The following is a 144179-nucleotide window of genomic DNA, read 5'->3' on the forward strand; positions in this document are numbered from 1 at the left end:
TACAAAGTCAACAGGTGATCTATATCATTAATGTGGCTGAGAGAGAGCTTATCCAATTATTGCTCTCAATTGGCTGTGGCTCACTTTGTCAGTCAAGGTTTTATAGAACTGTCCCCTCTATAATTCAATGTGTCTCACTCCTAAATGTGCTATCATGGCTATTGGCTTGAGACTAATGTATTAGGTAATTAACTAAAGCATCAATTTGTCAATGAAATGACAAGATTGAAAATGAACAGTCAGTCAGTTTAAAGCATGCATTATTTTTTGTGTGAAGCTATCAAATGATACTGTGTTATGCAAGTGGTAATTTTAAAGCAGACCCAAACCCAAAGTTTCTTTCTTTTTTGCAAGAATATGTTGTATGTGCCAGCACTAGTCAAAACATGGTTGCCTACTCTGGTTAATATTGCATTTGTGGAATAAGCATGACAGTTTTTCTCCATAGGTTTGGCACATTTCTTGAAACTGAGATGACATTTTCAAAACTGCAAGCTCATTTGGCCAAACAGACTTACATTTGTGCATAACCTTTCAGTTCATTAGCAAAAGCACATATCTAGCCCAAAACTGCTCACACATGCTTCACTCCAAGTTCCTTTTCCAAACAAAGAGTCGGTACTGTCACAACTGCAAAGATCCTTCTCAATTGCTTTGGCTCATCTGCATTCACTTAATTATTTTGCCAAAAGTAACTTGGATGATTTTGCACAACACCATGGATCATCTGCAAAAGCTCACATTTCTCCCAAAACAGCTAACCTACAGTATGTGTCAAAATCAAATTTCTATGTCATACAAGTAGTCAGTGCCCCAAAATGCATCGTCCCTTTGGTATTCTGTGAGCACCACAAGTCAAAATTATTAGATGTTTTGTCACTACAGCAGAGGTACCGCTAACAAAATACACTTATATATAAAACTGAGGGGAAAAAAGGATTTTACAAGAGCAGTTTTCAAAGTTTGCGATTTGACATACTCCACTCACATTCAAGGGAATTGCAACACTTTTTTATTGGCACAAAGTAACTTACACATTAGAGTGCAACAAAAGAAAGTGTAAGCCGAAATCTGTATATTCATGAAAAACTAATAACTAAAATTATACCTGGCGCACAGAACCAACTACTGTAACACTTTCACTACACAGTAAATTCTGTCGAGTAAATTTGACTCTATTTAGAGTGGGACCAAATAGACTCAGTTTTAGAGTAATATTTACACTTGGAAGAGTGTAAAATAAAGAAGTGAAAAATAAAGAAGTAAAAGTCACTCAAGGGTTGAGGAACAAACTCACGACCTTCAGCTTGGGAGACAGACAATCGACGCCCTATGCAACAGAGCTCCCGCTGTGTGTTACTGTAGTAAGTATATCGCTCGTGTCAGCTGGAATCTTCATAACTCCGAGACCAAAAACATCTTGGAGCTAAGCAAACAGTAGAAGTGGCGTAGCTCTGGCGGTACTGCGGCCGTCCACCAACCTGAAAGTTCCTCAACCCTTCAGTGCCTTTTATTTTTTTGGTCAAGTCGTTATTTTTCTCTCTTCCAAGTGTACATATTACTCTAACCTGAGTCTATTTGGTCCCATTCAAAAGAGAGTCAAATTTACTCTAAATAGAGTCAAATTACTTAATAAATTAAGGGCCACTAGAAAATGGACAGTGGGCCACAAATGGCTCCCAGGTCATAGATTGGACACCACCAACCTGGAGAATATTTTTGCAGTAATAAAATGGGCATACCCATTTTTTCAAGCTAGATAAGAACCCTTTGCAAAATGAAGTCTCGAGTCTATCATGATGTCATGATGTGATGAAGTCCAGTCATCAAATCAAATCAAGTCCTCAGTTAACTAAAATTGATGGAAGAAAACTTCAAAATGAATGACAATCTCCTTCCCCTTAATACGACAATGAATTAATTCTATTTCAATGTAGTGTACAGTAAGGAGTTAAATAACCTCGCCTCACCTCACTGGGGAGGAAAGGGTTACGACTAAATAAGACCAAATATATTAGCCCGCATTGTATAGGGGTGTCGAGTTTCAATAAGAAAATTACTCATGATCTCGATAGCCACTAAATGTTTTTTTTTTACTGGTCAGGTTGAATAATGTATGTCCATAACGCTTTCTATATTGAATTGGTGTGCTGAAAATAAAACAAAAAAGACATTTAGATTTCATTCCTCTGTTTTAAACACCCCCTTCATTTGAGAATGATGTAGTCCATGGCGCGCTCAGCGATTTGGCGCTAGAGTAGCTCGGGTCTACTGCTCTACAGCAGCCGCAGTAACGTATAGTTTTTATCAGTATCGCCTTGGGGGGGTGTAAATGTTTTATCACATGACCTTAATGGACAGTCATGTCTGAGGAGGAAAGTAAGGTTGTTGACGAACTTTTTAAAGATGTCAAATTCTACGTGGTTGGGGACATTGACCCAAAGGTGAGGCTGTCTGAGGTTAGCTTCTCTTAGCTAGCCTTATAGCATGCTAACTCATTAGCACCATTGATTCTCAATGGGTTTTGTTGCACAAGCTAACTAGCTGGCTAACAGGCTGTCAAGCTACGCTTGAAATTGCGCGCTTGCTCGAGCGAACATTTGATTCAGTGGCGACACTGCGACTCTTTCTATCACCGCATATCGGTAAAGTTATGTGCTCGCTAATATCGGATCACGTTAAGACCTTTGCTGTTAGCAACGTTTTATCTACTCAGATCTCAAGTGTACTGTACTGACTTGAGTTTTCTAGTTGCTTATTAGGTTAGCTACTAGGTAATCGCGCCGGTTTATAAATCTATTGTGTCGCGGTGTAACATTATTGTTAGGTGGCTTTCCTGTACATATCGAATCACTAATAGCGACTGTATTGTGTTGAGCCACGTTTAACTACCAAATAACTTTGACATGTTGAACTGTGTTCATTTGCATCAACCTGTGACTCTCAACATTTTACTCAATCGAGCGTCCACCGTATTGTACTTCCTGTCAAATACTGAGCCGTTGTCTCGCTATCTGAAATACACTAATTGTTTTATAAATCTGAAGTCAGTTGTCAAAATGTAAATATGCACGAATTATGTTTTGGTGGGAATTATGATGACATAAGGACGTCATGTGGGCGTGACCTAATGCCATACTTGTGAATGGAGTATTTTATACGCAAATCATCATGGACTGACTGGTGCGTTGTTGTTTTTGGACGTTTGCACGCCCGATATTTTAGGTGGTGCAGCTGTTGAAAGACGGCAAAGGCAAAGAGGTCTCCTACAATGCTCTGGCTACGCATATTATTGCAGAGGACGGGGACAACCCAGAGGTGGGGGAATCTCGTGAGGTTTTTGATCTGCCTGTGGTCAAGGTAAGAACTCATTTAGTATAGCAGTCAGAGTAAGTGTAGAAGTGTAAATGTGGCTATCCAAAGTATCTTCTTCTAAAAAAAAAATAATCTTCAGCCTGCTCTGCAAAGAAAGTCTTGTTATAGACGCTGTGATTATTTTAATGGCATGATTGAATCATTTGTATTTTCCAGCCATCCTGGGTGATCCTCTCGGTTCGATGCGGAGACCTTTTACCGTATCCTTCCAAGATGTATTTATGTAGATTATCTATTTTTTGATGTGGTTGAAGAAAATGTTTCTAGCGATTTTACAAGAAAGTTGAGTATTTATGTTTTCGTAACCAATAACGCAGAGTCACAGGGTTCTCACCAGAATCAGGCCAGATATTCTTTGGAGTGACAGCCTGTCTTCCTCGTGTGAGTGAATGCATATAATACTCATTTCTGAATTTTGGCAAAACCTTGTCGATAACTTTGGACTAAATATAGCATAGATGGTTACATGATTGGTTACAATTTCATGTATGAATACTTGTATATTTTTTACATTAAAAGACGCAACTTTGTTTAGAATTAGTCTTCATCTATTTTGTACGACTGCTTGTTTCTCCACAGCTTCCAGATGACCTCAACGCATTGTGGGCATATATAACCTTTTATGGGGGAGAATGTCAGCTTAACCTAAACAAAAAAGTTACTCATTTGGTGGTGAATGAACCAAAAGGGGTAAGTGAAACCTCTGTGTCTGATCTACACATTCTCTGCATTTTTTCCCTTCATTGTATCTCACTGAGGGAGTCCAGAGTATACATTGGTTGTCCATTGGCTGCTTCTGCTGCATAGATATTTTGCGCACAGAACTGTTTTAATTGGAAAAATTAAGCTTCTAGATGGTGCTGTTGGTTTAAAGCTAAAGGCTAGTGCGTATGAAATTTATTTATTTAATTTTCACTGTATCTTTAAACCAAGATGACCATCTAGAGGATTAAAAATATACCACAAGTGGCTCATGAAGCTTCATTTTACCATCACTAGTGAGTTTAATCTTTTCAAACTTGCTTAAATAATTTTTATCCTCTAAAACAATCAATGCAGTTTAAAATGTAAAATTTTCATTTGAATTATGTTTGTGTATGTGTGTAGCACATCTGCCTCACAGTCAAAGATTCTGGTTTTAAATCTCGGCTTGGACCTTTCTGTGCGGAGTTTACTTGCTGTCTTTGTTTGATTTATTTATTTATTTTTGCCTATTGAAAATCTGGCTAAAAAAGTACCTTGAAATTAGAGTCGAACAGTATAACTTCATTTTTTTTCAAGATATCTCTACAAAACTTAAAATATAATTGTACTTGGCCATGCTTGATTTGATTTAGAAATTTTTTCTCATAAAAATGCTAATTTAAAGGCCCTAACTAGCATACATTGACAAAGTTGTATTTTTTTAGGGGCTGGACTGTATTTATTTATTTATTTTTGCCAGAAGGTAAATAATAAAGCTAAGCTATATTGTTTTGAAATAATATATTAAACCATAATGTAATTTGAATGGTATATAAAGCCTTGGTTGCCATGGTAACGCTATTTCTAGGGAATTGTTTGATGAATTTGGCTAAAATTTGTTATGCCCCCATCTATAAAGCTATTGAGTGCAACTATGAAGTTTGGTGCTCCACACAGTTAATTCTACTTGATGTTACTGTATATTTGCCTTAAATTGGAAGACATCCCCACAAAGCTCATCCTTTGTAATCTTGGAAACCTTGGAAGTATTCATTGTAAATAGTTAAAACACATTTGTATTAATGAAGGTGTCCTGCAAAAACTGAAAATATTTATAGCTGTTATTTTCAGTATATACGGTAATTTCTGGACTTTAAGGCGCACCTGATTAAAAGCCGCCCTAGCTAAATTTGGGAAATACTTCAGTATGTTACTCATATAAGCCGCACCCGACTGTAAGCCGCTGGTGTTTTAATGTTACCGCACCCGGTTCCCGCTACTTTCTTTTCCATAATGAGGACGCAAATTGTGTTGCTCTCGTTCCGTCTCTCCTACTGTATTTGGGTTCACTTGGTTTGTTTTGCTCTGCTTGACGCTCTTGCGTTTCCTTTATAGTGCGCCCCCTTGTGATCTGATGGATAAGCCGCACCTTTTGTATTAGCCGCAGGGTCGAATGCAAGTGAGAAAAGTAACGGCTTGTAGTTCAGAATTTACTCTACTAAAACTACAAAATATAAATTATAGAAAAAAATACTTGCCACTGGTTTTCTGTTTTATGGATTAAGCTCGGTTTCATCGGATGTGTCCTCCATCTCCATGCGAAATGATAACATTCTTCAAAACATTCCTCAAGACATGGTTTATATTTCGCTGTACGACATGAGTAGCTAATGGTTCAACAACCCCAAGTTGAAAACTCAGTGATACATGACATTTCAGATATTAACAGTTGCTATAGGTTTCAAGGAATATATGAAACCTGACGACAATGTCACTATCCACCCATAAAAGATCAATTTTCCATCAACTTTGACGTTGTTGTATGGTTGCCCACAGCTACAATCGATCCTTTAATTTTGTCTGATACTCACCGAACCCGTTCTTTGATTAGCTGACAAGTTTCAGCCAAAAATATCCAGAAATAAACTCAAATCCGTGCTTAAAATTACCGTGATGTTACAAACTGTGTCACTTGATCTAATAAACTTGACTTAAATAGCGCAAACCGCAAATTAAACATTATTCATGACCAGAGCAGTGTAGGCAGTAGAATAGGTCATGTCCTTTAGTCAGCAATTGTTTTCTATCAAGCTCAAGAAGTGCATCACTGATTAGGTGCCCTTTTCACTGTGGCATCTCTCCTTGCATGCCTGCATGTGTGTGATATTGTTCTATTTGTTGTGTGCAACACAAAATGTGTCTACAGCAGTGTGTAAATAGAATTTTTGCTTGATGAGTAACAGTATTATCAGTATTAAAGGTAGGGCTGGGCGATATGGCCCAAAAAATTAAATCTAGATTTTTACAGACATTCAGGGCGATTACAATTTTAATCTAATAAACCCAACAAAAATTTATTTAAAGGTTTCATTTATTAAAAAATAAATCCTGTGCAAAATGTTCATACAACAATAATGTATACTGATTCTAAATTAGTTTTGACATAAACTTAACATTCATAGTTTTTTCTTAAATGCCACAATTTGGAAAATTGTCAACGATTCGATTTTTAAAATGACGATGTATCAAATTAATTTGATTTATTGCCCAGCCCTAATTTAACTCTTTGACTGCCAGACGTTTTCAGAAAATGGATGCCGTCAGTGCCAGCCGATTTAAGCATTTTGACTGATCTTTCAAGGTCCACAGAAAATGTTGTGTTTGGACTATGGAAACACACATACTACCAAATGAAAGATTGGACTCTCATCTTTCATCAGAAAAAAGTTTGTTTCTACCTTATTCCGTTCTTCAGTAATCAACAATAGAAAATGGTTACTTTCACCGAAATTCTCTCTTTTGAAACAAAAAACGGAGAAAAAGAGCTTTTTGTGAAACGATGTTATTTCATGCACTCTAGTGAATTGTACACTTCTTTTTGTCCATGAATGATGCCACAAACACCTAAATAGTGCTTTACTTCTGTAAAACGCTTTCACCAACAATGAAAAAGTGTTTTTTGATTCCAAAATACGTTTATTTCCATTCAACAGTGTAACAATTTGACAAAACAATTTCGCAAACTATTTACAAATGTGTGCAACTGTGGTACTACTTACAATTATGTGGATGTTTCAAATACAGTTTTTCCTTTTGTAACGCTCTCCTGCGTGCAAGGAGACGCCAGGACTCGCACAACAGTTTACTTTCACTTTCGCATTGGTCCGTTTTGCGTGCAAACGTTACACTTTCTTGACGGCCTTTTTTTCCGGGGAATAAAAAGCAAGTAGCAGACTGTACACACTTCCTCCGATGAATATGCATTGGACTCGGGGCACTCTCCGTCGTCCGATTGAACGTCCGCCTGTGCGTGCTCGATTGCGCTCCGCGTTTATGACGCCGTCATAGCTGCCGCATCAGCGGTTCCAATTTCGCCGTCAAGCTCGGATTCACCTTCATCATCATCGATGATGTTCATCGTCGTCATCAATGTGCACTTTTAGCGTTGGTCGATGCCTTAAGTCTTGTAAGTGTTGAGCTGCTTGCAAACGGGGCGCCATTCTCCGTGCGCTCCTCCTCAGCCACCTAGCTCTCCCCCCCACGTCTCCTACTGCCGCGTCAATGCTTTCCAACCACGGAGTCATCATCATCATCGATGATGATCATCGTCGTCATCAATGTGCTCTTTATCGTTGGTCGATGCTTTTCGAATTTGAAAAAAAAAAACGGCTCGGGCGTGAGCTGCCGCAGCCGGTCGCCATTTTTCCTTTGTCTAACGTTCTCGTCTCCTGCTCGACGCTCTAGCTCCGCCTCTACTGACGCCCACCCGATCTTGTCAAAAGAGAGTCAGCGCTGCCCTCTAGGGACCAAAAATAGTCATTAGGCTCACGAGACCTGCTTGAAACTTTCAGGACAGCTCCGCAAGCCTTGCCAGCACCCGTTTCAAAAAAAAAAAATAAATAAATGGGAGGACGTCTTTTAACGTCTTTGGCGCTCCTCCGTAGGTTTTTGCAGAACGTCATTTAACGTCTTTGGCAGTAAAAGAGTTAAGGTAAAAATATATATAATATATTTTGTTCTTAGTTTATCGTTTTACTAGACTCCTGTTCAGCTATTATAATAAGCTACAACAGTGAACTGGTTTTATTATTGCAAATGCAGGTATATATTGCTGTACAATGCAGTTGTGTGTTTTTATTTTCTCTTCAGGCCAAGTTTGAGTGTGCCCTTAAACACCCTGGTATTAAGATTGTCACACAAGACTGGATAACTGACTCCGTAAAAGGTAAAGTTCAAAGTTCTGTTTTGGGGGAGTTTTCTGTTAATAATTTAATTGTTCAAATTTAGAATTGTAATTCACAACTTTCAAAAGAATAACAGTCTCACTCCAATCATTTTTCCTTGTCAGCAACAATCCAGTGTATGATGTAACAATTAAACAATCAAAATACTGAAAAAGGTTATCATGCAACCAGTAGTGTGTTTACAAACAAGTCAACTGAGATAGGCTCCTGCTCACTCACAACTGTAAGGACAAACGTCTCGTACAAGGATGAATGGATTGCACATAAATTTGGGTAAATCAATTCGCATATCATCAGCATGATTGAAGTTACTCATTGAAGCAAAGGTAAAGATTTGATAACTGGCAAAGAAGATGCACAACTTGGGACAGAAAGTGTGTATTTGCTGTTCTTAGGAAGGGAAGGAAACCAAACTATGATCAGATTTTTGGTAATTAAATGTTAATGTGATAAGTAGTCACTGGTTGCAATCGTGTTTTAAAACGTGATGAACTTTTGACTGGCAGACTATACTTGCAGACCTTTTTTTTTTTTATGTAAATACAGGAACTGCGCACCTTTACACTGAATGACAATAGGCTCAGTGGGCCTCGTACACTATATTCAATAAACACCACTGGAATAAATAGAAAAAAAAGATACATTTTGATTAAAAAACATTCTTTAAAAAAATACACAAGGAATGAGGTAAAGGACGCCTCGTTTTACAGATACAGTATGTGCTTGTACAGTATGTGTTACTTTGTTGTAGTGCTTTTTTTTTCTTTTTTTTTACAGAGCCTTAGTCATTTTTATTTACACGTTTTATCTTAAGATATTTTATTGTTTACATTTCAATGCAAATGTTCAATATTCTTCGTACAGTAATTGCTCTTTGAAAATTATGTACTTGAATTATTTTTGCTCTGGCATCATTACAGGCATAAAGAAAATAATTTATAGTTAATGATATTTTCTAGGAAAATATATCATCTTAAATTGTTATCTTAACAACTCAGTCTAATTTACATTCACTTTATTGTGCATTTTTGATTGATATGAAAACTTTGAAGCATTGAATTAACAAGGAAGCGGGAGTGCTTGGATTGGTTTTTTGGGTGCACGATCAAAGCACTTATGAAATCTATGCATTGAGTGACATCTGTGGGGACACAAGACAGTTGTAGATACGCACACACACGCACGCACATAAACATGCACGCACACACATGCTGCGCACGCTATCTATGTAGAACGGTGCAAGGGTAAAAGTGAATAAGTGTTCACTATGGTTATTTAGGACATTGGTCAACTATAATAAATTCCCAATTTAAGTTTTCATTGAAATATGTATAATTATTGATTTATATGGCTAGTTTCAATACATTGTGTATCTTGGGTTTGAAGTTTTATTGGTACGCATGGTTTGAGGAGGTTCTAAATTTATTTTGCAGAATATGCAGAAATTCAAGTACAAAGATATTGCTGAATCACAGATGTGTGCGTATGCATGGTTAGTGAATGAGGCCCAGTGTTACCAATGATGACTGTAATACTTATTAGGCCTGCTGCAAAAAAGATTTGTACAGTATGCCTTCAGAAAGAGAATAGATCTGCTTATGTTTCAGTTAGTTTGCAAGAAGTACCATCATCAATGCTAAAATTTCCAAAATTTTCAATACAGCTAAGAGCCGGACTGATGAAGCACTCTATCACCCTCGACTTACTTATGTGGAGCCAGACGAAGTGGATGAGAGTGAGCCAGAGTCATATGACCAACGTTCCCATTCAGATGGAAGCTACAGCCCGCGGCGCTACCAGATGTCCAGTGGCGACTCGTCTGAAGAGTCCAGTCCCCGCAGACGTCCTGGTCCCAAAAAATTGAACTCCATCTCCCCGTCGTCCCCACGGAAAACAGAACGTCGCAGCGAGCGCATGTTTGACGACTCCGATGATGACTCGTCCACAGAGAAAGAGGGTACCAACCTCAACTGGACTCCAGCAGAAGTCGTGACCCCAACCCCTCCATTTGCATCAGGCACTGCCAGGCGGCGAAGCGGGCCACCTGGCAACAAGGAACCTGTATCCTCAACAGGAGGTGGACTGATCAACCTCTGTGCCACGGTTCCTCCGGTTCCTGGCACTGGACCCATCTCAGCAGAGGTCCGCACTGCTGCTGCCATCAGTCAAAATGCACAACAAGGTCAGTAGGTACAAAGGATCTGGTGACATCCTTAGTATATGCAGAGTACAGTGATACAGTAAAAGCTTATTTTGTTTTAGACTGTGAAAGTGTTTTGTATGAAAAACACAATGTCATTCAATTTTTATTGTACGACTTAAGGTTGAACGATTTACAAAAAATACTCTAAATGCGGTATCTTTTTTCTCAATTATTGTCATTGTACGACGGTGTATTAGGGCCGTCCATGTATAAATATTTTTTAGGGGGTGGCGCCCTATTAAAAAAAAAAAAAAAAAAATCACACAATTGTATGAATGAGAGAAAAAAAAGGAAATTTACCAGAAGTTGCGAGGAATACAGGTAGTGTTGCTATAGTCTGGACGAGGTGATGTTTTTTGTCCACCAGGAGCTAACGGGAGGATTCGTTGGTTAATGGAACACTTTTTATAAAATGAAAAGGCAGGATGGAGATGGATTTCTTAAACTTTACTCGTCATACACGGCAGCGAGAGCGAAAACACTTCTTGACCCACTATCAGCTGACTAACACTAACCAATCAGAAATTGGCATACTTAAGTTAAAGTGAATGACTGAGACAGCAGATACGACAAATCAACTTCGCGACTTGTACAAAAAAATACCAAAGTGTATGAATGTGTCGATAATAATTCTGGTAAATATATATTTTAATAAATTACCTTAAATGTTTGATCCTCAGGATGTGGACCTTTGCAAAGCGAGGAGTCTTTGTCGCTGGCAGTACACAACGCTTCAAAGTGCGAATGCTTAACTAATTTGCTTCCAAAAACGTATAAACATGTTCTATTTTAAAAGATGGATTTATACGTTTTTTATGGGGTTTTTTTTATACTAGAGCATACAGAAGCCTCTCAACTGCAAAGAACGGTTGAAGAATTGGCAGTTATCACACAAACAGCCAACAGGTGGCAGCAGAGCAAAGGAGATGAACCAGGGCCATGTTGAAAAAAACCTAAATTACTCACAATTTTAAATAGATTTGTGAATAATGATGAAACTTAGCTATATTCTAATGCTAATTGCTGCAAAACGGAAACAGATAGAAACATGCTTTTTTTTCCTGATGAAAGAAGAGACTCTAATCTTTCTTTTCGTATGTTCCATGTTTTTATAGCAATAGAACACAATATTCTGTGGGCCTTGCAAAATCAATCAAAATCCGGTAAAACAGCCGCGAGTGAAGGGGATTGCGTCTGTGAAAATGGCTGGGAGTGAATTACTTAATATGATATGGTTAATGTCTGCTAAAGCAATTAGTACTATCTCCTTATTAGAAAACCCAACCTAAAAGTAATGGCCCAAACACCTAGTTCCGAGTTCCCTACGTGTATTTCTTGCAAGTTTCTAAGGTGTTTTTTTTTTTTACTTCTTCCATTTCTTCTACTGGTTCATTACCACTAGTGGATAGAAGGTGGCAGTAATGCAAACAATGTCATCATAATAAAGGAGCGGGGATTTATTTAGTCTGAGCTCTAATTTTAATATATACAAGTTGCACGTATAAGTCACAGGACCAACAAAACATTTGGGAAAAAGTGTGACTTACGGCAATTGTTTCAACTGAAGAGCTGTAACCCTCTTCTTTGCAGTACTGTACAGCAGTACCGAGTTTAATTACTACTACTACTACTACACAGTAAATTTTGTAGAGTAAATTTTACTCTGAAAAAGACTATATTATACTATGCATACGAAATTTACTGTGCACTATTACTACATTACTACAATCATGGAAATGCAGCACACCCTTTAGTCACTGTTGGTTCACAATCTTCACATAACAGAGTTGCAGTACTGTGAAATGGGAATGTACGTTAACCCCTGTGAAAGATGACCTTCCCCATTTGAGCTACAGTACATGTTTGGCAGCGAGTGGGGAGACCCCAACTCTGCATGCTCACCCATCATCGGCACGTTCCCCTGCCTTTTACTCCTCGTTGGTCGTTTTTATCTTGTTTCTCGGGCAAGAGTGGATACATTTCCACAAAAATGTCTTCATCTTGCGAGCATTTTGGTTTACAAGTAGTTTTGAAACGAATTAAGTTCATAAACAGAAGTTCCACTCTATTGCTATTTTCAATCTTTAAAAAAAAGCATTTGCGGTATGGGACACTGACAAGGTCGCTTTAGAGCCAATTAAAAACACAAAGTTGCAGTTTATATACTTTAGTATGCATTCTGTGTTGTTATTTTGAGTCATTGGATTACTTAACCTGTGAATTATTTGTCGTTTTGTAGGAGGTGCATCACTTCCAGATAGCATCCCTGGTTGGAGCCCAGCAGCTAGAACACTTCGCAACATTACCAACAATTCTGACATGCAGCCAACCATTCGACCCACCAATGTAGCACATGTAAGACATTCTAAAAGTGGACCTTTTTTCATGTGTACAATCTTTTTAACATTGTTGTTGTGGGACGCACTCTATACATTTAATATGGTTTACTTTGTTCTTTTGTCACAGATTATCCAGAATCTGACAGCCAATCAAGGAAAGCCAGTAGAGCAACAAACCAATCAGAGTCACGCTCAGACTCCAAACAATACCAATCCCCTTCTGTACAATCAGTCCAAAATGGCCGGGCAACAACTCACAGCCCAGCAACAACAGCAACAACAGCAGCAGCAGCAGCAGCAGCAGCAGCAGCAGCAGCAGTTAATGCAGCAGCCACACCAGACAGTCCAACAACACCACCAACAGTTACCACAGCAAGCGCAACACCCCATAATGCAGCTCCAACAGCAACAGCAGCAACAGCAGCAGCAGCAGCAGCAGATGATGCAGCTACATCACCAACATCAACAGCAACAGTCACAAGCAGTGCAACAACAACAAGGCTTCCCCCAGTTGTCCCAACAGCATCAGTTCCTCCAGCAACAGCAGCAAATGCACCAACAGCAGATGTTTTCACAGCAACACAACTTCTCTCAGCAGCAACTTCGCCCTCAGCAGCTCTTACGTCCCGGTTTACAGCAACTGCAACAGCAGCAAGCTCTGCAACAACAGCTCCAGCAATTTCAGCAGCAGCAACGCATGCAGATATTACAACAGCAGCAGCAGCAGCAGCAGCAGCAACAACAACAAAGTCAGCAGCAATTACACCAACAGCATCTACAGCAGCAGCAGCAGCAACAACACTTCCTGCAACAGCAGCAACAAATGCAGCAGATGCAGCAGCAGCAGCTTCAGAATCATCAGCAGCAGTCTATACAGCATCAGAATCAACAGGCCATGCAGCAGCAGCTTCAGCAGCAGCAACAGACACTTCAGCCGCAGCCACAGCAGCCTGCTCATATCTCCCTGTTTGGACATGAGCCAGGACAAGAAAGTGAGTAGGAGTTGGGGTATTCATACATACGTTGACCTCTGACCCTCTTTAACTTAACCATTGACCCATTTATTGGAGTTCACGTCAAAACAACATCAAAATACATGAATCCTACTATATTGTGGGGGGAGAAAATGGTACCTGTAAGAGAAATTTACTCATTTCTAGTGGACAGCAACACACACACACACACACACACACACACACACACAATTTAGGAGGCGTAGATGTGCTGGTGAACTGTTTTTGTTTTTGTCATGTCACAGTTCCACAGGACGGCTTTTTGCTGGGATGCGTGTTTGCCATTGCTGACTACCCAGAACAGATAGCAGACAAGCAACTGCTGGCCACATGGAAACGGGTAAGATAGTAAGGTAACATCAAAAGAGTTACACTGCCGTTATTAAAGATGTGCTTCCGGGGTCATTTTTAGTAATTAGTCTTAAAAGGAACCCCGACTGTAATGACAAGTTTGCTCTATATTATTTATTTAGTTGTTACTGAAATAACTATGAGATTTGTTTTTCAAAAATCATTTCCAGTTTTTTGTGGAAATTTTAATTATACGTACGCCGCCATTGTTGTTTGTGTCGCAACACATTCAATGCGTAGCGACATAGAATGGCGGCTGGCTTTCTGCCGAGCAATGCGAAACAGCTATAAAGAAGCAAGGTAAGTCTCGTAGCGTTCCTATAGGAACGCCATGCGATCGGGAGAGTTTGGCAGAGAGCCAGCCGCTATTCTACGCCACTACACACAGAATGCTTTGCGATGTAAACAACACTGGCGGTGTACCGGTACATACACATAGTTTCTACAAAATGTATTAACCTGGAAATGATTTTTGAAAAATGAATCTCATAAATATGTTAGTAACAAGTTACAACCAATTAAATCATATAGAGCAATCTTGTCATTACAGTCGAAGTTCCTTTTAACATGTTTGTCATGTTAACACACAGTGTCATGTTTTGCCTGAAACAAGCTTAGCCTCATTTGGTATCTGATGGTAAATCAGAATACATCAGGAGCGAAATGGGACCTTGAGTTGATCCAAGGAGTTCTTTTTATGTCGGGTGTCTTGACCTGACAAAAGCCTTGACACTACCTGCGATTGGGAGTTAAGAAATCAGGATTTGATTTGACTTGAGACTTGATGACTTATGACTTATAGTAGGCCTATATCGGATAAAGTGCTTTGATCAGTGAGTATCGTAGCCTGGCATGGTCCAATATTAGATTCCGTCTGTATGATAACCGTGAGCAAAAAATTGTGAACCATTTCTTTGGAAAAGGATCAATTTTGTGTATCTCTTTTATATCTATAAATTTTATTAATGGACAAATGAAGCTTCATGAAGCACTTGATATTTTTGACTCCTCTAGATGGCATTCTTGGTTTGAAGATGTAGTTGAAATTTAATCAATTTTCATTAAACCAAGAGCACCATCTAGAGGATTAAAAATATCACAAGTGCTTCATGAAGCTTCATTTTCTAATCACTAATAAAGTCGTAATATTAGACATTACAAATCATTGGAATTACGAATGTGACAAAAAAATACATAAATAAATGAATGAATATCTCTATCTATGTACTCTGCATTGATTTTTAAGGTCATTTTCAGATGAAGAATTAGTATGATATTACGGTATACACCAAGTTTCAACTATGAGCTGTTTCTGCATTTTAGAGATGGCCTTGTACAAACTACATAACCCACCGCCCCCTTCCACTTGCAGGTCATCCAGGCCTATGGTGGTGCCGTTGACCCCTCCCTGACCAGTCGCTGTACTCACCTGCTCTGTGAGAGTCAGGTCAGCAACATGTATGTCCAGGTAAGGATTTATCTTACTGCGTCCGGTTTGTGTGTAGAGTACAGAAGCATCAAATGCTGCCTTTTCAAAGCGTCCAGTGCCTGTCAGCACATTTTTTATTTTTTTTTGCTAACGCATACAAACAAGATGTGATATGTTAAAGATAAAACGTGCTTACTAAGCAGCATGTCAAGCTCTTCATATTTTTTGACACCCTTGTCATTGTGTTGATTGTGTCTCTTCTATCAGGCCCTCCGAGAGGGAAAACGCTGTGTGACAGCCCACTGGCTCAACACAGTGCTGAAACGGAAGAGGATGGTGCCTCCTCATCGGACACTTCATGTGCCATTTGCCTTCCCACCTGGAGCCAAGCCTTGCTCTCAGCATGTATGTCCTACTATTATACGTTTTATTCTGTCTGGTGATCCATTGCACTGTTTACATTTATCCACAATCATAATGGATGTCACTACCCAATGAAAGTGAGATTTGTTTGGGCACGCGCACACTCTATTACTTATTATGCTTGGGTGCTCCTCGTCCGGTTCATTTGACAAATTTAAGTGGTCAAGCTCGGTGCACTTCCCTGGCCACTGCATGATTGGATGAGATGGTTTTATGAATTGAGATTGCTAGTGCAACTTTAAACTCACAGACATTCAACGCCAGCGTTGCTCTTGAAAGTTATTAATCATAACTGCCCCGAGAGCTGGGCGATATGGAAACGATCTTTCACTATTCATTTCAATTCATCTCACTAAGTATTGATCACTTGGTGCAATGGATAACAAAAAAAAAAAAGCTTCACGGTTCGGTCAGATCACGGATTTGAATCACGGATCAGATCATTTATGGGATCAGAAGAAAAAAAATGTAAATAGAATTTTGTCCTTTTATTTTATAAAACACTTGTTCCCATTAAATAACAAGATTCAACTCAAATTGTAGGAACACAAGCCATATTTGACATTTTAAGATGAATGTTATTTAAAGGAAAAAATGTTTTGTGAAGAAAATGAGGATGAAAATGATTCTAATTATCTTTTCTCTCTTTCTTTCCTTTTTTTTTTAAGAAAGAAAAATACCTTAAACTGCAATTTAAGGCACATACCCCTTCTACATGGACAGTGAATGACAAACTAGCCTATGTTCACATCATTGAAAAAGAGGCAAAGAAAGATAACAAAGGCACAGTTGTCTGACTACCGGTACTTTAAAAGCAGACAGCTGTGCACTCACTGCTAGCAGCTAGCGACTAGCCGCTAAGACCGGAGACCAATCACACAATGACGGCGTAATAAACTAGATCTTTCTTAGCGCCCTAAATTATCAATTGATATGATTCCGGGATGGCGCCGTGTTGATGCTGGCATGTAATGGCAATGAAAAACAACGATAAGGCAAGTCGAAATGTGTCGAAGGCAATTCAAGCCGGTCATGCCACCATGCAGGCCAACTTCAAAATAATAGCGTGCTAAGGCTATATAAGGCTAATATTGCATGGCATCAACATATTCTTTCTTGAGCTTTATTTTGAACTTCGCCTTTGTTCAGGCGGCAGGCTACTTTATTGAATGTTTGTAGCAACTAGTCACAAGTCACACAAAATGCTCCCATACATACATATCATGATCGACAAGGTTTTTTCTCTGCCATCACTGTGAATGTGGACGGATCTTGTTGCCGTCACGTGAACGTGCTTTTAAAATAAAAGCAGCTTTTTGGATCTCACGGCGAGGTTGGCATCATCCATGTTTGTTTTCGTCTGCGCTACGTGTGACGTGTGTGCTTCCCAAAATGTACAGTGGTACAGCGCTTGGAGTTCCGCTATATTTTGAACCTTCTGTATACTTTTATTAACATTAATAATCTAAATGTGGGCGTTTGTGGCTCGATTCAGACTCGTCCATGGCTGAATCGCGATGCATCAGAATCGGAAATTTCCCCGACCCCTAATGGTTATGATATACCACAATATAGATATTTCTCTTAATTTTGAAGTGACATTCAAGTCCGACTGATTTGTTTTGGCCTGTCCGGGACGTTTCTGGGTGGAGACTCAACGTTTTCCTTCTAGCCAAGCTGTGGAGGCAAGCTACTATTAGTGGCATATGCGAATTACGCTTTGCAACCCCCCCCCCCCCCCCCCCCCCCCCCGCTGCTAAATGGTGGAATGTTTCTGCTGACGTTTTTGGAGTTTCATTCCTGTGTCTTGTCTGCATATGCAAATTTGGCTGTGCAACACCCCACTCCTGATTGGTGGATTGGTTTCACACTCGTTCCTGGTTGGCTGCTGTCCTCGGCTTCCTTGAACGCCAGTTTTGAATGTTGTGTTTACAAATAGCTAGGGCTGGGAGATATGGCCAAAAATGAAATTGCAATTTTTGCAGTCATTCAGGACTATTACAATTTTAATCTAATAAACCCAATACACATTTATTTAAAGGTTATATTTATTCAAAAATCATTCCTTTGAAAAATGTTCAGACAATAATTTAGTATACTGATTCTTAATCAGTTTTAACTTAATATTCTTAGTTTGTGCTTAAATGCCACAATTAACTCATTCACTCCCAGCCATTTTCACTGAAGCAACCCCCTTCGCTCCAAGTTGTTTTTTTAACAGGATTTTTGACTGATTTTGCAAGGTCCACAAAATATTGGGTTCTATTGCTATAAAAACACTAAACCTACCAAAAGAAAGTATTTTCTTTCTTCATGAAAAAAAAAAGCGTGTTTCTATCTGTTCCCGTTTTGCAGCAATTAGCATTAGAATATGGCTAAGTTTCATCATTATTCACAAATCTATTTAGAATTCTGAGTAATGGAGGGTTTTTTCAACATGGTCCTGGTTCATTTCCTATGCTCTGCTGCCACCTGCTGGCCGTTTGTGTAACAAATACCATTTCTTCAACCGTTCTTTGCAGTTGAGAGGCTGCATCAAAGCTTTCTGTATGCTCTAGCATAAAAAACAAACAAAGGTATAAATACGTCTTTGGGACAATTAAAACATAAGTTAAGTAGTTGGTAGCTATTGTAAACATGTCTTGTAAACCACGCATCCAGCATTCTGACACTTGTGCAAAATTACAACTCACAAAAACATTTAATAATAATGCATCTGGTTTTTATAGCGCTTTTCTAGACACTCAAAAATGCTTTACAATGGAATGGATACGTTATTCATGCACTCACACATTCACACTGTGGTGGCGGTAAGCTTCTTAAGTAGCCACAGATGCCCTGGGGCAGGCTGACGGAAGGCGTGGCTGCCAGTGTGCGCCTACGGCCCCTCTGACCACCACCAAACATTTGCACCTTCCATACACCAGTGTGAGTAGCACTGGAGACAATGTGTGAAATGCCTTGCCCAAGGACACAGCGACACATGACTTGGGGAGAGCGGGGATCGAACAGCCAACCTTCTGGTTACTGAACGACCGTCTCTACACCCTGAGCCACGGCCGGATATAACAGAACACAAAAACAACTTTAAATAAGCCAGAAGATAAAACTCGATTTCACGATTTAGCAGATTTCAACGATTCGATTTTTAAAATGACGATGTATCGAATTAATTTGATTTATTGCTCAGCCCTGCAACAGAAAAACGTCGGACATTAACTTTAAATAAACAGACCTGTTTGAAATAAGAAATCACATCTTTTTGCGAGGGCTGCGAGAAAAGAGGCACACTCAACTATCTATTTTTCCACAAATGTCAATCTCAGTCTACATAACCATCATACTTATTCATGTGGGAATAGCTGTAAATCTTTTTGGAGATGGATGGATTGCTTGTATTGGCGTTACATTTCAAATGTCTTCATGATGTTGCCTGCTTTTTTTCTTCTAATCAACGTTTTCTGCTCTTAGATTATATCTGTGACGGGTTTTGTGGACGCAGACAGAGATGACTTAAAGGTGATGGCTTACTTGGCTGGTGCCAGATACACCGGGTACCTTTGCCGGAGCAACACTGTCCTTGTCTGCAAAGAGTAAGGAGGGACACAACATGTGGTGACTGGGGAGACAATGTGAATGTGTGTTCAATTATTATCACAGGAATTGATTTGGACGCTGTAGAAAATGCATATTTTATTTTATTTTATTTTTTAAAGTCAATTCTAGATAGCATTACTTTTTGTCTGTGTGGGGAGTAGTTGTTGGTTGTAAACGTTTAAATATATACAAATACGGAATGTTTAGAAGTAGCAGTGGTCAAGAAAGCAAAATGGTATGATAAAGAATTAGGTGTGAGAACTATTGCCAATTTTCTGCAGAGATGTTCTGTACTGCCTAGGTTATGACAGATTTTTGATGATGCAGTGCACTGATATTGTTAGATAGCATTATTTGGTTTTCCATGAGACGTGATCTATCCCACTCTGCTGAATACGTGTGCCACGACATTAATCAGAACAGCTGTTTTAATTCGTATCACGATTCATAGGTCACGATTCGATTCAATACCGATTAATCACGATACAAATCTATAAATTGATTATTGTGATTTAAAAAAAAAACAACCTCAAATTTAGAGTAAACTTGTACATGTAATGAATTAGAATATTAAGGCTTAATGTTCCATTAATATAACATTCTTCCATGCTTAATGTGTGAATCCTAAACCTAAGTAAGACGTTTGGTTTAATATTCCCATAAAAAAATTGATGTTTCACACATTTGCGTCCGGACTATTCCGATTGAACCACATATTTGACATCTGATTGGATTGACAAAAATAATATATCACACATCTTTTTTTATCACAATGACACTGTTTTATATGGAGCATTTTCATTCCATTTGCTCATTCGGTTTCGTTCTAATTGGAATGCAAGCATAACACCCAGTAATCCCGGGTATTGTTACTGCTTTCATCATCATTTTTAAAATGTGCCTGGCAGAGGTGGGACTAAGGCTACGTTCACACTGCAGGGCATGATGCACAATTCGGATTTTTTGTTAAATCCGACTGTTCACATTACATAAACAAATGCGACTTCAATGTGAACGCAACGCGCCCGTGATGTGACTCGCATGCGCAAAGAGCACACATCAAATGATGTGCACCCAAAACGACGACGTCACGCTGCAGAGTTTACGGAAATAAATATGGCCCCGACTCAACGCAATGTTTTCCCTCCAGCCAAGCCGCCGAGGCAAGCGACCTTTATCAGTGCCAAATGCAAATTTAACTGTGCCAATGCGCGCTACTGATTTGTGAGCTGGTGGACTCCTTTCACGGACGTGTTAGGAGTTGGATTCACGTGTCTTAAAATTTATTTTGCATACATTATGCAAATAAGCTGTGAGAACGCCTGCTCCCGACTGTTGGACTGTTTTCAGGCTCGCTCATTTTTGGCTGCTGTCCCCGACTTCCTCAAGCGTCAGAGCAGAAACCCGTCAAACTCTTTTTTTTCTTCTTCATTTTTTTTCATTTCATAACGCCAGAGTCTCGAGGTTGGAAGAGGTAGAAATATTTTGGGGAAATGAGTGGAGGCTCCTTGATATCTTCATTTTCATTGAAGATGACGTTGCGCCATCGCCGTTCGTGATGAACCGTTTGCAAGGCTGAATTTCTACTGTCGCCACAAATGTCAACTTTATGCTTCATGTTTCAAGTGTGATTAAATTAAAGACAAATAAAAAGTTAACAGTTATTCAAAACCGCTTTGTATATTCACAGACGTGTCTCCCTTCCAAGCACTCTCTCCCGCCCGCGCAGAGCACATATCAGGCTTTTAATGACGTATGAATCGGATGCGTGCGGATGAGCGTTTACAGCACAGACGCATCTCATACATATTGCGATTTACATCCACATACGAAAGAGGCCCAGGTCGGGTGTGAAAAAAATCTGAATTGTACCGTTCACTTTGCATGAAAAAATCTGAATTGAGCTGCAGTGTAAACGCAGCCTAAGTCATATACTGTATAAGTCGCAAGTCATAAGCTTCAAGTCTCAAGCAAGTTTAAAAAAAGGCATGTCACAGTCAGGGCTTTTCCTATGAAGGAAATGTGGAGGCGGCCGCCACACCTAATTTTCTCGCTGCCTCCAGCCTGAGCGGCTCATAACTCAACACAGCCGCAGCGCTCCAGCTTGGCAGCAACGTATTTTAACTGCAATTGTAGCGTTGCGCCATTATCGAGGCGCTATATCAACAGCAGCGCACCGGAAAGGCAACGAAAATTCATATTTTCAATCCTGGAAAAAACACTGGCCGATGCTTCCCACTTGTGAAATGTTGCGGTAGAACCGTTTTAATAAATGAATGCTTTAACTTGATAATAGTCATATTCTTATTGGAACTATTATTATTATTGGAACATGGGAGTATTATATGTTGGCTGCAAAAAATGAAAGCGAGTCAGTCCGTTCATTTACAGAATACATGGAGGTAATGACGCACAGTCAGAATTAAGGATGTTCAATACTGTACCAATACTCAACTCTTGAGTAGTCACCAATACTGATACCAAATACCGATACAACTAGTAAATAAAATTCCACACCCATAAATGACATGATTTTAAAGCAAGACCTTTATAGCCCAATATATATTTTTTCCTTAACATTGCATGAAAAATGGCAATTCATATAATTTCAAATTTCTATTTCCTGATTGTAAAACCACTGCAGGAGGGCAGCCGATAATGGTATCGGTCATCGCCGTGAGTACCAATACCTTCAAATAAGATACCTGGTATCTGTAGTCGGCCATTATGTCAGGATGGTGCCACCTCTGCCTCAATTTGAGCCAGGAAAAACCCTGACAATGTATTTTATCCTGATTTCAACACAGAGGTAATTCTTGGATCCAAATGTATTCGTCTTTGGAGCTTGTCTGTTACACTTGCTCAACAAGGCAGCCTCAACTTGTCTCATAGCGTAGCCTACTGGCGGATGTGATGCAAGACAAAAAAAATAAAAAAATTTAAGACCATAAAGTCGAAGTCAAAATCAGTGACTCAACTCATTTGACTCAAATGCTCCGTTTCTGGTGTCTGGACTGTATTTTTTTGTTTTTGTGTGTAACAGCACCAATTGTTATTTTGTCTGTTGTGTTTTTCTTTCTAGACCCACTGGGCTCAAGTATGAGAAGGCCAAAGAGTGGAAGATTCCATGTGTAAACGCGCAGTGGATGTGTGATATTCTGCTGGGAAACTTTGAAGCGTTAAGACAAATTCAGCACAGCAGATACTCGATTTTTACGCATCCTGAGCCTCTAGTGCCAAACCTACAGCTGGTCCAGAACCTGCTTGGTATGTAGCGTTTTGAGTCATTTGTTTAATGTAATGTGCACATCATTGAAACGGTTTTCATTTCTAATTTTGTATAGCTCCTTGGAGAACACCAATCAAAGTATCTCAAGAAGCTTTAGCGGTGAGTTTTATCGTAGCCCCTTAATTACTACTTTTCTACCTTGACTTGAATAGTGTGTTTCTTAGAATTGTTGACATTCCAGTTAGATTAGAGACTCATGAGGTACAGTTTTGCTACTTTATCTTGATTTCCTTCTGCTCTTTCTCGTTTAGAACCTGCAGCTCATCCAGAAACAGAAGCTGGCTGACTCCAATAACCAGCCATCCAGCAAAAAGGCCAGGTCGGTCCTGCGGACCTCACGACGGCCTTTTCGCACCGTCCGTCTACCTCCTTTTATCCAATGATGATCTTGTGTGTTGTTTACACAGACTTGAGGAGATCCAGTCCCCCAGTAAGAAGCTTCCACCGGAGTCCACTCCAAGAGTTGTTTTCACAGGGTTCGAGCCCACACAAGTTCAGCAATACACAAAGGTAAATTCAGCACAAGACTCCAGTACTACTTTCTTTCTCTAGCAATAATTAAGAAAAAGTTTTCCATCCGCATGTAAACATATGCTCCTTCCCTTAGAGACTGCATGCTTTAGGTGGAGAAGTAGCGGACGGCAGTCTGAAGGTGACTCACCTGGTGGCAAGTAAAGTGAAGCGCACGGTCAAATTTCTCGCCGCAATGTCTGTGGTGAAACACATCGTCACCCCAGAGTGGCTTGAAGAGAGCTGGAGGAGCCAGAAGTTTGTGGGTACGTTTGTGTGGACACGAGCAATGTCATCTCGGTGCCACCAGTTCAAACTTCCACTTAGCGGAGAGCTAATATTAGCTTTTTTGAAATTCTTCTCTGTGTTTGTGTGTGTGTGTGTTCTAGATGAGCAGAGCTACATTCTGAAGGATGCCGAAGCTGAGGTCTTGTTTGGTTTCAGTCTGGAAGAGTCACTCAAGAAAGCCCACAATGCACCACTCTTTAAGGTTATTTGGACAAAAGTCTTGGGACTGTCACAATACAGTGGGGTATTCAGCTTGTGGAGGTTCCGGCATATGACAGTTTGAGGTTACAAATGGTTTGCGCCCTGCAAATATGTCATCACTTGGCACAAGAAGGAACACTCAGTTATTGCTGTACTTAATGTTGTTCATTTATTTGTTTTATATACAGTATGTAGCATAGAAGAGTTTTCCTTACAACTATTTACTATACCAGGGGTGGCCAAGTTCGGTCCTCGAGAGCCACTATCCAGCCGGTTTTCCATGTTTCGCTACACTAACACACCTGATTCATGATCAGGATCGTTGTCAGGCTTCTGCAAAGCTTGCTGATGAGCTGATCATTAGAATCAGCTGCGATGAAGGAGGAAGACATGGAAAACAGGCTGGATAGTGGCTCTCGAGGACCGAACTTGGCCACCCCTGTACTATACTCATGACTTGACTACTGTATTAATGTAGTTAAAATAGACTAAAGTGACAAGTTGATGACATTACAGTTGTATGAATACAAACACGGTTGTAATTCAGAGAGCCTCGATGTTGACAGTTTTCAGACTGGATTTTCTGTTGTCTCACGAAAGAGTTTGAGTGGCTCTGTTTACACACTAACGTGCATTTTTTCGTGTTAGTTTTCATGGAAGACATCTTAAGCAATGTGAGAAAAATATTATTGAACCAAAACTGTAATTAACATTTTCATACAAAAAATACAAATCGTGAAATTTTAGATTTAGAACATGTATTTATTATTATTATTATATATATATTTTTTAAACGATAAATGATCCTTTGATGACAACTGTGAAGAACTCAAATAGTCATATCAGTAGAATAAGAAAAGGACCCATTCATCTCCTCACATCTCCTTTACGGTGTGCTTTTCTGTCTTTGTACCTCCTCTTTCCGGGATGTAGGGAAAGTATTTTTATCTAACCCCTGGAATGTGCCCCAGCCTCAGCACCATGAAGTCGATTGTGGAAAGTGCTGGGGGGAAGCTGCTGGCGAAACAGCCCTCATACAGGAAGATCATGGAGCATCAACAGAACAAGGTGAATGTGGCGCTTCTTTCCTCAACCTGTTCTAATGTTGGCATAAAACAGTGAAGACACTTAATAAGGCTCATCAACCAGAAGATATGATGAACAGAATGTTTAGGTGGCGGTTGAGCTAGTGTTGCATTCACAAGACACAACATTAGGTACCCCTGGCTAAGCATTACCCATTGACAAAGATTATTAGTGCTTTGTTTTTATTAACTTACTTGTAGCTACATGAGGGGATACATTTTTATCCGTCTCAGTATGATGCAATATCCGGTAGTACCCTATCTTACAAAAGCCACATTTGTACTGTTTGAAAGTTTGTTTTCTTCCTTTTATTCTTCCATGCCTCGTAACATTTTACAAATGTTCTCATTTTGCTTTTATGTGTTTAACTGTTTGTCCAGTTCAATTAGTTGCTGAACATATGCTGGTCCACATGCTAGAGATTAATAATAGCCGAGTTGCTCCATTTGTTTGGTTTTTTTCCCACTTAAGTCGAGTGCTAGCATAAATGATTTTGTTGCAGCACAAAGCAAAAAAATCAAGCAACCACTATTGGGCAGATTGTTTGACACAACTCTTGTATCAGATCCAATTAGATTGTGCTGATCCGACCTAATGCGGTGACCGGTTTATTTAGACAATTGAAGGTTCATAAAGGTTAAGCTTCGGTTTAGAAAATTAATTTTGGCTATTTGTATGAATAATGAAGTGGCTCATACACTGTCTAGTCAGGCATTTGGTATTTTATAGACTTGTGAGAATTACCTAGAGTGTTTCTTTTTGTGTGTGTGTTGCCGCAGAATCTCCCAGAGATCGTCTTGATTTCCTGCGACAATGATCTCCACCTGTGTAGAGAGTACTTCCTTAAAAATATTGGTAAGGTCTACACACACACACGATTTTATATGCTGTGTCGCTATACAAAAATGTGGATGTTAAAGCACGAGCATGCAATGATCTGTTAGGCGCGTGTTGATTCTGTGACGTGTCTCTGTTGTCCAGATGTCCACAACGCTGAGTTCATTCTCACCGGAGTTCTCACCCAGAAACTTAACTATGATTCATATCCTTTTTCATCCAACTCGCTTCTCATTCTCAAAAGAGCCTCACAAAATAATTTGGGCAATTGGATTCAAGTTTCAGTATTGCTAGTTCCTTGTAAAACAAAAAACAACAACAGCCTTAATATAAATTACTGTTATAAAACATTTCTACACCACACACTCCTAGACACATAAATATATATTAGTAAATTATTTGAAATTGAAAAAGGGGAATTCATCTAAAAGTTTCGCAAAGAAATATGAATGTTTTAATTATTATTATGTTTTTAGAGGATTGGACAGCTAAATAAATTTTACTTTCAACAGATTACCCAATAGATTACAGTTAAAGAAAGACTCTTTTACTATTCTACCAGATTTTAAACTCTTATTTTTAAAATAAAATGTGATGTACCGGTATATCGGCTGCTAATTGAAAGTAATTAGCTATATTACGATCTCTAAAATGTGATGTTACACTGCTTGCTTAGCTTTTACAAAAATAACCGATTTAAGCACTTCAGTGAATAATCTTAAATTATTTTATTCACTGGTGGCTATTAAAGTAATTACATAACTTGTCAAAAGTTTGTCTAAAATATTTCTGTCAAGCAGGTAGCTTTTCACAAAAAGTCACTTCTTCAGGAGTTTGTTTTTCTGGCTCAATTCATTCTTGAATGTCCCAACTAAATTTTCGAATTGCTTGTTATAATAATAATCTATAATTATTATTAGTGTTGTTCCGATACCGATACTGGCAGAGGCCCCGATACTGCATTAAAACAGTGGTATCGGTGAGTACTAACAAGTAACATGCCGATACCATTAATTCTGACGCTAATATAGGATTTTGGATGCAGCATCTTGTGTCTTGCTCATGCACGACATTCACTGATGTGTGACATGTTCACTGCATGCCGAGCTAACATATCCACAGCTTTTTCATGTTGAGAAAAAAAAAAAAACTTCGGTATGGTATCGGTCGGTACTGCAAAGGTATCGGAGGCCAAAAAACAGTATCGGAACAACACTAATAATTATATGCCAATAGGATCTTGCCTTCTACAAATAAATGCAAAGAATTATGGGGCATTGTGATCATGTTTACTTTCAGGTGTTCCAGTATGTCTCAGATAGAGTTCAGGAAGTAAAAATGAGAATGCTTTTCCTCAACTTTTAGCTCTTTTTTAAAACTCAGTTCAGTACATGACTGGCCTAAACTGTGATGTTCATAATGAATGATTACAAAATTGGATTCCTTGACATTCACACATATAAGTTCACTTGATGAAATGATGAAGACCTAAAGAAGAGGAGCAATTTGTGTCTAACCACACTGACTTTTCTAAGTTTTTACTTTTGTGCATAGATATCCAGTCTTTTTGTAGTTTTTGTTTCGTAATAAATATATGGATGTTATTTTTGTCGAATTAATGTTCAAATGATGAACTATTTTAAATCTTGTTTTCACTGTTCATTGTGTACAGGCTTTATCGTAAATATGATGCATTTTTTGGAATAAAGTTGATAATTATTTGTAAAACTGTTTCTTTTTCCACATGGGTCATTTCTAGTTGTCTATTCATGAGCACAATGATCTTATCCAAGAAAGATTTGTGTGTCACATATACTGATATATATTTCAGGACATGAAAGGCAGACTTTTCTGAACAAAAGCTTGCTCTCCTTGTTCTCATTTAAATTGGTCCTGGGAGCTTTCTTGAAGGTATCCCTTCAAGGTTCGAGCCCATAATTCCTGATAGATTTGATTTAATTAACTGTTAATGATGGTCTGGGGTAGTTAATGGTGAAATTCTAATTGCAGGCTGACAAGCAGATAGCCTGAGGTCATGTGTAGGCGGGGCTGCTGGGTAAGAGCGAGGCACTTAACGTCGCTTGCCCTCAAAACTGCGGAAGACTGAATTAGACAACCTGAGCCAAGGTCATGTGCTACATATTCTATTACTTAAATTTTATGCTACCAGGTCTTCCTTGTGTAGTTATACAAATCCTTCAATCCCTTTTCTATACTGTTTATATTGGGGTCATAGGTGAGCTGCAACCTGTCCCAGCAGACCGTGAGTGAGAGGTGGGGTACACCACGGATTGGGCAGCAGCCCTTTGCAGGGCATATGAACAAACAACCATTCACACCTATGGGCAATTAATTTAGCCTTCAGTGAACCAAATGTAGAGTATCACAAAAGTGAGTACACCACTCACATTTCTGCAGATTTATCTTTTCATGAGGCAACACAATAAATATCATACTCGGTGTACATCTGATGTGAAATGCCCAAAGCGTCAATATTTTGTGTGGTCGTTATTTTCCAGCAACGCTTTAACGCTTTGGCATGGATTTCACCAGAGCTTCACAGGTTGACACCGGAATCCTCTTCCACTCCCTCATGATGGCACATCTGGCAGATATTCAAACCTTACACTCCTCCACCTTCCGTTCGAGGATATCCCAGAGATGTTTAATGGCTTTTAGATCTGGATACATGCTTGGCCAGTCCAGTGGTGAGATACTGTAATGTACATGTTTTTGGAAGGTGGGACAGAGCTGGGACATCAGCTACCACCCCTCAAAATAAATAAATAAGCAAACACGGGGAGAACATGCAAACTCCACACAGGAAGCTGTTCTGTGATTCGAACTCCAAACCTCAAAATGATGATGATGAGGCAGGCATGCAAACCAACAATCCAATGTATTTCAACAAATGCTAAAATAAACTAGTCAAGACATGAAATGGGCTGTCAATGCTGCTTACTCGCCTTTGGGAGTAGTAAAGCCACCGGTGACCATCTTGCCGCTCACCAAAGCCGCCTAACTTAATACAGTAGCCTTCATTGATTTCTGTGCTGTTTTTTTCCACAATATTTTCTGTCTCTACGGTGTAAATGCCACCATATAATACATGCAGTAATACCAATAAGTCTGGGGGATGCGCCACATGTACATTTAATTTCCATGAAAGACTAAATTTTGTCTCATACACAATTTTGTTTCTCTTTTTAAATTGCTTTATGAATATAAGCTCTCAACGAACAGTAGGATACTGTAACAAAGTACAGTATATAATGTAAACTTTGCGAGGTTCTTACTGTACTCAATACAGGGTTCCTAAACGTGTTGTTGTAAGTGTTAAAATTGATCAATAACATGGGTTGTCACTGTCAAGTGTTAGTAAAAATGGCAACGTAAGATGGCTGCCCACTGGCTTCAGCCAGTCATATTTAAAGCTTTACGTGAGGGAGACGAGACGCAACGAAAATGCTGAGCACGTGACGTGTTGCCGAATAAAAACGAGATTTACAAAATAAAGACTACTAAAATATATTTTCATTTTCGTTGACCATCGAGCCGTGACAAAATGTTAACGTTGTTGCATCTCGTTCAGTGGTTTAATTTACCAAATATTTCCGTTTCCGGTGTCTCGTCTGGGACTTGGCCACGTGGGCTGGGCGAGTGTTCGATGGCCAGCCAGACAATGAATCTCTTTGGAAGAAAAAGAAGAAATGAGGTTTGGAAACACTTTATCTATATAGACTTGGAAAATAAAATGCAATGTGTTGTGGAAAAAGATGAGGAGAAATGCGGCCATAAAATCGCCGGGAAAACACCACCAATCTTAAGAGACATCTCAAGTTATACCATCATGAAATTGAGGCAATTCAAGACTCAAGACATTAATGTAGAAATACTTTCTATTTTATAAAGCCTATGCCAACTCAGTCATGAGGCTGATCATGGTTCACATTTTAACGCTAGTACACTGATTCAAATATTTAGGCTGCTAGCTAGCTTTGTTATTCACAACATAACACTTTGAATAACATTACTTTTTTTTTCTTTTTTTTTTTTTACTGACAGTCAAATCACTCATTCTTCAATAGGTAAAAAACACAGCTATAATTTATTATTCACACCGTAACACCAGTTACATTTTGCAGAAGCTGCTTCTGACATTGTGTCTGTTCATGTGTTAGTTTCCAGAAAGAGCACCAGCAAAAGCAATTCCCCCCCAAGCCGATGGGCAAGCCAACTCTTGTGCATTTCTCTGCCACAAATATTTTTAACAGCTCCCCAGAGCAACAAAGCAAAGAGGAGGGGGTATCACAGTGGATAGGCCGCACAGGACTCCCAACACAACTTGTCGGTCAAAGATGATCTGCATCTCAAAAACCACCTGTCAGAGTTCTGGCTTGCACATGAGAGAACCTACAAGGAAGCGACCATTCTGGCTCAGAAGTTGCTGTTGAGCATGGATCGGCACTTTCTTGACATAACGGCGGACTTAACTTCTCACCACTTCCTGCAGCAGCATGCTTTGTGGATCCTTGTGTTGCTGCAACCCTTTGAGAAAAGGATGACAAGGACTTACAGAATCTGTCCGGAAAGGCAGATGACGACTACATTGCATGGACGAAAAAAGATTTCAGTTCTTCAGGCCAAATGGCGCCGTCTCAGTCTACTGCGGCTGAGATTGAGGAATCCGGCATTGACTATTAGTTAACTCAGTGTTGTTCCGCTGCTTTTCCCACACTGAAACCTCTGGCCTTGGACCTACTGGCAATGCCAGCATCTAACGCATTCACACAGAGGATCTTCAGGGACTTCCCTTTTGGCCACAGGGACAGCGCTAGCATCGTTATGGAAAGAAGTGCTTTCCTCAAAGTCAACAAGGCTAAGTAGTGCATGCACACAACACTCCTTTTTAGATATATTTTTTAATGCTGTCATTTGTGACATCTAGTTTTAAAATAACACCTCCAGGAGGTAACATTTCATGTAACTGCTGGTTATTTGGTTCAGTAGTTGACGTCATTCAGTACAGTTTCTGGTATGAAAATATCCCCTTCTGTACAGATATCACTTTGCAGTATGCACACACACACACGCACACCAATGTAAAAGCCTAATTAATCGCAATTATGAATGCAAATGAGGAAGATCTTTGATTAAGAAGTCGCCAAGTTCCTTGTTGGTTTGTGATGTCCTCCTCTGTCGCAGCCCAGTTGTGAAAGAGGGAATGCAAGGAGGAAAAAAAAAAAGTACCGGGATACAAAAAAAAAAAATGTTGTAATTAATATACAAGTGCTTCATGTGAGATATTTCTAATTACTCCCCTGCCCCTCCCTCTGTTGCATCAGACACACTTTTGGCCCACCAACTCGCTCCCTGTTCTACAGGATGCAGTGGAATTACAGGCTAATTACACAGAGGCGGGCACTGGGATTCATCTGGCAACGCAATTTACATATCAGCTCATTACGCTGTGATGGAACTAATTATTCATAATTTGGCCAATTATTGCTGCTTTCTCATTACATTTTTAAAGGGCGAGTAAGAGGAAAATGTATTGTAAGAGATTGAGACAAAGGAAAGACGGCAGAACTTATTTAATGTGGACCATAATTGTCACATGTGATTTTTATTCTCCACACTTTTTTTGCCGTGAAACAACTCCCACATAATATTTCCGATTTACACTGTTCAAATTTCAACTTGCATCAAAAAATTTACGCCTCCGGGGTATACATATATATATATATACTGTATATAGTCTGATTCCACATTGCTTACAGTATTCGCACAATTTAACATTAAATATAAACTTTTCCACATTCATTTTCAATGGGACAGACATTGACGTCCCACTTTCCACGCCCACTTCTATACATACAACTTATCATCTTTACCACCTGTCTCAGACTGCTCAGTGGGGCAGTTGGTTCAGTGCATTGTCCAGTTACCTGGAGGTCGCGGGTTCGCATCCCACATCCGACACTACATTGCAGATATATCCTTCGCCATAATGCTAAGGGATATACAAGTATACCAGATGACTACCATATCACTGAAATGATTAAATGCATGCTGACTGTCAGCATTAGATGACACTTTTCAAAACAAATACGCCATTAACCATGATTTTTAAACAAGTCACGTTATCTCAGGGGTTTCCACCACGGAGTACCTGGGTTCAAACCTCGCTTGGACCACATTTTAGTACTTTAGTAATCCAAATCTTAGCATTTAGCTTTTCAGCATTCCCATGCAATTTCTGCAGAAATTGCACTTTGTCTAGTATTATTTGATGCTGGATAACGTTGCAAAAAAAGAAGAAAAAAATGCATCTCTAACACCGCTGGTTCAAATAAACTGCACATCGTGCACCAAGGTGTCCCCCAACAGTTATTTCTTGGGCCAAATGAATCAAAACAGATTTAAAGAAACAGACAACTTTGATGTATGTACATGAAGAAGTGGCTACTGACAAACTACAACAGACACAAAAGCAAAATGAGCCGGCAAAGACTGATCGGAGGCGGGAACTAAATACAAACTAACGAGGAACGTCAGGACGGGACGTGGCTGAGGGAGCTGATGGAAAGACACAAGTGACCGGTTAGACAGGCACAGGTGGACACAAAACACTAACGAACATATCATGAAACAAACCATAAGAAACAAAACTAAAACACAAATCATAAGAGATATATATATATATTTTTTTGTAATTTCATTTCTGGGTCGACGTCATAGCGAACGCAGGCACCAGGCAGCCCCCGACGACCAAATGAGCAGCCCACTCAACTTAACTTTATTTATATAGCACTGTCACTACAGCTGCAACTGTAAAAGAACTTTGCAGAGCACAACATAAAACATTACCGATAACACAACCGTAACAAACCAATCTTTGCCTGTTGCTAAAAATGGCCCGCGAGTGATGGGGCATTACTTTATATGAATGTTGTGGAAGTGGTCTTAAGTGTCTCATATAATAATTGTTTTTCTAACAGTGGGAAATCATTAGCATGATCAGTATATTCACGTGATTATGATTAATTTGAGAAAATGTGTTATTTTAGAAGAAAAAGCTGTTGCTAGATTTCATTGAAATTGCGGTTTTGGCTTCTCACAATCATCATACATGTAAAAACAAAACTGAAGAAAAATGATTGACCGTGCAGCGTGTTTGCAAATTCCCATGACGAGAAAACACCCTTGAATGCACAGTGCTGCTTGCATAATGCATTCATAAATGCTCCTAATTACCCCGTAAACAGTTAGGTATTAATTCTAATAAACAAAACAGCCTGTAAACACCTGGTTCACTTGCATGTGTGTCGAGATGGATATATAAATCATAATCATTCATTAGGATACAATACATACACATTTGTTGGGTCACATCCTTACAGAAACACACAAACGACACACAGGCATATTTACAGTTCATCTGACTTTATTCAGATTTAAAACAGTTTGTATCTTTACAATGTACACGATTCCCTTTAATTCTGACTGAGTGCATAACAAACAATAGTTTCCTGAATCACAAACGAATCATGATCTGCATAGATACAGCGGAGGGTTTGGCTTTGTGTGTCTACAGCGCCCCCTCCTGAACAGCCATGAACGAAGCAGCTAATGTTCCAGTGTTCTGGAAGACCTTTTTTTTTCTTTGAAACCTTATGTTTGAAGTCTAACTATTTACACTTGTTTATGGTTGTATGCTTTAAAATTTCAGTGACAAAATGAAACACTCAACAGGCATGCAGAGGTTCAGTTATTACCAACAATCCAACCGGAAACTTAAAGATACTGTAATGTATATATAAAAAAAGTACATTTCACATTAAACACAGTAAAACTTCCATGCAGTGTTATACAAAGATGTATCAGTCCGGCTCTTCTGTGTTTCATTGTATTTGTATATTATTTATAGAAAGACAATTGGAAGCAATTCTAATAAAGGCTGGGCACAACATTGAAGTAAATCACCTTCCAACACTCAAACATGATTGTGATGTCTTACGTGTCCATAGCATACAATGTGATACAAAACCATCTGAAAACAAGCATAGGTCCCCTTGCATAGGTTTTGTATTTTTTTTTATTTTTTTTTTTAAATATATCATAGTTGCATATTGATGTTGTATACAATATACAAATGACTGAAATTTTACATTATGTATAACTGTGACACAAATATCTTTATATTTTTTGGCCAGTTTGGGTTCTCCAATCTACTTTTAAAGTGCTATACAAAATAAATGACACTGTCACACTGTCTTTACGACAAACCAGTGCAACATCAAAAACATTTTAAGCATCCTACGTATTGCACATTTCTATTCATCATGTTCGTCACGACTCATAAACCGAGTTGGGTTTCAAAATATGTGGAATTTAAAAACTAGAAATGAATAAGAAATATGGGGGACTGTATTGGACTTAAACTGAAAATTGTTTAAGTTGGAAATGGTTGCATTGTAGTTCACAAGCAAAAAACTAAATAATCAAAAATAACACCAAAGACATTAACTTTATTCAACTAAAAGGTTTGTAGTTCAATTAAAAAAATATATCAAATAAATCTTAAGTACAAAATATGTTTGTTAAATTGCAACTAGATATGTACTAACTAGTATCATTTTACATGCATGGCTTTATATAAATATTTATAAAGACCATTTACCATACATTTGACATCTTATTTAGAGCTTTTGATTCGCCATCAATTTCCTCCCATTTTCTTAAGATAATCGGCAAATCTCTAGTTTTTTTCCTCTTTAAGCTTTCACATGATCATAAGAAATTAAAGTTACATCAACTAGATACTATACAAGCAAACAATGGAGTGAACACAATAGCTAATATATACCGTATTTTATATACACAGTCAGTTACGAAAAAACAAACAAACCCTGCATTTCACATATTTTTCAAAAGGACCCTTTATGATTGTCATTGGACCTAATCTGTTTACTCTTCATCCCAATCAGAACTTGTCAATTCTATGGTTATAGAAATACAGTACAACTTCACACACTGGATGTCACACATGTAAAAGTAGTCTGAAGAAAACACACTGCTCACATAATACTTTATCATACAATAATTTGCATCGTAAAAAGTACAAATGAAAAAGGCAATTTCATTCCTGTTCCATTCTAAAGCTTCAATTCCACTCTGAAGTATGTGATGGACGTTGGAAAGAAAATGAGAAAAATAAAGGGATGTTTGGAAAGTGGGGAGGGGGAAGGGGGGCTCTTAAATGTTTGTTATGGTTGCTTGTTACTGTAATACAGAGTGGGCCAATCTACCTGAGACAAATTCCTTGTATGTTTTTTATTTTATTTAATAAACTTCGCCAATAAAGTTTCTGATTTCTGAATAAGGGACACTAGCTACGTGATACTGGCTAATAATATCACCTCCTGAAAACATACTAAAGAGGAGTTTTACTTTCCACACATGAATACAACCAAACGGGGAAAGAGTGTTCATCCTACAGCCTTAATTTTATCCTTCATCTCAAATTGCCAAACATACAAAACTTGGAATTATCTATACTTGCAAAAAAAAAAAAAAAAAAGAATGCAAAAGAAAGAACTTTATCTCTAACATTTATTAAGATAGCGATTACAATAGTGTCATCATGTGACAAATAAACCATGCATGCGACTCCCTGTGGCGACCCCTGATGGAAGGAGCCACAAGTTATGACGACAATAACAAATGAATATAAAATGAGTTCTGGATTCTAAATCTAAAGTCATATCAGTGCTATTGATATTTTTTGGTGCAATACTGTGTTAGTATTGCGATGGATACGTTGTGTGTTTCATCAAAAGTAAACCGTCACACTGTCTCTTTTGTGGGCAGCGCCACCGCACCGCTTTGGGTTCCTCGGAATTTCTTGGGAGACGTGGGGTTGGACACTGACGTTTGGCCACTCCTCCCTCCGTGACTTCCAACTGGCTGGAGGAAGGAGGACGATGGAGAGAGCGGAGAGGACGAAGAGGAGGTGGGCGAAAGGGAGGAGGAGGTGGAGGAGGAGGACGGTGACGACGACGAGTACGACGATGAAGAGTAAGAGGTGAGCTGAGACATGGCGGCGGCGGCGGTGGCCAGCGTGAGGCGGCGATGCTGACGTTTGCTGCTGCCGCCAGACCCCCTATGGGCGAGGCTCGGGGTCGCCGGGTCGCCACTAGCGAGGGATGCTGACGAGACTTTGCTAGATGAGGGGAGCAGACGACTCAAATTCAGAGAAGGGATCAAAGACTTGTGAGGAGGCGGGGAGGTGGAAGGAGGAGAGGACAGAGACGAGCAACATTGTGGGGAGTTGATTGAGTTTTTAAGCCCTGAGGAGCAGGAGGGTGGGCAGACGTGCGCCTGTTTGGAGCGTTGACAAGGAGAAGACAAACAACGGGAGGCGCACATGGAGGCTTTGGAAGGAGAAGACGAAAGCAATTGTTTCCCAAAAGAGGAAGCGGAAGAAGCTGTGGGTGATGAAGCAGAAGAAAAGGAGGAGGAAGAGGAGAAGGTCTGGAGGCTATCGGTGGCATCTGAGCAGTGAGGAGTGGACAAAGAGGTGGAAGGCGAAGGGTGTTTCCCAGAATTATGGCACAAGGCTGGGATCTTAGAGGCACGTAAAGCAACGACTGAATGGTTACTATCCCCAGCTGCTTTTGTGCCTCTGCTGTCAGCCTGCAAACAGGAATACTGCATGTCAACACCAGCCCGCAAAGCCCACACCAGCGGGGAACAACACTTAAAAAAAAAAATGAACTCATTCACTGCCCAAAATTATTTTGAACTATTTCTATTAGTTTAACCTTTTTTCTACTTTTGTTAACAAGAGTAAGAAAACCTAGAATTTTTTTATTGTACATTTAGAACAGATATAAAATTAGTGATTAATCGTGAGTAAACTAGTGAAGTCATGTGATTAATTACAATTAAAACATTTGAATCACCTGACGCCCCTAATTTTTAATAATCTTTTATTCTTTTTTTTTTTTTAATAAAAAGATTTAAAAAAAGAAAAAAATATTAAAAATTAAGGGCGTCAGGCAATTAATATTAGTATAATATTAATTGCATGATTTCACTAGTTAACTCACGATTGATCACAAATTTTATATCTGTTCGAAATGTACAATATTTTTTCCCCTAGGTTTTCATACTCTTGTTAACAAAAGTAAAAAAAAAACGTTAAACTAATAGAAATAGTTAAAACGTTTTTTTTTTATGTCTATAGCCGTCAATGGCAGTGAATGAGTTAAAATCACACCATTTTTCTGTAAATAATTTGCGATTAATTGTGATTGATCTCGATTAATCACATTTTTCTGCTTCTACTTGTTTCTGCAAAGCTCGTAACAGATATTCACTTGAGTAAAATCCTGTAATTAATGTAAAACCATCAAATACAAAGTATATTTACAGTAGATTCCAATCATACCCTTTTAATTTTATTGCTCGGATCCTTAGACCCCATTATTAGATTTGGCAGAGGTATCTTTTGGTGAATTACATTTAAAATTATTTTATCTAAAAAAAAAATTCCTCCTGTAAACAAGCATATAATTTATACATGTATTTAGGCAAGTTGTAAAATGTCTGAAGTCCTCTTGTTTATATTTAACAAATTTAAAACATCTTAAATCATGCTGTTTCTACTGAGTACTGTCTCAAATGTTCTCCAATTTCAATACTGTAAATGTATAGGATCGTATGCCGAGAAACGTTTCTTGGGAGGAGCGGCTTCAAAAATCTTGCCCTATCGCCTACCCAGTCATATATTTAGATCAGTGAGTACAACACAACGGGGATTAATTTAAAATGGGACCAAAGAGAAAACAACATCCTCGGTTCTGCCGTTGGCCAGGGTATGTGCGGGAACCTAGGAGTTGAAATAAATTATTTTAATCTGAAAAGGAAAACCTTTTACCCGGCTGTTTCAACGGCCAATGTAGGCTATATATAGATATGTTTGAATGACAGAAGTGAATATGGCTTTGTTTAATGTATGATGAAGATAAAGCGCTATAAAAGTCCGTTAAACTCAATTGTATGTTTCATTCATTGAACTATAGCGCACTTTTCAGGAAAAGTGCAATAAGTAAATGATTTAAGTTGATTTGGGACTCGCTTGTTAATATCAACAATAAGTGCAGAATGATTCAAATGTACTTTTTTTTTTTTAAATTAGAATTTTAAACAAATGCAATTAAAATTATACTGAAATGACTAAACAGCAAGGCCACAAGCTAGAATATGCATGCAGTACTGACCAACAATTAAACTATAAGGGCCCATATTAGTGATACATTCGGATTGTGTTGGTCAATCCACAGCTCACTAGATGGTGCGAGACAGAGGAAGAATTGCTCTTGCCAAAGAACATGCAGGATTGCAAAGATACAGTAGATCTTGGGAAAGGAATGCCAGAATGACAGGAGAAAAAAAATGGGGAATCATGCAACATATATAACATTAAATAGCATACTAAAAGAAATCTCGGCAAACATATCTTCAAGTATTTCAGGCATGAGACAAGCTCCACTGTTAATGGGTTAGCATCAGTTATTTTTGTTGTTTGGTGTACTTATTAATTTAGGGATGTAACGATAACGTGATATGGAGATAATAAAACTGCCACAATATTTCGTCATCGTGTCACGATATTAAAAGCAGCACATCTGTTATAAAGACATCGTTAATTTACATTTGTGCAGTTTCATCTGGTGGTTAGTTTATGACTGCAGTTTAATTTTAATTAGGCATGTTTTGGCCATCAACGTTTAAGACCTATGCTAATCGGGGGACGAGCATTAGAAAAAGAAAAAGTGTTATTTTGATTGTAGATCTTTTATTTGCATTGAGGTTAATGTTACCTTTACTAGTACAAATAAATGTATACAGTAATTTTGACCTCATTTAAAATAAAATGACTGTCCAAGCCTATTTCTTTGTCACTGCTGTGATGTACAAAAACACAATATTGTGCTTTTTTTTTTAAATGAGCTTTTTTTCACCAATATTTTTATACAGTATCATTAGCTTTTTTTTTTTTTTGTATCGCCAATCTCCCAACAATATTGTGATAATTATCGCAAAACAAGATTCATATCGTGATAATATCATATATATGATATATACCAATATTGTGACATTTGGATATTGTTACATCCCTATTCATTATACCTGGTACAATTCTTGGAAAACAGCTTCAATTTCTCTGCTTATTCCGAGTTAATAATGTTTGGTGTGGTTAAATCTGTACCTGGCTGGGTTGCTTTGAAGAAGCCTGTTGCTGGACTTTGGTTGTGTTGTCAGGTGAGCCAGATGAAGGAGAAGAGTGGCGTAACCTGGAGTGAGTTCGCTGACTACAAGAGCTGGAAGTCTGGAGAGATGATTTATAAAAACAGAAGTAGACCGTTTAAGGAGGATCCAAATGACATAATGAAAGATGCATTGTAAATAGAAGGGAAGTAGCCTAATGATGTGCAATATGACACGAAGTAGAGCAAAGACAAAAAAATGTGGCTTGTCTAAACCCCAAAACAACATGACGGAACAGTCAGAGAAAGGAGCCCATCACCACTGAAGCAAAGCAGTTATGTAGCTATAGTAGATGTCAGACCTGTTTCTTGGTGGAGGGTTTCACACAGTCAGGTGGAGGCTGCGCTTTGACTCTTTTGCTCTGGGGTGAATTTGAGTTCTTGAGGATGTGAGAGGCTGGCCTCTTTGACGGGCTTCCCTCTCTCTGTTGCTTGACCTTGTCTGGAAGATCATCTCCATCAGTGGACTCGGGAGGAGGTGAAGGTTCAATGGAAGATAACGGGGGAGGAGTTTTTAGACTGTCCGTGCTGATTTCCAACAGTTTGATTGGCTCATCTAAACTGCCAATTGAATATGTTTTCTTGCATAGGTCTTTTACTGGGCTGTTTGACTCGGCGTTGGATATTTGTTTCACGCCAACGGGAGACGCGTGACGTATCTCAATGAGATTGCCTTTGTTGGCCTTACTGAGGTCTTGTTTGGTCATTTGGCTCTTAAACCTGCTTGAGTCCTTATTCTGCTTCTTGGGCGCTTTTACTGGCTCTTGGTCCAATGTCACCATTTCCTCTTTAACAACTTCCACTTCAAGAGTCGTTTTTCCTGTTTTGGTCGTCCCTGATCGTATAGCCTGGCTAATTGCTGACAATGTCTTTTTGGGGAACTTGAATTTGAATTTGCGGTTAGTCTCTGTATTTTTGATTAATTCCGGTTTCGTCCTGTCTTGGTTTTCATCAAGCGGGCCATCTGTATGAGAATGAGAATGTTGACCGTTGTCTGAAATGTTGTTGAGGTCTAAGCCTTTATTTTCTTCACACATGTTTTTAAGATCTTCATCTATTTCTTTCTGTGTTGTCTCCTCCTCTTCTTTAATACCCTCTGGAGAAACAAACCGATCAAGATCCTCCTCATACTCAAAGATAGTTGACAGACGCTTAAAGTCCGACTCTAAATCCACATACTCATTAAAGACAATGATGGGCTCCCTGTCGCAGGAATCATTGTCCTCAAAACCATGGTTCTCAAAACCCTGACAAACTGTTTGCTCTGTTGCCTCCCCAGCTGCCATTTTTATGTCAGAGCCCTTCATTTTTTCCAGATCTGGATTTTTAGACTGAGTTTTGACTCTCATCTTTGAGATTTGCTGGGCAATTTTAGCAGATGGGGGTGGTGGAGGGGGAGGTCCCCCATCATCGAAAATATCTGGACTCAAACTACCTTCTTCTTCCGGGCATTGGTCTTTGTCCCCAGATAGCTGCAATTTGACTTCTTGGTTTTCACACAAATCTGAATTTGTCCTTGTGTCCTGATTGCTATTTAGTAATTCTTGTTTTGAATACTCTGAAATGTTTTCTTTTTGTAATGTTTTCGTAAAATGTGCGTCTTCAGTTTGTACCTGTTTGGCATCATTTTTGTCCATCTGACCAGGGATTGCAGTGCCATTTGATTGGGGTTTGTCTTGTTGCAGAGAGGCTATGGTTGTTAACATCGTGTTTTCTTTTGTCGGTGAATATAGAAATTCCTGATTACACCTTAGAACAAAGCTTGAAGTATTATCTTTATCTGGGCTTTTAATATCCTCCATTTTCACTTTCTGTAAGTGCACACTGCCACAGATATGAATATGTTGTGGGGCTACATTTGGAGATTTCTCTGGACTTAGGCGTGTTATTGATCCTTGTTGAACCATCTTCTGGTCTTCTTTCCGGTCAGGAGATACGGGACCTTGCCTACATTCACTGACTTCTTCTGGTACAACAACCGTTGAATGGTAAACAAGACGACCATTAGTAGATCCTAAATGAGGCGCTGACTTGTTGCTAAGTGGAAGGATGTGTTTCTGGCCAGCCGCCTCACATTTTGGGGGTGTTTTTTCTTGTCCTTCTAATAGACTTTTTTCAACATGCAATTGATCATTGCCTGATGTCTCTAGAGTCACCTAAAAAAGGAAATGGAGATGGAATAATTCATCACTTTTGCACTTATTATGTTGAACTCTGAAAATAGGTTCGATTTTTCTGTTGCCTGGTTGAATGGATGGGTGACTGAAATTAACATTTATTACTGATTTATGTTTTAAACATCTCCTGTCTAGGGTAATCAATCACCTATAAGGATTTTATGTTGAGTTGATGTCATAAAACAAGCTGTGACGACTGAATCTTACTGCAGATCTAGGGATGATTGGATTTCCAAATCTGGATTTGAATTTTCAAGATTAAATGTGGTTTGAAATACCCAATTTTGCATTAGATCTGGATTTAATCTAATACACCAGTTTTCATCCTGGTGGATTGTGTTTGAAATACTGAGCCCGGGTGTACAGGTTTGCTGTGCAGGCATACCCAGGAAGGTTGGTCTCAGCCTTCCCACCTGTAAAACGAACCGGACCAGAGCTTACCCCATGTGGGATTCAGTTAAGACCCACGCCCAGGGAACCTGGGCAGGCACCAGTCCCCATCAACTGCAACAAGGCACCCCCACAAGCCCTGAAGAGATGCGAAAAGGGGGCAGAACCACCGCACCCACAGCTCACCCACACACCACGCCCCACTCGGAGATCAAGGTAGCCCAAAAACGCTAACAAGGCCTGCCAACACCTGGGAGGGAGACAGCCCACAACCTGCAAGCCTGTGCCGTGTGCCACCAGCTGTAATTGAGAACGGGCGGGGGTTCCAGAAAAGAAGAGACAAAGTTGGGAACCAAAAGAGGCAAAGCCAGTCAACCAGGACTGTGGGAGGGTTGGTGGGGGTGGGGGGGATGCATCGGTCAGGCCCCAGGAGTGAATGAGCCATGTGGATATCCACCTCTCACGCTACTCCTATTATGCTGATTTTGAGAATCTAAACATTGATATAAACTCATGAAATTTTGCACACACATACGTGCTGGCAAATGTCTTTTAAAAGGCTCATTAGCATTCCCTACAAACTTTTAACGAAGCACCCCCGGTTGCATATTCAACCAATACCTCCAAAAAGTTGTATGTATATGTAGTGGCCCAAAATCTAAAAAAAAATAAAATAAAAACATTTGGGGAGCCATGTACAAAACCTGATAGGATGTCTGCTGTTTTTCAAACTTGGCATCACAGTAACAACAAAACCCGGGTTGAAAAAAAATGGCTCAGTAGCGAACCCACCCCAAAAAATGTAATGAAGCAGCCCCGGCCGGTTGTACATTTCACCAAGATCTAAGAAAAGTTGAAGGCATATGTAACAGCCCAAAAAAGTGCCACTTCTCCAACGTGCCAGTCGCCCACATTGGCCAGGCTGCGAAGGCCCTTAATAGCTGCTAGCAGCTATTTTTTTTATTCATTTATTTTTACCTTTGACTCAATCTCTTGGCTATCATGCTTAGAGACTGAGAGTTCCTTCTTAGTGCATTTCTGAAATACCTGTGTGAAAGGGGAAGATGTTACACTGCAAGGATGCTGACAGTTCTTGTATGATGATGTAGTCACACTTTTAAACTGTTTTAATCAATTCAAGATAACAAAACGAACTTGTGAGGTTGAGTTGGCAACCCCAGTGAAACGGACATACCTGCAGTTCTTTCAGGAATCGATTACCGTCATCTTCCTCATCATCAATGTTTTCGGAAGCAATAACTGGAGCGGTGCCGGAAGATTTGGGTTTGGGTTTGACCTCCGGTGGTTGTCTCAGGGGTTTGGGTTGAGGATTAATAGATGGCTCTTTCTCACTAACACCCTTACAAAAGGTTAAACAGACAGAGCTGAATCAATTATTTGTGTGTGTGTAATATGTTACTTGATTTACCCATCACATCCACAGTGAGGTTTAAAGACCTTTTAAAAAACACACACAATAAGTTGTGTTATGTGCCGGGTGGCACGCAAGTGATGTTAGGGAGTGGGTAGCACACATGGAGGAGGGAAGTGATGGAAAAGGGGGGACACTGAACAAAACGGGTGGACATGAGCTGGGACAACGCACGAATGGGAACATAATACCTCAAAAAACACAGAAACTAAACAAAATGGAGCCAATGCTCCCAAAGTCCCCACTGTCAAAGTAACACCCAAGGACTGACTGCAGAATATAACCGATAGTTGTTATTAGGGGTGTGAATTGCTTAGTACCTGGCGATTCGATTCATATCACGATTCATAGGTAACGATTCGATTTGATACTGATTAATCCCGATACGAAGCTAAAGATTGATTATTGCGATTTTTTTAAAACTCAAATTTAAAAAATACTAATCAGTAAATTTGTACATGTACGCTGTAAGATTTGTATGAGAATGTATTTATTTATCTGAAAATTCAGGCTTATAACTGAGCCACTGCGTTTAACAAACAGGTTGCAGTCTGTTTCATGTTTGAACAGCACTGAAATAAAATATTAAGGCTTAATTTTCCATTAATATAACATTCTTCCATGCTTAATGTGTGAATCCTAACCCTAAGTAAGACGTTTTGTTGAATATTCCCATAAAAAATGTATTTTTAAAAATTGATTCTGCTGCATATCGAATCGATTCGAGAATTGCGCGCTGTAATATCGCGATATATTGCCGAATCGATTTTTTCTAACACCCCTAGTTATGGCGAACACTCTAATGAATCGTGGATAATGAAACAAATAGGAAACGAACTATGGTGAACGGTGTACTTTACGAAAGACAGTCGGACGAAACAAAAACATACAAAAGAGGGATAGGCGGGCGAACGAGCGAACGAGCGAACGAGCGAACGAGCGAACGAGCGAACGAGCGAACGAGCGAACGAGCGAACGAGCGAACGAGCGAACGAGCGGGAGGCAAACACCCAAAGCCGCTCCCAATCTGACCACCAGCCTTTTAAACTGTGGCCACTAATGACCACAGCTGGTCCCGCACCTGAACCCAATGAGGCAATCAGTGCTCCTGCCCTGATTGGTGAAACGAGTCAGGGAAATGGTCCACCAATCAGAGAGGAGCGCTCACACCATCCACACCCAAAACATACACAAACAATAACAAAAAAAACGGCCACAAACTCCATGGGCCGTAACAGTTGGGAAAATATATAAAAGATTAAACTGTATTGTATTGGACAATTCCATTCAAAATAAATTAACAACCACAGATACAACTATTGTGTCCACACACCTGTTCTTCGCCTGATTCTTTCCTGCTAGTATAGATCACATCTCCAGTCCTTCCAGTGGTTAGGCCGACAGTGGCTGCATGCAACCTGAGAATATTTTCACAATTTCACAACGGAGGGGATAGTTGAGAGCTTGTAAACATGTCATTCACAAACACCTTCTTGGGAGAGCTGGAGAAGACTGGCCACTCCTATCAGGACTCTGTTTTTTTTCCACACTGGAGCGTCTCGGTTTTTCCATCTGTGGACGTATGCTCCGTTTGGCACCCGGAGAGGCTGAGGGAGAAGCTGATGGCGGCGGTTCCACTGTTGCTAGTGAAGCTAAACGCAATCAAGAACATAGGCTGAGATATTAGATACAGTATTATAAAAGAGTGGGCTTTTACATTGCTTTAGAGACGAACACTGCTGTAACCGTGAGATTAAATTTGCGTTTGAAGTCTTGGACTTCAAAATTAAATAATGTAGATAAAAAAAACTAGAGAGAGAGAGAGAATAGGTAAGCCCAAAAGAAGTGTGGGTACACAAATTCTTAGAACTATTGCACTTTTTTTTTTTTTAGACAATACCTAAACTGCATCAGAGAGCCAAGATATTGTTGATCCAAAGATAAAAAACAAAATAAAAATACTAACAGCAGATTTCTTACCTATGGGCTTCAGCTGGGAGGAATCCACTTCATCATTTTGCCGCGCATTTTTTTTATCCTGAGTTCCAGACACCAGAGCTGCAATAAAGAAACACACGATGTTATTCTGTAGCTGCTGTGCAGTGTAACATACAAAGAGAATTGTTGAACCAATTTAAGATTACAAATTTAATTGCTGACAAACTTTAAAAAAAATCATATCAATTGGTAACACACGATTGAATTAAGTTAGTCCAAAGCGAATATATTAAGTTTAATCAATTAGGAGTTCATTAAACTTAATATATTCACCTGAATTAAATTAATCCAAAGTGGCTCCAATCCAGTATTACACTAGATTAAAACAATGGTCATCTGGAATCTGCAAAAAGGCATCATCCCTTTCATATGTTACGTTAACCAATGTGTTTATCTTTGCATGTGTGCACACTTACATAGTATATTGCACAAACAGTGGCTATAAAAAGTCTGCACACCCCAGGTTTTGTATATAGAAAATAAGAGCAAGATAAAAGTAAAAAAAAAAAACAAGAATAATCACCTGAGATAATGTGGTGTGCACACCGTGCTATAACAGGATGAGGCCGTGTTCGGAATTAACCAATCACATTTAAACTTATTATGAATCAATTATTATTATTATTATTAATTTTATTAGTTAGTATTAATAAAACTAAAATAAAAACTATAGAGAAGTTGCTGTACTGTAACATTTGTCAAGCTAATTAATGCCAAATTCATACATATACACACACAAAATTCCCTATTAATTAGTGCAAGTATTTGTGCTACTTCAGGTTGCGTTATAGACTTTCACATAAAATCAAAGTCAACCTTGCAGTGTGTCCAGAGGCTTTTCCATCTCTGTCTTGGAAGTGCAGGATTTTCTCTCTTCACAAGCCAAATCTGAGTGAGCCACTTTAGTATCTGACAGATCCAGATCAGGAATGGAATTCATCAGACTTGCCTGGGCTTCCTGCAGGACCTGGTCTAAATTTGGGGTGACAATTGAGGCCTGGTTTGTTTGATGAACGCTGGGTTGGCTCACACTGCTCGTTTCTTGACTCAAACTTCCTTCCGGAGATTCCCGTTCAGTCTTCTGTCAAACAGTCACATTAAGTTAATAGTCGTCATGGGTTATTATTTTATAATGCAGATTATTAAGACATTAAGAATAATAGCAGTTGATTAAGAGTGTTTTAATTACATAATTGACTTAGAAGAATATGACATTTTTAAAGAAAAATATTTTGCTTGGCCAGTATGTTGGTACATTTTATTTTGAAATATGTAATAACAGACCGATGTAAACAACAAAACGTTAGTGCTGAAATTCAGTGTTCAATTGCATAATGTACAAATCAAAATTACAGATGACAACACAATAAACACAATTTGCCCAAAAAACGCTAATTAAAAAAATCTTAACTTTTGTGAACACCATGCGCTTCTTGAAATGCAAATAAAGAGCGTTATTGCTTATGAAAAAGAATGGAAAACGGTCCAGTAATAATTAAATCCAATTAAATGAACAAACAAACAAATGTACCAAAATGTCAAACATCCTGTGGTCTTTTTCAGGAGGTGTAATACTCACCTCAACAGGTCTGGCGGTGGTTTTCAAAGCGCTTTTCACTTGGTCTGTTGTGTGACTCTCTTGTGTTGTTTCCGACACGCTTGATCTGTGAAGTTCATTGGACTGGAGAGGAGCGGCTCGCTTCTGCAGGGCAGGGCTGCCCTCTCTGCTACGAGGACTCACCTTCGCGGCACATGATGACATTTGTAAGAGTGTTTTCGACCCCAATTTCTTAATACAGTAGAACCTGGGTTCACAAATGCCTCAGTTCACGAACAAATACAGTTTTGAACAACGTTGTCAGACAAATGTTGCTTGAAAAGCTCTGAAAAGTGTCAATTTGAATACATTTCCACTGCATTTTTAAACCAAGGGCACCATCTAGAGGAGTAAAAGAATATCACAAGTGGTTCAGGAAGTTTCATTTTCCCATGGCTACCTACCAGGTTTTTGCGGTGATTATGAGACATGCCAATACTGTGCTCCTGTGTGTGTGACCAAAAGTCTTCAATTTTCTCAAAAATCAACGGCACGCCTTATAATGAGGTGCGCCTTTTGAGTGCACCGAGTTCCAAAATCTGTAAATGTTGACGTGCGACTTCGGTAAGCGATCCGCTCGGCTGACTGTGTGGGAGCATGTCCCGTCAGCACATTGCTTATATGCAGCAAAGGTGGACCTGGGTGAGGACAGGTAGGAATTATGAGGACGCGAAAGACTCGACTGAAAGAAGACGGCATGCGGACGCTCAAGATGTGTTGTGCCAAAACGTACCGCCGTAAAAAATGGTAATCTTATCTTTTACCACAGAAAAGTGGATATTCTTTGAAAAGATTCCTTGTAAACAGGTATTTAAATTTCAAACATCTGGAACAAAACCGAAAAACAATAATATTCATTTTTCTATACATATCTGAGATTTCCTACTGCGTCACTGTGCGGTCATTCAACGCAACTAGAATCCACTGTAGAATGCGAGTGAGTGCTTGCTATTCTTTTGTTTCTACACGATAAATATTTTTTTCTTGTTACAAAACCTTGTTTCTAAAACTGGCGTGTGTCGTACCCGCAGATAAATTTTTTTTTTACGGGGGTAAGTATACTTTGACACAAGGCAACATGGCATGTTTGATGAACTTGCCCAACTGTTCATTTCGGATACAGAAGATATTTGCGGATGAGGATGGATCAAAAGTAACGTGAGTGCATTGTTAAAAACTTCAATAAAGTACAACCAAAGTCAGTTTAGCTCCCGCTGCCTTTTTAAAACCATATGCATGCTAGCGTATGTGTTCGCGTGAACGCATCCTACCATACGTTTTAAGCTAGCCAATATTTTACCATGCCTGCGCCCAATAATACCTTATGCGTGTGTTAAATACAGAAATAGCACACGTAACCGAGACTGCGTCTTTTAATACGGTGCGCCTCATGGTTATGAAAATACGGTAGTCATCAATAATAACTAGCAGGAGGTATGATCACATTGAGTCATAATGAAGTTTTGATTCATTCAGTGTTCACACCTCCAATCTGGACTTTGAGTTATTTTGTCATTTGAGAGACACTTCCAGTTTCTCGACGATACTACCTTGGCCACAGTTGGTAGGTCTCGTCCATGGGTGGGGTTCAGTGGTGGGCTGTGCTGGTGGGCCTGGATCACAGTGGCTGGAGTGGTCTTAACTCTGCGTGGCGTAACCGGGGACGCTGCGGCAGCATAGTTGGGCTCAGGCTGAGTTAAAGAGGATGATGCAATGGCTTGAGGGCCTCTGACTGAGGCTCGAGGCTGTGGTTGTGGTGAGGACTGGGGACTATTGGTCAACGGGGGCTCTTGGTCTGCTTCAGAGACTTTTAGAGATTCCACTTGGGTGCCTTTGGATGGGGAAGTTGATTCTGATACACATCTGTTAACCAAAGTTGTATAACAGCTGTATTTTGCAGCTTACGCTAGCATTTAACGTTGAATGAGTGGAAATGAATGTGATATTGTACCTGCGGAGAGAGCTGAGGGCTTCAGTGAGGGCTTTGACTCTTTTTAACATGTAGTCCATTTTATGAGGTTCCTCTTTTAGAAAGCGAACTGCATCCATCTCCAGCCTAAGCACGGAACGCATCTTTACCTGCAGTTCTGGAAACTCCCCTGGGGGAAAACCACATATCCCATCATTTCAACTTATCTCCTTTGCCCCTTGAGCATTTCACATGTGACAGTGGCAAGACACAGAAATACCCTGCAAGGAGAAGACCCTTTCACACTGCACTTACCACAGTGTAGAGTGCAGAATAATAAATATATTTGCATTTTATTTAATTAATGAAACACTGAGTATGGATTGTGTGGTAAACATTAAGACACCTTTAAGTCCCTGTGATTGACTGCCAACCAACACAATGTATCGTGTGCTTTTAGCCGTATGACATCTGGGATAGGCTCCATTTCCCTTTGACCCTGACCATGAACCAGGATTAGCAGTGTAGAAAATGAAAGGACGGATGGATGTGCAACCACTGACCTTTAAGGATGGCCAGAGTCTCCCCAACTCTCCGCAGGTTCACTGCTCCCTCTTCCACATCTCTCAGAGTGATTGGCAACTGGCCAGGGAGGGATACAGCGCTGGTTTGTAAATGGTTCACATAATCCTCCAGTTCACTGAGAGGTGGAGAGAAAGAACAGTCAGAAGCATATATTACTCTGCGCTATGTTCAAGTGGAAATTGAACTGTTAAGCAGTCAGTCAATAAACCAAGCTAGGCTGTGTAACAACACCGTTGGTGTTACTTTGCTGTTATCCTAGCAACAAAAGAAAGGGAGTTTCCAAATGTGGGCGACAGAACTCAGAGACTAGCTTAGTGCTAGTTAGGACAAGGTTAGTGCATCTCAATGGGGATGGATTTGAAATGGGGCAGAAGAGAGAGAGAAAAGTATCCTGGGTTATGCTGTTGGCTAGCTAGGGTACGGCGCAGGATTCTGTAGGTTTACGTTTTTAATTTTTTAAACTATAAAAGCAAACTTTTCCATAGGTTGATACGCTATGTGAACACACCAGTGTAGGCTATACATTTAAATGAGATAAGTGAATATGTCTTTGTAAACATATGATGAAGTGCTGATTTGCTTGTCACGGTTTCTATGCTACAGGCAAGAATGAAGGCGCAAGTGTGGATATTTGAGAGTAGGCCTTAGAAGTACAGACATTGTGAGCCTTATTCAGCAGTCAGGAAGTGTTTTCTCTTGAAGACAATTTTTCACACTGGCGCACTATTAGACAACATTTGAAGAGATATATTTTGACATTTCGTAAATATGTTGATGCCAACGATATATGTAAATTGATTTGGTGATTTGAGGGTTCACCACCACATTATGAAATAAAAGCTAGCAAATCTTATTACATGTTTTTGATAAATGCCATCCAACGGGGTATGAACTATGTCATCCTCACTGAATTATATTTTTAGTTAGGGAATCTGTTGTCATATCAGAACAAATCACTTTGCATTGTCCTGACTCTACAATGAGCAGTATGTTACTTCACATTTTCGTTCTCCCTGGGTTGTTAAGCCAATTGTGTCTTGTTTGCCACCTAAGATGAACTTGAGCTGTGGTCTTATAACATTGAGCATCAAGTCTGTGTGGGTGTAGGAATTTATAAAAGGCTAAATAACCACTTCAGAAATAATAAATTCAAGGCAAACAAATGTCCTAGTATAAATGGATTTTATTTTAAATTACAATTTTTACTTTGTTACTCAATTAGCATTAAATATATTGATGTTGAGCTGGATTAAGATGGAATGCATTTTGTCCTGTGTAAAATGTGTCTTTTGCAGGCAAAGACAAAATGTACATGAATAGAAAAAGCATCTTTCTCATTAGATGTTTCATAGATAGTGTGGTGAATATCCAACACATTATGTCATTTGCTGGTCTAAATTCTTGCGTATCAATGGAGGCTTAAGCACATATTTGGATTGCGGAGCTTTAGCAAAACAATTAACCCCATATGAAGCGGAAAACAGTGATTATTTTATTTTTTTTTACTAACCAAACCATTCTAAAAAGAAATAAATGTTGATTGAATACAAACACAGTAGGTCTCTGAGATCTGAGTTAACTTTTCACTGCTGAAAATTTCTCAATGAGTCAAGTATCCCTTTAAAGAATGAAAACATGCTAGACATACAAACGATCTAAAGTTCCCAAGTTGAGAATCAAATGCTATTAGTGATGCATATTCTGTAAATTCTCTGCAATTCATTCAAATTTGAGCAGTTTCCTCTTTTCCAGAGCATGATGATAAGTAAAAGTGGAAAAGGACGTTCAAAATGTAATGTATAAATTGTGTTTTATAGGAAATATTTGGTAGATGAGTTAATAATAAAGAGAGAAATTGGGCAAAGGAAGAAACCATTCAATTTTAGTACGATTATTCATAATCAGGCTTGGGGGGGTAACGGAATACATGTACTGTCGTTACGTAATCAGATTACAAAAAAAATGTAAATGTATTCCCTTACAGTTACAGAAAAAAACATGTAATCAGATTACAGGTACATTTATTAAAAATGGGGATTACTTCGAGGGATTACAATTTCTACGATGAGAGATGAGGGAAAGAGGGCGAGAGAGAGAGAAGGACAGAGCGGGAGAAAGAGAGCGCGTGCACGCCCGTGTGAGTGGGATTGTTGCTACATGTTGGGAGGTGGGAACGAACGAACTGACTAGTCGTGTCCTCCACACGCGGGCAGTTTGAAAAAGCTTCACGGACGGGAGGAGGAAATGGTGACCAGTATTCACTGGAACTTACTCGGAGCGAAGGTTTGACCTAAGAGTCCAGCGGCATGCTACGCGCTGTAGCTTTTTGCTAGCTAGCCCGCTAGCCTACAACCATAATGTGAGTTACACCTTCCAAACAAATCTTCCTCCCACCAATTCACTATTTAAACATCATGCACAACATATACACGGCTAAACTTGTGACTGGGATAAAAATTCATTTTGCAGTTGATGTCACGTATCATCATCTCCATTGGATGACCATCCATCCATCCATCCATCCATCCATCCATCCATCCATCCATCCATCCATCCATCCATCCATCTAAGAGGTGGAGTTGCTCTCAGTGACAGTTCGAAAACAGCATATGGCCATCAATCAATCAATCAATCAATAGCCTACATGCTTTTTAATTACACAAGGATTTTTGCTATTTGTAGGCTGCCCAGGTTCCTATCACCTGCAAATAACAGGGGCACATTGTATAGAATATATATTGTGGTGATATTTATTTTGTCTTCATGAGCATACTCTATATTGGAGTAATCCAAAAGTAATCCAGTTACATTACTTTAATATTATGGTACTTGGATTACGTTACTAACTAAAAAAAAAATTGCAAGTAACTTGTAACTGTAACGGATTACATTTTAAAAGTAACCCTCCCAACCCTGTTCATAATGGAGTCCGAATTGTTTATCACCATGAAAAAAAAATGCCAATTCACAGACAACCTCGGTGGTTGCTTCTACTTCTTCAGTTGTTTGTCAGTTGTCAACCACATCCTTATATTGTTCTAGTGGTGTACAATTGTAGAAAGATAACCTGAGCTGTTTGAGTATTTTCTCTTCTGTAGCCAGGTATTGAATTCTCTCCTCCTCGATCTCAGCTCTTCGTCCAAATGTCCTCTCCTCAGACTGAACCAGGCGATCACACATCAACAACACCAGCTCCTGGCTAGCCATTTGCAACATGGACCTCATGGATTGCTGCTGTGATATCTGCGATACAACAGCAAAAGGTTCATTGGGAGGCATGTGGACAGGATCCCCATCCAATGTTTTACTGTGAAAGGTTCTCTAATTTAAAACAGACATACCTTAATGGCTTTGCAAACAAAACTTTTAAATATATATATATATATATATAATATAATGGACAGTTACCTGCAAGTGTCTGAGTTGATTTAATTGCAGTCGTAGTTCAGACACATTGCTCTTAACTTGGACCAAGCGCTGCTGCAGCTCACTATCAGTGGTTGGGGCCTGAAGAGTCAGGGAAGCAGAGTTGATCACGTCATCTGCCGCACTGGTCACCTGTGGCTCGGGCGGGACTGTTGGAAATCAAAGACAATATTTAAAATATGCTACTAAAATGTCAAAATGCTTCTAACATACAACCAAATAAAGCACTACTTTTATTGTACAGTACCTTCAAGATCAAACAAATTTAACACAATTTGGAGTTCAATTTCAGTTTTTTTGTCACTTTCCGTTAAATGCACATTTAACCCCTGGGCGTTATTTTATTTTGAAATGGCTTGGTCAGAACCAACAAAAAGCTAAAAAATGGTCAAATAACGCCCGGGGGTTAAGGCAACAACACTACGAGAAGAGAAGAAGAATGCACTCCTCTCCAAATGGATTGGAAGAGTATTGCCCCCTGGAGGGCATTTTGTAATGATGGTGTTGGAAAGATGGTTTGGACTAAAAATGACTGTCAATAGGACAATGCTTTGTTTTGAAAGTCACCCAAATCAAAGTGACACCAGCATCACAGAATTTTTGGTCGATCTTCAAGGTTTTACTGTAATGTGGATTATGTAGATTAAATGATCCAAAACTCACCAAGGTGACTTTTCCCAGCACTTCCACTGCAAACAAACGTATACTGTAGTTAGTAAATATATTATAGGACTATTTCCCCAATGAACTCAGAACCATATTTTTCAGATTATAATATGCTACTTTTTGTCACACACTTGGAACCCTGCGTCCTGAACAATCCTATGGCTAATTGATGTATTTTTATGAACTAGCAAGCTTCATGCCGCTTTTATTTTCACCGAGTGCACTCTCCGACGTTTACCAAGTGTGTCTGATGCGAGAACATTGTCAAATGGTGCTGTGCTTTGGAAAGTAGTTATCGGTGTTGGGAAAGCAGCTTTCAATGGCCGATTTAAACACGAGTGTTAATTAAAGGCAACCCCCCCCCCCAAAAAAAACCTCTTTCTTTTTAAATATCGCATTTTACAATGCCTGTCGCTTGTAGTCTATATAGCTTATAAATCTTGGTTTTCCTTTTCTTTTTTCCAAATGTATCAATGAATCAATTAAACTTTATTTTTATAGGACCTTTCATAAATTAAAATGCAACTCAAGGTGCTGAACAATTAAAAACATCCATAATTCAATAAAAAGCCCCTTGAAAATTAAAAAAATAGCAAGGCACAGTGAAACCATGTAAGGAAAGGCACTTTTAGTGGTTGCGGATGACATTAAAGTGCGTTCAATGGTAACTGTAAAAGTTTAGTTTTTTCCTGGAGAAATTAAATTTGTAATTGTGTTTTTTTTTTCTTCTCTGAATTTTTAATCAAAAGCAGGGAAATGTGTCTATTGCTGTTGACTCAATTGACCCAGTGTTTCAGCAATTCACTGTATTCACAATATTAAGTGCAAAGTAACATTTGTGGAATGAAAAACTACCAACGTAGAAGTTAAAAAATGGTCTGTGAGATTGTTCGTATACAGTATAAATTAATTACAGACCTGAATAAGTCTTTGTCTCTTGGAATATCTCCTCCCACAGACAACGCATTATGTACCAGCCCTGCTAGACTGGCTATTTGCTCCTCCATTGCCTTCATTCTCTCACTGAAAAACAATATTTATGTTAAATACACGTTACTATACACATTATTTACGTAATATAAATTAATTAAATAAATATCATTTTGAAATCCCATAATATCTGTTCATCTGTGATCACCTCTGAGCATCAAAGGCATTCATGTGACCGTGAATCAGCATTTCGGCTTGTCCCAGTGGGCTGTCCATAAACACGGACGAAGTGGACGAACCGCTCCCTCTGCTTCTGTTCATCATCTCCACAGCACCTCCACTACTTTCCCGCCGCAGGGATCGACGAACCGGGGACATCCGCTCGGGTGAGACCAAGCCCACGCCTCCGATGATCTGCCCCTCATTCATCCGGACTTCATTTAATCTTTGTGGGGAGGGAGGCGGGGTTGCTAATTGAGGAAGTTGGCTGTCACCATATTTCCTACTTTTTTGTCTGGAAGAAGAAAAAAAAACAAGTGGTGAGGTTAGCATTTTTTTTTTAATTGACTTGGTAAAATATATATATTATGGAAGCGTATTGCATTCACTTGAAAAAAATAATAATTTTGGGGGGAGCTTTGTTTTTTGGAGTATTTTTTTCATTTTCTGTTTTTCTGAATATTTTTTTTCTGTTCTATTGAATATTTTTTTTCTGTCAAAAAATATTCAGAAAAACAGGCTGAAAAAAAATTATTCAGAAAAACGAAAAAAAAAAAATTCAAAAAAACGGGAAAAAATATTCAAAAAAACAGGAAAAAAGTTATTCAGAAAAACAGAGTGTTCTGTTTTTTGGAGTAATTATAATTTTTTTTACCTCTGAACTTCAAGTGACTTGTTGCAGACTCGCTAATAGCGGAAGCGGACACTTTCCCGCATACCTCCATATGCAATAAGATGGTCATGTTTACTTGCTGGCTCGCAATAAAGGAATGAATGTGTATACTGTATTGTGGTTTGTTCTCTAATCGCTGAGGGGAAAAAAACTTTAAAAAAAATATTCAGAAAAACAGAAAAATAATTATTTGATAAAACAAGGGAAAATTACTCTAAAAATATTAAGAAAAATAAAGGAAAATATTTTTTTTAAAACAGAAAAAAATTACAAAAACAATTGGGAAAAAATATTAAATAAAACTGAAAAAAAAATACTTAAAAAAAACAAAGCTCCCCCCCAAAAAAATTTCTCAAGTGAATGCAATACGCTTCAGTAATTTTTTTATTTTTTACCTGTGCAGGGATTGCGTGTGTTGCTCAATGATGTCCCCGTAGCCCATCAGAGGCTTGATGGAAGCACGATACTGCTGTAAGCCCCCAAGAATCCCTGTGACCCCAGTGTCTACCATTTCTGTAGCATGGGACAAAGAGCCACTACACTGAGAGGAGGCATAGCTGCTCCTCCCTCCATCTTGAAGAGAGGAGCAGTAGGAGTCTGGATAACGTGGGCCTCCCTCCCCATGGACCACCACGGCCATGCTCTTACAGCTGCCAGCATCTTCATCTAAGACACACAATAGACTTGTAAATGTCCAAAACATCATTATGACTCTCCACCACCTTTTTTTTGTGTCTATGTGGATGTATTTATCAATAGATTTATTTTTACCAGGCTTGACATCTCTCCTCTCTAGTATGGCACTGCTGCTGGTGAATAAACTGCTGGATCGTCCTGCGCCTGACAGCCGGTCTCGGGGCAATGTGGTGCTGCTTGCATCCATCCCTCCCACTAAGCCTTGTGTGCCCCTCCCACCGTAGGCCATCCTGGATGGGGAGGAGGGCATGGAACGCACCATGGGTGGGGACATGGAGCCTTGCAAACTCTGAAGAGTGCTACGACTGGATGACGACAGTCTGTGGACCGGACTGTGGCTTCCGTAGAGGACTTCTTTGGAGATCTGCCAAAACAGATGAAATGTTTCTAGTCATAATAAAAAATAAACAGAATACTTCAAATTTGGTACAGACAAGTTGCTACTTAGTCTTCCTCAAAAATGATTTCATTATGTTAGCTTGGCCATATCTAATGCGGTTCATCTCCCTCTGCTCTATTAATCTTGTTAACAGGCATTCAGACATCACTGTACAAATTTAACCCAACAGCACATAATAATTGAGTAAATTTCCTTTGGCACTTGCTCATTCCGATTCATTTCAACATTAATGGAAAAGACGGGCTATAAAGCAGAAAAACATCTGTAAAGTTAGTTGCATCATTTTTTACATTTTGTGTCACTGCCAAAGCCAAGATAATTATGTATATTACTTTCTTTCGTGATATTTAAGAACCCGTTTAGCAATAATAATATTAAGGATTTATACGGGGCCCTCAAGGGTGACCCAAGGACTTTTAAGAATAGGCTATATAGAGTCATTTACAGTAAATGTGTATACAGTGGTGCCCGGGGATATGAATGACCTGACTTATGTTTTAATTTTTTTCATCAGTCAGACGATTTCCTTGCAAAACAAGAAATACAAGTGCTGTATGGCGGCAGTGAACTTAACTCACTTCACAATTAGCAGTAGTTAATAAAATAGTGAATAATGATTCAAAAAAGAGGCTGCAAGCTGTTCAATGCTACTCCCACTTGACGTTTCCTTCCATTAGAATTTGGATTGACCTCACCTCACAGGATGTTGAATTGAATTTGAATTGCAGGAAGTGGAATTGAATTCAATGATATTCTAAGAAACTCATTCTCATCACATCCTAGTGAGAATGAGACATTGCATTTACTAGTGTGCTCCGAACCAAATGTCCAGAATGTTTGGGCAGCCATTTTAAAGACTTAGATAAAGAAAGGAAGGTGTTCTGGGAAATGAAGTCCAAGAATGTGAAATTTTTTACAATTTTAATGATCTATTTGATCTGAATAGGCTTATAATGGTATTAAAAAAACAATAACTTCACTACATACTACTACTACTATTTGCTATAATGACGTATAATATTTGTATGAAAAGCATGTTCTAAATAGGCTTATATACTGAAAAGCTTCATTATACACTTACATTTTGTATCATGAATTTCTTTTAACTTCATGGAATTTAGAGCTCATTCCCAATTCAATTCCGAATTTCGTATGGCACTGTTTTACATAATTGACATTTTTGGGGCCAATCACGATCAGCGAGTTTAAATTTACCGATCGCCGTTTGCCCCATTTGATACAAGGCACATGTTGTACTGCATATGCGAGCAGCGGCGATAAACAAAATAAACTGGGTAGTTATGGAAACTGACAAGGGGGCTGCTTTCTTTCAATATCTTATCTGTCAGACAAGTTGGCGGCGGAAAGCTTGGAACCCCACAGTTGCAAAGAATTAGACCCCTTTACTGACAGAAATTCACAGTAATCCCAACAACTGGCTGCAAGTGATAGTGTATAATTGAGCATTTTGTAAACATTTTATAATTCAGCAGCCCTGAGGACATGAAACATGAACAAAAACTAGCTTGTCCTCTCACACTTTACTGTGGGAGGCTCAACAGGAATTCTAACTTTCATTGACCCCAGTCAGTTTTCTTTTATGATGAAATATGGTCTCATTAGTGGGAACATTTGGTGTTGTGTTCACGTCACACTAGTAATGTAAATGCAATGGATGCAGTCAGAGTGGTAAAGCTACTATGACAAATGCTGTTTTGCACTTCTACTGAAGAAGTTCTTTTTCAGCCTCCCATTGATCAGGTTAGTCATTTATGTGTGAAATACTGGAGAAAAAAAACGTCAATAAAAGGAAGCCTGTATGGAGTGACTCACCCTTCCTTCTGCGTTGGGTGGCCTAGTGTGGCGGTTGAACACGTGTGATGGATCTTTATGATAAACCTTCAGACAGGAGTGAGATGTAATATTTCTGAAAGCAGATAACACATGACGTGACATGCCTTGTGTGAAGCCAAGGGTGCGATGTCAAAAGTTGACTGAATTGGATTTGTGCTGCAGCTTCCGCTTCAAAGCTTGTTTTGTCTGACAAAACGAAACAAATAGAAAAACACCCCATCATTTATTCTATGATCTGAACAAACCTTCTCATAAGCTTGAGGTGATGTCAAATTCACAAAATCATTTTTCTCCAGGCATCTTCCCACATTACAAAAACATGTGCAGTATGTTAGGATGCTATCAGGGTAGTAGGCTGTTGGAAATAACATCATACTATTTTATTTAAGTTGTTAACCTGAGCTCAGTGTTTCTAACTGTTTATACCAGGGGTCCGCAACATTTCCTGTCAAAGGAGACATTTAGGCCAAGTAATTCACACGGTTTAGACCCGCAAAACATTTTAACATTATGATGATTGTGTGTGGGCTGCACGGTGTGGCTGACTGGTTAGCACGTCCGCCTCCCAGTGCAGAGGACGTGAGATCGAGTCCGGGATTCGGCCTTCCTGGGTGGAGTTTGCATGTTCTCCCCGTGCTTGCGTGGGTTTTCTCCGGGTATTCCGGTTTCCTCCCACATTCCAAAGACATGCATGGCAGGTTAATTGAACACTCCACATTGTCCATAGGTGTGATTGTGAGTGCGGATGGTTGTGCCCTGCGATTGGCTGGCAACCAGTTCAGGGTGTACCCCGCCTACTGCCTCAAGCCAGCTGGGATAGGCTCCAGCGCCCCCCGCGACCCTTGTGAGGAAAGCCGGTTAAGAAAATGGATGGATGGATGGAAACTGTGTGTTAGTATTAGTCTAATGTAGCCCAAGACCTAAATATGCAGCATCCAATACGTAGAGATTCTTTTTCTTCTACCTTTTGTCTTCTGTTTTTGGACTTTATTTTTATTTTTTGGGAGCGTTTTCAGACTTCATTTTTCAAACATTTTTAGACATTTAGGTCCTTCTGTCAAATTTCTGACATTTTTGGCAATTTTATGGACATTTTATGGTCATTTTCTGCCTTTCTTTTTCCTTTTTTGGGCATTTTATGGCTTTTTTTTTTTTTTACTTTTTCCTCTGGCTTTTTATATCAAATTTCTTCTTTTGTTTTTGTACATTTTATAGATACTTTTTGAACATTTTCTTTTTTGCCTTTTTTTAAATCAATTTTCAGACTTTTTTTTTGGGCTGCAATTTTGTGGACATTTTATTATTACTTTTTGATCGCCTTTTTTTTTTTTTTAAATTCAATTCTCTAACATTTTTCGCAATTTCATGGATAATTTTATGGTCATCTTTTGGACATTTTTAGGTAATTTAAATTATTATTTTTAATCTATCGTTCAATGTAAATTTAAATATATTTAAAACAATATTAATTTCTACAAATATTTTAAGAGATCCACAAGGGGGCCATCGGAGAGGGACTATGTGGCTCCAGAGCCGCATGTAGCAGATCTCGAGTTCAGACCAACAGACAAGGCCTATAAGCTCCTGTCCTGATCCTACGCAAACTACTGCAAACACACCCAACTAATCTCCCGATGTCCTCACCTGATGTCCTCCAGGTCAAAGTAAACATTGCGACGTGTGTCTTTGATGTAAATGGCCATGTTGGGAGACTGAAGCTTCTTCATGGTGAGCTGCTGAGGAAAAGCAGTGACAAAGAGAGCCCGCAGAGTATCCACACTGTTGATCTCTGCAGGCATCCGGATCTGCTTTGTCTCATCTCCATACTGTAGATACAGCACACCTGGACAAGAAACTAAGAAGGTCAAGTCCTTGAAGAACCACATTGACTTTTACAGTGAAACATCGATACACAAATGAGCATGAAAGTAAGCTTTATTTACTAACCCAATGTATCATTTTTTAGAGTACTAAATTGCATTTTGATATGAATTTGGGCGTGAGTGACACATGTTCTATCCATGCTGTATGCCATCCTAAATAAATTGAGATAGGCTCCAGCCGCACCCAGACTGTGAACATAATAATCAGTACTGTATACAGAAAAAGGGTGGATGAATGCTATGGTTCAGAATGTGTGTATTGACATACCAACTGACTCTCTTGACTGACTGCTCGACCGTCCAATTGGTAGACTCGATCGGGCTTTACAACCCCTCGAGAAAGGAACTGTCATGGTCAGTGAGTCTCCATCAGACATGTTCTCTGCAGCTAGTACACCTTCACAGATGCTACTCTCAGGAGGTCGAGGGCTCCTCAACTAGATGGAACACACAAGCATACAGTAAAGATGAATGCAAATGTATTCAATCAAAGTGAGAACATTTTACATCTATATAAACCAATTCTTCCAGTATTTGAAACACTGAATGAGGGGAGCCTATTCGACTGGCTGGGAGTCGGCTGTGTTCCAGGAAAATGCCAAAAGAAAGAAAACCACAGTCAGGCAATCTGCAGTAATGCTTTGTTGTATTAAGTGATGGAAGAAGAAAACATGCTCGAAACCAAATAGTTTGTGAGTGCGTGTCAGTAGGGGACTGGGGAGGGAGGGTAAATCCTGGCCAAGCTCCATGTGGACGAACTGGCCCAGAGTGTGTGACTGCACCCATACTTCATAGATGGCATCATATAACTGAGCAGGTATTTCCCAAACAGCTAAATTGTGCTGTGTCTTCGCTTTTGCCTTTCCATCTCTAGCACCTTCAAGGCAAGGCTCACCTCCCACCTTGAAAACAGCTAACTCAGGTAACGTTTCATTTTCCAGCACGTCACACAACAAATAGAAAATATGCATAAATTTCCGCATTAGACCTGCAAATATGATGCTTGGAAATGAATACCTGCCAAAACCTTTTTTAATCAAACGCAAGACAGCTGTCACATAGGATTACTCAAACAATTGTGATTGCGTGTTTGGGCTTGAAGCCCAGGGTGCTGTGTTTAATTTGCTGGATAAAGTGACTTGTGTTGGTACTTATAACTGTTGACATCAAGCAAATGCCTTGTCAGAGACAAAAATTTGAGGAAAAGAAAAGTTTACTGAACAAAACATATGCATGAGAGAAAGTCACATTTACCCAAATGAACTCATGCACTGCCATTGGTGGCTATAAACGTCAAAAAATTTGAACTATTTCTATTAGTTTAACTTTTTGTTCTCACTTTTGTTAACAAGAGTATGAAAACCTAGAATAATATTATTGTACATTTAGAACAGATATAAAATTTGTGATTAATTGTGAGTTAACTATTGAAATCATGCGATTAATTACAATTAAAAATTTTAATCGCCTGACGCCCCGAATTTTTAATAAGTTAATCGCCTGATGCCCCCTAATTTTTAATAATCTTTTCTTTAAAAAAATAAAATATATATTTTTTAAATGCCAGGGTTTTCATATGCTAGTTAACAAAAGTGAAAAAAAAAGTTAAACTAATAGAAATAGTTCAAATGATTTTTTTTTACGTTTATAGCCGTCAATGGCAGTGAATGAGTTAATCTCGAAAACCATAATCATCACTGGATATTTATTTCAACAGCAAATGCGTACAAAAGAAATTTAAGAGGGTATGAGGATGGCAAAAATAGAGTCAAATAAATAAGATGTGCGTGGCAACAAACAATAATTAAAGGTACTTATTATGCAATTTTTCCTGATTTAAAAACGTTTGTAGGTGTCTTAACATGCTTGCAGCACACTTTTCTCTCTTTTTAGAACCCTATCGACATACCGTACATCTGTTTTTAGGGAGCAATCCTGTCTTGTATAAATGAGCCACTGTACAGTACACCTGCCTCCTCTCTGTCGGATGTGCCAATGATACTGTGACTTTGCATTAAACGGACCACTGAGAAAAGAGGCTACGTACGGTCAACTACTTAACCTCAAATCTCCCAGGTCGGAAGAATAAAAAAGACAATAATCACTAATCCACTGAATTAAATTGCTAGATTGTCAATTAAGCACCGCACATTTCTGTGTTCACACCACTACAACACTGCTTGTCATCTGCTACATGACCTGTCCAAACACTGCCAACCGATATGTTAAGATTCTACTTATTTGGGGTGCCAAACTTTTAAGCAGTTCTTTTCTATCAATTTAATCAATAGTTAAATGAAAACACAAACCTTTTGTTAGTTAGAATTTGTAAGGTCAAAGAACTTACCCCTTTCCTGCATAATTTTCCTTTCTTCTCATAGTTTTTTGCCATTTACAAACTGCTAGCAAAATTTGTACCCTCACTTTACTCCTCCCTTCCCCTCCCCCAATCAAGTTTCTGACCAAAGCCACACCCCACACTAACATGCACATCCTTGAGATGTACACACGAGCACGTGAACAAGCTGTTCTTAGCCACAGCTGCTACATTGCTAGTTGACCTATTAGGTATAGATTACTTTATAAGTCTCCTCTTGGGATAAATTGGCCTGAGAGACAGGGACAAAAATTCCACATCACATGAATGAGAGAACAATTTCCAATCATCATGGTCTAGTAGTTATGTTCCATGTTGAGGAGGGGCCACTCCGAAAACTGACCCCCTGGGGTTCATGGAATATTTTGGCATGTTTTTTGTCTTGTTGAAAATCAAAATTGGTCTTGTGATGAGTTTAGCTGCTGCCCCCAGTGGTTAACAGAAATATTGCAAGTGTCAGAAGTGACACACCAAATGTCAATGGCACTGTAATTATGTCTGCACACTATTATTTGTTACCAACACCCTGCTGATGACTGACGGGTAGGCTAAATATGTGTTTGTTTTTTCATGTTTAGAAGCATACAAATAAAGGATTTTACCATTAATACTAAGTGTGTGCACTTGGACTTCCAACCTCTCTCTTTAAAAAAAAAAAAAGAAGAAAAAAATAAATATTTTTGATTGTATTAAATCTGGTAGCACTTTGGTGGTACCATACATGGCAAAGTGGGAGTTGAGACAGGTGTGTCACGGTTCTGCCATTTCCAAGATGACAGATATTGAGGGGGGAATCATAGTGAGAGGAAGACAGAGTAGGCTACCTCGTGATAACACACACACGCACAGGGAGAACACGCAAACAATGTTCACACAAGACTCTAGCCAAGGTTTGAAATGCAGTATAATAAAACAAAATATAGCAATAATAGTGATAGCTAGCTAGCTAGCTAGCTAGCTAGATAGCTAGCTAGATAGATGGATAGATAGATAGAAAAATAGATAGATAGATAGATAGATAGATAGATAGATAGATAGATAGATAGATAGATAGATAGATAGATAGATAGATAGATAGATAGATACCAACCATATGCCAAGAGTAGCATGATAGTCAGAAGTCACAACTCATTAGGATATGATTTGAGTTCAGTTACAAGTCATCAATTGGCACAGACAACGAGTATGAGATGGATTACCCATTAAGATAAACTTTACGGTTCGAAAAAGATTCGATAGTGGCAGCCCTAAAATTGGCTATTTATTTATTTTATTTATTTATGTATTTTTTAAATCAGAGCATTTGGACAATTCTAAGTTAAAATGGCTGTAAAAGATGATCTTTTATCAAAATAGTTGTTGATTGATTTCATACTCAGTTAGTCAATAAATTGTTGTGGCAGAGAAAGAAAAATATCAGACCAGTATGAGACCACATCATCCATACAGTTCATCAGGAAAGGGGAGAAACCTCAAGCCCCAATAAAGTGCCTCCTCCAAGCAGCACAATCTTTAGATTTGAATGATGACCTGGGAAAGAAAAAAACTGTACTTTTCCTCCACATTGGGAATAATTGAAACTCAGACAGCATCAATGTCGATGTACTGTACTGAATAGGAAACTCTTTAGCTAAAGCATATATTGGAATGCAAGAAATCTGGGTACCCTGAGAAAAGCCATGCAAATGCCACACTTGAAGGCAGTAGCCTGGATTTGAACCCCCAACCTAAGAAATGTGAGGCAGTCAGATGTGCTAAGTTGTTAACTACTCGATTACTGTGCCTCTTCTATGTGTATCTACATAGAGTATGGAATATAATATTCTGAATAAATTCTATTGATTCAAATAATAATAATGATAACATGTCTTCTGTGGTAGACAAAACAGTACAAAATCTCACAGACTGTTTATTTTTTGGTTTTGATTTGCCAAAAGTGAAAGCCACTGCAGGTTTGTAAACAATGGCACACACAACGAGATTGAGATAACGACATCCAGCCATTCTAATACTACATACTGTGTGCAAATTAGCAAATTATTTTAGTAGCATTGTGCCATCTTGTGCTGCATGAAGTGCCATGTCACAGAACTTATCAAATCTCCTCCTGTGGTTCACATATTTTAAGAAACTAGGAGAAATTACCACATCGCGATAAATCACATCTCAGAAACTTGACGATAATCTCATTTAAGTGTCCACCCCCCCCCCCCCCCCCCGCCCCAGCATTACATGGACATTTACTGTGGAAAACATCTACCATTAAAAGCCTGATTGAAAGTGTATCCAAAACTGTACCGATGGGGAAAACAAGCAAAGAAACGCACATTAATGGTGGAGGGAAAAGCAGTGGTGGAAGTATATAACTTGTGATGTCACAAGAAAGGAAGCAAGGAGCAAAGAAAAGACAACAACAAAATGAAGGTTGTTCCCCCTAAATTAATACCAGCGCATGAAAAAGTGAACGACTTAGCAAGGCAAAATGCGTACGCAGGCAGAAATCAAATCAAACATCATTTGTCTGTTGAATTTCCATATTATGCAGGTAAACCTGTGTCATGATTGGCTGATGACAAGACAGCAGATTTGTTAAAAATCATTGAAGATAGCAGAACATACAAATCATTTGCGCTTCAAAAAGCTTACCTGATGAGCGATGTGACGTCACTTCCAATTGTTAGCAGTCAGGATGCGCTAAAAAAATATTTTTTCGCTTTCCAGCTGCATTCTAACTACAGTATGTATGTGTGTGTTGTGTGTCCGAATGAGGTGCACTGACAAACCCCACCTCTTCTCTGTGACAACAAAACTCCACCTCGGCAAATAATGCTGGTTGTACCTGTTTGACTAGCAGCACGACTGTCATATTTCACGTTATGGCATGACAAGACGCAGCAACGAGTCAGGAAATCTTCAGAATTGAGCAACACGCACGCACCAACACACAGTAGTGGAGATGGTTTCTTCTCTATTGAATTTGGATTAATTTAACAATGCAATTGGGTTACTGAGTGTGTGTGTGTGTGTGTGTGTGTGTGTGTGTGTGTGTGGGGGGGGGGGGTACGTGTAAAAAGTCATAACTCGCCAGATGCAAGGAATTAATCAAAGAAAATATAGGCAACACTCCAAAGTGAATAAATAAATTTAATGAACTGTTAATTAATTCACTCTGGATTAATTTAGTTGGTTCAACAATTCAGTTTTTAGAGTGTACAACTGTAGCCTAATAAGAAACTATCAGATTCTGTCTGATTAGGAATTATTTTTTGTCTGATTATGAATGATTAGGATTGCTGTTTATGCTAAATATAATCTACTGTATATTGTTGACATTTTAATATTTTATTTTATATTTTAACTGTTTTGAATTTAGTTACAGCTGTGAAATGTACATATAACTTTGTTAACTTAATATAGCTTGATGAGTAATGCTTTTCTCCTCTTTGTTATCTTTCGTCCTCTTTTCCCAGAAATGAGAAAGTTAATAAGTGTCTTTTATTTATCTAAGAAGTCTAGTTTCTGTTTGTCAGAAATCCGTTTTTTGAGAGTTCAAGGACAATCTAATATACTGGGAGAATGTAATCAGATTTTGTACTTGGACGGAGGGGGAGGCGTTTTCTAATAAAAATCCCGTGTCTGAGAGAGAGGACACACATTTGGAGAGAAACATGGCTTGGTGAAATTCCTTTGTGTCATCAGAAGCTTCTGATTAAAATACCTTGCAAGGACCCTCTTCACGAGATCTCAACTCTGATTTATTTGAACACGCAAAAGATTACTAAAACAGGTCATCTAACAATATCAATACACAATCAATTGAGAATTTAGTAACCGCTCTTTGAGAGAATGAATCGAGACGTTACCTGATCTCTCATGCGTTCCTGATGTCCGAGGATGATGGCAGCATGGTGTGGATACTTCTGTCTCAGGTGATCCAGGAACGCTTCCTTCTTTCGCTCCACTTCGGAGTGCTGCATGAGTAGGCTCTCCAGGTCACTGTCCCGACTGTTGGCAGCACAGCTTCGGGGTAAGGTGCTCGGAGAGTGTGGCGCTCCATCCGGGTTGCACAGAAGGTTGTTGTTCATGTGATGTTTCTTCGGGAGCTGATGCTCACTTTTTCTGTCTGCGGTGCAAGACGAGGGCGCAGTGGATGGCGCATGCCCTACGATGGATGATGGTGGATGGCAGGATGAGGCAAGGGCAATGAGAATACAGAGAAATAGAGAAGTGAAGGATTTGAACAATGACTGAGAGAGAGAGTAAACTACATTCTGCTCGATGTCTCAGGGTGCAAGTGCTACTTTATCATCTTTGCTATTTGTGAACTAATTGGTAATAAATGCATCATCTCAAGCAAAAATCGGATTCAGTACCCACAGGGACAATTGGAGATTATCACATATATCATACATGTATAGTTCAGTGGCCATTGAGGGTTTACTTTCATGTATGTGTACCGACAATTTTGTTCACATAGAAATATATTTAACTTAACTTTAACCAGCATTAGTAGAGACGCTCGTTTATACAGTTTATCAGCAAAAATAAATAAATAAAGATTTGGTGTTGATTTGCCCTTTAAGTGAGAATTCAATTATCTAGACATTTACTATGCAAAGTTGCAAATATTTCTGTTTGGCAAACATATGATGTCTCAGAATCAAATTCAGACTTGCCTAACACAATGCACAGAAACTTGATGCTCAAAAATGAAATAGCCTAATAAAATAAAAAAATCATAAAAAAAAATATATATATATATATATATATATATATAAATATATATATATATAAATATATATATATATATATATATATATATATATATATAAATAAATATATATATATATATATATATATATATATATATATATGTATCAAATACATTAAATAAATTACATATAAAAATGTGCCAACTATGGTAGCATTTATGTTGAATAATGTGGTCTTCACTTTTAGCACACATAAGAAAAGCAAGCTAGTTCTGCCGTGATACAGAATATTTGCTGCCCCAGGAAATTCGGCCTCCAACTTTGCTCTTTTCACATTCGAACACAAGCTGCAGCGACTGAATAGATATTGCTCAGGGCACGAACATTTCGAAAGGAAAATTCTCTAGCATAGGGGCTCTGTGCTGGAAAAGGAAGATCCAGAAGTTGATGTTAGCAATCAATTCCACTGCTTTGGCTTCAATTTTGACCAAACTCAAATTTTTGTGGATTTGAAATAACTTTGCCCCCCATAAGAAATAAACTATTTCTTTGTTCCGGGGTAAAACTGTGGCTATTACAAGCATTTAACAAACTATGTTAATAAATTAAAAGGTTAAAAATAGAAAAATAAAACAATGTAATGACACAGGCATCTGCAAATGTGAGTCGTGTCACAGATGTGCCCGCTCGAGCTCACTTTTAACTTGCTTGTTACACAAGTGTGGAAAAATGTTTAACATTCTTAATTTTCAGTATAAAGATTAAGAAGTAAAGTTGTCAACCATTTTAGTGTTTTAGTAATTGAGGGTTTTAGAGCGAGCAGCGCCGAGCCAACAGACCAAGTGAGCAGTCAAGTTGTGGCTCGAGTCTGTACCATTGACTTTGCAACAATGATGGCAAATGCTACTTCATTTATTTAGCTCTTTTCCACCTTACAAAGCCCTCAAAGCGCTTTATAATTTGACTACTCATTCACCTACTGATGAAGCAGCATCAGGAGCAAGTGGGGGTTCACTTTCTTGCTCAATACTTCGACATGTTCACCATTGCCAGGAATCAAACCCACAACCTCAGGGTTGTGAGACGACCACTCAATCACCGAACCACATCGACCCCAATGATGATTAATTTATACAAGGGGACTTGAAACAAATTTCAAAACAACTCTAATGTTTTTTTTTTTCATGTATATACTGTATGTATACAACATAGCTTTTGGGAGCCAGCATACAAAATTAAATGAAAAAATACGAAAAATAATTATTTTTTGTGCGAAAAATGGGTCATCCTGGCCAAATAGTCCATTTAAAGTTGAAGTCACAAGCTTCCTATTAGGCCGGTTATTCTTCTCATCACTTTGGCCAACCAATTGCTGCTGGGCAAAAGTATTGGGACATGCTGGAGTTTTACCACCTTGAATATGAATCTGCTTCTTTTTGAATATGTGTTTATAAAAGAACCAATGCAGATGCTGAAGTACAGTATTTGAGAAATGTGTTTTGAATTGTGTTTTGAGTAACATAGTTTCCCCAAACTGTCAGGACTGTCCTTTTCACACCTTTCCACTGACTTTAGAAAAGACAGTGAAAATCCAGGGCAAACTGTAGAGGAAAGAGAATATGCACAGGGCTCCATACTGTAAGTAATCCCTAAATGTTACTCCTTTTCTTCATATGATCCCTGAAGGCTTAAATCCCTGGATACCATGAGTTCATAGCTCACATCATGCCATGCGTGTAGCCTACATAAATTTCTGCTGATGTGGGGTGGATTAAACAGAAGGTCCCACAGCTGATTTAAAGTGACTCCTAACAGGCCCTTGTAAGCACCACTCACACATCTTTAAATAACGGCTGGGCCTTTTCTGGGATTTCTGACTTTTCATGTTGTTGAAGATGAGTTTGAATGAACTTCCTATTGAATTTGTGTAAAAGCCCAATATTGGTTATATTTTAATGAGCAGCAATAACCTCGTTAACTCAACAGAGGAAAATTTATCAAGCGAGTATCTGCTGCTGATGAAGTTTGGAGTCAACTGCTGGAGGTGGACTGACTTGGGTCACAAATACAGCTTTTTAAAAACTCTTCTCAGCCATAATTTGGGAATGTTGATTTTCAACTGTTGAAAATTTTCTCCGAAAGTTTTCTTCCTTTAAATTTTTTGATTTTTTTTTTTTCTGGAGAGCTCAGTATTGTTCATTCGGTAATTTTACCGATTTGACATGTCATCATCATTGCTCTTTTTTTATTTTATTTTATTTTATATATATATATATATATATATATATATATATATATATATATATATATATTTTTTTTTATTAATTTTTATTTTGTATGTGGGTGAGTATGTGTATGTGCATGTGCGTGTGAGTGTGTATTCATTAGTTCACCTAAAACCTATTAAAAAATCCCATACCGTTCACCTAAACCGAACAGCCAGAATCGTGAGGCCGTCAGGAGACCCGAGGAAGGACCAAAGAAAAGAAAGGAAAGTGAAACCCAGCACCGACCAGACACCACCCACCACCCACCGGGCCACCAACCAGAGTCCTTCACCAACCCCAGAAACATCTAAATTCCAAAAAATCAGGGAGCCCTTAAGAGACCAAAGGAGAGACTGAGGAAAGGAAGGAAGGACAGACGAAGCAGAGTGAGACCCACAGACACCAGCCTCCACCGATTCAACGACCAGAGGAAGAAGCAGATTGTGTCTGAGTTTCGATAGATGCTGTTATGGTGGATCTGGCATGCATGAAAATCTCCACCAAAGAAGAGAGCCGTCGACCCCCGCCAGGACATAGCAAGCGCAACACCTCAGGGCCCCCCAGGCCGCGGCAGCACCAAGGGACAACCCCCGGGCCCCGCAGGGGCCACCGGCTGGAGAGTAAACCCAGGAGCAGGAGCACCACCCACCCCCACCGGTCGCTATGAATGATTGTCGAGATTACTGTTTCTAGTCTAGATGCGAAAACCTTAGTGATAATTTTAATATCAGTGTTAATTTGTGAATTTTTTTATATATTTAACTCGTTCTCGGTCAAAGTGATCTTCCTGTCACGGTAGGCTGTACTTGTGGACCCAAGTGTGGGGAGGGAGAGCGAAGTGGCCGAGGTAGAGTCCAGAAAACAAAAGGGTTTTATTAATTAGACAAAAACAAGGTGGTGCACAGCGTGCCAACAAGAAACACCAGAAAACAACAGGGCCCTAAATGCAAGTGAACTCAAATAGTAAGGCGTGGGAAATGAAAAAACGTGGCAATGACAATGGACTGACAAAGACAACAGACTAAGGCACGGTCCAGACGGAAGCAAAACCGGCTTCGTTCCTCAAACAAATCTCGTACACACAGAAGCATTTCAAGGCTTGCGTGTGTCCAAAAGAAGACGCTGAGGACGTCTAACGGTTGTAATGTATATGCCAAGTCTGGAGTGGCGCTAGAGCGCAGCCACAAGGAGTTAATGGAAAGCCTAGAAGAAGAATCTGCGAAGAAGACGGACACTTTAAAAAAATAAATACTTTATTGCAATTTACAGAGCAAGCATGGCTTTACATGTATCAAAACAACATGAAAAAGACGAACAAAGGAGAAGTGACAATGGCGGGTGATTCAAGTACAACACCGCTTGTTGAACGTGGGAATAAAGAAGCAAAATATTTTGCCGCAAAAGCATAAGCAAGCTAAGGAGGCTGCGCAAAACGACTACGTCACGGCTATCCGCCATTGTTGTTGACAGACTGACGGTTTGCGCGCAGTCACGCGAGAATTGGCACATACGTCATCAGTCTGTGACAATGCGTTGTCATCGAGCTGCGACCATTACGTCATCACTGGAGGAGTATCCTGCATATGGTGTCCCGACGGACGCGTACGGGGCGTGTTTTCCACTCAAAAGTGATCGGTTTCAAGCTCCGAAACCGCGCCATCGTGTGGACGAACGGCCTAAACGGTAAGAAACTTGTGAGTATACATTGAAACTGACTTTCGTGTGGACGGGGCCTAAATACACCAACACTAATGAGACACACTTGGGGAACACAATAAACTGAGGGCACCGATTGGTCAGACACACTGCAGGGAAGAAACACACACATGGACGTGATCAGACATAACGAGACAAGGGGAGAAATCAGGAACACATGACAAACCAACCATAGACAAAAACAACAAACACACCCAAAATAAACTGAATCCAACCCCTAAAAAAACCCAAACATAAAACTTTCACTAAACCGCTGTAACACAAGTATACTTACAATGCACGAAATGTGTTATAGATTAATTTATCTGAAATCCACTTAACCTTTGTGCTGTAGACAAGCTGTAAATATGAAAACCACAAAGGTCTATACAACTATAAATACGTAAACACGCATAAATTGATAGCTCAGAAATTCTAGTACATTGCACACACATTCCTTTGCAAAAACAAACTTGTGGGCTCCAGTGACATTTGAAAAAGAAATTGAGGCCCAGCAGTGTTTGATGCACTCAACAGAGACTTCTCATGACTGCCTTGTCACGTTCAGCCCTTTGCTGCAAAGGTCACGTAGTGAGATCTTGTCTTAATGTTGTCACTTCAGCTTGTTATGGCCTCAGCTCAACCACAAAATGTCACAACGCATCCATTTGATAATAATTACAAAACTGGATTCGAATATGTGATGTAATCTGTAATAATGGGATATTGAATCACCATCTCATTCACTTAATGTATGGAATGTTGAATAATACTAATACTGTACTAAAACTATCATACTGTATAATTATAGCTAAATAATAACTGTTACTGCTCAAAGTTTGATTCAAAAGAAACAAAAATATGTTTATTTACAGTATGCAGTATACTTGTCAAGGATACTTCAAAGGAGCTCCAGGGGAGCTGGTTATCAAACTCGCAACCTTCAAGTTGAGGGATCCACCACATGATCCAAGCATTTCGCAAAGCATACTTGTGCAAGACCTTAGCAAGCACAGGTTTTTTTTCTCTCATCGACTTGACCCACGTCCTAACCATAAATGTGCACGTATGATTTTTCATGAAGATAAAAATGGGAAGTGACAAAGGATCCTTTACAATCTTGATGCTGCATGTACCATCACAATTTTCCATCCCCTCCCTCTCGCTCCCTCCTCCCCAATCCTTGACAAAGTAGATCTGATTGATCTAGTTCAGTGGAGGCCTGGAGGGAGATCGTAGCTTTTTACTGTGCTGGGCAGCACTGAGTGGATATGTGGCTCACAATTTGGACAGCCACTCCATCAATTAGCTAGTTCGTTTGCTGACATTGTCCAATTAGACTTTTTTGGGTACAAAACCAAAAATGGGTGCTCGTGCAGTCTGTGTTGCTTTGATTGCTCATTGGACCACAGATTCTGTCAAATGTATACACTATAGGTATGGGAATGTACCAAATGTAATACTAGTATCTGCTATATAAGCGTAGGTAAGCTATTCATTTCAATAATATATATATTTACATATTTTGAATATGTACACCCCTCCGGAAGTATTGACAGATATTCACATCACCGATTATCACATGTCAATGATGCTCTGGCTAAGGTTTTATAAGTCAAAGAGGTGGGGAACAAAAACAGGAATATCAAAACTAGTGATGGGAAAATGAAGCTTCATGAACCTTTTGCGACTCCTCTAGATGGCGCTCTTGGTTTAAAATGGGGCTGGAGAGGAAAAAACGGCGATTGGCTGGTGGGAAGAAATTTATTTATTTTTATGTGACGATTTTAAGTGTGCCGCACCGTGTCCCGCTCCAAATGCCCTACAAATGCGTCATCCGCATCGGACCGCACGCATCCGTGCCCGCCGGTGCGAAGTGCTGTACATTGACTATAAAGTGCAATTGCACTGCCAGAAAATGCTCAGTTGCTCACCCCGGATTTGGTGTTTAATGTACCATTCGCCAACATGTCTATGATGTCTGTGGTGTGGACGCATTTCAATTTATAGTGTGCTTTGTTAAGATGCCCGTGCTAAATAAGCCTAAATATTTTATAATATTATTATAATTTTAAATAATTAGAATAAATGCAATGATAATAAAAAATTGGGATCATTTTTTTTCAGCGTTTCAGTTTTCGGCCAAGCATTTCCCATTTTGGGTTTCGGCCCCAAACATTTATTTTGGTGCATCCCTAATTTATTTATTTTAGTTATTTATCACGGTGATTTCTTCATATTATTATTATTATTTTTTACATCCTGTTTTCATTAGTTTTATGAGCTGGAAGCCCAAATAATGTAATAAATACTTGAAATCACTTGAGTTGTGGACCCTGAATCTATAATCTATGGAAGTTTGACTTTTTGAACGGAATTATGGAAATTATTCAACTTTTCGAGGATATAATTTTTTTTTTTGATGAGCACCAGTAATCTAGCATAGCTAGCTAGTATAGCTAAGTAAATCATAGCTTATTGGTTGCAATGTAGCAGCTAAGATCGGCTTGCTTAGAGAGTAGTGTGGCTTTGATAAGAGATAGGAGAGGTGGGGAGGAGTAAAGTGAGTGTATTCAAATCTTGGAAGCAGTTCGAAAATTTGCTAACTTGAATTGTACCGCTGAAGCAACATTTCGAGATATTGATGGGGAAATGGAGCATATGTTGTTAAGTTTGATAAATATCTGGTGTTCTTGTATTTGTCAAAATTATGGGGCTCGCTAATTTTAATACTTGTTGTCATGTTTGGGGTGGATGTGACGTCAACACATTGACGGGCCATCACTCGCATCCCCATTAGTTACTGAGTGAGACGCCAGATCGCTAGCCAATGAATGTAAGTCTGTCATCCAGACTCGATTATTTGTTTGTTACTTATTTAACGGGAAATGATATACAGTACTGTATGTAACCCCACACGAATTTGAAGTTCCACGTCAAAGTGCAATAAATAAATAAATAAATGAACAAACAAACAAACATAAAATAATTGCGTTGGATATTCACATATTTATCACTATGCATTTTTCAATAATTTGTAGTATTTAATTATTTATAATTATTATATTTGTTTGAGAAGTATTATTGTAAATTCTCCATACAGAGGGCAAATACTTGCAAACGCGACAGCACCTTCCCTGTCTCATCTCATTGACCAGCAAACGGGCATCACCAGTCTCGGATTCATGGACCTTCTTTGAGTATTCTCTGAAGAGTTGCGAGAATGATTCGTTAAAAAAAAAGCCACATTTGATTGGGGAAGTTGGTTGTGCCGACACAGCTTCCATAATGGTGATGGTGATGTCAGGGCTTCATTCCTTGCTGGCCAATAAAGCTGCGAGCAGTAGCTGTCATGGCGTTTCGACAAATGCGTTCATGAAGCTATTACAAGCTTGCTTTAATACAACCAGTATAACAAAAAAACGTGTTTGGAGATTTTCTTGATAAACGATACATATTTCTTCTTCTGACCACCACAGGTAGACTTTAAAGGTCAAAACTACAGCTGAGGCAAAAGGAGATGCAGGGAAGGGACAAGATCTTCGACCCCGCAAACTCAAACTAACTGACCTTTGAAATTTTTATTTATTTATTATTATATAAGGAATTTGGCTTTGGTGGTTCCACTGTACCACACTCAGCATTAAACATTGAATTAAGCAGGCGGTCATTTAAACAAAAACAAAACAGAAGGTACAGTAGGCTTTATAGAGCACGACCAAGGCGAGGATAATATATGTAAATAAAAGCAATAAATAAGTAGGCATAAGCATCAAATGAGATTGCCCGCCATATAGTGGACATAAATAAAAACACTGCCAAATCCTATTTAGCTAAACCAGACATACAGTATTCCAAACACATGTTGAATTTCTAAATGTAAAATCTGCAACTGAAATAACTGCTTTCTTCTAGTTTTCAACACAATACAACACATCATTTCTGTGGGCGTGTCTAAAAATAAGTGCAAGAAATTGTGCCATGAGTTTTATCTGAAGAGACATGTAGCTCAATGCGTAGCCTGGATGATCAAAAATACTCTCTGAAGATGTTTTCAGACCAAGCAGCTGTTTCCCAGGGCACTTATTGCTCAGTGGTGTGGAGTGTAGCAGATTTGAACAATAAGACATTAAAAAAAAAACTTTGGGGCTTTAAATAGGAAATCTCATATGAAATTGTGCTGCTGCTGTCGGATCAAATTAAGAACATGGTAAAGCAGCATCCACTGGGATTTGTAAAACGAGTAGAAAAGAAAGAAAATGTGCTTAGAGAGACACACGACAAGACACCGACATGAAACTACATGATACAATGAACAAACATTTGGGCGCCATGAGCTTAATGTTACTCCTGCCAATCAAGCAAATACACCTCAGAAGTTTAATTGAATTCAATCCAGAAGACGGTCACACATTATGACCAGTATGGCAATTACTTAAGAACACCAGCAATGACTTTATTCCCTTTGCAAAGCATTGGAATCAGGGCTGTTAATAAAACGTAAAGGCAAAGTCACTTTAACCCAGTTGATTGATCTAACTGACGCATTGGTCATGTGACATTCACAAGCTGAGCCATGATTGGTCATTATCTGAGCTCTCAGCAATTGTGGTGTCATTTTCAGTCGACAGCAAGTGACATCAATGCAGCCCCCTGAGATGGATAAAACGGGTGAATTTTGTTAATTAATTAGTTACATTCAGCAGATGCAGACAACCCTGCTTAAAGGTCTCATATTATTCAACTTTTTAACATACTAAAATAGTTCTCAAATGTGTAAAAGACATGTCATGCATTCGTCAAAATTGACTTTGGATCTAATATTTTTGCTGTCCCTAAATCAGCCAAAAAACGCTCTGTTCAAAACAGCCTGGTTTAGGGGCGTGTCACTTTTATGTAAATAGCTGCACCAGGCCACGCCTAGGCCATACCCTTCTCTCTCGAAGGGGAAATGATTTCGGTCATGGTAGCAATGTGCTAATGTTGTGAATGGAAATGACTGGCCATAGGAGCAAAAGAAAAGAAAAATACAGACATGTCTTTTACACATTTGAGAACTATTTTAATATGTGGAAAAGTGGCGTAACGTTTTACCATAACTAAAAGTAGCATAACGTTACTACAGAGACTATGGTTATTTTGCCGTAACCGGCAAATCTCCTGCGAACGGTATTTTGCCGTGAATGTCTCCGATTTGCCGTGAATGCTTGTAGACATTTACAAGTGGTTATAAATAACACAAATGTGCACATTTAGGCAACAGCGCGGTCGCAACGTGCAAGCCGTCTCGTCGAGACCACTTGGCGGCCGGTTAGCATCACAAAGTCATGTCAACTAGGTGGCGAGTTGCCAGTTACGGCAAATTAACCACCTTGGATTGTATCTTGACAAAACAATACACAACCGATTCATATTCAACCACCTCTTGTAACCAAACAACCTTCACACGACAAATGTAGCTCCCACTTTAGCCACTAAAAGTACATCAGTAATATGGTAGAAGGTGCACATCTCTTATTGTGAAAGATAGGAAGGAAGGCTAAATCCAAAATGTTAAACTCACATCTTTCCCGTTTGCAGTGGTGTCACACTGTTGGGACCGATCCGTTATGTTTAAGCGTGTTGCAAATCCAGCTCTGAACAGGCTTTCACTAACAAAACAGTCCTTTGAGAAATGTTGCCGGTACACGTCCTTCAAAAATAAAATGAATCCACTGTCTTCTCAAAGACGTGGGACAAAGGAAGCAACCACTTTTTCCCGATCATTGTTTTTTCCCCTCTCCACGGAGCATTTACTAGCAGGGGAGAAAAAGAAAGGAGCAGCCAGCTTCTCAAATTTCAGTGGGCGTGACAAACCTTTACCAGAGGGGGCTGGGTCGAGTGCACTTCCGTGTCTTTTTGACGTCACTAAGTCACGGAAGTTTAATCTGCCCGTTTGAAGCACATATTTTACAAAGGAAGAGAAAGCTAAAGAAGTCGCAGACTGACTTTTTTCATACCTAGTTGGATTGTAGACAGGCCGGGGAGGCATATTATTGATAGAAAACCCCACTAATGTGCACCCGATTTTGCCACTTTCCTTAATTGTAACAGTGACATTTATGAATATTGTTTGGCTTTATTAAAAATGAAATAAAATAAGCTTTTTTTTTTTACTTAATTATTTTTATTTAAAAAAAAAACATGTTTTCTTGATTTCACTTAACATAAATGCGCTACTTTATTTTAAATAAAAAAATACATAAAATAAAGACAGTCTTTCTAGACTTGACTTTACATAAATACCTTTTTTTAAATAAGAATATTAAATAAAACTAGAAAAATTCCCGCGGAAATTTTGAATGGGACTGCTGACTCTTGTAAATGAGCTGAACAGTTTAAAATTTAAACGACTGGAATCGGTCAAGAAATGTGGAAGTTAACCATAATCAACATCAACTAAAAGTATCTCACTGTCCCTGAAAATGTATTTAAAACAATGTAAATGAGCTGAACAGTTTAAAATTCAAACGACTGGAATCGGTCAAGAAATGTGGACGTTAACCATAATCAACATCAACTAAAAGTATCTCACTGTCCCTTTAAGAAACATGCACTTTCACGCACGCACATTTGACTTGGAGACGTCACGCACCCACATTCCATTGATATTGTATGAGAGACGAACACCTGGAACAAAAGCCTCTCACGACTTAACAAGGGTTTGGGGAACGCGAGCATGTTCTCACTTTTTTAATCGGATGAAAAATGACCAAATGAGAGCAGGTTGAAAACTTGTGATTTATCAGAAATGGAGAGAGAAAGGCGCCTGAATTTAACATGGAAGAGATAGGCGAGTTCGTCCGACTTGTCCTCGCTTAAAGTGAAAATAAAGGTACTAAATGACACCTTAGCCAAATAACAGTTAGTTTGTCTGAAAGAAGAGACTTGTCACTACAAAATGTGAGAATTTGATGTCTAGTGAGCAAAGATTGTGGCCATGGTGACGAGTTGAAGTAAACTTTAAACTTTTTTTGGTTCCCGCCACTCAAAGCCTAATTGCTCAACAGAGTATGTTAGAAGCCTATTTCACTCACTGTCTTTGAACCCGCACTGGGGGGAGAGCGTTCATTCCTTAAAAAAGATTTCGACACTGAGCTAAAGATGGGAAAAATTCCTACAAAATGAGCTAAAATTCGTATCGGTCGGATAACGTATGCGTGCGCAGCGTGTCTTGGAAAAATGTGCTTGATGTGTGATTTTGTCTTTCCATTTCCCATTCATTCCTATGGGATTTTTTGGGGGACTTTTTTGGGGCTTGCGTTGCCATGGTAAGTCGGAATTCCTAGAAAAGTAATGCCGCAGCGAGTCCGATCGAGCCGCATCGTTTGATACCTCATTTGTCCCGGTGCGATCTACGGTACGGGCCGCATTTTTGCGGAAAAAATCTATAATAATAAACCCATTTCCTGGGTAGAATAACAATATGTGCCTGCTTGCTTCGCTCAGCAGTCCCATAATAAATCTTTATAAAATTTAAAACATTTATAGCATACATTGTTTAGAAATACATTTTAAGACCTCCTGCAGTCACAACACAATCTGGTGGTACTTGATTGCATGATTTCCACTTCAAATAAATATTGCGATGAGTGCGAGCATGCATTTTTTTTTTTAAAACTTGATGCAGTGCTTTTGAAGCGAGATAACATCTTGTCGACAGCACAGACAAATTACAAAAAACTTGATATTTTTGTCTTTAGCTTCCGCAAACAAAAAAATTGTGACTAGTACCAATATGTGATCAGGTGTCCTCCTGTATTATTATTATTAGTCATTAAATATTAGCTTTGTTGCATGCATAACACGTGCATGAGTGACCACCGTAGCTGAAGAGTATGAACTCTTTATTTAAGTCTTGTCGAATGTTGCCGGAGATGATTAATTGGTAGCTGGAGAGTGGCGAAAGGTGTTAGTCAGCTGAAATTCTGGTGAAACCTTCTTATATGCAGGAAACACAGTAAATCCAATATACTGTAAGTAACGTAATGTTATGTGAATTTGTTGAGTAACTTTAGTCTGATGACTTGGCTAGGAAAAGTGTTAGATTGGTCATTTTTCAGTGATCTAGCAGAAGGATAATCATCATGCAAAAAGTTTCCCAGAAAAACAACAAATCAAGTGTTTCTCTAAATTTAGTCCTACATGCGTATTAATTTGAAGAATTAATTTGAAATGTATTCCCCATATTGTGACTGTATTCTTTGTTTTTTCATTCTGATCCTTTTGCTCCTTCAGAACATTACTAAACGGCACTCGATACAATTAGAGTGACATTAGATGCAACCCTGACTGCTCCAATTACCACAGACACCACTGTTGCCTGCACTTTTCTAGCTCTCTTTCAACCTTGTTTTTTTCCCAGCTTCTCCCCTATTTAGTGTACAGACTCAACGATGCGGCACCTTGGGTGATATCCTCCATACATAATTGTGAGGAGCTTTCTTTTCTTAATGTCAGTGCCTTTTATTTGCCCCTTTAGGCAAACAATGTGGTTTCTGATTACAAGACATTCAATTCAATTTTATTTACGTGGAGCTAAAAGTCATGTCTGCCACCTAGAGGTAAACGGTGATATCACAACTTAAAAACTACTATCCCCACATGCGTGCTCGGCACCCACATATTTGCACTTTTTAAAAATATTTTTTGTGGGATATTTTTTCCCATTCCACCCACCCGCTCCATTTTTGTGGAAAATCATTTTTTGAAGATTTTTTTTTTCTGTTTTCCCAATGCATTTCAATGGGAATCAATTACATGCGAATTTTTGCGATTTGCGAGCCGGCCCGGTCCATCGCAATTAGTCTGGGCTGACTTACCCTGCTATTCGGGGAGATGGACCAGGCATACAGTGACCTAATAAAGTCCTCATAAGCAGTGAACCCTGGGACATGTCGTGCATTAATTCAAACCTTTAATCACTCTTCACTTCATCTGCAAAGTCCTGCACGTAGCAACACATTAGCATATGACTTAGTCATGTTACCTAATTACTGTATAACGTGCTGCTGGAGTAGTCTATTTGTGCACCCAAACAAACCTCCATCCCCACGCAAACACGCACACACATTGCTCTGGGGTGTTTGACTCATGGGCGCGTGTTTGTAAGTTACGTACGCTGACTGCTTCAAGAAGACCACAAATGCGTTTGAATAGGAACACTGCAAAAGTTGAACTTCTCCAAATGCTAACATGTCGGTGAGAGATAAACACTTTTGATTCCTATGTGAATGCAGATAAGTGCATTTAATAACGTCCAGTAATTAGATTTGATTCCCCATTGACAGTACATTACATGCTAATAAATTAAATAAATAAATGATATAAACAATTAAATTTAAGAAACAATAAATATAAGAATAAATCAATCAATAAATCACCAAGTTAAGTGAGCTGACTGCTTTCTAACTTTCATTTGGTGTGTCCACACTCACAGCAATATTGTGAGAATTCATTCTCCACTGCGAAAGGCCACAATGCTCATAAAATAAAATGGCCAGTTGGTTCAGCCCGTGTATGAGATATGCACTGTAACCCCAACATGCACAAGCAAGTGGACGGACCCCGTCACATTCAGAGAAACGGTCACACTCGTTGCCTCAACTCTTGTGAAGCTATGCCGCATGTATCATTTGCCAGATGCCTGTCGTTGCACCTGTTTAATGAGTGGCAAAATATGACCCCGTGCTGACCTAATGCCCCCATTCAGCATGTGCTCTGATGCCAACACAAATACATCATAGTATTGTCTATCGTAGTCAAAACTCACTTTCTAATGTCCAAAAGTAGATAAGGGCGTGTCTTTGCAGATTTTGTTTGCATTCTAAACAAAATGTGTTGAAAGATTTTGCATTGTGTAGCTCTTTTTTTCTCTCCGTTTTTTCGTCTAATATCATAATAATTCCAATAATCATAATCATTTGGGTCGTGACATTCATGGTATTAAGTTCTTATACAGCTTCATTACCAATTGTATTATTGCAATTGATAACAATAAATATGAAAAGTTCCCAACTATCTAACTATCATCTACTAAATGTCTATGTACAGTATGTATGTAACTGAGTGACCTAAACTAATAAGACTGTTTTAAAGGACTTTATTTATATGATAAACATATTTTAATGAAATAATAGCAAATGAGGCTTTTGAATACCTTTTGCTGTTGACACTCACAAGAATGTAAAGAAATATCCAGTAACAATAGTTTTTTGCAACTTTACATGATGTTGCATTATACTAATTAGCATGTGCCATCTTACCTTCATTGTAACACTTGTCTGCAGGCTCAGAGGCTTTGTCATCATCATCAACTTTAGCCGCTCCGTTGTGTCCTTGTCCCAATACAGAAGCCTTGCTTTGGTTCTGGCTCTGGGCTGCTAAGGGTCTTTGGACCAAGTTTCCCTCGCTGCCTGCTCTCATCAGCCTCTCTCCAATGCGCAGCATGCATGAGCGGTTACCTTGGAGGTCCTTTCTTAAATTGCAGTTCTGGGATCCTGCTGATCCGGGTCGACCCAGACGGGATGAGGACTTGGACATCTTACCCAACGGCTTGTGGAGAGCCCTTAGTTACTCCAGGGTATGTCTGTCGTCCTCCTTTCTGGAGCTTTTCCAGGAGTGGCTTGTATTACATTGGCTTTATAACGACACTTTCTTGTACTTCTCTCTTTCTTCCCATCCGTTGCTGTTTTCTAATGTCTGTCCCGATCAGTCTGTCAGTCAGTTTTTCATCCAGTTTGTCTCCTGTCACGTCTCTTTGGGAGGAATCGTCCGTATCGACATGTGCCTACTCTTGCCTCACATTGCCAATGAGTGGCTTCCAGCAGTAATTTCTTTCAAAATTGTGGGAAAAAAAGAGACTGTTTACTGCCTTCCTAGCTTGGTCTCTGGCTGACTGCTCCCACTGAGAGCCTGAACTCTTCTGGGAGAGCTGTTTCTCCCTATCCTCTGTATCCCTCTTTCTCAGTCATCTCCTTCTCCCTCTCTCTCTCATCTTTCCCGCTTTTAATCTTTTCCCCCTTTAATCCACCTTCTGTACTCGATTCTCTCTCTCTCTCTCTCTCTCTCTCGGCAGTTTACGTGACACTATAAATCCATCCTGATGTCTCTACAGTCACATCATACAAGAAACAAATTCTGTCTTGTTGCCTTTCCTTATTATTGTTTTACCCTTCATACGCACAAAAAAACTACCTTGTGCTTTCTGCTTCTTGATGTTTCCACTGGGTAATCATGGTGTTATCCCCTGCAGCCTTTGCAGAAGATGCTGTTTGCCACTTGTTCATTGAGCCATAACAGCAGTGAGATGCATGTTCGCGTGAGATTTTCTGGATTGAATTGATCTCAAGTTAGAAACAAAATTGATATAATGCCGGAACAAATTTTACGTACACTCATCTAATCTTAAAGGCGCAGTGTGCAATAAGTGACCACTAGATGGCGATAAAGCATAGCATGCAGCCAAAATGTATGCATTTAGAAGCACGCAGAGGCTCGTATAATGTGGTGGCTCAGAGAGACCACACTTAGCAGGGCCTACCAGCAATTCTTATTTTGGGCAAGCAAACCGAGCGATGGCAACTTGGCAGTGTGAAGCACGACGAGTGACGCCGAAAGACCGAGCCAGCCGGATTTAGCAGCTAGTAAGAGCGGCTAACGAGAGTTAGGCGGAGCCATAGGCTGGAGTTGCTAACAAGAGCGGCTAGCTGGAGAAGCTAGTTGAAAAAAAAAACACACAAAAGCTTGTGAGAACAAAGAAGAAAGTGACAAGTGACGGGAGCCCGAATCACGGGACTCGGCGACGACAACCTGCAGGCCACAGCTGTGGAAGGTAAGCGGCAGTCGACCCATTGGGTCCACTACATTCGCAAAGTTGTCCTTTGGGCATCCGTAGCAGGAGGATGGCAGCGAAACATGGCAGCCTCTTGTAAGGTGAGACTCCAGCCATGTCATATAATTAGTGATTACTAGATTACTATTATTAGTATGAATTTTTTTTTTTTAATGCGATACGACATGTTTTTTTTGTATACTATTGACCTAAATAGTCGTTGTTTTTTTAAATGAATGAATTATTAGTTCACCACTAGATGGTGCTAGGGATCACTGACTTTACCTTTAAGCCAATGTTGAATCAAAATAGTAATTTATTCTGTAGGATAACCCACTTGAAATACAGGGCCACATTGTTAATAAAGACAGAAAACTTGAAGGCAGCATAACAGATGTGCAGGACATACCTTGCACATAACTTGAAATTCCACAGACGACTGGCAAAACATGAGGAGGCAGCTCGAAGGGCGGCCATGGCCAAATACGAAGGGAGATTTTCAATAGACAGCTGAACGGCAAGAATAATGTCCAGGCCATTAACACCCTGCCAATAATCAGATACTCTTCTGGCATAATACCCTGTCCACTGGAAGAGATGCAGGCAGATATCAAAAAAAGAAAGCTCCTTACAATGCAAAGAGGGTTCCACCACCCCAAGTCCAACATCCGGAGGCTTTACACAAAGTGGGCAGAGGGGGGACTATCCAGGAAGAAACAACAGACCTCCAAGAATAGCCTATACATCAAGATGATGACCCCCAGGAACGACCTGCTTAGTGAATGGTTCAGACAACGGAAGCTCATGAAGAAGAATGAGCCAGATGGACTGTCATTGAAAGACAAACCCCTGCATGGCATGTATGATTGACAAATTATAGAAGTGGCTGACATCGAGAAACATATCAGTGGCTGGAAAAGAATTGGCTGAAAGACAGCACGGAGACGCTAATCACGGCAACACAAGGGCAGGCCCAAAACGCAAGATCAATAGAGGGCCTTTTTCAAAACGATGTGGTTGTATTTATTGGAGGACTGTCTCCAAAAAGAGTGAATCAGCAGTCGCCACGGCACCAATATGGTAGATTTGGTGCACTGTCCCATTTTTCCTTGGATTAAAATAATCTGGAAAATGTATGAAATTTTTGAGTGGAACATTTTGTACATCATTACAGAGCTCTTACGGTGGTCCACCTTCCTTCTCTACTTGTCCTTTTTTTTTTTTTTTTTTTTTTTTTTTACTCAGCAACATTAGGCTACAAAGCAAAGTCTGAATGTGACTGTATAAGGTGAGCCAGGGTTCAGCCTGTACGGGTAAATGTTCATCATGCCAGTGGACATTAGTTGTGGCTAAACTTTCCTCTGCTGTGCTACAAATGAAGGCCGACAGAGCCCAATTTGATAGCACGACAGAGAGAGAGAGAGAGAGAGAGAGAGAGAGAGAGAGAGAGGTGGCTAAGAAAAAAAATGTTATCTCATTTGACTGTTGCATTTTTCTGTTCTTCTCTTCTGCCCGCATAAAGCGAGTCAGGTCGTATTCAGTATGTTTTGGAAAGCAGACAGAATTCTGTCAGTCTCTTGAAGCTGGAGTGGAGTTATGGTGGACTGACCCTGTTCAATCACGTTCTGAGCAACAACGACAAAATCATCCTTGCTCTCTTGTAACGTCTCATTTAAACCCCACACCACATTTCATATGATAAGAACAATGGATTGTTATATAACTAAATGTAATGTCCATGCTCCCAAATTTTAGACAATTCTTCACATCAAAGGTAAAGATAATTGTTATACAAGTCACCTGAAATCATACACTGTTCCAACTAAAGGGAACGCATTATAATCACAAAGCAATTTGAGGGAGTCACAGTTGTACCTGCTGCTGTGCAAATGGGAGACAAAAGTGGACTGATGGAAAAAAGGAATTAGCAAGACAACCCCTATTATGCAATATGTAGTGTATGGATCAACTTTTCAGAGCGCAGGTATCACTGCATGCATGCGCGAGATATGTTATATGCTTTTCACTTGTCTGTGATTGCTGTCCGCCTCAGTAAGGAGTTGCATAAAGCCAAGTTTCGAATTTGCCTCCACATTAAATTGTTAAAGACACAACAGAATATTTTAGCCACACTTAAAATCGGCACATTCACATAGTCACCAACGTTTAAAAATAAATTAATAAATTTGTTTGTGCCAGCTTCGAGAACGGATTGCAAAGTCACAGTCAGTGTCCTGTACAGGTCTGCTGCCACCTGGAGATGGCGGTATGTTTCTGTGTTTAAAACTGTTGATAGTAATAGTGCTAGCATTAGCTAAAGTATTTAGCACGGCTACCGGGAGGTCGGTGAAAAAGTGAAAGCGCTCGAGGGGCTCTTAAAAAAAAAAAAAAGGAAGGCGCTGCGGGAGAAAGAGTGGCTCACCTGTACTGCATTACACGGCAGTTCTGTCTATTTTCGACCCACTTAAATGTTGTACACCAAGTGACGTCCCTCTCCTCCGGTGTGCGCAATGACCCCGGGAGCTTTTGCGACCGACCGGTGCAAACTCACACGGTGAAAAGCCAGCGAGAAGAAAAGGCGGACACTCACCCCTGCGTTCTCTGTTTAATTCAAACAGACGTTTGCTTGCAGCGTTTTTTTGCTTGCGTCACCGCAACCTATTTCGGCCACATTCTTTCGGATTTAATTTTATTTCGGCCGAATGCCGAAAATGGCAAGGATAGCAATTTTCGACCGTACATTTTCGGTAGCCGAATATTCGGTGCATCACTACTTTCTTCATTAAGCATTAAACCATAAATGACTTACTCAGCAATATAGCTTCATGCTGTAGTGGAGGTCATATTTCTTTTAGCTGTACTTTCTTATTTTCATATCTGATTCTATCTTTCGAGTCTCTGTGTATCTGAGCTGTCATTTTGAGGCCAATAAAGAAAATTACTTTAATCCTACAGTATATACAGTATGTCATCCTGGACATGATGGGTTATTTTTAGCAGTTTATCCTCCAGGCAACACACATACATACTTAACACACACCTTAAGATACTAGAGGACTTGCACTGTGGCTGAGTAAGAATGTGAAAAAGAAAGTAACCTCCGGGCAGAACAAGAGAGAAAGCAAGGAAACAAATTTGAGAAAATTTGACTTGACGCGTGGTAGAAAAGGAAGTGCTTTAAGTTATTTAGGTTATAATGAGGATTTGCAGAAGGCAATTAGTCAGCTGATTCATACTTAAAGCAAACAACAGATTCATAATGTCATCCCCTTTTTTTAAAAAAAATATTGATCATAAAATCTGTAATGACCAGGGCTTGACATTGACTTTTTGTTTAGAAACCACTGTAGCCAGTGTTCCCCACCAGCCGCATTTTTTGTTGGTTGAATAGGGTTTTGTGCAACCAACTTCTATTTGGTAAAACAGGTCAAAGCCATTCCTTTCAGTGTGTTATGTTGTGGTATGATGAGGACCCAGGTGCAGGGAAACAGGGCAAGACGGGGGGGGCAGAGGTGCAGTTACAAAAAGGGATCTAATTAAACAAAAACAAGGAGGTAAACAGTGATCTGTCAGACAACAAAACAACAACATCCAATAAACAAGCTAGGCAAAAATGTGGTTAACTACAGGGCAAAAATGAATCGACACAGACAAAGGGGATGTCATGTCTGGGAAGATCTGGCTTTGGTTGAGGGCCCTGAGTGGGTTCCCGCCCTTCCGCGGGTTGACCAATCCGGGCCCTCAGCCACTTGGGCCTGGCCCCAGGTGTGGCTAATTACCAAATTAGTGTGGGTGTATTTAGTTCCCGGGTAGTGATCAGCCCGTGTGGGATCATTGCCGCTTGTCACGGTCACCCCCAGAGTTCTGTCTGTCATTTTGATTTTTGTACCTTTTCAGTTCCTTGTTTATTTTATAATAAAGTACGTCAGTTTAACCCGCACTCCTGCCGTGGTTCTCCTGCCTCCCTGCATTTTGGGTCCTCCATCTCACACGCCGACAGACACCACGGCGCTCCGTGACCACACCGTAACAGGGGAGACAAGAGACTAAATGCACACACACTAATTGACATGACATGACACACCTAGGCAGGACACAAGTGGCAGAGGGTGCTGATTGGTTGACATATGAGGAGGGCAGGCAAACACAGCTGGACATGACAATGCTTGACGAGACTAGGGAGGCACACAAAGACAACATAAAACACAGATCATGACTAAAACTAAGGTAAAATTAACTCAAACAAAACATGACAGAAGAACTAAACAAGACCCAACCATGACAAAAAAAAAACGCGCTCTCAAGGGATACGAGACGTGCCTCGCGGGGTCGGTCAGGAGCCAGAGGCGGCCGCAGCATGGGCACCACCGGATGAGGACCAGAAGACGACAGTAGGTCGTGCGCCGCCAGAGTTGGAGCACAGGGCGGCCGCAGGGCGTGCGCCGCCAGAACAGGGATCTAAGACAGTTGTGGCTCAGGCAATGAGACTTGGTGTGGCAGCGGCTCAGGCAATGGCGCTTGAGGCTGCCGTGGAGCCGGGACCAGGATTTGGGTGTATGCCGTGAAGCCGGGACTGGGACTTGGGGCTGCCGTGGGTGGAGCTGGGACGGGGACTTGGGGCTGCCGTGGAGCCGGGACGGGGACTTGGGGCTGCCGTGGAGCCGGGATGGGGACTTGGGGCTGCAGCACATGAGGTTCCGGGACGGGGACTTTAGGCTGTAGCACTCGAAGTTCCGTGACTTGGGGCTACAGCGCACAAGGTTCCGTGACTTGGAGCTGCAGCGCATGAGGCTCCGTGACCCCCAGTGGACAAAGTTCCGGGACATGGGGCTTCAGCGGACGAGATTCCGTGACTTGGGGCTGCATCGGCACAGGAGAAGCGGCCAGGGGCTGCAGCAGCACAGGCTAAGCAGCCAGTTTCTGCAGCGGCACAGGCCAAGTGGCTTGGGGCTGCAGCGGACGAGAGTCCGTGGCTAGGGGCTATGGAGGACCAAAAGTGCCAACATGAAATAAACTAATACACCATTAAATAATAAATAAATGTGTCATTAATTAATTAAATATGCAATTAAATAAATCAATGTGTTATTAAATGTGTCATTAATTAATTAAATTACCTATGATTATTTGTATATATATATATATATATATAAAATATAATTATTTCTCTATTTAATTCATTATTTCATGGTCACTGTGTTGCGGTTTTTCATGAATTTATTTTATCTGTCAAACTCACCCATCAAAGTTTGGTGGGCAGGTCCTAACACCTGATTGGTCACCCTGCTCACCAATCAAGGCAAATCCATGTCAGACTAATGAATTGATGCAGAGTGAGTAGCTAGTAAACACAATTCAATAGGCTGGGTGGCGCTATTGACCTTAATGGGTGCGTTACCATTAAACTCAGATTTACGCTCTCATGAGGTGCTTTTTGAGACGTGTTGAAATGGAAGTCTTTTTTTTTGCATTTCCTGTAGTCATGTGACCCCGCCCGATGAAAGGAAGAAAAGAAAGGTGGTAGTACAGGGCCACTCGCTTTTGTCGGAATTGCTTATTGAGGGGACAACAAGTTTTATTGAGCCAAGGCTGCCGCGGTCCCATACACGCATTATATTTATTTTCGTGACGTTCATGAGGAGCCGTTAGCGTGACGTGACCGCCTATAAGAACTGCGAGATCTCGTCGAGGCGGGACATTATCAGAACTACGCCTCAGAAGCAAATCACTCTTCAATGGAAACACCTTTAAGTCAAAACTGTACTTTAGCGAATTAGTAGAAATATCGCTTTTATTTTTATGTTGGTTTTGCACGATAACAAGCCTTGATCACTCTATTTCAGCAAAAAAATCCATCACCTTAGCCGCCATGTTTCTAACCTCTTCAGGCTGAAGCAGTCGATTAGACAAGATTTGAGTGAATCAGCCCCGCCCACTAACTTTGACGAGCGAGTTTGACAGATAAAATTAATTCATGAAACGCTGCAACACAGAAACACAAAATAAATAAATAAATATATATATATTTATATACTGTATGTAGGTAATTTAATTAATGACACATTTATTTAATTCCATATTTAATTAATAAATGACACATTTAATTATTTCATGACACATTTATTGAATTATTTAATGATGCATTCATTTACTTAATTTTGGCACTTTTGGTCCACCATAAGGGTCTGCAGCGGACAAGACTCTATGGCTTGGGGCTGCAGCGGCACAGGCGAAGCCGCCGGGGGCTGCGGAGGCACAGGCGAAGTGGCCGGGGGCTGCAGCGGCACAGGCGAAGCGGCCAGGGGCTGCAGCTTGGCTCGCTGTTTATTTCTTCACCTTCTACAAGCTGGGGCAGGAGTCACAACAGCCTGCTGACCAAGGAATTGGGGGATACAAGACACTAGTAAACGAGGCTGAGTGAACGTGAATGGACGAAATGAGACTAGGCGAGGGACGAAGGGGTGTGGGAACATAATCAAGGCATGAGGACGACAAGAGGCTAGGTGGTGTATGCGACTGTAACCGGGGTGACAGACGGCGGGGAACGAGGTTACGTGGAAACATGTTCAAAGTGACTTGACGGGTGAGATTAAAATAAAAATTATAAAAGCTTTCACTCACACTCAAACCAAAATCGGGGCATTCACTCTCTTCACACATCCTCTAAATTGGTATCTAACTCAAATTCTGGGTCAACAAAGATGTGGGGTGACAAAGTGGTGTCATAAGCACTGGGGGAACCGTTTTGTGAAGACAAACTCATCTAACTCAGTGTCAGAGAGCTGGCGGCCGAGGCTCAGGGTGTAGCAACGGTCGTTCAGTAACCAGGTTGGCTATTTGATCCCTGCTCTCCCCAAGTCATGTGTCGTGTCCTTGGGCAAGACACTTCGCACACATTGCCTCCAGTGCTACTCACACTGGTGTATGGAAGGTGCTGATGACGTCTGGAAGCTGGCCGGTGCTGTGCCGGTCGGCGCCGGATGCTTCCTGCTGGGTCCTTTTGTGGTCGGTACATTCTGTTACGCTGTGGTGGGATGAGGACCCAGGGAAGGGGAAACAGGGCAAGGAGGCAGAGGTGCAGTTAAAAAAAAAGGAATTTAATTAAACAAAAACAAGGAGGTAAGCAAAGATCAGAGCAGAGGGTGCTGATTGGTTGTTGACACATGAGGAAGGGCAGGCAAACACAGGTGGACATGACAATGCTTGACGAGACTAGGGAGGCACACAAGGACAACAAAACAAAACATACTGTAGATCATGACTGAAATTAAAGCCTGGTTCAAACTGCAGGAGAATTGGCTCGATTTTAGCCCCGAACTTCCCCTCCTGACAATCGTAAGGACGCGCTGACAGGCAAACGATAATCTTAATAGATAATCCTGCCGTGTGTGTTGACACCACACGCATCCTGATATCAGCGCTCGGAAGGACCTCCGACTTGAAATCGGGGATATTCAACATGTTGGATGGTTTTGGCCTGACTTCGCTCCTGTGCAGTGTGCCCCGAAGACAAACAACAGCGCAGCCTGTTGACAGTGACATGCAGCCAATAAGAAAGCGAGCCGGCGAGGAAGCCGGTGGGGAATCCAAAATCAAAAGTCATGACGTCTGTGCTGTGCGCTATTTACACTCCTTTAAAAAAGAAAAAGAAAAAAAGAAGTAGTTCTTCATACACGCACACACATACTACACAAATAAATGTGGTCTCCGGGTGGGACGCGAACCCACGCTGCAGTCAAGCGATGCCTCGCCGCCCAGAGCCCATTTACACGCCTTTAAACAACGCCTTTTCTTTTTATGCCACTTTTTCAGCTGAAAACCAGGAAGTAGCGCGACTGGTCCTGCATGTTTTTGACTCGGAAGTCACGTTAAATCTCGAGGGGTTTTGTGAGACTTTCTGTCACTTTTGTGAATGAACTTGGCTCGTGTGTGGTGTGTTGATTGTGCAGTGTGGCTACACGGTACGTTCAAAACAGTTACTCCCGTGATTTTTTCTCTTCACGTGTGGCGTCTCTCACAGTTTGGAAATCGGCCAACAATTTTAAAATCTTGTCGTGTGAACCAGGCTTAAGGTAAAATAAACTCAAACAATACCCAAAACATGACAGAAGGAAATTAAACTAAACAAGACCCAACACAAAACCATGACACAGTGACTGACTGATGGAACCAAAGGCTTTGTGTTAACATATATTATATATGTATAAGTAAATGATTTATCTGTATTTAACTTTTGTGCAAAGGCGCCAGCCATAAAAAAAACAAAATTTTAACAAGTTCAGGATCAAACCATCACTAAATATATTGAAAAAATTGACACAAAGCCTTATCATTTAAATGAAGAAGTGAGCCAGCTGTGCTGTATAGACAAAGTGGTTGTATTGCCTAATGGACACTAGAGGGAGACAAGACCCCATTGAGCTCTTCAAAAGTCGAGTCGTGTTAACGAGGAAGTTATTACCATAAACTATGCGTCTGACTGTCCGTCTGCCAACCCTCCTTGCTCTTTGCCCGCCACCCTCCCTAGTCCCTTCACCCCATACCTCATTAGCCCCGCCCCCTTTCTATTTGGCTTAGCTATGCTGACATTAGAATTGTTCTTGACCACAGATGGTCTATTGTTCTCAGACAGTGGGGTCTGAACAAACATGGCCCACCCATTTCTGGACCTCAACAATAATAATAATAATAATAATAATTAACAAACACAATTTCATGGAAAAAATAATATAAACATAGCCTAGTGGTAAAATTTAACTTCCCAGAATAGTAATTATTTTTTAATTCTGTATATGTACAGCAAATTCCTGAATTCATTAGATATTTTTTTTCCAAACATGCGCAAGTGTATTGCAAAGTTAGAGGAGTTATCATGACTGTTCTATATGTCAATTTACCACAACACACCCATGTGGAAAAACTGGCTATGTAATTTTGATTTTGAAGTTTTCTGATGAGTGCTGTGCATTAATTTAAGAAGTTTTTGTCAATTAAATATTACATTAGATAGATGAAACTCCCAGGAGGTAGCCTCATATTCTCCCACTAATGGCCGCATTGAATTGAAAATATACTCATGAGCCACTAGAGGGTGCTTGAAAAGCACATAATGCAATTAGATGGAGAACATGTTGAATAGGCGACACCTCTTCCTCATGCACACAGTACACAGATTCTAGACCAGAATATTAGAGTAAGCACAGTTTGGCTGGGTCTTTTTTAAATATTGGATATTCCATTTAATATAATGGGGCTTTCCCTGGTGGCTTGAGCTGAACCCGTTGTCAGCAGGGCACAGACAAACAACAGTTCACACTCAAACAGGCAAATGGTGAAGAATTCATCAAAAAACAGCTAATACCAGTTAAAATTTACTCTCAAACTAAACTAAGCAAATATTTTCCCCTTTCCCCTATTCAAAACAAAAACATAGTTTAGCCTTTCTAATTTGCTAACTAAATGCTAATTAGCATCAATATTGATAAATTCCAACTGTGTGCCTTATGTCCCCAATTAAGTTTGTGAATCCCTTGTTTAATTTTGGCTTGTTGGTGATATCTCTAGCTGTTCTATCTGTAGTTTCACTTTTCTACAAATACATAGTCAGAGCTGTGTGGCAATTCAAGTAATGTAATTCCAAATGAATCCCATTCTTTGTGCGGGAATATTTGCACGCACGTTTTATGCACACTTGATAAATGAGGTCCCAGAAGTCTCAATGACGCTTTATCAAGAATACTACGTGAATTTTAGGCTAAACACGCTGAAACTTGACTGGCTCCTGCTTCCAGGCAGGACCGCCTAGAAGTCAAGTGGGAATAATACCTTAGGGAATGGTGGGCACACCAGAAGAAGCATTCAATTGATGCAGTGTGACAAAAACTGTTAACTATTTTTTATTGAATTTAATTCAGTAAATTATTGCATGTTGTATTAAAGGGCAATATATAGCGCTATAGTTCCTTATTAAAAATCACAACATCTTTTGTTCTTTTTAGGGGGGGAGGTGGACTGGAACAGATTAATGGCATTTCCATTCAATTCAATGGGAAAAGATGATTTGAGATACAAATTCCTACGCAAAGTATGGTGTTTATCAACTCGGACTTAAGTAGATTAATCATCTCAAGTACAAGCATGAACACGATCTCCCTCCCTCACTTCCTAAAGGATGCAGTTATCTTTTTCACTCTACGATTTACTTCCAATTAATTCCTGGACCAGCCCAGCAGTCAGTCACTTCCACGTCGCTGCATTTCCATCGGATGCTCTTTTTCACACTGAACCTCTGACTTGTTAACAGGTATTTAGAATAGAAAAAGGAAGATCGAGTACATTCATGATGTTTGGAAGTGCATACAGATGGGTAGAATGCATTCTATGTTTACAAGGTGGAAACAGAAAGGAATTCTGACATGCAGCCTAAGAGGATGGGCGATAGAAAAAAAAACAACTGACAAGAGGATAAAGAGGTGGGGCTGGGGCATAAGGGTGAAGATGGAGGGTGTAAAAGAGGGAAGGGAAAGGACAACTGAGAAAAGCCCGAACCTTCATCTTACCCAACACACACCAACAAACATCACAGATCAAAATCATCTGACAGACTGCGGAGGCACACAGATTTAAGTTTGTTTAATTAAGAAAAATAGAGGCATATTGTTTAGCCCCCAGGGCAGACTCATACAGTAGAGAAGCTACGCTAGAGGAGACGGGGGTGGGGTCACATCTCCAGCCACCAGTGGAGAAACCCAATAGATGCTCGAGGCCGGGGTGGCGGGGGCGGCGGGGGCGAGGGGGTTGGTCGGACTGTTCCTCATGCAGGGATTATGCAGCTCAATCAGACTCTGGCAGATTATGTCTGACCGAAACAGACTCAACATGAAAATGAGATTAACAGCTATTTTCTAAATAATTTTGCTGGGTGAAAACAATCAGCTTTGTGATTAAGGGGAGCGCTGCAGGCATCAAATGGCTCACAGATGTAAAAGCGATGATTTAAGAAGATCATTCTGCCACGCAAATCCTCCGACATCCATTTGTTTCAATATGTTTGGAAGGTTTGTTTGTAATTAGTCTGATTTTACTAATCCAAAAACTTTAATAGAGAGCTCCCATAAACCAATTAGGGGCTTTGAAATGTGTTCCCCTTGAGCATAATTAAGACCTTTAATCCCAGCTAAGTTAATAATAAATATTTTAGACATCAGTAGTTGAACCAAAATATTAAATGACCTTCTAAAGCATTTTAATGATCGGTTTACACTCTGTTGAATCAACAACATCTATAGAAATGTTGCAGTTTAAGATCTTGACAAAACGGTCACTTTAGGTCAGTACACATTCAAGATCAATATTTTTATCTGAGTGTCTTATTGCTGTGGTTTCATCCAAAATGTCTTAAGGAATACTTTAACACAGAGTTAATGGCAATAAACAATTTGTGTGCCAAAAGTTGATATCAAAAGGCAATATGATTTTTTTTTATATCAATGATTAGGCCTATTTTTTTAATGATACTCTCTGCACATAATTTGCATTTCCTCTATCCATTCAAACGGTCCCTAATTGTGCAGGCTTTTTTAAAGTAATATTTTCCATCCATTCAGTTATTTAATCAATGTTAATATATATTTTTTTATTTAAAACATGCACACATGCATGAAACTCAAGTCAAAAAGTGATCATGTGCATGGTTATGTAACATTAAACCAATATTTCTGCTGCTTTGAATGAGAATCTGCTTACTTAAATACTTAATAATATGCCTCTTCTTCTCCTTTAAACCTATCCCCCACTTAAAGTCACAAATATATCACAAAAAGTCACCCCAAAAGTTAATTTAACATGTATTTTTAATTCTGCTACTGATGCCTGCTGAACTGATCTCTCTTCTAGAACACTGACATGCTGACTTCTTACATGAGTTTATGGGTGACACATATACAAAAGGGGAAAATAAATCTCACAAGCAAAAGTAAGAATAAGAATAACAATAATTTGTCTTACGTGGACTGTACAAGGTACAGCAGAATTTGTTCCATTTGAGCCATTCAGCACTAGGAGTGTGACGATATATCGATATTGCGATAAATCGTGATACTTTGTCTCCCGATAGAGTATTGATACGCCTACGCAAGTATCGCAATATTCGTAGTTAATATACAGCCACTATAACGGCTCCATTGTTCATTACTTATTGAGCAATTACTTGGCAGGCTGCTAGGGAGAGCGCCTCAAAAGAGTAGCGGGGAAATGTATGGAAGTCTTCAGGCGAAGAAGACTCATGAGCTTACTTTTACTTGTGTAAGACATTTATTATCTGTCCAGCAACTGACGTAGTTTTGCATACGTAACATTTTAAAACATATTTAATGGTTCGACTTTTTGAAGCACACAATTTCTTAGGAATATTAATATTAATTTAATTGGTTTTAATATTTACGTTTTTTTTAATTTACTTTTGCAATGTTCCACAAAAAAATCATCACAGTTTATAAAACAAAACAATTCACTATGTAACTGACTGACATGATGCATGACAATGGCGTTTAAGAAAGACACAAATTTGTTCACAGAAAGTGGTCTCTGTTAAGAAGGCATTTGTATTTGTTTATAAAAAATTAAAAAAAAACACTTAAGTACTCACTGTGAAGAAGACACCAGTTTTTATATATTTTTTCCAGTGATGGTACAAAAAGTAACTATTTTCTCATTGAAAAAAAACATCGATTTATGTCTTGAGTAGTTTTATCACAGATTATCGTGGATTTATTACCTGACCAATATATCGATAATCGCGGTATTGTCATATCGTGAGATATTTGTTATCGTGATCTTTGTATCGCATATCGTATCGTATCGTGAGGTACCCAGAGGTTCAAATCTTTATTTAGCACTTAAAACCAAATTCAGATCTCGCGTCAGCATCTTGGTCAGGGGCAGTTGGCAGAAAATTAACTTTAAAACGATTCAGATAATGAGGCCCCCAGAGCAGTCTGAACTAGTATTGAACCAGGGATTTTCTTGCGTCTTACCTTCCTCTATACATCGCTTCAAACAAAGGAGCGTTGGCTTTCTATAGTCACTAATTGGTACCAAGCAAACCAATTGGCTACAGGACAATTTTACAGCTATGTACATCGCATATAAACTGTATGTGATAACATTTTATTTAGCATAATTTACTACCAAATAGAACAATACATGATACAAAAAAAGCTATTAGCTTCTATGCTTAATCAGCATGTTCAAATGCTTACATTAATCCATTTTTTGTCATTTCTTCTTTTTAATGTCACAATTCAAGGGTATATGAAATTATTTTCTTCTTCTTTAATTTTTTAATTATTTTTTTTATGTTAAACATAACATATTGCGTCTAAAATCCAATCACCTATAAATAGTTGCACTTTCCAATTGCATAACTTCAATTAAGACAGTATGCATATTACATGGTGTTATAATCTTTGTAGCTAAACCCTGGTCAATCATCCACACTTCATACTGATGTTTTGTGTGTTTTATTTTTCCACACAGTTTCAGACACACAATCATTGAACACCTCACCACACCATGAAAACTAAAAGGAATAAAATGACAATTAAATCAATAATTGTCATAAAGTACCAAATGTAATAAATATACATGCTGCTACAAATAGTCAAATACACAATTCAAAGCAAAAATATTTACCAACATATACATTCTTATTATAGACACAATGATAGCAATACTGTCAGTATTAAACCAAGCATGAAATTAAAGAGCTTTTATGAAATAAAGACAAATCTTTTGTAGTGCAAACCTTGTGTTAAATTAAGCTAAGTTTGAGCTGGCTAGCTTAAATACAGTGTGTAAACAAAATAACTTTTGCTAAACAAATTAGCATTTCAAACTACGGCCGTTTAGTACAACACCTTTCAAACGTAGAAATGATTTACCGTGTGCGCCCTTGACCAGTTGTAGAATGTTTTTAATGCAACTTTATTTCTTGTGGTCAATCGCGTTGCTCTCGCTCATCTCTCCTCCCACTCTCTCGTTTCTACTTCCGTACCGAGCAACGCGCGTTACGTACATCCGCCCAGCGAAACAACATCCGGGTTAGGGGGCAATCTAAATAAAGTAAATAAATTCGCGAATTTAATCTAATAACATTTTCCAAATGTATGCAAGCATTTACAATTCTTATGATATTTGCAAAGATTTAAGGGAAACCGGGGCTAGTTGTATCACTCTTTTATACTTTTATTTATTTATCAGAACCAATACATATAAACATAATGCATACTAGATTAAAGACCAAAGTTTTAGGTATATTTTTTGTGTTCATGTAATTTTCATACTTTGTGTCAGTGCAGAATTATAAGCCATCAAACAGAGGTAGTGAACATGTGACATGTTGCCCCACCAATGGTTAAATTATCACACTATATGGGGTAAGATGTCACACTGGATTTTTCAACTAATAAAACAAGGACAAACTTATCCTTGTCCTCCTGTTTTTTACACACACACTGACATTTTTTTATTGAATTGATTTTTTATTTTTTTTAAATGAAGCATTTCAATTAATGGTTTCATGGTTCATCATGAAACTTACTGTAGTTCCAACAATTGGAAAATACATTTTTAAACAATTAACCAGAACATGGCAGATTAATTTTCTTATTCATCAGATTCTATCATCTGAAGAACAATTATGGCATACGTAAACCGAGTCACCAGAGGTGCATTTTTCATTGGACCATTCTTTGCATATGTGACAACAAACCCCAAAATGACTGAGACAAGTTGCCCAAACGAACATGTTGGCTAATACTTGCTGTAGTTTAAAGTTAGCTTAAAACAGAGCAGTGACTGAGGCATGATAAGATGGCTGAATCTCTCCTCTAACAAGTCCAAATAATTTGCTGCTACAATTTGTCTATATACGACGCCTGTTTTCAAATATAGGAAGTTGAAAAAAAAAAATTTGGGGTTGTGCAAAAGAGATAACTGGCACTCACCTCAGCTCACAACTTGCCATTCTCTTCTCAGACAGTACACAATTGGTAACCATTTATACGAAGAAAACTAGTATTCCACTTTTTTGTTGCGCCCTCTGGTGGAGAAGAAAATTGCAATGTGACAACTTACCCGTGATGCAACTAACCCCCGGTCTCCCTACAACAAGTACTGCATAGACCAAACCAGTCTCAAATGAAACGCAAATTTGTGCAACCCAAGGGCATTGAAAACATTTTCTTCCTCATTCCATATATTGCAAAAAGGCCATGTCAATCCTATGCTGCTTGGTCATGACCAACACTTGTTAACAATAATGAAAATAGCATTAGGCTTGTTAAATCATGTTATTATGGTGAAATTGTATTAACCTCTGTGCGATTTCAAAGTCTTTAGTTGTTGGCGTTGCAGGCTAGCTGATGGGAGTGCAGACTGGAGGCAAAGCGTAGATGATGACTGACACCCTGAATGTGCATTCCACTCGATTTGCTCTGTGCTTCAATTCACTGACGGTAGTCCTTTCATCCTATTAGCTCCAAATTCCTATAACTGGGTCTCTAAATGCACGGGCCCCCATATCAAGGCCGATCCCTGCTGGGAGGGCATATGGGCTGCTTTGTTGTCAGGAAGGGAGTGTGTGTGCAGGGTCCACCAATCGCTGCCCTCGCCTGGGGAGTTAAACAAATTGATTGGCAGGCTAGTGGCGGCCAGTTCCAGACACACATGTGGTCCCCATTCATCCCAACACACAGCTCAGAAAGCTCTATGGTGAGCCAGCTGAAAGGACGGGCCTGAGGCCACTTCAAGGAGTCATACATGCGGAGGTGGGACCAAGTCACATTTGAGCAAGTCGGTTTAGAAAGTCATGAGTCAAGTTATGCCATCTTGCTTGTACAGTGGAATGTTAATTCTAAAGGCGATCTAAAGTTATGTCTCCTCAGACCACATCTAAATGTTGGCGCTGCTCATCGATCTTATGATTGAGAGTTTCTGAGCTACGTGGACATGTACGTTGATGACGTATTTCATTCATAAATATGACAATAACATGCATTCAAACCTCTGAATCACTGTCCAAATTAAGCCAATGAACTCATTATTATTCAATTATTATTAGGAGAAGCTAATGGGGGTTGGTGGTGGGAGTGTGGGGGGGAGTTCTGCATGAAGTCCGGTGACATATTTAAGTCGCCAGTGATTATCACCAGCTCATTTAATGAGGGTACACAATAGAGCTCAGACTCGCACCCAAAATCTCCAATCGCTATTTGTGTTGACATTAACAAATGCGTTCCGATTGAACTTGAATCGGTTACTCAGTTCAATTCAATTCAGTTTTATTTATGAAGCCCCAAATCACAACAGAAGTTGTCTCAGGGCACTTTACACATGAAGGATTTCAAAGACCACACTCCTCACTTATTAAAAGATAAAGTGAGCCCCAACTGAACCCCATATGAGCTGAACATGGAATAGTCGCAGGCATGTGTGCATCTTTAGCAGTGTTGTGGGGAGTTTGGTGAGGCCATGGAAAATGACATCCGGACGGCTTCAAAGAAATTCTGGTCCACCATCCGGCGTCTCAAGCGGGGGAAGCAATGCACCATTAACACTGTGTATTGTGGAGATGGGATGCTGCTAACCTCAAGTCAGGATGTTGTGAGTCAGTGTGGGGAGAATTCAAATACCCTCTCAAATTGAGGCCCTCAATTCTACTGGCACACCTTCCTTCAACGATGCAGTCCGTCCGGGGACTCTGAGGTGGGCTCTCCAATCTCAGGGTTGAGGTCACCGAGATGGTTAAAAAGCTCCTCAGTGGCAAGGCCTGGAGATGGATGAGATCCGTCCGGAGATTGTGGGATTGCTTATTCAGAGGTGCTGGAGAGCAGGGTCCGTCGGGACGTTGAATTGCAGATTCAGGAAGAGCAGTGTAGTTTTCATCCTGGACAAGTACCGTATTTTCACGACTATAAGGCACACTTAAAAGTCTTACATTTTCTCAAAAGTTGACGGCGCGCCTTATATTAAAGTGTGCCTTTTGTGTGCACCGAGTTCCAAAATCTGTAAATGTTGCTGTGCGACTTTGGTAAGCGCTCCACTTGATTGTCTGTGTGGGAGCATTTCTGCCGAGTGCTCCCACACAGACAGTCAAACGCAGCAGTGCCGACATATTACTTATATACAGGACATTCGGCCCTGGTTGAGGACTGGCAGGCATAAGAACCCAAAAGACTCAACTGATAGATGACCTGAGTCTATTGGGTTCTCATGCCTGCCAGTGCTCAACCAGGGCCTGCTTTCCTGTATTTAAGCTACAGTAGGACGTCTTGGGGCCCACTGCTTTCGCTTTATGGAACTGCTTGGGTGAAACGTGTCTGCTTGCACTATACGAGCTTTCGCAAAAGCTGACATCATTTCTGATGTAGTAGTGTTACAAGCCACTCCATTGTTTTAATAGATTTCTACTTTAAATATTACATAGCAAAAACACAAACGCTTCAGAGTAAGTCAATGAATAACAGTCACTGAAGAAAACTGTTATTTTATCTTCTCATGACTATTTTCTACTTTGATTCTTAGCTATGGCACACAAGGTCCAACTGTAGCCAAGAACGGCTTGGTTACAACATAGTCACATAGCCTCGGTCATCAGCCTGTGCCAAGGTGAATGGCTCATTGCCCATACACATTAAACTCACCAGCAATTAGCCACGGCCGGCCAGTCAGCCAGCAAGAGACCAACAAATGAACAACTACCTCTTGCCTACCATGCCAGAGCACGGACTGAAATCCAGATGCATCCCAAACGACACAATCTTTGTTCCCCCCCTCTTTTTTTTCAGAGCAGTATAAGAGACTCAGTCATGCTTGAGACCATTATCAGCATCCACACTCATAAACTAATGAGTGTGACTTCTGACTCTGACTGAAATGATTTTCCCTCACTTCCTTTTATGCCCCGCTTATTTAAATCTTTGTATTTGACTCAGTCAGTTTTCTAACCTGAATAAAATTTGGTGTTATGGAGGGCTTTTTTGCCTTTGCTGTATTGAAAGGAATCTGGACTCCTTCCAGAGGAGACAGAAAAGCCCATTGAGTTCAGAGCATTTTTTTTCCCTTTAGTCAAATATGATCTCTACTTACAAAACACAGTTGATGGACTTCTGGGTGAATGAAGTCAAACTCAAAACTGTGGGAGGTTTGGGGAAAGGAGGGGCTCACAGACTCACACACAAGCGCACTCACACACTCTTATTTGGAGGAAAAAACATTAAAGCATGGATATCTCCCTTGAGGTTGCTTATAGGGATATTGCCCGTACATTTATATATATATGACAAAAGAGCAGTGGCATGATAAATTTGTGTAATCTTGAGTGTAATTTTTTATGGATGCAAAAAGTCATTATCCCAAATGACGAAGAAAATATATGAGTTATAGTTATAAAATAATTTAAGTCATGACGAACACTAAAAAAAAAAATATATGTATATCAAATAACACATATTTAACTTTACATTAACGTCCTTTTTTTCCTGTGAGTGTCTTGCATATTTATTCAGAAGGACATTATTTGTAATCTTCATTGAAAAGCTACACCTCCATTTCTCATCACCCCCACCTTCACCTTCATGCTTACCTCATTTTCCCCATGACTAATTACTTCTCTGAGTCATTTGCTATCTGTGTCTGTTATGGTTCAAAATAAAATAAAAGCCCCAGACTCAGAGCAATTTGCAAAACATTCATCAGTCCTTGTAGTTTGACACCACTTTTATTTGACCGTTGTCAGACTAACTGTGGGAGCTCTCTGAGCGAAGATAAACAAAATACAGGTGGATTAACAGCTTTCAAGGGCTTCTTTATCTAGCACAAATGTTTGACTGCTGTTCAACATGCTTATGTAACTTGGCTGGCTTCCTCAAGGGCTCGAGTAGAACTACTAACGAGACCCATGCAAAGCTTTCCTGTCAGTGAATGATGAATCATTCACACAGAAGTAGCCGTAAGCTCAAAGCGTGCAAACACATTTACGTCTAATAGCTGAAAGATCAGAAATTACACTGCAGGATCTGGATGGCCCTGTAACCTTACATGTTGTATATTCTCATTGCCCGTGTCAAAAGTATATAATGCAAATTAGTATTAAATGGCCTATTTTCATAGACATCTGGCATAGGCATCCGTGCGCTCGACATCAAAACGGGTCCATCGTCATTTTACAGCTGGGGTAAATCTAGTCTACTGTGGGACCAAGTTCTGCCTCCCCAAGTTCTGCTTCCCCAAGTTCTGCCTCCCTGGGCGTTCCGGCTGACCGAGCTGCCGCATCCCCAGCGCATCTGGCAATTGATTACAAAAAGTCATCTATATTTTAGACTTGCAAAAACCAAGTCTATCTAGAGGCGCAGGTGGTGTAACGCGATTTTTTTCCCTCTAGGCTCTCAAAAAAAGGCTTACTTGCGCTGCTCCTCTCTCGCTCTTGTCTCCCCTGTTGCCTACTTGTTTTCTTGGTGCTGTCTTTTTTTTTTACTATCATCTCTTCCCGCTGTATTTCCTTCCAAAAATCAAACCCTAGAATTGGTCAGCTGGTGTCTCGACGCAATCAACAAAATTTTATCGACAAGAAGGACAGAGAAGGGAGAGCCTGATTTCCCAGACAGTTTGTTGCTGGGTATACCTTGAATTCCTGGAAGAAGTGGAAGATGGTATGCCTGCCAGTTGGAATTCTGATAACAGGCATCGTGCTGTTTGGTGCTGGCTATTTCCTGATTTATCACAAAAATTCAGAAGACTGGAGCAGCTTCATTGGGAATGAGCAAGTCATGGTTAATGGTTTTGAGAACTACCAACACTCACATTAAGGCGTTGAGTGAACTCACTTGCAGGTTGATGCGACTTATAAGTCACTTCAAATATTGATTACCAACATGGAAAAATTGGCATCCTGTTTTGAAGAATTTATTGCTAATTTGGCCAATTGAACCCCAAATGGAAGTCACAGGAAAAGACTCAAGCATGACCAAAATTATTGTTGGTCTGTTCCCAAACAAACATTATTTTGGACTCTTCTCCTAGATTTTCATGGTGCCTAATGCTGTAGCCCACCTTATCTCCCGCAACCCCTCATTCGCCTACATATCAATGTTCCTAAATAGGCCAGCCGAGGCTGTCTCCATGGCAACAAGATAATATGTTTTTGCATGCTAAGTGTTTTTTTTTCCACGACCCACACTGTGCTCCCCCACAAGAGCAGAATTTGGGAATTGGCTCCCCCTACTTCATTCCACTTGTTACTCCCTTTCTCATCTATGAAATTGAGGCGCTGTGTAGTGACTCATCAGCGTTACTGTTCTAAGCTCAGTCTGTTAGGTGTCATGTTTCTTGGACGGGTTGACATTGTAAAATAAATTTCACACGCAGATGCTCGATCATGGGTGCAAGACTGTTGTCAATTTCCCACATTACATGCGCGGCAGACTACATCCTTTGCAAGGGGAGTTCTTGCCGTTTACCTATTTAAATCAGATCAGGGGTGTCGCTAATCTTTGTTAACTATGGTCTTATGAATGCCTTTGAGACTCTTGTGAGGGCTATACAAAAAAAACTTTGAATAAGACACTCCATTGTCAAGTCAAAATATATATATATTTTTTTTTTGGAATATTCTGATGCATACATGGTAAAGGAAGATGAATCCACAGGTTCAATAAACAATAAATGACTGATGCAAAGTCATCATACATCCACAACATCAAAATACATGCTAAAAGCTAAAAACTGGTACTATCTGTATTTTGCCCGTTGAGAATGCACTGTGCCATTTTCAGAAACAAAGTAATGGCATAGTTCACATGCCCTTTTTTTCAAACCCGCCAAATTCTTCAAAAAACAAAATAAAACACTGATAAACTTGTTCTCTTTGAGGATACATTGATCATGATAGAACAAACAAGCAGTTTTTAGGTCTTCTGAAAAGTGATGATTTTGGAGGTGGAAGGATTCCGTTCCACAACTGACGCCAACAATATAAAATCATCCTAAGCAATGGAGGGGTCAGATGAGTGAAAGCTGATTCCTACTCCACGTGTCAGTATTTGAACAAGAAGTCCATCACAATTGATGCCAATAGACTGCAGCCTGTGTTACAGCGAACCAAAAGGCAAATAACGGTGTGACACACCAAATGACTTTATTGGGTTTTATCAGCATTTCAATGCCAGCATACAGCCAGTTAAAGATTAACATGCGTGTACCTATTGATCTATCAAACACATGATAAATAGGTGACGTTGGGTTGTTCTGTTGTAATATACTGTTTTTTATGAAGCCACAATTTCCTGGATAGCCAATGTCAGTTTGGACTGACGTTTGGATGCTAAGGCTGAAGGAGTCCAAACTGGACGAGAATAGAGTGTTAGGTAGGCTGGAAATGTTGATGACTCAGCCCAAAGAAATCAATTTGGAAGAAGAGGTTCACTTCCTCCTCTCTGTTCATCTGGTCATGATCAAAAAGTGTATTTTCTAGGGCACAGCACCACCAGAGGATGCTCTGCAGTGCCCATTGCAATCTCACATGCCACATCCAGAAGTGTCTCAGGCGCCGAGGTGGACATTTGGAGCATACGTTGGAATGGCGATAGCAAAAAGCTCAAATTTTCAGGACTGAATTGTTGTCAAGTCAAATCAAATTTGTGTAACAAATACAGCAATTGCATCATTTGTGGACATGATAGGCCATTACTTGGTTTGCAATTGTTTTGGGTCATCCTGTACCACATTATTATCTGACCGATTTTCTCTGGGGCCTTTCGATCTTTGGTCTAGCATGTTTTCGTCATTTAAGGGAGTCTTATCTTTCAGACCAGTTTTTTTTTCAACCACTGGTTGTGTTGAGCCACCCTTTATAGGTATTATATTTCATCCTCTGCTGAGCTTAGTGGTCATTCTCAGATGCTGGACTTGGGGCATATGAATGAATGGCAGGTGAATGCGCGAAGGTCTTCTTCCAATTCAGTTGCCTTTTTCAGACCTACCTGATTCAATTCAGGTATTTGTAACCTCATCATAGATGTTGTATTTGTGCCTGTTTTGAGCATCTGCAATTTTGATTTCTTGGAATTTAACCTCTTCCATAGCAATCATCTTGCTTTCATTGCTGTCAATTAGCCAACCATATTTAATCAGGCTAACACTTAAATGTAATCGATGTTAAATTTGGTGATGTTTATACAGTAAGTGAGCCACTGACTCTTGACATCCAACTAGGACAGTGTCTGAAACGAATCTTTGTGATACTCATGCTAACTGTTGTGTCCCACACATTGTCAGATTGGTTCATTTGGTTTTTCGTTTGTATTGTATTATATGTGTTGTCTTAACAAAACGTCACTCGCCCTCCCACAGCTTTCTAAGAAAAGTTAGCATTAAAAAAATTATTATTATTATTTTAATATATAAAGTAATTCAGATTTATTGATAATATAATATGTTTACACATTTCCATTTATATATACATAAAAACTAGGGTTGTCAAAATTAGTGCATTCATTTTGAGTTAGTTTAAAGTCCCTTTAAAGTAACACTAAATAGGATTTGAGCCTTCAATATTATTATTTATATTAAATATTAAAATTATTTTCATAATTCTGCTGATGAAACATTAACTTACAGCTAAATTAATGAAACCTTTGTCATGGCCTGAGGGGTTCTGTATCATTTTTACTGGCACTAAACAACTTTGAGGTGGATGGTGTGAACTCTGCCACACTCACACAAAAAAACTACAAACGTGTAGACTTCTTTACGGAATACAGAAGTCGAGTCAAACGTCTACGCACGATTACTGTTTTCATGCAGAAGTTACAAAACACCCCAACAAACGAAGATTTTTGTTCTGAGGCGACAATAATAATGACGATAAAAAGCCTACCTCGATGCGGTTAAAAGCACAGTACAGGCGAGGCAAAAGACAGGGTGGGATTTCCAAACGACGCTGCCTTTGCAAATAAAAAATAATTATGCTAATATTAGCTATTGTAAAATTGTGTGGTAGCAACAAATAGCCATCAGCTTGATAGTTTGCCTTTCCACACTGACCCGACCAGCCACGCAACACTCAAAAGTTGTGTTCTTTCCTGTTTATGAATGTTTGTGAATGTATCGCGGGAAGGGAGGGATGGGGGGAGCGCAGCCGTTTGTGTGTCCAATGAAGAAGGTAAGATCGCAACCACAGTCTTCTGTTAACATATTTGAGAAACGTTACAGTGCTGTATAAAGAAACAATAGAAAATAGCCACTGGAAACAATGTAATTCCGTCCAACTGCGGACGCCTTAGACGTTCGGATTTTACGATGATATGCGCTTGGCCTAATGGGGAATGTGGTTCTTTCAAGGGAAAACAATACCAATAAGGTGCCGCCATTATCAACGAAAGTCAAATGCTGCTTTGTTCTGCTTTAATGACACTCATTTTTTAATTCCAGTCGCAACCCAGCAGACATGTCTTCATCAAAATTTAGCAGTAATAAATTTAATAATAATGCGTACATTTGTAGAAACTGGGGTCAAGTTGTATTCTACAATTTAAAAAAAAAAAGTGCAAAATTTCACAAGTTACTTCACGTTAAAGATGAGCTAACTCTTAATATGAAAAGAAAAATGTCACCAATTTCTTGCAAATGCAATTATGCCATCTAGTGGCAGAAAAATGACCTCAACACAAATCAATATTACACTCGTTTTTTTTTACAGTAGGCTACAGTACATCTTTTTAATTTTAACTCAATTTTATGAATTATTATGAAATTACCCTATCAATGACTAAAAAATGCAGCCAATTTTCTATTAGTTTCACTTTTTTTTACACTTATGTTAACAAGAGTATGAAAACTTGGAAACAATATTTTATGTATATTTTATTGTACATTTTGAACAGATATAAAATTTGTGATTAATCGTGAGTTAACTATTGAAGTCATGCGATTAATTACGATTAAAAATTTGCCTGATACCCCTAATAAAAACATACATACATACATATTTACATTCATACAGGCCCTATTGATCATAAAAAAGTGACAACCCGGGCAACGCTATCATTCAAGCACATAATAACAGACAGATTGGTTTGAGATGTGCACAAAAACCAACAGTGATATACAATATTTAAGGAGGTACGTTAGTGGAGTTGATACCTTTGACCTCTATTTTACGCTTTTCGACCAAATAGCTGGTTGCCTTTTTGCACAACTTTGTTTGCAACAGCTACATGGTGGCACACAATATGATATACATGCCTGGCAATTTCAATTCATTTAATGAATTATCTTTTTTTTTTTGGCATAGTGCAAGCAAGCTAATGTTAGTGCCTGCAGTTAATGACCCTGATTCCAAGGTAAGAATATATTTCTTATAAGGTGTAGAGGGACAAGCAGGTGCAGTCTTTGCTCTCCCCCACAGTATTATGTTGGACCTTTGTGTCCTAATGGTGGGCCTCTCAGTCTTAGGGTGCAAACAAATATATATGCAATAATAGCACATTTATTCAATAATCACTCCCCTTCCTTTAGTTTAAATAGAAAACTTCTTTTTTTTTGTAGTTGAGTTGAGTGGCTCTTTCTCAAGTGTATTAAGAGTAAACATGCACATCTCTCAAGATCTCTTTGGCCACTAATCATCCTTGTGAGGACAATGTAGCTTTACTAAAAGGTGCTATATTCAAAGAAGTGGTCAGTCCCTGCGGGGCCTCAGCACAAGGGTTCACGATGGCAAGGGCTTATAGCTGGGTGTAAATACGGCTTTATTATTAACGTAATTGCCATGCTTGAGACAAAACAGCACACGCATTATTGTTTTAAGAACTAGTGACTTTGGTGAGGAACACAATAAAGCAGATGAGTAATATGAAAACATTAATGAACCATTAAAAGAAAAAAAACTACTACAGCGAAAACTACACATTTAATCAATACTTGCGTATTTTGTTAGTGTACTCAATGTAGTGTTTTTCTCTCTTTCTCTCTCTCTCTATATATATATATATTAGTGGTCAACGTATCACAAAAGTCACAGATCGAATACCAAACCAGAATTTTCTGATTCGAGGAAGAATGAACGTTAACATATTGTGGCGTGTACGAGTGGTACAGAAATGTTAGAATCATGGCAATGCGTGAGACGTACGCAGGGATTGCAGGGACTTACAGGTGACTGCTGTCGAGGTAGCTCACGTCTATCACACTGTAAGCATGAGTTTGAGCTATACTCAGCTGACTCTTAAAACACTGATGAAATATAAATGGCAAAATAAATAATGTGGCTGTTCATAAGTTACAGGATGAATGTTCTGCTTATTATTTATTGTCTTATATTAATGTGCCGGTATACAGTTGAGTTAAGCAGGAAAAGTTTCTGTTTGAGAGATATTTCTTTTGATCAAGGCCCGCTGGAATAGGCTTCAGCACCCCCCACGACCCTTGTGAGGAATAAGTGGTTCAGAAAATGGATGGATGGATGGAAGTTAATACTGTTAGTTTTTAGTAAATCTGGATATTAACTTTTCCATGTGTTTATATCATTCAAAAATATGCATCTTATTCAACTCAGTCAAAAATTGTTTCACCTACAAAAAAAAAAAACTCAGGAAGTTGGCAACCGTATGTCTGCTTGTGTATGGCAATGTTTAGCCAGCTAATGAGCATTATATTAAACTGTAAAGCAATCAGTCATTAAAGCCCATCTAGGCAGTGTTTGTACGCTGATGTCTGAGCTGAAGGGAGCTTTCAAACTTGGTCATGTGGACCAGAGGAAGGAACCTGGATGGATTTAAATCTTTACCAAAAGTGGTTCTGCTGGTAGCGAGAGTGTATGGTGAGGAATCCTGGTAGTTAAATTATGAAGTTATTTGAAACCTTTCTTTAGGTGGACATGACTACGTTAGAGCGTCGATGTAGTAGGGGTGTTAGAAATAATCGATTCGGCAATATATCGCGGTATTACAACGCACAATTCTCAAATCAATTTGATATGCGGCCAAATCGATTTTTAAACATAATTTTTTTTATGGGAATATTCAACAAAATGTCTTACTAAGGGTTTACACATTAAGCATGGAAGAATGTTCTATTAATGGAACATTAAGCTTTAATATTTGATTTCAGTGCTGTTCAAACATGAAACAGACTGCAACCTGAATTTTCAGATAAATAAATACATTTTCATACAAATCTTACAGTGTACATGTACAGGTTTACTGATTAGTATTTTCTAAATTTGAGTAAAAAAAAATCGCAATAATAAACGTATAGATTTGCATCGAGATTAATCGGTATCGAATCAAATCGTGACATGATGCGAATCGAATCGCAAGGTACGAGGCAATTCACACCCCAACAGTGTACACTCCGATCGTGTATGTTTTCAAAAATGTGAATATGCTTTGGACAATATGGTATAGATAAAGTGCTATAAGTGCACAAATTAGATTTGAAATTTTATTTTGGACTATGATGATCCCCCCCAGCAAAAGTACAATTAGTAACCCATTCAATTTAATTCAGGACTCGCTGGTTAAATGGTAAGCAAATAAGTTCTCCTTAAAACATTGCATGCAAACCAATACCAATGATTTCCTCATAAACAGCTAAATATTTTATACTAATATACATGGGATTTAAATTAAACAAAATATATTTGAAACAACTGACACAAAAACTTAGTTGGGATATATTCAACACTTTCACGCTAGTAAAATTAATTTCTCCTTTTTGACATTGCAATGCATCTTTTTTCTGTGTTTATGTTCTAAAGAGGAAACCGATGGTTGCAGTGTTGTTGACACAATGGCGGTGTAAAAAATAGCCAGGAATCCACCGTCAATGTGTCACCTGTGCCATCATGATAGGTTCAACTCTATCCGTCTTTTAAATGTTTAATCAACAACACCTCACGAGATGTGCTTACTGCATTAGTGCTATCAGAAAAGTAAAAAAAAAGAAAAGAAGTGGCTGCTGCACACATATACCGTTCTTGCCACTATTGATTTTTTGTTAATGTGCAACGGCTGGTTCAGCACAGAGTCAACAATGAAGTTCATTCATTGGCGTTGTCCAATCAGCATTTACCAACAACATCAGGAATGCGCACACATGCTGCTTAAACAAATGTGTATAATATTTTTTGAATCCCTACGCGCATAGATATCTTTTAATTAGAATTAGAAATTAATTTCATACACGATATTTTAATTTAGATGACCACTAAAATAATTAATAATAATAATAAAATATATTTTCTCTCAGTTGAATTTATTATATAGAAAAAACAAGGAACATGGATTAAAAAAAAAAGAGATTGTATGATTACAAAAAAACATTTAAATCTCCAATCAAAATGTTAAAAGAATGATAGGATAGTAATGAAGAAGGAGAAGGGCATGTTACAAACAGATAAACACACCTCCAGTATGGACAATTTCGATTATTTAATAAACCTAAGAAGAATGCTTTTGGAGTGTGCCGGAGAGCAGGGTACCCCCCCCCCCGCCCCCCAAAAAAAAAAAAAAAAAAAACCAGCATGAAAGCATCTGAAGAACATACAAATTCCTCATGCACTGGAAGTTTGTAGCCAAGATCCAAACAAATCCAAACCTCAGAACTGCGAGGCAGACGTACTAACAATTCGAGCACTGTGCTGCTGATTTAAGTACCATGAAAGTAGAACAATGTCAACATGCCTTTCAGTTACTATTGAACCCTGTATTTGGATGAAACCAAATTTCCTTCAATTAGCAAAAAAATAAGAAATAAATAAAAAAAGCAAAACAAAATTGAGACAAATGAGGATTGCTGTTAATACAAAACAAAGACCATGTCCCAAACCATGGTGTGCTGATACATTCGGATCCGACGTTCTAGCGCCTCTCTTCTGACCGCGCCAGCTGCCACTGCCACCAAGATTGGCTACCGACGAACCTATTACTTCGGCAAAACAAATAACAATTGTTTTCCTCTATCAGTGAGCAAACAGCTTAATTGATGAAGAGTCAAAGCTTCTGGCCTTATCAAAGCATTGACCTGACAATACATCCAGGCTCAGCAGAATATTGAGGGGCCGCAGGACTGAACTGCACTTGAGAACTATTGGTCAAGTGGGTCGACTAAAGTGACAGTGGTGTGTAGGCAGACTAAACTACGCACACTAAAAGCCTTTGAAGAGGGCGAAAAAGGAGGATGGTAACAAGCAATACATAGAAGGGGATGTTGCATTCATGACCACTGCAATTCATGGCATTTAAATAGTTTTAATATCAACCGACGCATCAAATATCTTGTGCAACTGCCAAGGAGTTGAATCTTTGGAACAGTGTCATGCCTTTTGCTATTGCTTTGTTTCATTTGTATTCACCAAAGGCAGTACTTAACGAGGATTGGGCTCAATCATGCCATCCCGACAGGATGACAATCATGGCCACTACACTGTAAGTATCAATGTTGTTAGTTGCTGCTTTAAAAGTCCAACTACATTTCTCAGGAATCAACTTCGCAACGTCACTGTTTTCAATATCAAAAAGCTTTTGCTAGCCGTCGTGATCACATAGCGATAGCGTGGTAGCGTTCACATAAGATACAATTCCGATGTTGACACAACAATCACTAGCAAAGCTAGTCATCCCAAATCGGCAAACATCAAGCTCTAACGCAGCACTAGCTAGCAACGAGTTTCGCCAACAATGGACGTTTGTGTCAGTGTGTACACTATATGAAGGGAATTTAGACAGAAAGAGGTACGAAAAAAATAAGATGACCAATGAAGCTAAAAAGCATAACTGTGAACCCACAATCACAAATGTCCGTAGTGCAGTTTATTTTCTCTACAAAAGTAAATTTGATTATAAAAAATTTAGAGAGCGATGACCATATTTAGAACTACAGTATATTGCAATGTCGGTTTAGTGAGCACCGTACATACTAGGGGTGGGAATCGATTTTTGGGTCTGCGATTCGATTCTGAATCAATTTTCGATTAAGAACGATTTTTATTCAAAATTATTTGATTGACAATGATTTTTGCTTCAATCTATAGATCTGCAAGGAATCGTAATAATCTACTCCAGTCTGACTTGCTAATGCTAATTAGCGCGCTACTCGCGGCACTTTTATCACTCAAAAGAACGGCTCCACGCTGCAAAAAAAAACAACTTTTATTGGAATAACTTGATCGTGACTTTTTCCTTCTACTCTCTAATGTGGATACAACTTAACAGTGTATCAGACCGCGTGGAACCACACTGCCCCTAAGTTGCCAAATCGGTTAAAACATGAACAGCGCTCCAAATAAAGGCACACACAGACAAAGGCATGACAGTATAAAATAATTTAAATAAAATTGATCTTGGGACATTTAAAATCGATTCTGAATCGTAGTAAATGAGAATTGCGATTCTTATGAGAATCGATTTTTTGGCACACGCCTAGTACATACTGTACAGCCTTTGTAAATAATAATATAGTACTATCACTGCATTAATCTAAGACAATATTTTAGAATTATGTTTTTATTTATACCCTAATGGTTCAGTTACGCAATTTAAAAAAGTGGTCTTTCTTTAAAGGCTCAACCCAACTTAAGGATCATTGATGTCATCTAACTGCTTTTGACATTTTATTGTACCTTCGCTACCTCCATTTCTCTAATGAGTAGTTTGAGTAGTTTAGCTTTATTTAATTAATATATAAGACCTTATAGCTTAGCAAACTGTATTTTCCAAGTAGCTTGCCCAACAGTCAGATTGTTCGACTGACACATTCTAAAGAAATTACTTTAAGAACAGTAGTATACTCAGACCCAGACGTTTTTGACAACATTTGATATTTTTCTCCTTCTTTTTTGTATTATGTTGTTATTTTGTTATCTTGACCACCACAGTTGACAGCCAACAGCCAACACAATTACGACATGAAATTAGTCTATCATGGTGGTGTTGTCATCAAATTTGACCACAGTGTTTCTAGGGTCAATTTAGAAACAGTCAGGAGTGAAGTGGGAGAAAAGGAGGGGGCTGAAGGGCACACCCCTGCGGTGTCCTAGTGTTTAGGACGAAAGTGGGGGAGACGTGGTGGTAGACCCAGGAGTGCTCTCCAGCACCCCATCCAAGGGCTCCGTAAAGGGTGGGTGTACTCTGAGCTGGAGCACTGACACAAACAACAGTCAGGACCCCTTACTGCGATAAGTAAGCCTACAAGTATTATAAGCAAACCTAGTTGAACCCCTCTCAAAAGGGGTACTTAAGCATATTAAGCCTCACGCTGACTTTAGTCCGGCTACAGTTTGTCTAGCCAGAATGCTTTCAACCTCCCACACCAGCTCAGCTCTTTCCCTGCCAGAGAGGTGAAATTCCTCATCCCTCGATCCAGCTTCTGTGGGACCCTGCATCCTGCCACTTCATTGCACCCGACCCCACTGATTCGGGGGTAAACAGCATCCAGGTGAGGAAAAAACTAGGTCAGCTTGTGACAATAGGTGAGGATGGCAAAGTCGACTACTAAATTGAGAGTTTCACCTTCTGTCCGATAGAGGATCCACATCACTGCAGATGCTGCACCGATCCAGCTGTCGACCTCCTGCCCGCACTCATGAACAAAACCTCGAGATACAGGACTTGATCCCCTCCACTTGGGTCAGGATCTCATCCCTTGGACTGATGTGCGCACTCCACTTTATGCCCTCGGATTGGAGGTGCTGGTTCTCATCACTACGGCTTCGCACTCGGCTGTGAACCGCTACAGCGAGAATTCAAGATCATGGCTTGATTCCACAGCTGTGCTTAGAAATTTGGTCCGTAAAGGTTTGGCATAAAATTGGTGACAAAGGGCAGCCTTGCCATCACTGGAAACTATTTTGACTTATGGCAGGCAATACGGACCAAACTCTGACATCCTGCCGTGCAGCCCATAATGGGGGGTTTTCTACCTCAAATACTCAAAACATACTGAAGAGAACACCGCGAAGGACGCGGTCATCATGAAATTTTAAGAGTATAATATGGATGATTGTCTCTAGTACACGAGAAAAGGTAGAAACCTTATCTCCATATTTTAATCCCAATAGGTTAGCTGGTAATCTCATCATGAAGATTGAAATGCTGGTTAGCAACTGAGCAGGATGCTGCTGCTGTTTGCAGCCTTTTGTCCCCGACAACTCCTACACATTTACTGTCTTCTGTGAATAAACAAAGCCTCCCGCATGAGTAGGGGGCTTCAATTCATCCATCCTCTCTGGCAGAAAAAGAAAACTGCCATGCTTGTCTAAGCCAAAGAAAAACAGAAAAATGCCCACAACAGTGCCATCCATGGCTAATGTGACAAGCCAAGTTCATACAGCGTGGGTTGACATGTTCACATTTATGATTTGAAGGACCATTGTTGATCGTACCTGATTACAAACAACAACAGCCCCTCTTGAAAGCTGTTCATCATGTGTGTGTGACAGTCTGCTGGCTCCCTCGGCCAACCGCATGAGTCCTAATGCTCATTACAACTCCATCTACGTGACTGCGGGCATATTGAAGTTGAGTTCAATCGGATGTTACGGTGTTGACCTCTACTGCCCTGACCTTCACCTGCTTCTCTGACCACATGCTTTAAACAGCCCATTCAACAGTGGTGGCCAGAGGTCCTTGAAGAAAGGGCTGCGCACAGCCTTTCACAATGCGGGACCATGGGCCATGAAAAGGGACTGGGCTAGCTAGGTCAACGGAGACGTTTTGTGTATAGGCGCAGCAAGCACAAAAACACAGAAATGCCTATTATATGAGTGGAGCATGAAAAATGGAGGAAAACACACAATGATTGAAAGAAACATATGTGGCAACGCCTCCATAATCACGATCCAATCTTAACCTGAACAATGTCTGAATTCAATCCATTGTTGCCTATTGATGTGCGTTGAAATTGTGACTTTCACAGTAGAGGCTGTGCATGTATGGCATAGATGTAAATATAAAATAGCCTGAATTTTGTACTTAGTATGTAAACTTTTTCAAAACATTTAAACATTGGTGTTGTGAATGGCCAGTGCTAATCAGTGTTGAAAGTTGCGTATGCCACGTTGTGTGGCTTTATACATGAGACTCAATCTCCCAGAGCTGATTCAACCTGGATGCACATCAAAGAGTGTGGTTATTCATACAGATGCAAAAAGTAAAAAGAGATATTCAATAATTCAGGGAAGTCATTTGAAACAACAAGTTTTGAGAGAGAATGTATCAGGAGAAGCTTGATGTGAAAGAGTTTTGATCAGCAAAATATCACAATTATTTGGCAATCCAAATTAAAATTATGCACACAATATTTTCCTAGAACCTGGTGTAGCAACAAGGCTTGGCTGACTTCATATAGCAAGGCAAATGCTTTATTCTGATTACTGTGATTTCTGTGATTTTTATTTTTTATTTTTTTTTTAAATGTCAGCATCGGACCCTGTATGGATAATCCAGGTATGACTGATTTTAAAACCCTTATCAGAAAAGGCAAAGAAGCATGAACAAATTGGATGCATTGGAAAATGCACTGCTACTAACCATGTTTGAAAAAAAATAAAGATTTCGGGCTCTATTTTCATTGACACTGTAGCTTTCCTTGAGCCTATAGCAGGATCCTGTGTGATGTATTTTTTATGTTTTGCGCATTGCATCACAGGAAACCGTGTGGCAAGAAACAACGTGTTTTAGATGGAGTTCGATGGTTTTGCACATTTGGAGGAGGATAAAGAGAAGCAGATGGTTCATTCTTGTTGTGCCATCAATTGTACGGCTTGTCGGGGGGCTCATAAAAAGTTTTTTTTTTTTTTATCACATTACCACCAAAAGGGGCCGAGAAAAATGAAAGAATGGCTGCGAGCCGCGAGGCTATAACTTGACGATTAAAGCCTGGATTCCGACTGATGCAGACGGGTTTGTGAGGATCACTTTATTGCCGGTAAGTACTTGTGACTATATATTTGTTATTTGGAGAGGATTTAAAGAAAAAATAAATCGAGTTTGTGCTTTATAAAATCCGCTGAGTCATATTGTTTTGCGGTCTTATTCAGGTGTTCCAAAGCACAATCGACAACCACTTGTTCCTCTTCTTGAAATGGGCTATCCTGGATCGGTAAATGAGAAGGCTAAAGAAAAAGCCGTCCAGTGTTACGAACGGAGGATTAAAAGGCAACGAGTAATATAATTGTGTTATGGATTCCTAGAAATGAGACAAAATAAATGTTTGTGCCTAGTTTTTCACTTGAGAGTCCACATAATGTTTATCTTATCCGAATAAATATTGCATTCTGCATCTGTGTTTTGATACCTGCCGACCTCACTTGTGTACGCGGTAGCTATAGTTGTTAAGTCCTATCCTGATAGCTGCATTAAAGGTGCTACAATGCTAGTAAGCTAATGCTACGTAACATGACTGCATCTTTGTCCATGACTGGATTTGAAATTGTGTACATCCATACATTAAGCTTCTCCGTAAACCTTCTCCGCCCTTCGGCCATTAAAGTGCTTCACTAGCGGCGATTTCGCCCGCTAACTTTCTTCGTGTATGGAGTTTCTATACAGTCCGCCATGTTGTCTGCCGCACAGCCACCCGCGCATGCACTAAAAAATGTCAACAAAGGATCCTCCTATAAACGTTCTTGTTTTTTTGTTTTTTTTGCAAATACAAGCCTCATTACACCTCTTTGGGAATTTGGCAGACTTTTCTGCACCAAAATGCTGTTTACCATATGACAGAGCATTTAAAGAGAATGAGAGGAGCCTCTTCGATTAGCAGCGAATCAAGTCGGCAGTTTACGACCATAATGGCCACAACTGCCCTTTTTTGCTGCCAAAACTGCCCTTTTTTCCGTGAAAATATTAACACTCGGTCTAACCCACCTCTATCACATGCCTCACAATAGGCTTACGCTGGTCATGAAAAGTAGAGTCCTTAATGTCAACTTGATGAATAATGCTCGAATCTTTGAGCACAATAAGGAGGCTGACAAAAACAGGCACATCCTACCTAAAAATACAGTCCAAATGATGTTCTCTGATGCATTTAAACTTGAAACTGAAAATCAAGGTGTTTTTGCAGGAATGGTAGATTTTGAAGCATCACTAGATAAGTTCGACATAAACACCTGCTGCCACCGAGTTTAAGGCAACATCTACAGAAATGAACTCCTTGACTGCATACTGTCTGTTTTGAGAGCGAGCATCTTTGGAAGAAATCAGAAGTACAGACTTGGCTCCCTTCCAAGATGATGAAACAACAGACAATCCACTCAGTGTTGTGTTTTTAATTTATGTAAATATACTGGTGACATGCCTTGGTGTTTGCTTGTTTTTGGGAATGTGTTGTACTTATTTTGGACGTATAGGCCCTCGTCCACAGAAAAAAAACACTCCAGTAACCACCACATGTACGAAGTATCAGCAGCAGCAAGAAATTGCAAACATATACACACAAACACACACACACTAATTTTTTTTAATGAATTTCTGCTAAGTTTCACCAGGTGCAGATCCCGCTAAACCCTACTCATCTCAACCAGCTTTTCACACAACCAATGAATATTCATACTGCTGTGTCCACCCTTCTTCATTAAGACTTTAATTTGTTGCTCCAGCCACTTGGGACCAAATATATTCATGCGCGCACACTGACACGCACACTCACTTATGCGCACAGACACACACCTAGATTAAAAGAAAGAGAAAAACAGATTAGTTATTCATTATGTAGAGTTAATGTCTTAAATAGGAAATCCATTCCATACTTAAATGAGCAATAGGAAATGCCTATTTTGTGTGTTAAAAAAAAAAGGATATTGCACTATATTTCTTTTTAACCACACACTGATAAAAAGGGAAGGTACAACATACTTTATTTCTGGGGTTGGAATGGAGCAACTGCACTTTCATTCAATTCAATGGAAAACATTACTTCAGTTAACAAACCTTTCGGGTTATGGAATGGATTAACCCGAGGTTACACTGTATGTTTATGAATAGGAAAATGACGTGACATACAGATGAGGATCAAAAAATTCTATTATTAATCATGCTGGATGGTGAAGTTCTTCTTGTGTAATTTAGGCTGAGAAATCCAACAGCCTTTTGATGGATCAATATTTTAAATCCCTAAATCATTGTTCAAATCTACTTTGAGCTTAGTTGTAAATCTTTGTCATATCTCTCTAAACTTCCAGTCAACACTGGCACCACACAGTGTTATCCTTGTTCTTGTGATGAAGTGAGAAAAGAGCAAAGATCACAGCTGGCCTTTCCTGCAGAATGCTTGGACTTGCACTGACCAGGTCAGCTGAGTTAAGACAGCAATAATCTGCAAGCCTGATATTGACTTGGAGATAATTGGCCGCGGCCTTAATGAGCTTAGCTGCCACAACTAAATCTGGGGGTCGTCGGTAAAAGCTTACCCCTTTGTCAATATGGGAGCTCACAGCACTGAAAGCCCAATCAGATGCACAGAAGCCAGCCTATTAATCAGACTAGATGATGTCTTTGTTGTTAAAACGGGGTTATTAAAATATCAACAAAAGGATCATGATTTCAACCGCTGGCAGAACCCAAGATCAACTTGATTCTTAACTGTGTGCAAGACTCTTAAGAATGTGACCTCAGACACCCGCACCTTCCTGGCAAATGGTTTATGGAAACTGCCCATTGGTCCATTGTGCCACAGGTGTGTGCCAGTTAACTCATTCACTGTGATTGACGGCTATAGATGCCAAAAATTCATTTGAACTATTTCTATTAGTTTAAACTTTTTTTCCCACTTTTGTTAACAAGAGTATGAAAACCTAGAAAAAAAATGTATTGTACATTTAGAACAGATATAAAATTTGTGATTAACTCGTGAAGTCATGTGATTAATTACAATTTAAAAATTTAATCGCCTGATGCCCCTAATTAAAAAAAAGAAAATATAAAAAAATTAGGGGTATCAGACGATTACATTGTCTAATCATAATTAATCGCAATAGTTTACTCACGATTAATCACAAATGTTTTATCTGTTCTAAATGTACAATAACATTAAATTAGAAAAAGAAAAAGAAACTAATAGAAATAGTTCAAATGAATTTTTGACATCTATAGCCGTCAATGGCAGTGAATGAGTTAATTAAAAAAATAACCTTCAATGTATTTTATGGATTATTTAGGGTAATTTGTGAACCAGAATATATATATATATATAGGGCACACCATAACAAGATGTGAAATGCTAGAGTAGGGGTCACAAACTCTGGTCCTCAAGGGCCTTTATTTTGCATGTTGATGTTTCTCTCCTCCAACACACATGATTCAAATAATCTGGATGTATGTCAGGCTTCTACAGATGAGCTGATCATTTGATTCAGGTGTGTTGGAGGAGGACAACATCTAAAACATGGAAGATAGGGGCCCTCAAGTGCCAGATTTGTTGACTCCTGTGCTGGAGTTAGCTGACAGGATGATGCAAGAGGACCAGTCCAAATCTACAAATTATACTTACAAAGTATTCCTTTCGCATTAGCTGGTGCTGTTCTGTCGCAAATTGCCTAGTTCACATCTGAGGAAATATTTGAAATGTAATTGACCTCAGAAGGAAATTTAAAAAAAATTCAGTTGACCCAATTGAAGGCCATCCAGTGTCAACAAAGCAAATTGTGGTGAACTGAACATGTCCTAAACATGTGATTCCCAACGAGCCGTAAGAGATTTACCAGTGACTACATCCCAATCGTCACACTTACAAAATTCTGGTCTTTTGGTGACTCTGAAAGCTAAAAAAAAGAACTCAGCAGGTGTTTTCTTCAGCATTCTCTATTTGGGCTCTAGCACTCTTTTTGAGTCTGTTTTACTGCCACTTCTCCTCTTGTTTTTGCTTGGCAGTGTGCCGTGATATTTTCCTAATGTCAAATATATGCCATAGCTCAATAACTGGTTGGGTTTGAGTCAACAAGCTACTCGTATGGTTTGGACTGAGTTGGCAGTATCACTTTTATTGTTGAACAATTACTACCTCCCTGGACATGTCCATCCATCTGAGTTTTGCGAGTCCACTTTGTGCTATGCAGTCAAGGAGAAGTCAAGAGGCCTGACAGGGAGCATGCTAGAGGTTAGCCACCCACTGAAAAGCTACCTGCCATCACATACACCCTGAAAACCAGAACGTGACCCCTTTCAACCGCAAACCATTTACCCCACTCCTCCCTCTTTCATGCACACCACCAGCCATGGGTATGCGCCAGTCCACACACACTCCTCCAACATGACCATGTGGTCTCAGGCCACCTCCAGCCATGCCCCGGCCTTTTCATCCCTTACTCGGTCTCCCTCTCTGACCCCGACACCCACCCCACCCCCGCACAGCCCTCATCCAAGGATAAACCGAGAGGGTCCAAGCTCATAGATCACTGCTGACACACCAGTAATTGAGCTAGGATAGATAAGGGCCAGCGGTCCAGGCCCTGGGGTCTTGACACGGTTGAAAAGCCGAGAACAAACATTGCGTGTCACCACACAACCTGTTTGGCTCCGCTGCCGCTGGTCTACATGCTTCCCTTGTTACTCTCGGGCTAAGTTGCTCTTGAAGGGTTTGATCTTTGGTCTGAGCTGAGGGCCAAATCCACCTGTCGTTTTCTTCACTGCAGGCATTTTGGTGAAAGAGTTATATATGGTTTTTCCCATATCAGTATGTTTTTTCTTTGCGTTTTTTTTTCCTTTTGAGAATCTAACGGTTATTTATTTATTTTCTTTTTTCTGGTAAATGTGATCTTTTTGCCTTTTTTCCATTCAAAATGTTGCTTAAAATTACATATGTAACGTTTGACTATAGGCTTTACACAATCAGGATTTCTTGTCCGATCAGTGATCAATAAAGTGGGGGAAAAAAATTATAATCAATCAGAGATTTGATCAGAAGATGAAGCAATATGTCTATTTAAATACATTTTAGATTTACTCGACCGCCGCCATTCCCAGGGGATAGCAACTGGCTCAGCCCACGAATAGCGAAAACCCAAATATAACTGACATCAATTGAAATGCGTAAGAAGAAAAAAATCTTCTAAAAATGCTGATAAACATTAAATACAATATATAATTCCGTGGAAGTGAACAATGAAGTCATTGGTTGATTGGGCATATTAAAGATATTACAGTCGATCACTATTTTGCTTAAAATACTAAATATCATCTGATCCCGATCCATTCGTACAGATCGACGTAAAGTCTAGTTTTGACCATTGTGATCCCTATTTTACATACAGTATATTTGACACAATATTTTAAAAAATGCAGAAGAAAATCTATAGCTTGTGAATGGAGACCATTTGCAACCAAAAGCCCGAATGAACGTGACCAGAGCCAAAAGATATTATCACCACCCTAGGAACGTTTCCCATCAGCATTACAGGTTGGTATGGTCTCAAAGAAAAGTAGGATGAAAAAAAAAAAAAAACAGGACACGTTGTTAGCAGGACATACAAGTGTGATAAATTTCCGTTCGTCTTTTGTCAGTGAATACGTCTGGGCCCATATGCTAGAATACAAAGCAATGTGAAAGCAGCATTTAAAAAGCCAGGCCTACCGCATTAAAGCCTATAACAATCTGCGTTCATGGTAAGTTATCACTCTCAATTAATCACCTCCCACAATAGGATTTCTGATGTGCTCAAGCACTCTGAAAGCTGCAGGTCAGGCTGAGGGCAGACCCCATTTTCCAACTCCTCACCCCCCTCCGCCCTCCCCTTCCCCTTTCACTTTGTCACATCTCGCAGCCACTGCCAACTGAAGTGCCTTCACATTTTTCTTATTCCTGTTCTCTGTAAGAATGGGAGTAAAGTACCACACAGATCAAAACAAACACTGCGACATGGATGGAGATGAGAGGATGTGCGCTTTATGTTGAGTCCGAGGAGATCACTGGCTGCTGGCTTTATGGCTGACAGCCTTTCTGCCCGATTAAACCCCTCCCTTGTCATTCCTCTGCTTGTGTTATCCTATGAATAGTATTGTATTGTAAAAGCGCTCCCCGTTCCACCACTGCTCAATGGGTTTAACTACTTAGTTTAGATTCAGTTACACGGTTTTGGTTGAAAGTGTACCCCTCCCACCGCTTTGGACCCCATGGTTCCCTTGGTTGACCTGTTTAGAAGCTGCCGTGGAAATGTCATGTCGCCCCTCCCACGGGGTGGACCCAACATTCGCTTTGATAGGTAACAAAAAAATGACTTGGGAAGGGATCAAACCAATGACTTTCTTTCACAGTGATGAACTGACTTGAGTGGAGCATAACAGAGTGGCTGTTCTGTACTTTAAAGTCAAGGTTTTTAATTTATTTATTTTTTCCAATGAGAGGTGAAGTCAATGTGAAAGAGTTCATGTTTTGTTTGTTATTTGAAGAACGCAGGGCAAACAATAAAGTTAAATCCAAGATTATTCATACCCTACATATAGTGTCATATTCAAGCTATCTTTACGTATACAATACTTTTTTTTCCTAAAATAATTCAAAGCGCATGTCAATAAAGGCAGAACCTTCTGCGGTGTAGCTCACCACGTCACTGTTTTCAGTAATGTTTTTTTTTTAGGCCTTACACACATGAGGGTAAGTGGGATGACTCCCCACCTTCCGATCAAAGCTAGTTAAAGTCAGATTATCTAAAGTCTCAAAATATCATCCATACAGATCCTGTGATGTGAAATATTCTGCGGTCTCTGACCATCAAGTCTTTTGTTTTCTCAACATAATGGACAAAATGTTTTCAACGAGGTGAGGTGGGGAAAGTGGAATCTGCTTATCCGGATGGAAGGTTTGCTGCGCTGGGTACACATTGGATTACTGGAATGAGTGGAAAATGAAGAAAATAAATTCTACACAAATTGGATACCAATGTGGAGAAGTTGACGGCTCATCTCGAAGAATTGATCGCCAATTTGGCCAATTGATGCTCATTGAGCGCTCCAGTGAAAGACTCAGTGAAATTATTGTTGGCCTATTTTTAAAACAACCATTCCAATGATGCTGGATGTTGATGCTGCCGGAGTCTGGAGCCCCTTTTATCTCCCTCACCCCCTCATTCTCCAGGGCTTTGGGTTCCTGGTCCAGATCCAGCGAGGTTGTCTACATGGCAACAAGACGATGTGTTTTTGTGGGCCGGTTGGGACCGAGGACACAGACTTGCTCGCATACTGTACACTCATGATCATACAACGGAATACACAACCCCTCGTGGCAGTGCAGGCATGTTGGGAGGTGGCTGGTCCCTGTATGGCCGCGTATACCTGCTCAGTGATAAGCCCTACCCCAATTCCACATGTGCAAGTATTCCAGTTGCTATTGTTGAGGTTTTTTTTTTTTTTTTTTTTTAGAATCAATTATGTGTTCCTCCCTATAAGCATACTGTAGTCTGGGGCTGTTTTTTCCCTGCCCCTTCCATATATATATATTTTTTTTCTTAATTTGAAAACCATGGTGCCATAAATGCAAACCATCAGACTATTCAATTTTTTTCTTTCTTAAAGGGAAAAAAAAAAGACTATTCAATTGTGTTTCACCTTGTGTTTCAATGACAGTGAAGCCATTCTGAATCTGTGTTCAAGGAATTTGTCATTGACAATATATTATTCACAATTGCATTAGTTGGGATCCCCTTATAAATTTATAGACACATATCTTAGACGTTTTGCTGGGTTCTGTGGAAAAGGCAAAGGCAGAAAATGTCCATTTCCATTTAAAAGTATGAGCAAAAATCTTTTGTAGTTAGTATGTGATTGGTTGCTAGTGAGAATTTGACAGTTTACTTTTGATTAAAAAAAGATCTTCACAATCACAGCATCACCTTCACAAGTGTGTGTGCGTGTGTTTCTTATCTAACAAAAGATGAGCTCCAGCGGTGTCTAGCAATGTCATGGCAAAGACAAAAATGAAGATGGTGACCAGGGTGAAATGGAACCAAATGAGACATAGCAGTAGCTTCTCACTGTGTTGCGTCACTTTACCAGACAATAGTACACGTGTTCAAAACTTGTATTGTACACTACTTATGATACTTGTGTGACTGGTAAAAAAAATAAGACTGCTGTCTATGCAACTGTTGTAACTAAGAGAGAAGGAAAAAAACGCACTTTCCTGCCATTGTGGAAGACAAACAGAGGACGGAAGGAATGCCAACTAGGCTTGACAGTGGTGGGAGGAGATGATGTCACATTCTCCTCACTAAAGTTTATTTAGAACTAGACAAGCAGAAGCAAACTGATGAACTCCTTGCATTTGTATGACTGCACTAGGAAGCGTTGGGATTCCCCACGGTGTAGGAGGGCTTTTCCAGGACAAAACTCAAAGAGACCGTTTGGTTTGAAACTCCCTCAAACCTCTGTACATGGAAAAGAAGGAAATGGCTTCAGAAAAGATTTCTTTGTGACACACAAACACGCCATTCAGTATGTTGGAGTAGGACAAGCCTATAATCAATTAGCTGCTCTCTCTTCATGTGGCTGTCAATTATCCCACCAGAAATTGGGATATGACTGTTATACTAGTTGAACCTGCAGCCTTTGTAATCTATTTACTACTTAACTAACAACCAGTAACTTAATAACGGAATTTGTAATTGATGTACAGCCAACTGTGTCACAAACTGTGCGATAAATGTAAAAATGACAACACAAGAGAAGGGGTGCGTAATGAGTTTTTAATGAGAACACATTTTAGATCATCATACATTTCATAACGTAAAACTCTGGAAGTCTGAAACTCCACTTATAGCATGTTCTGCTCCACAATATATACTTATATACATTTATACAATTTCCCCAATTTTTTTTACATTATCTTGCAAGACTAACTTTAGTCTTGTGTGATCTCTTACATGCATTACTTTAATAGCGCAAGAATTTTTTGGGTCAAATTATTAACTCATTCACTGCTATTGACGGCTATAAACATCAAAAATTCATTTGAACTATTTCTATTAGTTTAACATTTTTTCCCCCAATTTTGTTAACAAGAGTATAATCAATAAATAAGTAAGTAACTAATAAATAAGTAAAATGTGTGATTTACCGTGAGTTAACTAGTGAAGTCATGTGATTAATTACAATTAAAAAAATGTAATCGCCTGTTGAGATGATTATTAAAAATTAGGGGCGTCAGGTGATTTTTTTTTTTTTTTTTACTTCAATAGTTAACTCACGATTAATCACAAATTGTATATCTGATCTAAATGTACAATTAAAAAAATCTAGGTTTTCATACTCTTGTTAACAAAAATATAAAAAAATTTAAACTAATAAAAATTGTTGAAATTATTTTTTGACGTTTATAACCGTCAATGGCAGTGAATGAGTTAATATCTGTATATGACATACTTCAACTTTATTTTAGAGCTCACCAAAGCTCCTTGCGCTGTGATCTGTTCACATTAAAATGTTGTTTCTATGGTACTAGCATATTTCTTTTGCTATTACTTCATAGCAGAGATCAGAATTGCTTTAGAAAAAGGTACAAAGTGAAAGTCTCGGCAAAAGTCAAGAACCCTTTCAATACTCTGTGTACAAATAGTAAAAAGCAGCAATAATACTTTGTATATGCTTTATAAAGGACTTTGTGTGGCCTTCAAGCTGCTCTTGCATAAGTGTGAGTCTCCATGGAAACTGGCCTGGTATATTTTACAGCCTGTTGACGCAGCTCAGGAGGGTTTCCTACTCAGTGTCTGCCACTTCTTTTACAGACATATTCTATTGGTCTGTAGGAACAACGCCTAACGTGACGGCGAAGCGGCTTGCTGTAAGTTAATTGTTTTTTATTGGAAAGTGGCTAAAAAGCGTGGCTGGTTGTAGAGGGTTTCCTGCCGAGTTTGACGACTCCTGGGTTAATCACGGCCCTTGTGGCTGGATGATTTCCCAGTCAGTACTGGCCACCAGCCACTTGTGGAAGCTTGAAGCTGTCTGGAAGATGAACTGCGGAGAAAGGATGAAAGGCTATTTTGTTGTTGCACAGAGATCATCAGTAACAAAAACGAAAATCTACTCAATCAGCAGTTGATATATGATCATATGAATGATTTGGGGGGAAAAAATCACTTTACTTTTAGGGTGCCCCATATATGCACACATAGAAGTTCAAACTCCTATTATGTATTACGGTCACTAAAGTGAGACACGCTGAAGCCTTGGGTATAAATCTGGTTTAGTCTCGTCTTTTGTTTACAAAAAGTCAATGAAAGGAACAAAACATGCCCACACAGCAAAAATGGAGTGTTAACATTTCAGATTTTGAAAAAGTGTTGTTGTTGTTTTTTCAGAGTTAAATAGTGTCCAGGGTAGGTGTTATTTTATAAAGTTGATTGCTCAGTGTTAGGTTAACTCTGCAGAGATTAACTAAAGCTTCACCTTCGCACCTGCACTTCTCCAGTTTGAGCGAAATGAGTCAGCATCATTTGCCTCCTTGCTTATCAGTGGGAAACACTGACAGTCAAACACAATGAGTCATTTTCACTCACAGAGGCAACTGTAATGTTAAAGTTTGGTATTTTGAACTCTGGCAGTGTTCATTTATCACATTTATTATTTATCACATTTATTATTTAATATTAACAATTTTAGTGTTAATGAAAGCAACTTGTCTTGAGAATTTAAAAATAGACAACACTACATGGTGTACACTGCAAAAAGGACTGTAGAAATTTTGAGAAAAAAATATAGTAAAATAAGAAAAAATTATTACTTCTAATGAGAAAAATTATCTGCCAACAGAACAAGAACATTTTAACTAAATTGACCTGCAAGATTTTCAAAAATAAGAAAATAATACTAGGCCCATATCAACCACTACGGTCTTGAAAATAGTATTTTCAGACTAAAAACCAGTAATATCGACTTTTTTCAAGCTGTAATAAACAGAACTGTTTTCTTAAAATAAATGTTTTTTTTTTTAACGCATGGATAACTTAGCCTGAGTGTCAAGCAGGGAGGTAACAGGTTCCATTTTCTTTGTCATGATCCAGCCAGGAATTGAACCCACAACACTTTCAAGCCTGAGGGTAGGCACTCTACCACTAGACCACTGAGTTGGTACTGAAAGAAGGAAAAATGAACTTAGTAAATATAACAAAATGAACCATATTGCACTCGTCTGCTTTTTTTGCCCCTTTTAAACCCAGTTCAGGGCCTTTGATGTTGATTAGTTGTTATCTTAAAATGTGGGAAATGCTTGTTTAAATCATCACAGTCCTTAAAACTGGCTGTTAACACTCAATGCCAAGACTGCTTGATCAAATAAGATAATTAAGTAATAAGTATCTTAAAATAATCACATTGATCTTGCCTGACAATTTCATTTTAAGTAAAAAGAACTTGTCAAATCAAAATAAGCAAATTTAGGTCAAATTTAAGAAATTGTTACTTATTTAAGATTTTAGTTTTTGCAGTATAATATTTTAACATTACACATTATTAATGCAGTGTAAAATCAACTCTGACGAGTGTTGACTAGTGTTAAATTTGAATTACCATCAGGGCTGTTTTAACTCCATCTCAGCGTAAAAAATATAAGCACTTTCAAAAGTATTGTTTTACATTTAGTGTGGACCAATATAGACACTTTTGAAGTGTTAAATTTAACTCGGTAAGTGTTGAAATAACTGCCAATATTGCAGTGCAGAGTAATCCATTTGACCTAAATGTAGTGTGATACTGAAAGCATTAAAACGCATGCTGGAAGAGATTTATTCATTTTATTTTCTGTTGTTTGTCCTCCCAAGTGGTGGCCCCACCGTGTTTCATATAAAACAACACCGAACAAACATATTTAGCAGGTTGCCATTCCACCGGGGTATGCTGTGTCTGTATATTCAGCATGCAGGCTTTTGTTTTTGATTGATTTGACGGGCGCATAATGCTGACTTTCTTCATCCCATAGGCAGACCGAAACGGCCTTTTTGTGCCACTTGACTCCCTCGCACACACACTGTTGCATTTGTCTTGCAAATCCATCCCCGCTGGGCTGCGTTGAGACGAGGAAAAGGGAGCAGCCGGACATGAGTGAAGTTCAAGCCAGCAAACAAGCAGTTCTTTAGTGGCTGCTTTTGTCGATAGCAAAACGGAGAGCTGGTGAAAAATGATGCCTGCTTTTACACGTTTGAATTCTGGCAATGATAGAAGATAGCTAGGGGGTGGTGGAGGGTTAAAACTATTAAAAAAAAAAATAACTTTGTTCCCCTTGAGCCCAAAAGTCAGACTTGTAGGGAACAAAAGAGCCCTAAATGGCGGAGTGTCCTCTTGTGCACCAGTGTGACTGAAATTAGCATACGAGCAATTTATCACTTTTTGTTGAAATATTCTAGCTTTTTTTGTGTGTGTGTGTGTAAATGAAACATTATAGGCCTACCATTTATGGTTCAAGTTGCGTATCAAAGCAATATTCTCTACAAAATAATGTAAACGATGCACAAGACATGAAATTGTTCCAGCATATTTAGCTCTGTTAGTTACTACAATATTTATTCCTTTATTTGGCTGATTTATTCTTTCAAATCAATCCAGCCTACTTCATTTCCATATCTTTTCATTTGGACTTCTTTTGTGAACAGACTGTAATATTTCATGATGGGGCACGCAAAAGCTGTGCACAATGCCTCTCATATCCACCGGGCTTTCAGGAGCAACAAAGATCATAGCAAGACGTCTTTATGGCTAATTCAGTCAAAAGCGCTTCTCCCGCCCACTTGCGCGGAGGTCAACCCACCGTGTTCCGTCTCGTGTAGGGGGGCTGGATGGGATGTGGTTGCTTGATTTCAAAAGACGATGCCAAACCCTCGCTTATGTTTTTCGTCTCTCTCTCTCTCTCTCTCTCTCTCTCTCTCTCTCTCTCTCTCTCTCTCTCTCTCTCTCTCTCTCTCTCTCTGACGAGACACGGACGACTACGAGAAGTTTAGTCATCTTTTTAATACGCAGACACCATACCACAACATTTGCGTCGATTTAACACGATTTTTTAACACACCTTGCGCACCACGTTTGGCAGGAAACACAATGAACACAGCGTATTTTTTTTTCTAAACTTCTTATTGAGGACTTCACTATTCTATATATGATCCCATTAGATATGGCCATAGGCTACGTTGTAAGTCTGGAATCGCTGCACGGATATGCGCAAAACTACGCAACCGTTCTGGTTTGGTTTCTATTATGTTATGTTCAATAAAAGTTGTAGAATAATGTCAGCAACGTACATGACATGCCTGCAAATACTATATACGTCTCCTTATTCTATTTGAACAGCCGACACTGTGGTTTGCGATTGCGGGGGCGTGAGCTGGTCGTGCGCCCTGCAGGCCACTTGTTTGCGCGTCAAGTTGGAGCAATTGAAAAGTTAAATATTACCCCTTCACCCCCCAAAAAAAAAGTATCTCAAGGGCTTCACAGAAACTAAAGACCGGTGCCTTAACACCATATGCTTGATGGTCACAGTCGCCGAGCTATTATTTAGGCAAAACGTGTCCCTTTAAAAGTTGGAAAGGTTCTTTTATTTGCGTTAGATGAAGCACTTGCGCACCCAACCAGAAGCGCGCGCTCGCCATTGATTCACACCCCTTTCTCTTTCTTTTGGGAGGCTGGAGCGGCCACCGCCATCGCCTAGTTCACTCCGGCATAAGCTTTTCATCACCCGGCTTTGTTCTTGGTGAAAGTAATGCCTCGAATCAAAGAGATGACAATATTTTCCATCAGCTTGAAGACCCTGGACAAGAGCCCTCGAGCTTTGGCAAAAATCGGAGCCGGTCATTCATCCTGTCACTCCGCACCTGTGCCCCCGCATTCAAAGTATACAAACCTGTCCCTATTAACATTAATTATTCACAAACAACACAAAGGCTGAAATAGAGCAGGTTGAAGTCTGTTTATGGCTCCAATATGTTTTATTCCTCTGAAGATGTGCCCAAAGCTGTCTTGCTCGCAACTCTCTTTCAGTCTTGAGTAGCTCTACAGTTGGGATTCGACAATTGCGGCATCTGCTAAATGTTGCGGATCAAAATATGACACAAAACAGAGTTAAATCCCTGTATAATGAATGATCAATGCCGGAGACAATGGCACAGGATGGGGACAGCCGTATGGTTGCGGGGGCACCAAAGAAGACAGTTTGCTCTCTTGTGCCGAGAGCGCCAGGTGATGGCAAGAAAACGTCGTTTGGAGGAGGAGAGAATACAGCAAATCCTCCTCCTTTCTCTCCTTGAGAAAATGGCACACATAAATTTAATTGTCTTACGGAGGCGCGGCGAAAAGACCTTGCTGTTAATTGGCTGGGACGCACAAAACAAACGCGAAGACGTGTTTAGTCTGGCTCTCCTGCGCTGCTCGCGCTTTGAGCCCGGTGTCACGTCATTGAAACCGTGTTTTATTATTGCAAAACGTCAAGCTTTACAGTTGCCATATTGTGTCCTGCACAAAGGCTAATGGAACATTAAAGACGTGGAAAACGGTGCCAACCCGTCTCGAAGACTCTTTGCTTGTTTTTAGGCAGCTGCTCTCCACAGACTCGAGGCGCAAAGACGCGGAGAAAAAAAGTTGAAACTACCAGGTGCATCCTCCAAGAACACGGCAGAGGTCCGCTTCTGTGGGGTTACCGCTCATAAAGATGTAATTGAAATTGAAAGGTCAAGTCGAGAAGAAAAGAGCGCGCAGCAAGCGAAGATGATGCTCTCAACCTCCCCTCGCGTCTCACCTCCCCCTTTCCCTCCCTTCGTCTTTTGCTCGGCGCAGCCCACTACAAACCTTTTGGCCATAAAGATTTAAGATGACACCTTGACACAAGGCTGAAAAAATACAACAAATAAAACTAGAATGCCTGCAGGGATTGTTTAATCTGCTGCGTCCTTTAACTCTTCTCTCCCTGCATGCTTTAAGAGGATTAAATAGAATTAGAGGCCAAAGCTGTTATAATTTCCAACCATTAAACATGTTCGAGAAAAGCTTCACGCCTATTGTTTTTAATCACAGAATATTGGCCACACTGGACATCAAATAAGCATTTATTCAGTAACAGCGGTGCTTAAATCTGCGTTATAGCATATAAAGTATATAGTACAAAAATTAATAAATGAAAATATTAAATAAATAAGAATCATAAAAGCAAATCACATATTTGTTTTTCATCACTAGCACAATGATGAGAAATACATATATATATATATTTATATATATGTGTGTTTTTTTGTAATATTTGTAATGTTTTATAGGCCTACTGTAATAATGGCAATTGTGTGAATAAAACAAATTCTTTATTTGCAGATTTGAATCATGGATAACGGGAAAAAAATATTTCAATGAATCGATATCAATTTAAACGTAACAAGAATCTCGGAATCCATAGGTAAGAAAACATTGACTCAATTTGCCTTTTTAAAATCAATACATATAGGCTACTTTTCCTGATGTATAATAGCAAGTTCATATATGTCCTAAAACTTCCTTGGTGGCTTCTTTTTCTTTCTTTCTTTTTCTTTGAAATAATTCTAAAAAAAATGTCGAGTATTTATTTATTTTTATTATTAGCTTTCTACTGAATTTAAAAATCGGCAATCATGTGCACTCCTCACAATACCCCCCTTGCCCGCAGCTCCCCAAGATTTGTTTCACACAGTTGATTCTTTGGATGCAGATCTTGCATTCTCTACTCGGTGAATAATAAGCATGCAACTTTAAGTTTACAGCGGCGCGGGCCTTTCTCAGGCAAATGGTCGCTTGGCATGGCCCTGCATGTCCATAAAGGATAAATAAAACCTGTCAGGCGGTCAAATGGTTCTTTGCCGCTTTGCCAAACTCGCAGCCGGACCGACAAGATAGCCTGAAGTATTTCTGAGCGTTCCTTCCGCTCGGCTGCGAGTACATCAAAAGATGTTAGAGGCGTTAAGGTGCGAGGAAAAACACAATGCTAAGACTGTTTTAACCCCCCCCCCCCCCCCCCAAAGTGCCTCGCAGTCAAACTGGAACAGTGGCTCTTGCCAAAGAGATGAAGTTGGCCAGCATTGACTCGCGAGCATCTGACTTTCTAATGTCTGTAATCGGATTACATGCTCCTGTCGCGCTGTTAATGAGAAGCGGACTGAAGATCTTTTTAAGATATTGCCAAGGAAACCCAAATAATCATATCAACCTGGGGGGGATCCTGGCACAATTAAGACCTATGTGGAATGCTAACTATATCACCCAAAAAAGAAAGAGATAACCAACCTTAATTCTGCTCTTTATTTACACTCCACTATGTCGGCATCAAGCAGCAGCGATTTCGTTTATCTCGTTTCGTGCAACCAACAAGGTTAATATAGTCTGCACAGTGTGGTGTGGGGGTGTGTGGGGGCGTTGACCGAGGCGTTCTAGACTCCAATTCGGATGTCTCTACCACGGGAAAAACCGTCCGGGCAGCACCTGGCAGCATTGAACTGCATTCAACAGCTTCCCACCATGCTTCTGCGCGCCCATGTGCACTTTAAAACATGCACCTTCAGCTGTTGCGGGTATAACGTGCCCCCCAGTCGCATCTCATTAGCATGCCACTATCACCACGCTGTGTGTTACAATGGTGATTCTGGTCCAGCAATGTACTGTACCAAAATGATTTCGTCCTTGTCAATTTGAGTGCAATTTGTAACATGTTTGATTCCTGCGCTTTGGCATTGTGTTTGTTTTCATCAATGCATTTGGGGGTATTCATCCTATCCCATTATCCTTTGCCACATTTCAGATGCATTATTTGGTTCCAAATTGATTTTGTCAGCACGTGTTGTATTTTATAATGTGTCCACACAAAAACAAGATCATAGCTTCATTTTCATTTTCATTTATTCTCAGATTGGATAGAAAAATAATTCATCATCAGTATAAAAATAAATATCATCCCATTCTTTAATTAAATTACAACATATATTATTACAAACATTAAATACATGATTGCCAGCAGCCTGAATTAAAAAATAAAGTAATGCAAAAATATGTACAATATCAGAATGTATAGTTTTTACAACACCGGATTAACCCCTTCTCGTATAATGTTGGTTCAGTTTGTTTTGTCAGTTTTAGGCCACCAGGCCGAAAGGAGGTTCGTTCTCGATATCTGCGAGGACTGATTTGTTGTGCAGTTTTCTGGGGTCCTCCGGGGTCCACACCTTGGCTGTGCGGATGATGTTCTGGTCCCGAAGTTGCTTCTCATCCGACCAGGATAAGGAGTGACCGGCCAGAGGGGGGAGACCAAAGTCGGGGTCACTCGGGGAGGGAGACCCTAGGGGAAAAGACAAACGTTAAATAACAGTATTGGTGACCATAAACATTTGCATTTATAGCAGGAAAAAAAAGTCAACTTACTTGTTCCCCTGTGGCAGATAATGACCTTCTTTGGCTGCACATGCGCGTCGCTGCTGGAGTTCCGGATGGGCAGGTCGGACTGCACCAGCTCGGCTAAGAAGTTGATGTAGCCGATGGCCAAGCGCAGAGTGTCCACTTTGGAGAGTCTCTTCTCGTAAGGCAAAGTGGGGATGTGTGAGCGCAGCCCCTCGAACGCGTCATTAATCGACTGCATCCTCCGCCTCTCCCTGATGTTGGCCGCCTGCCGCAGCTGCTGCATCTCCATGTCGGACCTCATCCTTCGCCGCCTTTTCAGCATGGCCCCCCCGTGAGGGGACAGGTCCGGGATGCTGTCGGCGCAGCTGTAGGAGAAGGTGGACGAGGACGAGGAGAAGGAAAGGTTGCCGATGTCGTACTCGCCATCCGGGCCGTGGCCGGCTCTGCTGCCGCCATCCTTGCTGTAATAGTCTTGAAACTGACTCGTGAAGAAGTCGACGTCATCGTCCAAGAAGTCGTCTGCGTCCAAGTTTCCGTCCCTCGAGGACTGGTCGGTGAAAAAGTCGTCATCGTTGAAATAAGGAGGGGAGGAGAAAGAGTCAAGTGCTGAGAAGGGGTCCAACACGCCGTCCATCTTTGTTGTTTACAAACAATGCTACTTTTGTTCTGTCTTTTATTGACTCGGTGCTCCGTGGTCACCACTTAACTTTTCGATGGAGGGCAGGCATGCACGCGAAGTGCCTTTATAGCGACATCCACAGTCGCGTGCCGCTTGCTCGAAGCGCCAACCAATCACAGTTCGGTCCGCGAAGCGCACCTCCTGATTATCCGCTGCAAAGCCACGCCCACTCCCCCTTGCTGCCGCTCAACGTGCTCCAGGCAGCCGGGGAAGGGAAAAAAATGCTGTGCCCTCACATAGATATTTCAATATATGTTTAGACTTCAGATTCATGAAATCACATTTTCTAATTTGTTAATCTGTCTACATTTAAAACGTTAAGTGCATCGATAGATAAATAGATAGATAGATAGATAGATAGATAGATAGATGGATAGATAGATAGATAGATGCATGGATTTAGGTAATATAGAAATATATTCATCCTATAGGAAAATTTATATTGAAGCAATAAAAGAGCATATAAATGGACAACAATGAGGACAACAAATGCTATTTGAAAATAACAGCCCATGGTCTTGCTGAGCGATCCCTTTATTCCTTTTCTCTAATTTTTATAATATTATGAAACTACCGTATGAATTTTGGCTCCTGTGTTCAAGTTGTTGTCTGAAATAAATGAAAATGAAATTAAATGAAATGGCCAATGAGTACGAGCTACTAAACTTTTAAAATTGGCGAGGCAAAACCATAACCAAATTTAGGTGAAAAATTGGACTGACCACTTGGGTCAATTTGGTCTAACTTTGTGTATTATTATTATTATTCTTATTCTTATTCTTATTATTATTATTTTTATTATTATTATTATTATTATTATTATTATTATATATTGATTTTACAAAAGAAGCTTTTAAAAAAAAAATCCAAGCCATGCACCCAAAGTTGAGTCAAATTGGTCAGTTAGGGTAACAGTGTATGGAGTTAAATAACACCACGTGTTAACCATGACGGATATACCCTGTTAAAATAAATTTTGTATGTTGCACATTGAATAATATTGCTCACAAATGTGAAAAAGTGAGTGGGGAATTGTTAAACTGCATGAATGCACAATAAAAAGAGTGCACTTATTAAAAAGGCAAAAAAGTTCACATCTTGTAATCTAAATCATTCTCAGGGGTCAAACATTGGATTTCAATGAGTGCTCTGTCGATTACGATTTATTTATTTATTTATTAGCATTTAACATTTGCTACAAAAAAAAACAATAATGAAAAAAACAATCATGTAGAACCCAAGTGAGCGCGAACACGTGCTGCTGTAAAGTGCATGGCAGGTCTTCGTCCCCTGCCTGTTGAGCACATCCACCCGTGATCTCAAGAGCCCTCAGCTCGCTCATTTATTTGCCAGTAAGTGGGAAACACTGCGGCCATAAATACACGCACTAGCCGAGTGGTCGATGCGCCACTTGTGGCGGCCTGTGCGGTTTTGATTGGGAGAACTGGTTGACAAATAAAAGCACAGTGGTGGCCCCGGGGCGCGCGCCTCCCTGACACCTCGCGCAACAAATTAATGCTCCCCGGTATACCGAGAGGACACTGCCCACCGGTCTGCTTCTGTAAGTACTCCTCTATTCAGGCCATTCAATGGAAGCAGTCACTTTGTTCTGGGGAGAAAATAGACCTTTGAAGCAGTGTGTGTGTGTGCGTGTGTGCGCGCGCGCCACACGCGTGCGCTTGAAAGCCGCAAGCCCAAGCAGCGGCCGTGGGAAGAAGGCCACTTGCGCCGCCGTCGCCAAATGCAACATGTCGCGTCATAAATGCACTTGTGCTGCTGTCTTCATGATGAAGCTGTAGCACATGCCTCAAAACACACACACAATGAGCGCACAACCTGGCAGGCACCAAACAGGTGCCGGCACAACCACCACAGCCCATTCAACTCAAGTCATTATAATTCGTCAGCCTGCACCAACTTGACAACCACAAATTTATCTTGGTTCCACAACTGATTAATAATAATTGTTTAACGTCCGATATGCGCGACAACGACATGTAGGCTTGATTTTGTCATAATCATTTAAGTCACGTGGCTCTATATGAGTTTCATCGAAATAGCTAATGTTTATCTTTAAATGGTGCCACATTGAACAAGTTAAAATGGCGACATTAAGAGACTGTTTCCCCGTAACATTTCCAATTAAAGCATCGAATGTCATAGTCTTATTAAGTGTAGCGTAATAAATGTAATAATAAATATAAAATACATTGTAAATTCAATGAGCACAAACGTTTGGGGCTGCATTTGATCTCCTCGGGACAAGTTAAACAACTTGTTTGCAGTAGTCTCACGTTGGGCCATTTTATATGGCCGTGCGTGGATGTGTACACCCCGCCCCTCCCCTTTGCTCGTGATAATTCGAACCGTGCAAGTTTTTAACGCGGCGTGACCGAGCGCTCCACGCACCTCATTGATGAGCGTGCTGCCATTCTGATGGAGCAGACCTGCCCAAACAGAACAAGTGTTTCGGTTCCCATGCAGCCCCTCGCTCTGCAGCATGCACCAAGCTGGACGCAGCATTCAAAACCGGCCACGTCGCTGCGGGTGAGCACTTCGGGGTTGCAGCACGCACGCGCTCAAGGGTTAATGACATTCTGCGTTAATGTGCCCAAAAACATTTATTATTATTATTATTATTATTATTATTATTATTATTATTATTATTATTATTAATGTGCATGCACTTTTAATTTGTACCGAGAACGGACTGAACCTTAATTTAAAAAATGCAAATATTTATAATAAAGTAATGTGAAGGGGAAAAGATTGTGCAACATGACAGGGCAACAAGTCCCAGGAAGGATACATCGGAGCATTTGTAAATGCGCTTTGTTCACAATTAGTCATTGAGCGTGTCCATGTTTTTATTTATTGTACTGATGACATATACTGTACTATTGACTTTAATATTACTCGAATTGAATTTTAATCTCTTTGAAACCACACCTAACTTCGATATATACTTGTTGATATCTTGTTATTTTCAGAACAATGTGCTATTGCAAACCTGTTGATCAAGAGTAGCAAATAGTTTAATATTGGTATTTTCTTCTTTATCCAAACAATGTATTCTGTACACCTGTTGAGCAGGAGTATGGGCTATCACATTTCTTTACAAGGGAAACATTGCATTGGTGTGAACACGGACAACCACAATCATCAATAGTTTATAATAATTACAAGTACATTTTCTTCATACAAAATAATTCCCCCCCCCCACAGTTTTATCAACAAAAGAGATGCATGCATGTGATGCTATGGTGTTTATGAGCATCCTGTCCAGAAGGAGAAGGGTGAAAAAGGAAATCCAGAAAGTGAACTACAACAGACAAACGTGTGGAATTAGATCTACAGGCGATAATCCCACACAGTCATTCATTTGTAATCCCCCTATAATCCGGGTTACATGGGATTATCCATCTGGGTGACTATTTAACAAATTGAGGAGATTTGGGAAAAACAGATAAGACAAACAAGTTGATTAGATGTATTTCAAACATTACTGCAACTTTTGCTACCTTGGCTTTGACTGCGTCTTTTGACCGCTTTATCCCTGCAGTGTTTTTGAAAACAACAACAACCGAGGTGTCTTTTCTCCAATTGCTGATGTTCTGTAGCCAGCAGCCATAAAATAGGAAAATAGACTGCATGCACTTGCCAGAGATATGTGATAAATCTGAAGTGTAAATCGCTATTTCACACAATGTTAAATAAAAAATCCATTGGCAGTTTCTGTAAATTCTCTCTCTCTCTCTCTCTCTCTCTCTCTCTCTCTCTCTCTCTCTCTCCCTCTCTCTCTCTCTCTCTCTCTCTCGCTCACACACTGTTGAAAGCAGGTCACAGTTCGACTGGAGCAATACTGTGCTACAGCACATAGGGGGGGCCTGGGAAATGTGACACTTGGTGCTTGGTGTTGGACAGATAGACAGACCGACAGATGAAGGCAATAATTAATTATACAGAGTGATAAACGGGAATAACAACATTTACAGAAGATATCAAAAAGTCTCTATTGATTCTCACCAAATGTGGGTATATAACTCGAGACAATTAAAAACAAAAATCCAACAGAGATAATATATTCATGTAAAATATTCAGCCACCATTATATTTGTTGTTTTAGCAATGGCATAATGATCATAAACACTAGAATGCCACTTTAAGCAGTCCTCCACCAGTCAGGATAAACTATTAATAAATGTGGAAACATTTCCTTCAACTTTGCAACAGGCTACTTTGCAGGATGGAGAACAGAGGGCGGAGCCAATATGATTCTGTGGACTATAGTTTGAAATGGTATAATTAACTCACGTAGTGCTAAATTCGCTGACAAAAATTTTCCATCACAACTTTTTTCAGATGAAAATAAAACAAAAACTAAAATAGAAACCATTCATTGAGACGATAACCATAACTACAATGACTGACAATTTTGTCAATGACTAAAACAAAAACAACAGAAAAAACACTCAGAAACTGTTCACTGCACTTTATTTAATATTCAAACATGTTTGCTTTAATTGTGCAGCTGTAAAATTAATCTAAGGATTTTTCTTTTTTTTTATTTAGGTGAAAAAAAGTTTTAAGACGGCATATTATTGTCAGTTCAATATGTTTCATTGAAACATAGTTTCATAAAGACACCATTGTGTTAAATGTGTCTTGTGCGTTAAACTACAGTTACAATTAGATGTGTTATAAATTTCTGCATAAAAGTTGAAATGTATGCTGAAGGAAAACATCGAATAAATTGTCAATTCAGTCGACTAAAATTGCTATTTATTTTCGACTATATCTAAAGACTATATCTAAAACTAAATTAAACTTTCTTGTCAAAATTAACATTTCTCACATGATTACAAAAAAAGGGAGGGACGGGGGTAAAGAAAAGCACCCTTTTCCCATTCACTACCAAAAAGTATGTAATGAAATATAGCTATTGGTTGAAATAAAGTTGTTGTCTTCCAAATCATATTGGATACTGTCAGAAAGGGCCATACTGTGTAAAAATCAAGCTAGTGGTGGCCTAAGACTATTTGCATGTACTTTTATTGCATCTAATTCATACAAGTGGTCATGTTGTGACTGGTCAGCGTTGTCGTAATTGTGCATTGTGCATCACAAACATGTATGGTTGTTTCTTTGGGATTTATCCAATAAACAATAAATTAACATGAAAACGTGTCTTAAAAAGTTGATCTCAGTATAATACAGTGTTATACTTTACTTCCAACATCAATGTATTTTGCTGACATGCAAATGCTAGAGTGTAAATTGATATAGAAATGCTGTATACTGTATTTTTAACACTATGTGTTTCTTCATAGTCTATAGTGTAAATAATGTTTCCCTTTGTGTTGTTTTGGCATTATTGCGTATGCAAATAATCTCAGAATTTCCTCATCAATTCTCTAAAATTAAAAAGGCGAAAGCTTGATTCTGGATGACAAACAGAGAACACAGAAACATTCTCATTATTAAAGTATCATATTACTGGAAACTCATGATACAGTTTGTTTACTTCTCAAATAAATGCCAATCATGAAATCCATCTTCCCCTCCGTTACACTCCAATATGACAGGCTTAAAATACTGCAGTATTGAATTCTATGATAATCCTCCAATACTCCAGGAGGTGGGGTGGGGGGTGATCTTCTCCCCTTAAGACTCTGTGTGTGAATATGGGTGTGTTTTAGGGGTGGAGGTAGCGCCGGTAATTGACTCATCTGTTGATGGCTCTAATTGACTTGGGCGTTAATCTGATGGATCTGCTCTAAGAGTTAGGCTAATATGTGAGGTGACTGGAGAGAGTCCAACTCTGCCTCGGGGCTGTTGACGGCTGCAGGGAGGATTGGAGAAGATTAACAAGAGATTTTGGAGCGTCCTGACAGAACAAATTGCACAACTGTCTGGCTGCTAAAAGATCATGATTCGGTCCAGGAACAAGATTCAATACAATCAGATGAAGAAGAAGAATGAGGAAGTGGGGTAGGCGGAGGAGGAGGAGGAGGAGAAGGAGAGGAACAAGGGGGAGGAGGAGGGGGGGAGGTGAAGAAAAATAATAATAATAATAAGGAGGTGGAGGAGGTGAGAAGGAGGAGGAAAAGGAGGAAATGAAGGGGGAGGAGGAGGAGAAGCAGAAGAAGGAGAATAATAATAATAATAAGAAGAAGAATGATGAGGTGGAGGAGGAGGAGAAGGAGGGGAAGAAGGGGGAGGAGGTGAAGAAGAAGAAGAAGCATGAGGAGGTGGAGGTGGAGGAGGAGGAGAAGAAGAGGAGGGGAGAAGGAGGAGGAGAAGCAGGGGAAGAGGAGGCGGAAGAGGGGGAGGAGGTGAAGAAGAAGGAGAAGGAGAAGAGGAGGAAAACACGTTCAAGAAGAAGGAGGAGGAGGAGGAGAAGGAGAGGAACAAGGGGGAGGAGGAGGGGGAGGTGAAGAAAAATAATAATAATAATAAGGAGGTGGAGGAGGAGGAGGTGAGAAGGAGGAGGAAAAGGAGGAAATGAAGGGGGAGGAGGAGGAGGAGGAGGAGGAGAATAATAATAATAAGAAGAAGAATGATGAGGTGGAGGAGGCGGAGGAGAAGGAGGGGAAGAAGGGGGAGGAGGTGAAGAAGAAGAAGAAGCATGAGGAGGTGGAGGTGGAGGAGGAGAAGAAGAGGAGGGGAGAAGGAGGAGGAGAAGCAGGGGAAGAGGAGGCGGAGGAGGGGTAGGAGGTGAAGAAGAAGGAGAAGGAGAAGAGGAGGAAACACGTTCAAGAAGAAGAAGTAGGAGGAGGAGGAGGAGGAGAAGCAGGGGAAGAGGAGGCGGAGGAGGGGGAGGAGGTGAAGAAGAAGGAGAAGGAGAAGAGGAGGAAACACGTTCAAGAAGAAGAAGTAGGAGGAGGAGGAGGAGAAGGAGAGGAACAAGGGGGAGGAGGAGGGGGGAGGTGAAGAAAAATAATAATAATAATAAGGAGGTGGAGGAGGAGGAGGTGAGAAGGAGGAGGAAAAGGAGGAAATGAAGGGGGAGGAGGAGGAGGAGGAGGAGGAGGAGAAGGAGAATAATAATAATAAGAAGAAGAAGAAGAATGATGAGGTGGAGGAGGAGGAGGAGAAGGAGGGGAAGAAGGGGGAGGAGGTGAAGAAGAAGAAGAAGCATGAGGAGGTGGAGGAGGAGGAGAAGAAGAGGAGGGGAGAAGGAGGAGGAGAAGCAGGGGAAGAGGAGGCGGAGGAGGGGGAGGAGGTGAAGAAGAAGGAGAAGAGGAGGAAAACACGTTCAAGAAGAAGAAGTAGGAGGAGGAGGAGGAGGAGGAGGAGAAGGAGAGGAACAAGGGGGAGGAGGAGGTGAAGAAAAAAAAATAAGGAGTTGGAGGAGGAGGAGGAAAAGGAGGAAATGAAGGGGAGGAGGAGGAGAAGGAGAATAATAATAATAAGAAGAAGAAGAATGATGAGGTGGAGGAGGAGGAGAAGAAGGGGGGAGGTGAAGAAGAAGAAGAAGAAGAAGCATGAGGAGGTGGAGAAGAAGAAGAGGAGGGGAGAAGGAGGAGGAGAAGCAGGGGAAGAGGAGGCGGAGGAGGGGGAGGAGGTGAAGAAAAAGAAGAAGAGGAGGAAAAACGTTCAAGAAGAAGAAGGAGGAGGAGGAGGAGAAGAGGAGGAAAAGAAGTTCAAGAAGATTTTTTAGATTCAAACAAAAATTGATATTCCCTCATAAAAAGACTTTGTTGATCGCCCCGGATGTGTACTTGTATTCATGACTTGTGTGATATTGCGAAACAAACAAACCACACACATTTTGACTTTCTGTCAGTCCATTTCAGATGAGCTCACAACCAGAGAAGCTGGCGGCATTTCTGATACTTGGAGTAGCTTTTGCTTTGCATAGTAGACTTTGTAGAAGTAGCGACCAAAATGTGTTAACTGACAATGGTTTTCTGAGGAGTTGCTGAGCCCACACGGCAATATCCTTTACGCAACAATTGCTGTTTTTATTGCCGTTCCTCCTGAGTAATCAAAGGTCACCAGCATTCACTGTTGGTTTTCAGCTGTTTAGGTGCAGAGATATCTTCAGATTCTGAATGTTTTGTTGGTATTATGGAGTGCATTTGAGAAAATCCCCAAATTCCTTGCAATTGTACATTGACAGATCTTGTTCTTACCTGTTTCTTATGAACCTTTATTTTTTAAACGTTCCTCAATGTTTATTTATCTATTCCTTTAAATACATATATATATATATATATATATATATTTATTTATTTTTATGTAACATTATTTTCCTAGATACTAGCCTGTTGGTGAATTACCGCCATCGTGTGGTCAAAGGTTTGAAGTGCTGGTATGCACCAGCGTCAGTTGCTCAAGTTGTTCCCGTGGCTCATTGTTTTTTTTGTTGTTGTAATAACACAGCAGCAGCAACGTAAAATGCGATGCAATACACTTCCGTATTTGGCAACATTGATATGAGTTGAACAAGATGTCACTATTATAACCAGTGAATCACTGTGAATAAGAAAACAATTGAATAATGAAAATGCTATTTAAATACGATAATATAAACCACTCCAAAATATGCAGTATGTATAATACGTATTTCTAGATGAGCGGGATACAGATAAGGATGAGTAAAATTTATTTTTTATTTATCTCTGCTGTCTCATTTTACGACACACATCCGGTTTGGGGTGGCAGACTCTTTACCTTTGACTTTCATTCAAAGTTTGAAATACACAGTACTGATTTTACAATGCAAAATATTTGGGCCGAGATAGAGCGCTGACTTCTGGTGCCCACAAAGGTACTATAAACACCCTCTGGGCCCTATTTTCGTTCCCAGCCTAAGAGTAGTACAAAGCACAGTTTACCTGTGCGCATGGGGTGGCGTATTCTTTCTTTTGGTATTTTCGTAGACTTTGCGCAGGTAGAATTGCTGTACGCCTTTGTGTAATTGAACAAAGCATTTTCCCGGCAATTCTGCAGGGAGGCTTAGCACGTCTATCAAATTCACCCAAATCACACTAAACCACCTGCACTGCTAGTTAGACCTGGTTTTACATAGTCTAAAATCTGGTCTACCTTTTTATCACTTTATTTTGGTTTGTTTTCCTGTGTTTCTTGTTTGTGCCTTTCTTGTTTATTTATTGTCTAATTTCTCTCTCTCTCTATATATATATATACAACTGTATATATTAAAGCTATCACATTTTTAAATCAGATTAATCACATCTTAGAATTTTGATTAAGCACGATTAATCACTTAATTAAAATGGCTTTTTTTAAATCAATTTTTTTGTCCCCCAAACTTGAAGAGCACCTGTAATGTATTAATTCTTTCCACATTTAATGTTATGAGGTCTTCAAAAACTTTTGACCCCCTGCACGCCCTATTCCTCTTTTTCTAATCAGTTAATTACTTGCATAATTTAAAATGAAAAAAATAATGACCCCAGTAGTTTGACATGTACAAGTCTTCTGAATTTTATACGCAAACATTTATTACAATTTTAACTTGAATGCGTATATTTATGTTTATTTCTCAAACAAAACCTGTGATACCTTTAACATAACCATCCACTGTTACTAACTAAAGGATAATCTGTCGTCATAATCAATAGTGAGATTAATCTGCATAAATACATGATTAATGCAATAATTTTTTGTGATTAATTAGTTATATATACCATATATATATATATATATATATATATATATATATGAGATTGGTAAATATCTCAATCAAGGAACAAGACATCTTAGATAATTTTATTACAGTTTCAATAATAGTTATGGACATGTAATAATCTCTTTACAATATAACAGGATCAGAAGAGCATGACAGATCACTGAACAAAACCTCATAGTTAAAAATAAATATATATTATATAAATTAGAGCATGAGTAAACCAATACATGTTTTCAACTCGGAAATAGTACTAACAAGTACTAATATTGTGTCCGCATGCGTTATTATACTAATCATCCTCAGCCATGTTCTGTACAAACACACGAAGTTGGTTGCAAGTACAAGTGGAGTTCATATAAAGAATGATGATGGGGCTACTAGACCGCTAAAGAAAGGCCTGACATAGAAAACAAATGACTCAGGAAGCACTTTATAGAAAACACATTCACATACAAACAATAAAACTTCCAGATATTCCGAATGTATTTACAAATGGAACCCAATCA

General features: G+C 39.5%; 3 protein-coding genes and 2 long non-coding RNA genes across 7 annotated transcripts; 2 read left to right on the plus strand and 3 right to left on the minus strand.

The window, feature by feature from the left end:
- The first annotated feature begins 2237 nt into the window (after window positions 1–2237).
- On the plus strand, window positions 2238–27600 carry paxip1 (PAX interacting (with transcription-activation domain) protein 1). Of its 2 annotated transcripts, XM_077559128.1 has the most exons (23): window positions 2238–2444; window positions 3226–3360; window positions 3532–3575; window positions 3693–3756; window positions 3955–4065; window positions 8209–8284; window positions 9967–10485; window positions 12746–12861; window positions 12973–13837; window positions 14104–14198; window positions 15582–15677; window positions 15906–16043; window positions 19533–19654; window positions 22741–22925; window positions 23003–23046; window positions 23199–23266; window positions 23355–23457; window positions 23555–23723; window positions 23847–23947; window positions 24880–25014; window positions 25812–25887; window positions 26014–26073; window positions 27326–27600. In XM_077559128.1, the coding sequence occupies exons 1-23, from the start codon at window positions 2364–2366 to the stop codon at window positions 27340–27342; spliced, it is 3420 nt and encodes a 1139-aa protein (XP_077415254.1). In that variant the 5' UTR covers window positions 2238–2363; the 3' UTR covers window positions 27343–27600. The 2 variants fall into 2 exon arrangements, with proteins under 2 accessions (XP_077415254.1, XP_077415253.1); XM_077559127.1 differs by having other exon boundaries at window positions 26014–27600.
- Window positions 27601–33294: 5694 nt separating this feature from the next.
- LOC144043494 (sickle tail protein) lies at window positions 33295–82109 on the minus strand. 2 transcript variants are annotated; one of them, XM_077557190.1, is made up of 25 exons: window positions 81397–82109; window positions 66282–66580; window positions 60310–60478; window positions 59803–60001; window positions 58138–58231; window positions 55980–56268; window positions 55604–55874; window positions 54525–54830; window positions 54305–54409; window positions 53384–53409; window positions 52703–52869; window positions 52362–52537; window positions 49273–49409; window positions 48752–48899; window positions 48351–48663; window positions 46783–46944; window positions 46020–46284; window positions 45186–45263; window positions 44695–44857; window positions 44539–44623; window positions 42969–43133; window positions 42752–42820; window positions 39509–41362; window positions 39149–39268; window positions 33295–36567 (listed from the first exon to the last, which is right to left on the minus strand). In XM_077557190.1, exons 1-25 carry the CDS (start codon window positions 81671–81673, stop codon window positions 35719–35721), a joined length of 6786 nt encoding a protein of 2261 aa, XP_077413316.1. In that variant the 5' UTR covers window positions 81674–82109; the 3' UTR covers window positions 33295–35718. The 2 variants fall into 2 exon arrangements, with proteins under 2 accessions (XP_077413316.1, XP_077413317.1); XM_077557191.1 differs by lacking the exons at window positions 66282–66580; window positions 81397–82109 and adding an exon at window positions 65065–65194.
- A 6969-nt stretch (window positions 82110–89078) lies between these two features.
- LOC144044755 (uncharacterized) lies at window positions 89079–97044 on the minus strand. The gene is made up of 3 exons (XR_013291349.1): window positions 96905–97044; window positions 89881–89988; window positions 89079–89332 (listed from the first exon to the last, which is right to left on the minus strand). It is a non-coding gene; the product is annotated as an uncharacterized LOC144044755 (long non-coding RNA).
- A 28478-nt stretch (window positions 97045–125522) lies between these two features.
- Window positions 125523–135106, plus strand: LOC144044049 (uncharacterized). The gene is made up of 2 exons (XR_013291188.1): window positions 125523–125786; window positions 133375–135106. It is a non-coding gene; the product is annotated as an uncharacterized LOC144044049 (long non-coding RNA).
- Window positions 133072–133967, minus strand: ptf1a (pancreas associated transcription factor 1a). Its single transcript, XM_077558232.1, has 2 exons — window positions 133358–133967; window positions 133072–133274 (listed from the first exon to the last, which is right to left on the minus strand). Exons 1-2 carry the CDS (start codon window positions 133965–133967, stop codon window positions 133072–133074), a joined length of 813 nt encoding a protein of 270 aa, XP_077414358.1.
- Window positions 135107–144179: the final 9073 nt, after the last annotated feature.

Source organism: Vanacampus margaritifer, chromosome 2 (assembly GCF_051991255.1).
Source record: "Vanacampus margaritifer isolate UIUO_Vmar chromosome 2, RoL_Vmar_1.0, whole genome shotgun sequence".
Classification (NCBI taxonomy): domain Eukaryota; kingdom Metazoa; phylum Chordata; class Actinopteri; order Syngnathiformes; family Syngnathidae; genus Vanacampus; species Vanacampus margaritifer.

Excerpts from the sequence above, each read along its gene's own strand:
- paxip1 (XM_077559127.1), top strand. The coding sequence starts at position 2,364 with ATGTCTGAGGAGGAAAGTAAGGTTGTTGACGAACTTTTTAAAGATGTC. Across the intron at positions 16,044-19,532 it reads CCAAGCCTTGCTCTCAGCAT|ATTATATCTGTGACGGGTTT; the intron begins GTATGTCCTACT and ends TTCTGCTCTTAG. Across the intron at positions 25,888-26,013 it reads GTACTTCCTTAAAAATATTG|ATGTCCACAACGCTGAGTTC; the intron begins GTAAGGTCTACA and ends TCTGTTGTCCAG.
- LOC144043494 (XM_077557190.1), bottom strand. The coding sequence starts at position 81,673 with ATGTCCAAGTCCTCATCCCGTCTGGGTCGACCCGGATCAGCAGGATCC. Across the intron at positions 60,479-66,281 it reads AGGAACGCATGAGAGATCAG|TTGAGGAGCCCTCGACCTCC; the intron begins GTAACGTCTCGA and ends TGTTCCATCTAG. Across the intron at positions 55,875-55,979 it reads GAGGAGAGATGTCAAGCCTG|ATGAAGATGCTGGCAGCTGT; the intron begins GTAAAAATAAAT and ends TGTGTGTCTTAG.
- ptf1a (XM_077558232.1), bottom strand. The coding sequence starts at position 133,967 with ATGGACGGCGTGTTGGACCCCTTCTCAGCACTTGACTCTTTCTCCTCC. Across the intron at positions 133,275-133,357 it reads TATCTGCCACAGGGGAACAA|GGTCTCCCTCCCCGAGTGAC; the intron begins GTAAGTTGACTT and ends CTTTTCCCCTAG.